Source organism: Papaver somniferum, chromosome 1, assembly GCF_003573695.1.
Source record: "Papaver somniferum cultivar HN1 chromosome 1, ASM357369v1, whole genome shotgun sequence".
NCBI classification, from domain to species: Eukaryota; Viridiplantae; Streptophyta; class Magnoliopsida; order Ranunculales; family Papaveraceae; genus Papaver; species Papaver somniferum.
The window spans coordinates 46,633,148-46,777,326 of NC_039358.1; the positions used below are offsets into that span (position 1 = coordinate 46,633,148).

The following is a 144,179-nucleotide window of genomic DNA, read 5'->3' on the forward strand; positions in this document are numbered from 1 at the left end:
GCTGATTTAATTCACCGATTTCAACATTAGCTTGACAATAGTTGTATAACTGCGTTGATATAAATCATCCATGTAAAAAAAATGAGTCAACCGATTCAATCTAGCTCTACGGTATAGCTTCGTGTTGATAACGTTTCGGAGTAACAATTAGGTTAAAGCAAGACATATAGAAGGAGAAGAACTTGTATTGATAAAGAGGCATCAATCTATTACATACATACATACAATGTTCTCTTATATACAGGAAAGGGAAGACATATTCATCTAAATGGACCGCACATCCATGGGCCACAGGCCCTATAACATTTATTTAATTATTTTGGCAAGAGTTGTAGCTTAGGAAAGACTTCCATATTTAGGAGAGTCTTGAAAAAGGAAAATAGTCAAAACCCTAGCTTAGCTTTTAAGCTAACTTATTCATTATAAATAAAGGGTTCATGAATCTACACGGTTTTAATCCCCTTTGGAAAATTGGTGTAAGCTTCAAGGTTGTTTTCCATGTCTTTTGTTCTTCGTGAACAAGAGTGAGATAAAGTCTTTGTATTGGGATCACAAATCCGAGTTGGATTTAATCTTCGTGATTGATTATACAACTTGTAATCTAGGTTTTTCACCTCTTGTCTATTCTAAAGTTTTCTCTTCTGATATAAAACCATTCAAGAGTTGTTGATCATAAACCCTAGGTTTTGATAGATTTCAGTTTCCGATCGTGTACCAACTCTTGTTAGTCGAAATCGGAAGCTACAAAGAAAACTTCGATTAAGGCATCTCGTAAAAATCCTTTTGAAGTTTTAAACAAGATATCTCTAGATTTATTCTAGTTGTTCTTGTTGTAGAGTTATTAGGTTTCTCTTCCTATTTTTGAAGAGTATAATAATCCTTAATCTACAAGTTTGTTTTGATATTACTTTTACTTAGTAATTGTTTTCTCAAAACAAACACAAAATTTCCAAAACCTTGATTCACATCTAAAGGAAAATCAAACCGGTGTTTTGTGCAAACAAAATATCAAATCGTATCAATTGTGTTGTTGTATCTTCTAAAGAGAGCCTTAGGTTCTGCTAGAAGATTTGCGTGAAGAATTCCTAAAGATAATCGATATTCTGCTAGGAGTTATACAAGTGCTGAAGCAGGTATTACATCTAGTCCAAATAGGTAGTAGGAAATTGGTGTAATAGATTTTAATCAGTGTGTGTTTATTCTGGACTGGGTCCCGGGGGTTTTCTGCATTTGCGGTTTCCTCATTAACAAAATTTCTGGTGTCTGTGTTATTTCTTTTCCGCATTATATTTGTTTATATAATTGAAATATCACAGGTTGTAAACAAGTTCAATCAATTGTGAATCCGACCTTTGGGTTGTTGATTAAATTGATTAACACTTGGATATTGGTTTTTGATATCGTCCAAGTTATTTCTTATATTCAATCGGGCTTGCATATTCCTATTTGTTTGATTGCATATTCAATTGAGAAATTGAGATATAACTCTTTGATATACTTTTCTTAAGATTGAGTCTGACTGTCTAGTTGATTCTCTTGAAATTATATTGGAGTTAGTCCATACAGATTGCCAAACGAATTATTGGGTGTGGTTGTTAGACCCTCGCTTTTTCAGATATATCGGTTTGGAAGCTGATTTTCGGTTGGGATTTAAAAATTTACGGAAGAATATTCTGGCCGTTAATTAAGATTCCCATATTTACAGATACTTACGGCTGGTAAACCCAGCCGTAACTTTGGTTGACTTGGTAAATTTTGTAGTCGTATTCGATCAAATTTTTCACTTTTCATTCATCAATAATGTTACCATTACATAAAACATGGAGTACTACACTTAAATAGTCAAGGTTGGTTGTAAATCTCAATAAACTCTCTCGTGATCCAATAGCATTTCTCATGCTCAAATTCTTTGCGACGAATAATTTGGTAACGGCCAACATCCCAGGGACCTAAAAAACAAATCAAAGTAAAGTTAATATTTTATTCAAAACTTACTTGATTAGAAGACATTTGCACATACTCACTCTATTGAAAAATGACATTTCGGGACTCATCGCCTTCACCCGTGCTAATTGCACCCTAAAAACTTCCATTTATTGGTAAATCTCCTTGAACTTATCCTTTATTTGGTTCATCGATCTTCCATTTTGACTACCATCTATGGCCACAAAGACCATAAATATACGGTTTAAGTGAGAATCATCACTTTCACTCGCGTTAATGCCTTGATTTTCGTCATGCTTTCTCACCATGAGCGTCACTCTGACGATTGCAACATCTTCTTCGGTGGTGTAGGGAGTCACCATGTTTCTTTCTTTTTTTGCTACAATTGTGAGAGAGAGATAGATAGGGAGTGTGTTTTGGAGCAATTAAGGTTGGTTGTGTCGTTAGACCGAAATCGTAATGGAAGATCGATGAAACTCATTAAGAAAAGATTCGAGCAGATCTTTCCACAATTGGAAGCCTTCAAAGACGAAATGGAAGCCGTAAAGGAAAACAATCTCAATATGCCACGTGCACAAAGAGTAAGTTTGTCGATAATTGGTCTATCAAAAATTGTTTTATGTAAAACCGATTTAAAAGAAATAGTTTTTTTATTGTTTTTTCAGTGGGAGATGGCCGAAGCTGAATATGAGGATGTTCATGGAAAGAAGTTTGAACTTCAAGCTTGCTATAATGTCGTGGAAGAAAGTATCTACGGTGACTTCTTCCACTATTATTAAGACCCATGTTTGCAATTTAATGAAAACTTATTATATGAAATATGTATTCCTTTTCGTTTCACAGAAAAATGTATGGTTTTTCCCTTCATTGGTTCCCAAAAATGACACAATTATATAAGACCAAAGAAACATTCATTCATACAATTACGGTTGGTAAACCCATCCGTTTGTGGACCGACGGCTGGGAAAACTTTCCAACCCAACCGACTTAGATAAACATGGCTGGGAAAACTATCCAACCCGATCGACATATAATATCACGGCTGGGAAATTTTTACAACCTGACCGACACAAACTTCACGGCTGGGAAACTAGTAGAACGGCTGAAAACCTGGGTTTCGGTTGGGAATTTCCAGACGATTTTGAAAATTTCCCTTGTTTTCTACTAATACAGAACAATTAACAGCTGGGAAAGTCCCAACCGTGATTGATATTTTATGATTGGGAGTTCTTTGAGTCCCAGCCGTTTCAACACGGTTACTGCTAGGTCGTAAAGAACTCCTAGCCGTAATTCTCCCAGAACCAGTTTTCTTAAACCATAAATTCTTCAATCTTACCTGTTAAACCAATTTAAAGGAAAAATAAATTGTGGGTTTATGTAGCATTTTGGAGGATTTAAATGTGTTTTGACAGATTCATTCGCCTAATCTTCAATCTCTAATTTTTGGTTCAATGTACTTATATACAATAGAATCATAACAAGTCTATGATAATCCAAATCGTCCCAATCTTTTCATATTGAGAATAACTCTTAATAAAATTCAAGGTTTTGTTTGATTTTAATTAAAAAAAAAATCAAGGTTTGTTTGATTTTGAGAAGAAGAAAAAAAAAAGGTTAGGTGAATTAATTTTGGTTTTGAAATTTGATTTAGTTTTGATTTTAGGTATAATAATGGTCAAGGGTATATTTTACTTTTCAAATAACTTAGTGTTAGAGCATAGCTCGGTCAACCTCGCATGCGTTGCTATATCAAGCATGTTTATCAATGTTAGTGATCAAAACTATGAGTCTTGATTTCTAGCCTACATAGCTAAGTATCGGACTAGGATAGAAAAGTGTAGTTAAGCTCAAGGACTTCATGGCGATTCATCATACAACAACGAAGATCTATATAAGTAACTGTGGAACTTCATCAACAAAAAGGTATGTGAATACTTGAACTTATCTATCACTCAAAAGTCTATCTCTTCTATCTCCTACTTCTTATGAGACAAAATTCGTATACTATATAGACTAGATCATACACATTTGACATTTCGAGCTGAGGATTCATTGCTTATCTTTTTCTCGAAATCATGTGTTGGTAAAGCGTGTCGCTTTGATCAAGTTTATCTTTACCTAGTGACGAAATTCATGAAAAGTTTCAATCACTTTGAGAATTGCTCTGATGTGAATCGGTCTGTGAATAACGGCTACATAGCGTCCTCTGAGAATGTCTCAATGATTGGAATGATAGTTTAGATTACATAACCATGTATTCCTTGAACCGAAGTTTTCGAACTTTGTTGATCAAGAGAAATCGGAAGGATTCTGGAATTGGCTTGCCAAGTCCGCGAACCCAGTCCACAGACTCAGTCCGTGAACTGTCGGAAGTTCTTGACCGAGAATTTATGCTAGATTTTCCAAAACTCGTTTGTGCGAACTCAGTCCGCGAACCCAGTCCGCGAACTGGCCGAAGTTCTCTTTCCGAGAATTTCTGATGAGTTTGGAAAACTCAACCGATTAACTTAAGTCCGCGAACTTGTTTGTGAACTTAAGAGGTTATAATCTAAAGATGTGCTCTGAACATGAAACTTAAATTACTAAGGAATGATTTATGTAAACCATGGCTATAATGTTCATGAGCCGATTCAATCGAATCGAATCATCTTTGTTTCAATTGTGTCTTGTGTAGTTACATAAGATCTCATTGCAATTGAACAACTCTTTAACTAGTTCATTTGAGTCAATTGAACTAGTTATGGTGAAGAAGAACAAGGTTAATATGAAATGCTCATATGGTTAACCTTTTGGGTTACCATGTTGAACCAACATATGCGTACACGTTTGGGCATGGTTTTCACGTACCTAGTAAACGTCTACCTTAGTGACAAGCTAAGTTTTCGATCTAACGGTTGAGAAATATTAGCTTGAATCTAAATCAGGTTTTTCATCTAATAGTGAATATGGATTTCTTTGCAACTAAGGCAAAACCCTGATTTGAAGGCTATATAAAGGAAACATCTATCTTTGAGCAAAACTAATCCCCACACGTATGTGTGATACTAGTGCGCTCGCTAGAGTCGATTCTCCTTTAACCTTTGGTTTTCTTCTCTAAAACCAGGTTAACGACTTAAAGACTTCATTGAGATAGTGAATCCAGACCGATACTACTTTTATCGTAGTTGTATGATCTGATCTTGCATCTTCTATCGTACGAGTACAATCGATTGATTGGCTTGAGATCGTGAGAGTTCTCCGATAGGCAAGATAAAGAAGTCACAGACATCTCCGTCTCACTGTTTGTGATTCCTCGACAAACCGCCTGTGTAGTCAGGAAGGATTGTAGAGAGGTGATTGATTAATCTAGGTTGTTCTTCGAGAATATAAGACCGGATTATGAATTGTTTCCTTTCACCTTGATTTTATATCTTAAGACGGAACAAAACCTAGGGTTTATCTATGGGAGACAGATTTATCCTTTGATAGAATTTTCTGTGTGAGACAGATCTGTTTATTATCATGTCTGTGATTTTGGGTTACAACAACTCTTGGTTGTGGGTGAGATCATCTTAGCGAATCAAGTGCATAGTATCCTGTTGGGATCAGAGGAGTAGGAGTACAACTGTACCTTGGATCGGTGGGAGACTGATTGGGGTTCAACTATAGTCCAGTCCGAGGTTAGCTTGGATTAGGCTAGTATCTGTAGCGGTTTAATACAGCGTGTATTCAATCTGGACTAGGTCCCGGGGTTTTTCTGCATTTGCGGTTTCCTCGTTAACAAAATTTCTGGTGTCTGTGTTATTTCTTTTCCGCATTATATTTTATATAATTGAAATAATACAGGTTGTGTATTCGTGATCATCAATTGGAAATCCAACCTTTGGTTGTTGATTGATATTGATTGATCCTTGGACATTGGTCTTTGGTACCGTCCAAGTTTATCCTTGTATTTGATAAAGACTCGCTATTGTTTTTAGCTTGAGTAAAAATCAAATCAAGAGAGAGATATTAACTCCTTGAGATACTTTTATCTAGATCGAGTCTGACTATCTAGTTGATTCTCTAGCAAAGTATTTCGGAGTTAGTCCATATAGATTTCTAAGCGAAATATTGGGTGGTGTTGTTAGACCACTTATTTTTCAATTGGTATCAGAGCAGGCAAACACGTTTAAGACCTAACAAGTACGTGTTTGTAGCGATCTGACTCTATGGACAGAGGTGTTATCTCTATTAACGTACCACCAGTCTTCGATGGCTCCAATTACTTATGGTGGAAAATTGCTATGCGAGCTTTTCTTCAATCGCGTGATTTTCAATCATGGGTATATGTAGTGAATGGTTATGATGTACCCGTTGTTGCATCTGGAGACGGAACTGTTCCCAAGAATATTGGTGAATATAATGCTGCCGAGATTCTTGCTGCAAAGCAGAATTCTGAAGGTTTAAATGCTATCATACATGCCATTTCCCCAAGTCTTCAACACCATGTGTCTAATTGCACTAGGTCTTAAGATGCTTGGGATATCTTAGAAACCGTATTTGAAGGAAACTCCAGCGAAAAGGAAGCTAGGCTTCAAAACCTTAATTCCGATTGGGAGAACCTTCGAATGGCAGATGAAGAAACATTTGATGAGTTTAATCACAAAGTGTCTGAAATTTTTAATGCATCTTTTGCATCGGGTAAGACTATTCCTGAAAAGGACATTGTGATGAAAATTCTCAGATCGCTGACATCTAGATACGAGTCTAAGAAGCATGCCATCGTTGAAGGGAATAACCTCAATAATCTTTCCAGAAACACCTTGGTTGGGAAGTTAAAGATCTTTGACCATGAACATACATCCAAAGTCGGTAAGGATATTGCCTTTAAAGCACATAAGAGCACTAAATTACTTGCCAAAGGTAAAAGTGTTCATGTCTCTGAGGATGATCAGTCTGAGAATGATTTTTCAGATGAAGACCTTGACAAGTCGGTCTCCTTGATCACAAGACAGTTTAGGGATCTTTTGTTGAAGAGAAGTAAACGGTTTTCAAGAGACAAACCTAGGTCATCAGACAAATCTCACGGTCACGTACCTCCTAAAAATAGGGATGTTGACGAGGCTGATGACGAGGACATGCCTCAGTGCTTTAAGTGTAAGGGTTTTGTCCATTTTGCTAACGAATGCCCAAATCGTAGAAAATACACTGGGAACAAAGGTCTGGCTGTAAAACTTGATGAAATGTCTGAAACCTATGATTCCGATGAAGATAGGAAATCAAGTGTAGGGCTCCTTGGTGAAAACATCGATTTTGATACTTGTAGCAATACATGTATCAACCTCAATGTGTTCGGAGAAGAAGGAAACCCAATCAAGCTGAAAGATTCTCTAACTAGAAACCCTGTCAGCAATGTTTCAAGATCTACTGTATGTCTAGATGCTTGCACATCTCAGATGCCTGAATACTATCCATGTTTGACGTGCTCGTTTTGTTCGATGAAGGGACACGAACTATCAAGGTGTTACAAATACAAGCACCAAATAAGTCACACCAGCAAACTCCAACGAAGAGCAGATCGATTAGCAAGGAAGATGAAACTTGCTCAGAAGACCGCCAAGGTATGTAGGATCTTATCTTCGTCTAAGAAGTTGGTTTCCATGGAAAGAGTAAGACCATTTGAAAAGAAAGTATGGTCGAATCGTTTTGATAGACAGAAGTCTGAAGATTCCTCTGTTGAGGAAAACGGTGGACAAATTGTTGTTCACCACAACACAAATTAATTGTGTTGTTTGGAAAATCTTGTCTAATGTGCATGTTCAAAAGAGACAAGATCATGAACGTACATGCTTTAGAAAAGGGTGTTTTCTTAGGTTTGTTGTTTTTCTGTCTATCAAATAAAAGAAAGGGTTATTATCGACAATTCTACTCTTTATAGGGTTTAGAGTTGAACGACCACGAACCTGTTTATAGGTTTCGAACCCTACATTCATTTTTCCTCCTTGATATTCTTTTTATCTCAAGACTGTTTAATGAGATTGTGAATTCCATCCACAAAAATCAGTTGGTTATAACTGTTCTCAAAGCATCGTGTCTATGGAGAGAAAAGATGTCAACATGATTGTTAAATCTTCAATCAAGGAAAAAGAAAAATCTCCTACAACTCCATCCCTGAAAAGAAAAAAGGAGGAATACAAGAAAGCCAAAGGGTGTGCCTTCTAACTCTCAGAAGTTTTCCGATGTTCTTGATGAGTTGAAGGAAGTAAGAAAGGAGATTCGTGAAATAAAGGCTTTCGTGTCAAAGTCCTTAGAAATTCAGAGAGCCCTGGTATACATATTCAGCCAAGACATTTCGTTGATATAAACTCCTATCTTCGCGAACCGTATGTTCATATGGCTGTTGACAACAAGGAGTTCGGGAATGATGCTGAATTTCTCAAAGGCATTGTCGCCTAGGATGTCTTCTTTTTGGATTAGTTGGAAGAATAACTAGTGCTTTGAATAGCGATGATTGTTACTACACATAGCTATTTTTGTTTTCATCTTCTTATGTTATTTTTTAGGTTTATTGGTTTTAAACGCTAAAAATATTCGGAGGATGATGTTATTGCAGTATTGATCTTTATGATTTTGTGATATTGCAATTTGTTTATGGGATATGTATTGTTTGCGTCCGTGAACTTGAAGGTCCCATATTGCTGTCAAAAGTAAAGTCGTTCATGAATTGGTATTCGTATTGATGAAAGGACGAATGGACTTTTGACATATACAAAAGTTATGCCTATGCAGTCATGTATTTGATGGAAAATAGGATAAAATCTTTTGTTTGTCAAGGATAAAGTCTTTATGTCGTTATGATGGAAAATAGAATAGATCCTTGTATGTTATCCATGGTATTTATCTTATGTTGAGCACCTTACAACCAAGTCGATTTACCTTGGCTTTGTTGGTTGTTCCATAAGATGCTATATGTTGAGCATTAGGAACTAAATTAATCAACCAGTTTGGTTATTTAGTTTGTACTCCATAAGTTTTCTTTCTTATGTCGAGTACATGTACGGTTAAGGTTGTCATATTCTATGATGAACTTAGTCGGGGTTCCATAAGTTCTCTTATGTTGAGCCCAAAATAATTAAATTGATTACTTCGGTGATTAGTTTGGTTGTTTGTTTTCCAATTAGATTAATTATAGGTTATCTTGTAATTAATCTAGTTGAGTTTTCATATATTCCACAAATTCTTGTGTTGAGTATATGAACGACTATATACTATCATGTTTTATTGGTTAATGTAGTCGTATATTCCGTAAGGTTTTCCTTATGTTGAGTATGCAAACGATTAAGTTAGTCATCTCCGTATGATTACCTTAATTGTAGCTCTGTAAGTTTACTTATGTTGAGCATCTTCAATTAAATTGATCACTTTTGTGGTTTGATTTAGTTGCGTATTCCAATTGAATTAATCATGGGTTTACTTGTGATTAATTTGGTTGAGATTTGGATATAGAAAATCATTTCTATGGTTTTTGGTGTCCAATTTAAAAATCCTTCTTTTCTTTCGAAATTAAGGTCGCTCTTGTTGTTCTTTCGGGAATGACATCAAATGGGGGAGGGTTCTTTTGAACTTGTGCTTAATGGTAATATCTTGCGGGGTGTGCGGCTGTGGAATTTTATAGGGGTTATCTTGTATCTTAAAACTCCTTGATGAATGCATTTAGCTTCGGCTTTATGATTGCGTCTAAATTAAGTTGGTATGTATTTTTCTTTTAGTCTATGAAATGTCTCTTGTGGAAATTTCATTATGAACCCGTTCTTGTACCTTTGCCAATTTTATTGACAAAAAGGGGGAGAAATAATGTAGTTCACACTACAAATACGTATGGTTTTCGGATCATTGTGTAAGGGGGAGTGGTTTCCATGATCGAGATGGAGTATTGACTAAGGGGGAGTGATACATATCACCATAGTATTATTGTTAAAGTCGTGATGCAATTGGACTTTGATGTTACACAATAATACTATGACACTGTATAATAATGATTGAGAATTTCGATTTCTCTCATTATTATTGCTACGGATCTTCAACAACGGTGATGCTAAGCTTACGACCTTTGGGATCATTGGAGTACTTGGAAGGACGAAGATTTCAGGGAACGTTGAAGATTAGACTATGGAATAAGAGCCACTAAAGTTTATCTTTTTTGTATTCCATATGTATTAATAGTTTTGTCACTAAAATTGACAAAGGGGGAGATTGTTAGAGCATATCTCGGTCAACCTCGCATGCGTTGCTATCTCAAGCATGTTTGTCAATGTTAGTGATCAAAACTATGAGTCTTGATTTCTATCTTATATAGCTAAGTCTCGGACTAGGATAGAAAAGTGTAGTTGAGCTCAAGGACTTCATGGCGATTCATCATACAACGACGAAGATCTATACAAGGAACCGTGGAACTTCATCAACAAAAAGGTATGTGAAGACTTGAACTTATCTATAACTCAAAATTCTATCTCTTCTATCGCTTACTTCTTATGAGACAAAAGTCGTATGCTATATAGACTAGATCATACACATTTGACATTTCGAGCTGAGCATTCATTGCTTATTTTTTTCTCGAAATCATGTGTTGGTAAAGCGTTTCGCTTCGATCAAGTTTATCTTCACCTAGTGACGAAATGCATGAAAAGTTTCAATCACTTTGAGAATTGCTCTGAAGTGAATCGGTCTGTGAATAACGGCTACATAGCGTCCTCTGAGAATGTCTCAATGATTGGAATGAGAGTTTAGATTACATAACCATGTATTCCTTGAACCGAAGTTTTCGAACTTTGTTGATCAAGAGAAATCAGAAGGATTGTGGAATTGGCTTTCCAAGTCCACGAACCCAGTCCACAGATTCAGTCCGCAAACTGTCGGACGTTCTCGATCGAGAATTTCTGCTGGATTTTCCAAAACTCGTTTGTGTGCTCAGTCCGCGAACTAGCGGAAGTTCTCTTTCCGAGAATTTCTGATGAGTTTGGAAAACTCAACCGATTAACTTAAGTCCGCGAACTTGTTTGTGAACTTAAGAGGTTATGATCTAAAGATGTGCTCTGAACATGAAACTTAAATTACTAAGGAATGCTTTATGCAAACCATGGATATAATGTTCATGAGCCGATTCAATCGAATCGAATCATCTTTGTTTCAATTGTGTCTTGTGTAGTTACATAAGATCTCATAGCAATTTAACAACTCTTTAACTAGTTCATTTGAGTCAATTGAACTAGTTATGGTGAAGAAGAACAAGGTTAATATGAAATGCTCATATGGTTGACCTTTTGGGTTACTATGTTGAACCAACATACGCGTACACGTTTGGGAATGGTTTTCACGAACCCAGTAAACGTCTATCCAAGTGTGTGTGACAAGCTAAGTTTTCGATCTAACGGTTGAGAAATATTAGCTTGAGTCTGAATCAGATTTTCATCTAATGGTGAATATGGATTGTTTTGTAACTAAGGCAAAACCATGATTTGAAGGCTATATAAAGGAGACATCTACCTTTGAGCAAAACTAATCCCCACACGTCTGTGTGATACTAGTGCGCTCGCTAGAGTCTATTCTCCTTTAACCTTTGGTTTTCTTCTCTAAAACCAGGTTAACGACTTAAAGACTTCATTGGGATTGTGAAGCCAGACCGGTACTACTTTTATCGTAGTTGTGTGATCTGATCTTGCATCTTCTATCGTACGAGTACAATCGATTGATTGGCTTGAGATCGTGAGAGTTCTCCGATAGGAAAGATAAAGAAGTCACAAACATCTTCGTCTCACTGTTTGTGATTCCTCGAGAAACCGCTTGTGTAGTCAAGAAGGATTGTAGAGAGGTGATTGATTAATCTTGGCTGTTCTTCGGAAATATAAGACCGGATTATCAATTGCTTCCTGTTCACCTTGATTTTATATCTTAAGACGGAACAAAACCTAGGGTTTATCTGTGGGAGAAAGATTCATCCTTTGATAAACTTTTCTGTGTGAGACAGATCTGTTTATTATCAAGTCTGTGATTCTGGGTTACAACAACTCTTGGTTGTGGGTGAGATCAGCTAAGGGAATCAAGTGCGTAGTATCCTGCTGGGATCAGAGGCGTAGGAGTACAACTGTACCTTGGATCGGTGGGAGACTGATTGGGGTTCAACTATAGTCCAGTCTGAAGTTAGCTTGGAGTAGGCTAGTGTCTGTAGCGGTTTAATACAGTGTGTATTCAATCTGGACTAGGGACCGGGGTTTTTCTGCATTTGCGGTTTCCTCGTTAACAAAATTTCTGGTGTCTGTGTTATTTCTTTTCCGCATTATATTTTATATAATTGAAATAATACAGGTTGTGCGTTTGTGATCATCAATTGGAAATCCAACCTTTGGTTGTTGATTGATATTGATTGATCCTTGGACATTGGTCTTTGCTACCATCCAAGTTCATCCTTGTATTTGATAAAAACTCGCTATTGTTTTTAACTTGAGTAAAAATCAAATCAAGAGAGAGATATTAACTCGTTGAGATACTTTTATCTAGATTGAGTCTGACTGTCTAGTTGATTCTCTAGCAAAGTATTTCGGAGTTAGTCCATACAGATTGCTAAGAGAAATATTGGATGGTGTTGTTAGACCCCCGCTTTTTTACTTAGGTCCCCCTTATCCCCCTAAGTATGTTACATAGCATGTCAAGCCCCCAAATTCCAAAAACTTCAAGCCCCAATAATAGGATTCTTTCATAAGTGTTGAATGTTGCGTTTCCTAGATCAGATTTCAGCAATAAACAAACAAAGCCCCAAAACCATGACGAATAATATGTGACTTTGGATTCTTCAAGTGTTTATGTATTTACTTTTGTTCTTAACACGGGAGTGCAAAGAAATTTTGTACTGTACTCAGTACAATTTGGTAATCAAGAGTTAAAGAAAGTAAATCTGAGTTCCTAATGAACACAACCTCTAATACTAAACTGTGTATATTTCTCATTAATGAAATAGAGAAGATGTTCTTACATATTTAAGAGAAGTGAAAACCTAACAACAACGATCAGATAGTGGACACATGCACTATCTGATCGGTTAACACTTGACTCAAAACGGACCAATGACCACACAGTTTATAAGAGCACCCACTAAATTAATACAGGCAGACACAATACTCAATATAACCCATAAGACTATGACATTGCCTACTGCTGGAAATTATCCTTGTGCTCAAGGATAAAGTTGCGATAGTGAGACTTAATGGTTGCAATATCCTCCCAAGTAGTATCTTCTGGCGTGAAATTAGTCAATTGGATGAGAACCTGTGGCACTTGCCTCCTGCCAATAATGATGGTTCTGTGTTGTAGAACTTTAGCAGGATCCATGATCACTTCACCTGCATGATCAACAATAGGCAAAGTAGGAGAGGGGGTGTGCTTCTTACCAATGTGTTGCTTCAATTGAGACACATGAAACACAGGGTGAATCTTATCTTGATATGGAAGCCGTAACTTGTAGGTTACTGGTCCAATTCTCTGATCCAAGAAAGCTTTTTCCACAGAAGCAGTTGTATAAGGGTGTTGTAGAGCAATGAAATGGATGTACTTAGTGAGCCTGTCAACAACCACCAGTATAACACTCTTCCTGTCACTCAGAGGTAAGCCTTCAATGAAGTCCATGGTGATGTGCTGCCATGCATACTCAGGTACTGGAAGGGGTTGCAGTAAACCAGATGGAAAGAGCATTCACCCTTATTTCTTTGGCAGGTGTCACACTCAGTGACAAATAATAGGATCTCCTGCTTCATTTTAGGCCAAAAGAAATGAGACTTAGCTCTAACATAAGTGGCATGTATGCCTGAATGACCACCAACAACAGAGGTGTGAACAATATTTAAGATTGTGGCTCTGACCCCATTGCTAGACCCACATATATCCTATGTTCGTATATCAGTATCTCAGATTGGTAATATAATGAGAAACAGAGTCATCATTCACAAGTAATTGAGCAATGAGTTGTTGCACCTTATCATCACCAACACAGCTTTGAAGAATGTCCTGCACCTAATTTGGTTGAGATATAGACAGGGCAGAGCAAGTTGCAGAAGGAGATAGTCTTCTAGATAAAGCATCGACAACTATATTTTCTTTACCCTTTTTGTATCTAATCTCATAGTCAAAACCCAACAATTTCCTTAACCACTTTTGCTGTAGAACTGTGGTGATTCTTTGTTCTAAGAAGTATTTGATGTTGTTATGATCAGTTTGGATAATGAATTTGCCTCCTTTTAAATAATGCCTCCATTTGTGAACAACCTTAACAATAGCTAAAAATTCCTTTTCATATGTGGATAAGGCTCTAGCTCTTGGCCCTAAGGGTGAGATGAAAAAGGAAAATGGTTTACCTTCTTGAGTTAAGACAACACCAAGACAGGTCTCACTGGCATCGCTCTCTACAGTGAATTGCTTGGAAAATCTGGTAATGCAAGGACTGGAGTTGTTCAAATGCAGAAGTGGCAGCTGCATTCCAATTGAAAGAATTCTTTCTCAAAAGATCAGTTAGAGGTTTGCAGATTGCACCATATTTCTTCACAAATTTCCTGTAGTACCCTGTTAAACCCAGAAAGCCTCTTAGTTCCTTTATAGAAGTTGGAAGTGGCCAGCTTTGCATGGCTGCAATTTTGTTGGGATCAGCACAAACTCCATCAGGAGTGATAATGTGGCCTAAGTACTCCAGTTGTGACTGACCAAAATAATATTTGTAAAGCTTAGCATATAGTTGGTGTTGTCTGAGTAAAGAAACTACTAATCTCAAATCCTCAATGTGCTCAGACATGGAAGAACTGTAAACCAATATATCATCAAAAAAGACCAAAACAAATTTCCTTAAGTAGGGTGCAAAGACTTCATTCATAAGGGCTTGAAATGTGGCAGGTGCATTGGTAAGGCCAAATGGCATGACTTTGAACTCATAATTCCCATGATGTGTCCTAAATGCAGTCTTGTATATATCCAGAGGGTTCAATAAAATTTGATGATATCCTGCTCTTAAATCCAAGTTAGACAGAACCATGAATCCTTGCAGCTCATCGAACAACTCATCTACAATTGGTATAGGAAACTTATCCTTAATAGTTATGATGTTGAGCCTTCCGTAATCAACATAAAATATCCAAGTATTATCTTTCTATTTGACAAGAAGAATTGGTGAAGCAAATGGGTTGTGGTTGTGTTGGATGATTCCAGAAATGAGCATTTCTTTCACCAGTTGTTCCACAACTCCCTTTTGGATGTATGGGCGCCTATATGGCCTCTGATTTGGAGGTTGAGAGTCTGGTTTTAATGGGATTGAATGGTCCAAATTTCTGTGAGGAGGTAATGAAATACGCTCAACAAAAATGTCTTGATACTCAGATAGAAGAGGTAATAAGGATGCAGGGGTTGGAGGGGGTATATGAGTAGTTGTTACTGAAAAGAGATGACCAATGAGGCCATAAGTTGTTTTCTCTATAAACTTCTTAACAGCTGAACCACTCATCATAAGTAGTGAAGGTGAAGATGTTGTGCCTTGTAATGTAATATGCTGACCATTGTGAAGAAAGGAAACGCTGAGTTTAGATAAATTAAACACAATATCACCTAGCTTCTTAAGCCAATCAGCACCTAGCACCATGTCACAGCCTCCAAGTGGAAGTAACCTCAAGTTCTCAGTGTATTGATAACCCTGCATACTCCAAGGAAGTTTAGAAAAAATACCAGTACTTACTGATTTTTCCCCATTGGCAACTATAACTATCATATGAGCAGTTTGCTTTACTTTGCATTTGAGCTTAGCAACTAGAGAACAATCTAAGAAACTAGTTGTACTACCAGTATCAATAAGAATGAAGATAGATTGTCTCTTAAGAAGACCAAGAATTCTTATATTACACCTGTGACAGTACCACTAAGAGCATGAAGAGAAATCTCCATGTCAGACTCAATTGGTCCACAGCTTCTTCAAAAACCTCTTCCTCAGCCTCAGTGTCCTGTGTATCCGAACTTTCAGTTTGCACCATAAACAATTATTGTCTACCCTTGCACTTATGACCCAGTGAATAAACCTCATCACAATTATAACAAATACCTTTATCTCTGCGAATGCGCATTTGTTCTGGTGTTAATCGTTCAATAATGGGATTGGAAGATGCAGGTTTGAGTGGTGCTGGGGAATAATATTTTGGAGTGGTAGGAGTAGATTTGGAAGTAGTGTATGAGGTGGAAATTGGTTTAGGAGGGAAGTTGGTGGTAGAGAAAGCTCTAGAGTTAGTGAAAGATCTAGAGTTGGGTCTAACACTTTTAGCAGAGGCATAGTGAGATTTTTGTTCCTCCATTCTAGCTAAAGAGAAAGCTGTTGCAAGTGATTTTGGGTAAAACATAGCTACAGAATTTCGCAATTCCTCCTTCAACCCACTAACTCATGATAAAATAGTGCTCACTTAAAGATGGATTGTTAGCAAGCATAAGAGCTTGTAGAGATTCAAATTCTTCAAAATACTCTTCTACAGAGTTAAGATGTACCAGTTTATTAAAACTCCCAATAAAATTTTCTTCAACAGGGTTTTCAAATCTGATACAAATACCATGAGAAAATTCAAACCAAGTTATACGATTGCGACCAACCTGAAAATTGAGAAACCATTTATCGGCCTTGCCATCAAGGTAGATAGCTGCAATATCTACTCTGCGACTCTCATCGATGTTGTGAAGCCAGAAATAACGTTCACATTTTTGGATCCAGCCACGAGGATTGTCTCCGTCAAATCGTGGAAAATCAAGTTTGGGAACTCGATTTAAGTGATGTTGAGTCCCTCCTGGAGAAATAGAACCAAAGATTGGAGGATTCTCCATTTGAGTACCATGGATTTGTCCACTGGAATCATTCTGTTTAGTTGATGTCGAAGGAGAAGGAAAACGACAGAGCAATTCATCAAATCGTTGGTTAATCGATGCTTGATTCGAATCAGTTTTTTGTTGTTGTAGAAGAAGCTTGTCTTCGACAGCAGCAAAATGATCTTCAGAGCTCTGCTGCTGTCGCTGAATCAATTCTAGAACATCCTTAACAGTTTTTGGATCGGAAGCTCCCATTGAGAAAAAAATTTGAATGGCTTTGATGCCAAATGTACTGTACTCAGTACAATTTGGTAATCAAGAGTTAAAGAAAGTAAATATGAGATCCTAATGAACACAACCTCTAATACTAAACTGCAGATATTTCTCATTAATGAAATAGAGAAGAGGTTCTTACACATTTAAGAGAAGTGAAGACCTAACAACAACGATCAGGTAGTGGACACATGTCAGTATCTGACCGGTTAACACTTGACTCAAAACGGACCAATGACCACACAGTTTATAAGAGCATCCACTAAATTAATACAGGCAGACACAGTACTCAATATAACCCATAAGACTATGACAAGTTTCTCCTTCTCATTTTCCTCTGCATTATTTTTTTGAAAATGATCCTCTAAACAATTTTTTCATGCTGGATCTTCATGACTATTGAGTTAAGCTCATGTTTTGTATCGAATCATCTTAGCTATTGGTAGTTATGAAATTCTCCACCATGTATGCCTGGGAAAAGAATTTAGTTTTGGGGCCCTTTAGTTTATTTGCATGGTAATGTCTATCAACGTTCCACCACATCTTAAGCTCTTAAATTCTTGGGGGCACAATCTTTTGGTGAATATACGAGTGATTATCATATTTCAGTTATATTATATCGGATATCATTGAGAAGTTATTTCAACTTTTGTGGTTTTAGGCTGCACAAGTGAACATTCAGTTCTTGACTTTTCTTGGTCCTAGCATTGTTAATTTGTTAGTTTTTATAGTACATTTTCTTTTGTTTATGATACTGATCACTTGATCCATACAGATGAACACCGTGAAAGGGTTAGTTCATCTGAAGATGTCCGGAATATTATAATAGTGGGGAACTCGCATTCCCTGAAATTGATCCTCGTGCTGCTGAAGACAGAGGACTGAATAAAGGAAAACTACTGAAGGATGCAGGGCAGGAGCTACCGAATTGGTGGGAATCACACTACAAATGGATGATAGCAAACTTCTATCAAGCATTTAGTTGAGGTCTATTTTAACAAGGAAAGAATGGCATTCATTTCATCCAATGTGATTTTTTCTTTAGAAAAATTCCATTTGCTCAGAGAAACCAGTGAGAGTGTCGTGTAAAGAGGTGGATGTGTGGCCCACCATCAGGTGTCGAGAACTATCAAGTTTCACCGGACCTTTTTTTTTCTTTTTTGATCAGATTTTCACCGGACTTGAGCGTCAGTTAAGATAAGATTAAGCTAAGGCAAGGCTATATGTATCAAAAAAAACAAGGAAAGAAAACGATTTAGTCCAAAAACCATTTAAATAAAACATTTTAGTCCAGACCTAGTTGACTAGGTACAGATTAATCCAAAAATTGTGTAAAGACGCTGCTATCCTTCGCACGCTTTTAATGAAGCACACGTGCAGCGAATGGATACAGTTTTGTAACTGACAAATAAACGTGGTTGTGACACGTAGCTTGAAAAAAGAAACTGAATTAAAACTTTTGCGTAAAGGACAAAGCATTAAATCCCTCATTTTGCTTTTGCAGACTAAAACCAGAACAAAAATATCAAAAAAGCTTCAGAAGAAATTTTGCAGACAAACTCTAGATTTCTTCAAATTATTGAAAAACCTTAGTCAAAACCCTAAAATCTTACTAATCAAAATCCTAAATTAGATGAGTGAAGTATCAGTAACATCATGAAAGGGAAAAAGTTAGTTTCAAAGAAAAACGTAACACCAACGGTGGAAGATTCAACATCAACTGAAGAAGATAATCCATCAGTTGCTGAAGAAGAAATTCAAAAATCAACATCACCAACGACGAGATCAAAGTCAGCAACCAAAGATTCAACACCAATATCATCCCCAACTCCATCAGTTGCAACAGAAGAAATTCGAAAATCAAGAGCACCAAGAACGAGATCGAAGAGATCATTAGAAGATTCAACATCAATTTCAGTGCAAAAACTTCAAAAACGCCAGCTAAGAAGAAATTAAAGACATCAAAGCCAGCAAAGCCTTCAAAATCTGTTAAAAAAGGTAACAATTCAAGTCCAGTTATGTCTGTTTTTTAGCAATTTTTTGTGGGATTTCTTGTATATGTATACAGATTTGTACACCCGGATGTTGTTGCAGTCATTCAAGTCCAGTTCTGTCTGCTTTTGAACAATTTTTTACAGATTTGTTGTTGGTGTGTACAGATTTGTACACCCAAATGTTGTTGCAGGCTTTGATGTCCAGTTCTGTCTGTTTTTTAGCAATTTTTTGTGGGAATTTTTGTATATGTGTACAGATCTATACACCACCATGCTGTTGCAGTCATTCAAGTCAATTTCTGTCTGTTTTTGAACAATTTTTTACAGATTTCTTGTTCATGTGTATATACTACTACACTCACATGTTATTGTACTGATTGGTGTCATGTTTTGTATGTTGTTGTACTGAATGTTGTGTTTCTAAACTGTTTTTTCATCACTTGTGGTACCAGTGTACATAGAAGTACACCAGCATGCCAGTTGATCTTCATATTGTCTGATTGTTGTGTGTTTAGAAACTGTTTTTGTTACATTTTTGTAAGAGTGTAAAGACTTTTACACCTGTATAATTCATAATTGATTAGTTCTCTGTCAAATAGTTGTACCCATATTTGTGTATACATTGTTCTACACCTATGTGACTGTTTTATAGTTATGAGTATATGTATGTATTTTTATTCTTGGTTCATTTCCGTAGATACAAGTAAACCTTATAGATCAGGTTTCAGTGCAATCAGTGAATTTGTGAATAAAAACTTAGAGGAAGATGAAAAACAAAGAGGAGAAAAAGTATGGTTCACCGATTATCAAATAGAGAAGCAAAAGGAAGGACCATTCTAGCCTGTTGTAGATATATTTGTCCACAAAAGAATAGAAAAGAAATATCCAAGTAAAAAGAGAGACGGTAGAAAGAGAGATGATATATGGAATAAGAACCCAAACTCAATCATGAAAATTGTGAGACAGTACCGCCATGAACTTTGTAAGGGTCGGGGGCATTATTTCATGTTTGATATTCTCAATGATAAAAAGCATGTAGCAGTAAAGAGTGAACCTGGGGATTTTTTTCTAATTTATGGGATTAAGATGGTGGCAATGGAAATTGAAAAAGGAGAAGATGTAAAAACTGCAGCTGAAAGAAAATACGGTTCGCTGATAAAAAGATTGAAACTGAAGAAACCAAATGAGCTGGGGAAGAAAGATGTGGAGAATGAAATCTTACGTATCATGAAGCTAAAATCAAAGTCGAAAATGGAGATTGAAGGAAATGCTGAAGACTTAGAGGTGTTGTTTACTATGTACTTGTGTATCACGGTCTTTTTTACCCAGGCAAACGGAAGTATGATTGGCAAAAACCAGTATGCTCACTATTTTGAGTCGTTGTATAGGATGAAGAAAACTTGTTGGCCAGTTCATATACATGAGTATCTCATGGAGTGCATTAAGAAACATCAAAAATCACCACTTAAAGTTAATGGTTGTGTGATTTATCTGTTGGTGAGTTTACTTGTGCACACAGTTGTACACCTAATTTATCGATTCCACTTTTTAAATAATTATGTTCATTGTGTTTGTTACTTTCTTTTACATTTAAAACTATTCACCTATTTGTTGTTAATGCAGTATTGGTTTGTTGAACACAACATATCCATGGAGCCGAGCAATGAGGAAGGTGTGCCAAGGCTTCTCAGGTGGATCATTAGAGACGTCAGTAATACAATCGAGTAAGAACTGAATGACGTCATGAAAAAGGTATCTAAAAAAACTTTCTTACGATAGTATATGTACATTGACATACACCTGTAATAAGGTGCACATGATTGTACATTGTATTTTAAGAGATTTGTCTTGTGTACAACAATGTACACTTTTAACAAATGTGTAAAAAAATGTACACCTGTTGATACTTTGGCATGTTTTCAGATGCAACCAGGATGGGTAAAGACTTACAGTGTTGAAGAGCGATCATTTTTGAATGAGTACAGGAGGCTGAAACAAGAAAATAGCATCGATGCAGTGAAGGAAAAGTTGTGCATATCATAAATGAAAAGAGAGGAGTTGGAAGAAGATATTACTGAACTTCAGGATATGCAAGTAAGGCTTCTTAGTTTATTGAAGAGAAAATCCTTAAAGTTAATGAAGTTGGTCTAATGAACTTGAATGAAAGAGAAGTGAATGATTTTCGTAATTTCACTTTGGAGAAAATATTTAAATTTGCAAAGGAAATACGACTTGAAACTGAGGAGGATGATAAGGTTGAGGAGGAGGTTATTGAGGAGCAGGAATAGGATGAGGAGGATGACAAGGGTATGAAAGATGAGGAAGAGGAGGAGGAGGAAGAGGAGGAGGAGGAGGAGGAGGAGGAGGATGGTGATGAAAGTGACAAGGAGGATAAAGGTGATGACGAGCAGGGTGTCAAAGGTGGTGATATGCATGGTGATGACAATGACAAGGAGGGTAGCAAAGGTGGTGATGACGAGCATGGAACTGAATCTATAAACAATGAAATTCCATTTGAAACTCCTGAAAAGCGAAGGTATTACATTACTTTTTTTCAAATGTGCAAGTCATTTCTATTTATCTTTTTTTTTTCATGTGAGTACATAGTCGTACACCAGTTTGCGAAACCTTTTCTCAAGACTTGAATCTTTTTAGCACTCCTTCACCAAAAACCAATGAAGATGGCAAGGATGGAACAAGCCTAAGAGTAGAGTCTGAAACTACTAACAAGCCGAGGTATATGTGTATTTCTTTTCAGCTCACATGTATTCTCATTTTCTATATATGTGTACCAATAGGTACACCTTAGTGATTTCTCATTTCCTAAGAAACTTGCATTTTTTTCAGCACTCCTCTGTCAAAGGCAGCTGAAATCCCTGAAGATCAAGAAGACCATATGAAACTTCATGATCAGGTTGTGATGGATACCGCTCAAACTGATGAAATTGAAAAAGTAGCTGGGTATGAAGAAGCTAACAAGCCAAGGTATGAAGAAAATGATCTCAGCTTGTATTTGTTTTTGTATTCAGTATGTGTGTACAAGGATTTACACCTTATGATTTCTTCTGTATTTGTGTACACACCTGTACACTGGTGTAAAACTATGTTGTACACTATTGAAATTTCTTATGAAAAATTCATTTTTCAATACTTCTATGCCGAAGACAAATGCAATCCCTCTCGATCAAAAAGACCAAGTGAACCTTGATGACCAGAATGTGATGGATGCCACTCGAACAGCTGAAATGGATGAAGATACTATAGTTGCAGCTGAAGCCATATGTCAGTTGGATCCTAAGGAAGTCCTATTACTCACACAGGGAGAAGAGACAGAGATAGATCCTTACACATCAATTGATGACCTTCTAGATAAGTTGTCTGAAACTGTGTTCATGAAGCTTGAAAAGGGTTGTTACAAAATGTCAGCACCTCAAGTGAAGGAAAAGATGGCAACCATTATCCATGATTGTCCAAGCTTTTAATTATTGAGCCAAGAAGAGCCAAAAGAAGAGTCTTCGCAAAATCATTATCCAATGAAGATGTACGAGAAAGGATTGTTGCTGAAGCAATGCAGTTTATCCAACAAAATCCTGGTGAATTTTTTAGCAGTCCAGGAGGTTGAAGAACAGAAGACACCGGTGAAGACAAGAGCAGGGAAGATGAAGGAAACAGATATGTTGAGGACACAAGCGGCTGGAAAGTTTTCCAAGACACCACAAAAGAGAAATGCAAAAAAGAAAGCTTGATCCTGATTTCACCGCCGAGGGTAAGGGTAAAACCAAACGAGTTATGGGAAAAGCATATCAAAAAGTGAAGGGGATCAAAGCGGGACAAGAACCAGGATATCTTGCGCCACGAAAGAGAAAGAAAGAGGAATATCAACCTCCAAATCCATTGCCAGATGTTCGTCAATCAGAACTATACCAAGCCATGAAACCAGGAGATGATAAAAGAAGGATACAAAAGTTCTTTGGCTATGCAAGCCTGGGGTAAGTTCACAAAACATTTCCATGATTGAATCTTATAAAAAAGATTATGTGCACAACTTTGTACACCATGTTAACATTTCCTTTATGATTCCGCAAATCTGTAGCTTTGGAACTAACAAGACTGGAAGATGCAACAGCCAAGGAAGATGTTTTGATTACGGGACGAGTACTTCGTGAACTGATGTTCAACAAATATCTGGACCAAGAGGTACTGCAGTTCTACATCCATCGACGTAGAAGAGTACTTCTGAGAGATAACATTCGTAATCCGGCTGACAAAACGTACCTGAGATGTGAAATTATGAGTGCTACTGCATGTGTAAGTTTCTCAAAAAAATTTGTCATATATATATATATAGTTACTTTAATATTGTGTACATAGTTGTACACCTAATTGACATAGCATGTTGTATGTGTTTTTAGATTTATTTAGTTGTGTACATAGATGTACACCAATATGCATATATGATTGACACATGGTATGTAAGTATTGATTGTTAGATTTATTTAGCTATGTACATAGATGTACACCAATATGCATCTATGATTGGCACATGGTCTGTTAATTGTTGATTGTTAGACTTATTTAGGTGTGTACATAAATGTACACCTACATCATACATGGATATACGGTCTTTTTCCAGGCCTACAATGTTTAATTTGTTAGTTTTCTGTAGTAGTGTGCATGCTTGTTAGTTGTCTGATTAAGGTGAACCTAATTCATTTTGTTTTTCAACGTAATTGCAGTATTATGTCAAGTATAATATCTCCGACGAGGTGCAAAAGCTTGTGGTTGAATTCATACGGGACATGCCTGAGAATCTGGAAGTTCTTGTAATCCCTATCAATCACTCTATAGATAAAAATAGGTTGGGATGGCACTGGTCGCTTTTGAATTTTGATTTCGAAGCTCAGGAATGGAAGTGGTATAACTCGTTGCACTCTGAAAAAGTTGAGGACTATAAAGAAGATGGAAAGCGACTAGCAAATGTGGTGCAAGTGGAACTCAACAAGAAGAGAGCATTGAAGGGTGACCCACCTATAGAAGAGCACGAATTAAACATCATGACATGCCCTTCAAAAGGAATCAACCCAGACTGCCTAATATACACTTGTTACTTTATGAAACGAAGTATGAAGATATCTAAAAGGATGGAAAGAGATCAGCAGAGGACCGAAGACATTTGTCAGCAAATGAGATTAAAATTGGTGGCCAAGATGCTGAAAAAAGTTGGATGTTTTGAAAAGGTGTGGGATATAGCCAAGGATGAGGATCATAAGGAGTGGCGCAAGACTATAGGAAAGCAACCGCTGAAGAGGAAGAAGAGTTTCTAATCTTCATACAAGATCACTTTCTGAATTTCTTCTAAACATTTTTAATCTTCAGACTACATTTCAAATTTCTGTTTAACACTTATCAATATTTCACTATTATAAAAGACCTTGAATTAATCTTTTTACTGGTTTCAATATTGATGTTTTGAAAATAGACTTGTGTCAGTACGAAGGTGTGTATTACAGGTTAGGAAATATTAAGGTGTACATGATTGTGCACAGTTTCTGACAGAGTAGAAAATCTGACAGGAAATGGTACAGGAAGGTGTACACAATGGTACAGATGTACTAACAAAAACATAGAATATAAAAAGTAATAACCTAGTATCAATCATTGAAAAACAAAAATAAAAACTAATCGGCCGACCAAACGGAGGCCTTCTATAGGATGAGAAATATGCATCTGTCTGTCACAATGTTTGTGCAGAGAAATTGAAATTGAAAATTTATTTACAAAATTGAGACTAAATATAAGGTAATCAAAAAAATTGTTCAGAAATTTCAATCAAATACACCCAAACACAGATATTACCAGTTCAAACTTTCTGAAAATAGCCACTAAATCGACCTGATTCGATCAATTTCTATTTCATGTTCATTCAAAATAAAAACAATTCAATTCTAAATTTTGAAAATCCATTAGGAAGAGTTAATAACATGAAAACCTACTTCAACTTAATTCAGAAATACTAATAATTCTCTATTAAGATTATTGATTCATTCATTCGAGCCAATTTCGGACAAAATTCTCAACTGCAATTGCAGAGAGTGAAACTGCAGTAGCAGGAAAACAAGTAAAGAAGATGAACTCTACAAATACATACTTCTCTGGTTCGATTGAATTGAACTCAGTTACCGATGCATTGAGTGAAATAATTCACCCCCTCTGTCGTAAATAAATTTTGGTCTTCTTATCTTCGATAACGCTACCATCATCAATAACAGAAATTGAATTTTCTATCTCCCACCTTGATACGACCCATTATGGTGAATCAATCCTTTAAAAAGAAAAATCCATAAAGAGAAAACATAAAATGAATTGATTCCCTCAGAATAGTGATTCACTCCGTCGTTCTTAACCTAGAAGTCTTCTGATTTTCTTCCCTATCCAACTCCCATTACGATCTTGTATGCCCAAATTAAAAACCTGTTGCACTAAACGAGTTGAATTTTTTTTGTTGCTGAACAAAGCATAAGAGGAAAAAATGATAAAGAAAGATGCGGACTTGAAGAGGATTAGTTGACTAGGTTTTTCATACTAGTAATTAAATTACCTTATTACCCTTCATGCATACTCATTTCAAACCACGTGGAAGAAAAAAAGACCCAGCGTACCAAGTCTTGACACGTTTGTTCGACCATTCACTGTGGAAACACAGTCATCTAGTTACTGGCATTAGAATTGAAAAGATAGAATATTACTATACAAAACAAACTAGTAGCATCCATTGTACAACAAGGTGTACATAATGGTACACATGTAAAAAGACAGGTAAGAAAATTGAAGTGCACAGGAAGGTGTACATAATGGTACACAGATCCTGACACTAATTATCCATGAATAGAAAAATGAAAAGACATTACCAAAAGTAAAAACCAAAAAACATAGAATCTTTCGAACAAATCAAACATAGTAAAAAGCATCAAGGCATGGGGCAGGTAGCTCTGTTGTGGTGACCAAGAGTAAAGCATTTTTTGAACATCATAGGCCTCTTTTGTTTCTCCCAAGCCTTCTTAAACGATGTTATCTTCGTATACCAGGTGGAGGCACATGAATAGGAACAATAATCCTATCACTAGGATCATAAGTCTGCGGCTTGTCATAATTGGGGATTGACAAGATGATCTCTTGGTATGTCCTGTTGTACCATTCAGTGGTGAAGTATGGCTCAATAAATGAATAGATGTTCTCCCTCGTAGATTGAATGGCAACACAAGTGATGCAATTTGTAGATAGTGGTAAAAGTGGTTCGATTCTCAGACTTGCGAAGGATAAAATATAGACTTAAATTCTAAAACTAAAATAGAAAACAAACTAAAAATTGTCACAAACTCAATCAAAGATGATATCCATATTAAAAGAACACTGAGGCTAAGATTCCACTATTTTCCAAGTTCAAAGTGATTTAATCCCAATATTTATATTTATGCAATTTTCTCGTTCAAGTTGATCCTAACTTATTGCAACTAGTAGATTCTCAAAATAACAAGTGTAAATCCAAAGCATAGAACATCAAAAACCTAGGTCCAAGTATGTTATATAAAAAGAAATCACAATTTCTTAACAAGGATCATTCAAACAATTTTCAACCAAGGCAAATAATCATAAAATAATTGCAAATAAATAAATAAAATAGAATATACCACTTCTTGTTGGAAAAATAGCTTCCTCTATCGCCTCAGCAATGGGGTTTAGCTCCTCATATTAATCACTTGCTCAAAATACATGTTTGTTGCTCAAAAGTTGATTAAAGATGAAAAACTATAACACTGGGTGTTTGCAACGATGTATTGGCGTTGCAAGACAAAGGACTGACTGTTACAAAGAAGTCACTGTAGCAGCGTTACAAATTTGAGACGCTGTTCTTATTTGCAGCGGATGTTCTTCAGCAGCAGCAGCAGCGGAATACGGTTTCCTGCAACTTGATCAATATGGCTTTGTAGGGTTTCTAACTCCTCTGCGACTGCTCCAATAACTTCGTTTTTTTTCTTGGGACTTAAACACACCTTTTATACTACTCATAAACCTAAAAATAGCGATTTAATTCTCGCTTTTTCTTTACATGCAAGTCACGACAATAATCTCTTCTGCCGACTTCCCTAGCCAATTCTGAGCTTTCCCGATTGTCTTAAACTCTTCCTTAGATAGAATACTACCTTAGGAAACAATTTCACGCGTTTAGTCTCCCTGAATTACCAAAAATCAACCCAAATAGAGACCCGTACAAAACTCAAACTCTGTTTCCTTATTTTGGATTATCCAGCCCAATTCGATTGATTCCAGCACACATACCAGGCTTGTTTAGTTGAATCACGTCTAGCCCAGCAAATTTCAGCGATTGAATCTCACTCAAACATCTTCGAAATCCAAACGAAAATTTGGTTGCTCACTGGTTATTTTTCCCGCCAAAAAAATATTCGAATTTTGAGAAGAAAGTGACCTCCCCCTATCCTGTGCTGGTCTCCCTTTAGCAGCTGCCTGGAAATGGATGCCCCTTAGTAATTAGGTCACCCCTTATCCAAAGTGAGAGTCCGTATAGTAATTTTCTCCCACGAGCGCAAAACCCACTTTTTTAGCCAATTTCGCCGCAAAAGCTTATTTCTCCAAAAATACCTACAGGGACATAAAAAGCCATAATAAATATAAAATCGAGCACTAATAATATATAAAATTGAGATTATATAAGACACAAAAATGTGCCTATCAAAAAGCATATGCACAGGGAAAACCATTTACTCGCCACCTGTGACACATACAAGTTCTCTCCAACAGATCTACAGAATGAGTGCGGGGAGACCTGACTTCATACAATCTTTCCATAGACTCAACAACAGTCCAAGTACGACCAATGTTGATGTTCTCGTTTATTATATCCTCGTATACGGGAGTGAGCCTAGGTGTTAAAATTTTCAAGACCTTCTACCCTTCTCTTTGAATTCATCTGCATAACCTTCAAACTAAGATAATAAAAACACAAAAAATAAAATCAAAACATGATATAGAAGAAATATAGATAAAACATATGTACAACAATATACATATTAAGGAAATCCATGTGTACAACAATGTACACACAGTTGCAGAATCACAAATATAACATGTGTACAAGTATGTACACATCAAGCAAATCCATGTGTACGACAGTAAAAATAAATGAATGAAACACTAAACATAAAGCTCACCGTATCGCATCAAGAAGAGCAAAAGCATGCAACTTTTTGAACTCAAGAATACAGTTATTGAATAACTCGGAAATAGTTGAAGAGTGAGCAGCATATCTGCATACGGGGAAAAATGCATTTGCCCATTTCTCCTTTGGAATGGTCCTGAGATAATTAGCAACATGTCCACAACCAATAGCATGCATGCCGAGCAAAGCTTCTTCAAAGTTCGCTGCTGTGTAAGAGTAAGCAGCTTTGTAAAACAAATCAATAACGACATTGTAATTCGCATCACCTTTTCCAATAGGTAGATTGCACTTGATATGGTAAAAGCAACAGCTGTGATATGAACCAGGAAATACTCTTGGAATGCCCTGCAAAAGTCCTTCGTGACGATCACTAAGGAAAACAATCGGACGATCATCGACCACTTGTTGAAGATTATCCAGAAACCAAAACCAATTGTCTTTGTTTTCAGATGAAACAATAACAAAGGCATATGGGTAAAAACCATCATTTCCTTTGATACATGTTGCAGCCATCAAAGTACCCCTGAATCTACCAGTGAGGAAAGTAGCGTCCAAGTAAATCATGGGCCTGAGATACCTATAGTTATGCTTGCAAGCACCGAAAAAAACGAAAATCCGCTGAAATCTTCCAGTTTCTTGATCAACTTCAAGTTTCACAAAGCTATCAGGATTAGTTTGCTCAATGGATTTCACATACCAATTTAAATCCCTATACGACTTCTCGTCGTCACCATACGGATCTTCAAATACGACCTCTTTCCCTCTACGGGCATGGTTATACTTAATATTGGACCCATAAGTCTTCTTAAAGAGTGACATGATCTGTTTGGATTTTAAAGTGGGATCACCCTGTATATTGTCAGCCATCAAATGCTTAACTAACTTGGTTGTCATCACAGGACTCTTCAACCTCAAACCAACACCACATCTACAAAAAAAAAAAAAAAAAAATTGGAATAAGTAATGTGCACCATATTGTACACCTAATAAAATCTCAAAAACAACAACACACATGCAAAAAGAAAGTACAGACCAAGCAAGAATATCAAATTTACACCACAATGTGCCACCTAAAAAGCCTGTAACAAGTAATGTGCACCACAATGTACACCTAAAACAAGTATACATATTAAAACCTAAAAATCAATAACATGGATCAAAAAAAACAAGTAAACACCACTAACCTGTGAATAACATTAGAATCTTTCAGCAGAAACCGAGAAATGTCACCATTCACAGGCCCAAAGTGAATCCTCCAACTACAACCATCATTTTCGCACTTCGCAGTAAAACGAGTCTTGTCGTTTTTAAGAATAACAATCTTGTAACCAGTACACATCTTGTACTGATCAACGACAATCCTTACAGCTTTAAAACCACCCATAAATTCTCTACCAATATTGTCAAAAATATAACGCTATTCATCGATAATGAGAGGCTTTGCCTTGTCCGTATCATGATCGACCCTTACAAGCTTAGGACTTTCACTTACACAAGAGTTGGAAGTACTACCACCAGAACTAGTGCTACAAACAGAATTAGAACGAGACAAAGACCTTGAACTAGTGCTACAACCAGTATGCTTCGGAATCACATCAACATTCAAATAGAAATCTTCATTGTTCATATAAATAACAAGAGAAACTAAACCTTGAAGTTGTATATCACCTTGTATGAAAACTACTTGATTAGTATCCATATAGGAAAAATGTGTACTCCAAGGAGACAAAGACCTCCACTGCTTACAGGCAAAATGCTTCAATTCATCAACGATGATCAAAGTATTAACACGAAGAGCAGCAGAATTCTCACCATGATTCAAAACAGCATGAACAAACTTCTCAGACATATTTGATAAACCTACATATAACAAAAGATATAATAACAGTTTCATATTCGCATAACCTAAACTTGAAGAGTGTACAGGAAAGTACACATTCAATCGAAGCCAAAAATCAAATAACAGTCGACCTAAAATCAAAACTACTTCATCGATTAATCGAAGATATAAGCTTCAGAATCTTACTAGAACACATAATTGAATAAACCGAAAGCATATGATCTAATATCAGTTCGATTTCATATCATGCATCATAACACCAACACCAAAAAACAGTAATCAAAATCATTTAACGAAATCAAAAGCTAAAATATAACAAAAATCAAATCAATAACATACAAACAATAAGATGTAACAGATTGAATTCATATCATCAACTGATAAAATCAAAAAAACTAAATATCAGAAAAGAGATTTAACGATGAAGCAAAAACATAACTAACCTGAAGTTGAACTCCGTTAAATATCAGAAACGATGAAATCCAACCCAACCTCTATGAATCTGTCTGAAATTGTTAAATCGCTGAAACTGAAGTTGAATTCTGGATCGATCTATCTCTGGAATCTGTCGTGAATTCAAATCTGAGATCAAAACGTAACTACACCTCACCAGTAACCTGAAGTTGAATCGCAACCAAATTTCTCTCTGAAACTGTTAAATCGCCTACGAATTTCTTCTCTGCCCGGCTCCCTGTTTTGAATTCATGTTTGAGATCTGAAATTTTCGATTTCGAATCCTCGTTTTATATATGGAATCGTCTCAAGGGTAGTTACGGGATATTGGAATACAGAAAAATCGGGATCGGTCACAATTTTGGATTAACTCGTCCATATCTGGATTAAATTGTTTGAGACGGGACTTTTTTGGACTAGAGAGTACTAGGTCTGAGATGGGTGGACTAAAGCGTCCCAAGCCCAATATTGGGACTAAACGTCAATTTTTACAGAAAAACATAGGCAAGGCTAACGTGAGGTTCTTAATTTGAAGGATTACGTTGACACGTATGGTTCCAACGTGGCTGATATTCATTTCCTTTGGTTGACACGTGTATCTCCGATGTGGCTACTTTTCATTCTTTAGCTGACACGTATAGCCCCAACGTGGCTACTTTTCATCTCCTTTAGCCGACACGTATAGCTCCACCGAGAGACAAGCTGGTATATGTGCCTCTGAACGTTAAGAGAAACATATGGATGAACGAAAAGTTTTACATCTCTCCCATGAACTGTTATCATTAGATTTCACTTATTTGTTACTAGACGTCTTGTACATAGATGAGAGTTGTACCATATTAAAGAGGTCTAAATAAGTCTTCCATCAATTGATACGAGGAGTTGTACCAACGACAAACAGATAGAGAATTATGTGTGTTTGATATTGAATAAAACAAATGAATAATTAAAGAGGAAACGGCGTTGAAAGATATGCAATTTGAAGTGCTGGAGGGTGGACTGCAATTTTACACAGTGCTCTTTAAATCTATGGATTTCTTCTCGTCGGGATTGAATTGGTAATAAGTAGGATATATTAGCAATTGGACAACTAATGTTGCCATAAAAAGAATGAGAAGAGTTACAACATGAACCCTTTGCCTGTTACCTGTTGTTTACGTTCAACCGCTGACCAGATGGTTGTCCGGTCCCTTTTTCCAGCACCCCCAAAGTGGATTATAAATTTAAAAAGAAAAACCAAAGGGGCAGCCGCTGATAATGGGCACCCGAGAACACTAATAGTAAAAGTTATGTCTGCTTTCTTGTTCTCCCTCCAAAAATGGCTATTCCTATAACCCTATTTCTCTTCTCACATGGGAATCTTGTTTTCATCTAAACCGTCCAGTAAAGGCTAGATTTAGGTATTATCACCTTCTTCTCTCTATTCTTCCTGCCTCCCTTCACAAAAGAGAAGATAATTTTTCTTTGAGAGATGATAATGGACAATACTTGGCAGTACCTTTTCGTCATCTTTCAGTAAGTTCAACTTGTTCCTCTATATCGCTTCTCTGTTGGTTCAATTTCATCTATCGAATGATTTTTAGTTTGTCTTCAATTTTCAGTCATTAAAATACTTTCTTCTTCTTAGATTTGCAGGTAGTTTAATTGTACCCAAGAGATTGATTTCCAGAGACGAGTGGGGATAGCTATTTTGGGAGAATTCCCTAGTTTTTGGTAAGATGCATTTTCCACTCTTTCTTTTGATTTTGAAATGTTGTCTTCAAGTAGTGTCTTCTAAAGTCTTCTGCAAGTACAACATCCATCGATCTTTAGATATTGAAATTGAACGGTATCTATAATTGCTTCCTCTTCTTCCAAGCCTTCCGTGTCAATTGCTACAAAAACCTTAAATTCCCTGAACCAAAACCCTTTGACAATCCAATCTCAAAAGAACAGAATAATGTGTGAGGAAGCTGTTTTCCTCGAATTGCTGTGATACGACGTATTGTTTTAGTTTTAGATACAGCAGACTTCAAATGTGATTATATGCTACGTTGGTTTAATGATACCCGAGCCATAGAAGTTATAATTTTCTGGATAACCGTTATTCATCTGCATTACTTATAGAGAAGGTCTCGAAAGCAGTTGGGAAGTACAAATCTTGAAGCTGAGAGTTTTACTGTGCAGATGAGGAAGAGAAAAATAGACTTAGTTGCAATTTAATGGAAAAAAGCTTACCCACTCTGGATCTTTAAACAGAGAGATCTGACCTTAAGATTTAGGAGATCTGGCCGTATTTCCGGTCAGTACCCACCTGACCTCGGAGACTGGCAGACCGCAAGATTGAAAGAGAATAATAATTTTCCTCGGCATATACTTTACTCTGATTGGGGCAACTAAGTCACCGAGTTAAGCTCAGAGGGAAACTTGTCCTCAGATTTTAACTCCCATTCATCATATCGTTGCAGTTGTTGTCAGCTGCATATTGTTCATAGAAATTTTGGTACATAAGTTTAAAATTGAAATAAATTTTGTCGCAATGCATAAATTTGGCCACCAAGGAAATCAGGGCTTTACCTTAGTGTGACGTAGTTTTTTTTGTTGTGGTTGCCTCAATTGGAGTTTGATGCATTCATCATCTTCAAGATTGAAGACATTTGGAGAATGAGATGCTATTTGTCTCATGTTCATTTCTCGCTTCATTGATCTGTGGCCAAAAGTTAATGCTTTTGGATGAGTTAGACCATGGTAGTGCGCTTCATGTTAATTGAAGCTATACAGTTTGAGCAAGTACCTTCCTTAACAAGTCTGTGTTTTCTTGACGTACACGGTGTTCCTTCTTGAATAGCTTTCTTGGTAAAGAAGTGTTAGCTTTATCTCATCAGTTAGCTTTTGGTCCTGGATTTGTTTCACTTGGAATACATGGCATGAGACCTTCTGGATACAGACACCACCCAAGCTCATTTTCAATTGATTTTCCAAATCTTTTATCTCTTTAACACTCAAAGTGGAAAGTTCTTGACCCCCATGAGATTTATAACAAAAGAGTGCGGTTTGTCTGGCAATCGACATGACACGTTTCACATTTATGTCTGAATGTATAAATTTTCACTAGCCAGTCCAGAAGCATTCGTCTAGGACTGGCTTCTACGACCACCCCTAGGTGGAATCTAGCCATTCTTTGGCTTATCGACATCTATATACCTGATTTTTAGCCGATAATATCCATATGGGATAGAAGTTAATTCATGCTTATCTAGGTTCTAAGGCATCCTGTTCTTGTTTGTTTCTTAACCTTTATTTTTATATTTGTAGTATTCTTAATGTTTGTCAATGATTTGTCATAGGGAGCTTGTAGCCGTTAAAAGGTTGAAATGACAAGACAAGCTTACAATGATTTGTCCTCAAGAGTTTGTCATAGTTCTTATCTTTAAATAAGTTATTCTTGTGCAGCTCCCCGTTCTATTCAGGCTGGAGAATTTGTTCTTACATCAATTTTGAGGAGGGATGGTGGTCGAAGCGTTAACTGCAGTGGTTGTGTTCTCCGGATGGGGAATCAATTTGATTATTCTGGCAGAGCAAAAGCTAAATCTGATTGTTTTAACAGGGAAGAAGCTAGGGTCATTGATAAGGAAACTGGTGAGTTGCAGTGCTAAGGACTTAGAGAAGATTGAGGGGTCGTTGGTACAGTTAAATATTTTATTAATTAAGATAAAAGGTATTCTTGCTCTTGCTGTGGTTGATGAAGTGAAAGACCCTGGAATTCTTTTGTGGCTAAAACATATACAGCATTCTGCATATATAGCTGAAGACTTGATTGATAGACTTTATATCAAATATATTCAGGGATCATGCGAGAATTCAAAGGTACTTTGGATGATTTGAACAAGTCTCTTAATGAGATAACTGAGTTCCTAACTGATACCGGCAATTTGATCAATGATTACGGTTGGTTTAGGGATTCTGGGTTGTGGAAGAAGTCAGACTCGGAAGTGTTTAACAGAATTTATGAATCAACCAGTAACTCATTTGAAAGAGTAATTTTTGGAAGAGAAAGTGTGATAAAGGAGTTATTGGATAAAGTAGAAGATTTGGCATCTCAAAGGATTAGTGTTATTTCAATAGTTGGTATTACTGGCATTGGAAAGACTACGGTTGCACAATCATTGTTTCGTGAACCCCAGATTATTGAGCAGTATGTTAGAATCTGGTTCTCTATGCATCAGGATTTCCATTTGGACACAATTTTAAAAAGTATTATTGAGAGTCTTACAGGGGAAAAATTTGAAGTTTTGAATTCTCATCATCTTCATGCGGAGTTCATGAGACATATTCGAGGGAGGTGTATTTTTCTAGTACTAGATAATGCTAGACATGAACTAAGAAAGGACTGGAGTGAACTCTTGAGCACTCTAAGTTGTGCTGCAAAAGGAAGTGTTGTATTAGTTACAACACAAAGTCCCGTGGTGTCGTCGGTAATTGGAAGCCGACTGGAATATGAATTGCCAAAGTTGTCCGATGAGGATTGTTGGTTTGTGTTTCATCAAACGGTGTTTCCGTCACAAGATTATGGTATTAACCATCCGAAGTTGTGTGATATTGGAAGAGAATAGTGAAAAGATGTTATGGACTTCCCTTAATTGCAACTACTTTTGGACATCTTCTCTTTGGGAAAGATGATATAAAGGAGTGGGAGTCTATCTTAAACACAAAGTTGTGGAATCTTCCCCTTGATGACAATGCTGTTGCTCATTCGCTGAGATTGTGCTATTACCAACTACCAAAATATCTTGAGGTCTTAGTTCCTTACTGTGGCCTTCTCTCTAGGAACTTCCAATTTGAAAAAGAAACATTGGTGCAATTATGGATGGCCGAGGAGTTGATACAACCGAAGGGAAATATGCAGTTAGAGGATTTAGGCCATTCATACTTTGATGAATTAGTGAAGAGGGGCTTTTTCGTACGTTCAAGTGATGAAGATGTTCTCAAGTTCGTGGTTCATGGATTTGTTAATGATATGGCTCAATTGGTAAATGTGGACGGGTCGTTCCGCTCGGTTATAAGCGAGAAGTCTGATCTACTACAAAACACTGATTTTGTTCGTCATGTTTCCATAGATATGGGTGGACTTGGGCTTGAAGACCTTATAAGCTTCAAAAGATTAAGAACTATCTTAATGCTTTCTGGAAGTGGTTCAATTAGTATTATAACTCCACCGGATATGAAGTTTGTTCGTGTTTTGGATTTGAGTCACAGCTCGATCAGAGAACTGCCATCAACAATCTCTCTCCTTAGCCAACTACGGTACCTAAATGTCTCTCATACTCGGGTCAGATTCATTTTTAAGGAAGTGTATGATATCTGTAGATTGCAAACCTTGAAGCTCAGGATGTACTGCACTTACCGAGTTACCTGAAGGGATTGGAAGATGTGAGAGTCTCCGACACCTTGATATAGATGAGAGTTCTATATTTGCAACACCTTCTGATATTGGGAAGTTAACTCAGCTCCAAGGGTTGAGAAGATTTGCTGTTTCACTTGGAGGATGCAATATTAATCAGTTGGAGAACTTGAATATGCTTAGAGACTCTCTTTGCATTTCAGGGTTGGAACACGTTGATGTTAAGGATAGACCCTATGGCTGTGTGGTGGAAAAAGAAAATCTTAAGCGGCTAAAATTAGTGTGGCCTTCTTCTCGAAAAGTTGATGAATGGATCGCTCTGTTTTTACAACCTCACTCTAATCTTAGAGAGCTAGTGATTCAAGGATATCCTGTTCCAACATGGAGTGTACCATGGCAATGGAGTTCCGCATCCTCCCTTGAAAAGATTGAACTGGTTAATTGTGATAATTTGAGGAATATTATCATCTTGAGGGACTTGCCATCTTTAAAGACATTAACTCTTCAAGGTAATAAATCTGTGGAGAAATTTGATGTTCAAGGTTTTTTTGTATTTGAGGAGCCACACAGCGGCTTTAAATCATTGGAAGAGTTATCGTTTGTTTCGTGGACGAGATGCACTGCGTGGACTGTTTTGGAAGAAAGTCATATGCCAAAACTTGGCAAACTATCCATCATGAAATGCCCTCTATTGAGAACCGTACCAGACTTCGGCTGCTTATCCTTGTTGAATAAATTGGAGTTGGTGGAGTGTAATTCTCTTCGCTATTCAGTTGGGAGAATGCGCCCCCCTCAACTGGATGTTTTGAGCAATGATAGATGCCGCCATTTAGGACCACGTGCAGCGAACGTTGAAGGTTGGCCCTTCCTTTCCCCTCCTAATCAGGTACTACGTTTATACATTCTAAATTATTATACTATGTGTTTTCTTTTCATTGTTTTTCATTGTTTATATTGGCATTACGTTCCTAATTTCCCGTTGGTTTTCTGTATGTGCTAATGCAGCTGGCATAGTTCTAGGTCAGGTATGGAAGCTGGCGAGAAAAGGTGGCTAGTGATGATATTTATAAGGAGAGAGACTTCTTGGGCTTCTAGATGCATCTTTTGTGGGACTGTGCAGTTAGTTGAAGGATATGGCGATGAACCTGTGATCTTGTTGCTTTTACTAGGGATGGTGAGGTGATCTGAATGATTTCTTGTCAAGACATAAAACGAGATTTGTTTAGTTTTGTTTAGTTGTCGTGTTCAGCATTTGGCTGATGAGGAACTCTATAATGTTTGAGGAAGAGAAGTTCAATGTGAGAAAGATTCAAGTTAAAAGTTTTTCAAAACCCAAGTGGGGGATGACTGGGTACTCTGTGCAGTACTGTTTGATCTTTTGATTTTGACGATAGAAAATTAGGTGTTGGACTCTCGTTTTGCTGCGATGTGCCTCTGGTGGTAACCCAGGTTATATTTGTAGAAATTCCAGTGGTGGTTTTGCTTTTGCTAAAGCTTTTGATTTTCTGGCAGAGAGACTATGGTAGTGTCATGCCTTTGGAATGGGGCTGCTAAGGACATAGAGTTGTTAAGCTTGTGTCTGATTCTATGAGTGTGTTGAAAAAAAATGAAGTTCTGTGGGTGGCAGAAGTAAAATGGCAAAGAATTCTGAAGATTTTGGATACTACTAGCTTTTACAGATTTAGATGAGGGTGTTCTGGTGGCAGTTTTATTTTGTTTTTCCTTGCCTTGTTTGCTCTTGTTTCAGGGTTCTTAGTTCCTGAGTTGTTAGAGTTTATACAAGTGTACTGTCACTGGGTCATGCAATGCAGTTCTAAGAAAAATGAACACAGTAGCCCTACCTTACGCTGCACCATAGCTTACTGACATTTCTACATTTTGTGAACTTTGGATTAACTGGTGTTCCATCCTTCTGTTTCAAATTCAAAGTAGCTGGCCATTTTAACGTTTCTTTGGCAGGGAAATTGGTGAGGTTGTTGCGAGAGGTCCCGAGTTCAGTTCAATTCGCTTCTCCATCACTCAATGGTGAAACCCACGTTCCTAAAGCTCCCAATAAGAAATCCCAAAGAATTTATCATTTGGCTGCCAGCTAGTGAACCCCATATCCTAGTAGTTCTGGGTGTCAACGAAAATACTAAACCATTAGGAATCACAAAGTCTTAAAATGTACTAGCTAGGTTGACGCATATTAGGACTGGAAATTCAGTTAGTAACCACCCACGGTGGCCTTCATGAAGGTTTCTTAAATTCCAGTTGAGAGGAAAAGAAAACGATATTCCTCCTAGTTTGTATCGGTTTCTAATTCCAACATAGGCAACTCAAGTCCTTAACTGAGGGGCAAACTAAGTAATCGCACTTTCCCGTATACTTCCTTCGTGATTTAGGTTTTCACTTTCCCCCGTGTTGAGCCTCCATGGAAAAATCAGAGTTTATCAGATCAAAGAAGAAGTGGACGGAAGTCCCCCGCAGAACCAAAGGTAGCACCTTCGCTTGTTTTCGCACATGGAAAAGATGGAAAGTTTCAAACTTTTTACAGTATATGTTATGATCTCACCAATAATAGGGCTGCCATTAAATTCACACCAGAGCCGAGCAGGAAGTCCTTCTGGCAGAAATCAAATCATCAAGGTTGGTGTGTCATTCTCTGTGATATGATAGATGATAATAAAAGACCAGCCATGAAGAATTTCATTCATGGGGATTGTTTTATATGGAATCCAGTATCAATGGAGACTATTCAATTACCTTCTCTTCTCAATTGTTTTCATTAGGGGGTGAAATTTACATTTTGTCTTCTACCCCTCATAACGGTGATTCGATTGTTTATTTTCGATTGTTTATTTTCTTTTTGGTGTCAGAGAAGAAATTGGGAAAGACATTCTTGTGTATTGTCGTCCTGGTGACAAAGAATGGCGAAAAGTGTACATTCTGATGTAAGACGGCTTCTATTGCTTTACTTCAAAGTAAGTTGTACATAATGACCAGAAGTGATGAACATCTAGAGATAGAGGTTATGTGTATTTAACACAGCTGGATGAAATGAGCTTGTACATTTGGAAGATAAAAGTGTTCTGCTTTCGGTACCATGTCCTGATGATCTTCCGAAGCCATGGTTCTCGCCCAGCTGGCTCATGATTCCTAATACTCAAAGGTAAACTTGAAAAACACTACCTAATTGTAGGCTTGTCTGTTCTAGTAATTTACACTAAATGCATGAAGAACAGGTGCAATTTCTATATACATACTAGTTGCCTTCATAATTGGAGGTTTGTAATTTCTGCTTTTTTTTATTTGGTAGGGACAACGATGATGTTGGAAGAGAAGGAACAGAATCTATCTCAGCTAACAACAGTGGAGGAGCTAAGGCAATGGAAAAATCTAGCTTAGCGATATGGCCAATCAGGACAAGAACTAACATAAACAATGATGATGAGAAAGAGGTTATTGAGGAAGCAAGGCATTGGGATATGATTATGATAATGACGATATAGTGTGGTTCATATCGAGTTATCTAAGCCTGCTGGATCACATACATTTACGTGCTGTTTGTAGAAACTACGGGTTGGCATATCCTTTAAAGAAATGGAGAAGATTCTGCTGTACTATGAGTCTACAAACCACTGCCTTGCCTCCATGGCTGGTTTTCGCCAAGGATAATGAATCTGCCCACAGTTCCATAAACCCAATGCATAATGATGAGAATTACCTCGTAGGCATCCCTGAATTGCTAAAAAGTTCAACAATTCGGTTCTGGAAAGGCAGTTGGCTACACAAAAGCTATCATCAAACTTCCAGACTTTCCAGATGGTTGTAATTATCTGTTCACGGGTATCTCTTTCTCGTCCTTGCCGACTTCTTCAGATTGCATTGTTTTTGCCATCAGTAATTACATGGTGGATTTAGTATGCATGTCTTTCATTAAACGTGGAGACATAAGGTAGACTTCTGATATCTTCACTAATGTTTTTTTACCACCCAATAGAACAAACATGGATTTTGAGCCGAGTCTTAACAGCCCAATTTTCTACAGTGGAGCTTTTTATTGCTGGATCTGATCGGACTTTAGGAGTATTTACATTAGAGAATGGCATAAGGTGGAAAAGTTATATCTATGGTACCCCATCCCAAATGTGCTTTCATATATAAGAGTTACTTGGTAGAACTTGAAGGAAAGCTTTTATCTGTACTATTAGGCCATATGGGAAATGGGTTCGGATACATGTCGGAAAGGGTGTGGTTTGAAGTTGAACATTTAGGACGGCATGTCTTGTTTAGCAGCAATACATCTTGTGTCACTACAATTGCTTCGACTAGTCTAATGGAGAACAAAATCTACTTTCCTAGGTTGCAAGAAGGAACCCTTTTTTATTCTTTTGATTCTGGTAAATATCATTCTCTTGAGAGTGAACATTATGATACAGATTATTGCTACTCGAATGACAATGTGAGGTTAGCTGGATAGAACCTAATTGGTCAGAGCCCACACAGCCAAATTTTTTTCATCTTATCATGTGTAACTTTATTTGGGCATGTTAAGAGTCTTGACAGTGTTGTATACTAGGTGATTATTTGCTTACTTTGGGGATACAGATCCAGTTTCTTCATCTTATCATCTGCAGACAATTCATGTCTACACTGTCAAGACCTTACTTTGGGTAACCTCTTTCTCATCATCATCGATTATGTTAGTCTTGTGCTGATTGGCGATATTGCTAAGCTAGATTTTTCGTTACCTCCTCCACTGTTGCTAGCTGAGAGGTTCTGTTCCTCTTCCAACGTCATCGCCGTCCCTACTAAATAAACAAAAGCAGAAATGAGAAACAGCACGTAGAGTTTACTAGGTGATTATTTGCTTACTTTGTCTGAGGAAGTGAGGCCTTCATTAAATGAGAAACAGCACGTAGAGTTACTTACAGAGAACTCATGAATTGTCTGCAGATGGGATACTACTTTTGCAGTCGAGAAGAATTAGTAGAGAAAATTAGCTTTAGTTCAACTATGATAAGAAATCCGGAGTATCCAGATCACAGAAAAGTTGGGTGTAGTAGGTTTCATTAGTAGCCTCTGAAAATAAAAATCTGAAAGCATACTTTATGCATATGAGCTGATATGAAGAGCATTGATTGTTTGACCTGTTTCGATCGAGTGATCCCTTGGTTTGATGAATGTTCTTACTAAAATACATCAACTCTTAGTGTTCTTGGGTTCACTTGAATAGACAGAATGATGAGAACATGTACTTTTCCTTTTCTTTAGTCCTTTGTTCATTGTGTAGTTGGAAAAAAAAATTAAGCCGGGTTCATTCTTGCCTGGGTATGAAGACAGCGTTAATAAAAGTAAGAAAATGTAGTGTGGTTGGAAAACTATATCACTATAGTGTAATTTGAGGGAAGATTGAGAAAAGATCCATGCTATACGGCATGAGCTCATGTTGCGATGCATCTTGTTGCAGGAATTGTTTTCCAAGATCATTATGAAGAATTTAAAAGTTAGTTTATCTATGTTGTATGGCTAGTGTAACATTTTGCTAAACTCTTTTGATCCATAAGCAATTTCTCTATTTGACTTCTTATTTACAATTTTCTTACTAATACTTTAGCAGGACTCCCTTTATCTTTCTTTTCATGTTAAATTCTTCGTGTTTTATTGTAGAAAGGGAAGTAAGATGTCAAGTTTGTGTTTTTTTACGGTTTATACAACTCCAAGTTTGACAGCTACTGAGTATTTATACTTGTTCACAGACTTAGACTTTAAGTTAAACAAGAAGCGATATAAATGACGAGCCTTTCATAGTATTAGACCATAAGTCGTTCAACCTACAAAATATTGTACTATAGAAATGTTTCCAGCATATTGTTTTCTGTTGGTAGGAGAAAAACAAATCCTTAGGAGAGAATGGAGACATAGAGAACAATGTCATATACTGACTTGTCACCTTCCATTGGGACTATTAGAGCATCATTGATGTGCTTCCGTGATTAGTTTTTTCATCAGCTAATTTTGGTACCATGAGATTAATTGCGTCCCATTTTCAGGACTTAATTATGCAGTTTTGTGCCTTCAGAACTGGTGCAGTGTCTGGGAGCAGCAATCCCTCAACAAACCATTGCCCCAATATCCTGCAACAAGTTTGGATACTGGATTGAAGGTATGCTTCTTCATTTGTCATAACAGATTTATAAATGTTGCATAATCAGAGGAAAAGAGGCCAATTTGGGTTGGCAGGTGTTTTGCATGTCAGAACGATTGGGGGTTTATGGTTGAACTTCGATCTTGTGGTTATTTAGGGTTGTTCAAAGTATTGGTAATGGTCCGAAGGATATTCAACCAGGGGCTCATGTACTTCCAGTAGTCATTGGGGAATGCAAGAAGTGTCAACACCTCTGGCAATAAGCAATAGGTGTGATCTGCTTAGAATCAACACTGACAGAGGTGTAATGCTCATTGAAATGAAGATCAAGGTTTTCAATCAATGGCAAACTTATTATTTACAACTTCGCCGGTTGCTCTACTTGTAGTGAGTACAGAGTTGTTCATGTTGACCCTGAAGCTTCTCTTGACAAAATCTGTATTCATACCTGTGGATCTCTCTACAGGTTAGGATTTGATCCCTCGATAATTCATTCTTTTTTTTTCTTCCTGTGTGTGTGTTTCTTATATCAATGGATTTTTGGTACCTGAACGGCTGTAATTGAGTTTTTGGTGCATTTGTGATTTTCAGGTCTTGTACTGTGGTTATTTTGTAATGAAATACATACTTGACTAAGCTTGTGAAGAGGATAATGAATCTGCCCACAGTTCCATAAACACAATGCATAATGATGAGAATTACCTCATGGGCATCCCTGACATGTTAGAAGGTTCAACAATTCGGTTTTAGAAAGGCGGTTGCCTACTGATGTCAAAAGGTTACTATAGTTTGTTCTTTTACAACCCCTTCACAAAAGCTATCATCAAACTTCCAGACTTGCCAGATGGTTGTAATTATCTGTTCCGAGGTATCTCTTTCTCGTCCTTGCTGACTTCTTCAGATTGCATTGTTTTTGCCATCAGTAATTACAGTATGTATCTCTTTCATTAAATATGGAACTTTAGGAATAGACAAACATGGACTTCGAGCCGAGTCTTAACAGTCCAATTTTCTACAATGGAGCTTTTTATTGCTTGGATCTGAACAGAACTTTAGGAATATTTACATTAGAGAATGGCATTAGATGTGGCATAAGGTGGGAAGTTTTATCTGTGGTACCCCGACCGAAATGTGCTTTCATATATAAGAGTTACTTGGTAGAACTTGAAGGAAAGCTTTTATCTGTACTATTAGGCCATTTTGGAAAATGGGTTCGGATATTTAGAATGGACATGTCGGAAGGGTTTGGGTTGAAGTTGAACAATTAAGATGACATGTCTTGTTTATCAGCAATACACCTTATATCACAACAGTTGCTCCGACTAGTCGAATGGAGAACAAAATCTACTTTCCTAGGATGCAGAACGAAAGAATTCTTTTTTTATTCTCTTGATTCTGGTAAATCCCATTCTCTTGAGAGTGAACATTATAGTGCAGATTATTGCAACTCGAAAGACAATGTGAGGTGCAGCAGGTTAGAACTTAATTGGTCAGTGACCACACAGACAAATTTTGACTGGTCCTAGCACATCTACTTTAATAGATTTGCTTACTTCTGAGATGCAGATCCAGTTTCTCCATTTTATCATGTGTAACTTTATTTGTGTAAGTTAATATGGTTGATTGTTATTTATTAAAAGATAGACTTTTCTTGCATTACTGCCCTTTTAGTCAGTAATCTTCTTTTCTTCTCTTTTACTGCCCTGTTTAGTTTCACCATAGTCGACATTACATGGAAATTGATTTTAACCACATAATAGAAGTTCATTGTTTCCTGTGAAAAAAAAAATTCTTCATTAATGAGAAACAGCACGTAGAGTTTACTTACAGAGAACTCATGAATTGTCTGCAGATGGGATACTATTTTTGCAGTTGAGAAGAATTAGCAGAGAAAATTATGTTTAGTTCTACTATGATAAGAAATCCGGAGTGTTTAGATCAGAGAAAAGTTGGGTGTACTAGCTTTCATTGGTAGCATCAAACCCAGGTTAGATTTTGTTTTCAAATTTTTATTTTTAGAGGCTGAAATGTTATGTACAGCTGTTTTACTGTGTACATATGAATTGAAATGAAGAGCTTTGGTTGTTTGACTTTGACCTGTTCTGATCATGGTTTTGATGAATGTTCTTACTAAAATACATCAACTCTCACCATTCTTAGGGTCACTTGAATAGACAAAATGATGAGAGCATATACTTTTCCTTTTTTTTAGTCCTTTGTTCACTGTGTAGTTGGAAAAATATAAATTAAGCTGGGTTCATTATCGGGTATGAAGACAGCATTGATAAAAACAAAAAAGAAAATGTAGTGTGGGTTGGGAAACTATATCACTATAGTGTAATTTGAGGAAAGATCCATGCTATATGGCATGAGCTCATGTTGCAATGCATCTTGTGCAGGAATGGCTTTCCAAGATCATTATGAAGAATTTAAGGATTAGTTTATCTATATGTTGTATGGTTACTTTAACATTTTGCCCAACTCTTTGATCCATAAGCGATTTTGCTATTTGACTTCTTATATACAATCTTCTTAAAACAGGACTTCCTCTTTCTTTTCATGTTAAATTTTTCGTATTTTATTGTAGAAAGGGAAGCAAGATGTCAAGTTTGTGTTTTTTACGGTGTATCCAACTCCATGTTTGACATCTACTGAGTATTATTTATACTTGTTCACAGACTTAGATTTTAAGTTAAACAGGAAGCAATAGAAATGACAAGCCTTTCATAGTATCAGAGTATAAGTCGCTCAACCTGCAAAATATTGTACTGTAGAAATGTTTCCAGCACATTGTGTTCTGTTGCTAGGAGAAAAACAAATCCTCCGGAGAGAATGAAGACATAGAGAACAATGTTATATACTGAACTTGTCACCTTCCATTGGGACTATTAGAGCACCATTGGTGTGCTTCCATGATTAGTTTTTTCATCAGCTAATTTTGGTACCATGAAATCCAATTATGTCCCATTTGTCAGTACTTAAATTGTGCAGTTTTGTGCCTCCAGAACTGGTGCAGTGTCTGGGAGCAGCAATTGCTCAACAAATCATTGCCCCAGTATCCTGCAACAAGTTCGGAGACTGGATTGTTCTTCATTTGTCATAACAAATTTATAAGCGTTGCATAATTAGAGCAAAAGAGGCCAATTTGGGTTGGCAGGTGTTTTGCATGTCAGAACGATTGGGGGTTTATGGTTTTGTAGTTCTGACTAAGTTTGAACTTTGATCTTGTGGATATTTAGGGTTGTTCAAAGTATCGGTAAAGGTGTGAAGGATATTCAACCAGGGGATCATGTACTTCCAGTAGTCATTGGGGAATGCTAGAAGTGTCGCCTCTGGCAATAAGCAATAGGTGTGATCTGCTTAGAATCAACACTGACAGAAGTGTAATGCTCATTGATGGAAAATCAAGATTTTCAATCAATGGCAAACTTATTTACATCTTCCCCGGTTGCGTAGTGGGTACACAGTTGTTCATGTTGGTTGTCTGGCTAAGATCAATCCTGAAGCTTCTCTTGACAAAACCTGTATTCATAGCTGTGGATCTCTGTGCGTGTTTCTTACATCAATGGATTTTTGGTACCTGTATGGCTGTAATTGAGTTCATAATTGGTCATCATGCTCGATATAACGATTAACAAGCTATAACCAGCATCATAACCTCCACACCAGTTACGGGAACCATGTAGCTACTCTGGCCACCAACGTAAGAAACAGAAGTGCAGCCGAGTGAAATGCAAACTTTTAAAATATAACCAGCATCGGCACCCTTCAGATATTGATTGAAGTAGGTACTATCTCTTTAGGTCTCCAGTCAACCTTATGGTTCTCTGGTCTCAGTTTCACATTTCAGATTTCCAAAAACAAATGGGATAAATTTATATTTCAAAAATAAATTTTGCCCTCACGCAGGATTGAACTGCGGACCTTCAGTTTACAAGACTGACGCTCTACCACTGAGCTATAAGGGCAAGTGCGCATACACGATAAAGTTTCTATCCAAAATATTGATTGACAAAACACACAAACCTGAGCATCATACCACTATACCAAATGTAGCCGGCCATTTTGAATAATGGAACACAAATCCAAAGTTTATAAAATGTAGAAACGTCAGTAAGCTAAAAACAAATGCATCTATAAGTTTTTACTTGCGACAAAGACGTTCCTTCGATGCCTTTTTTTACTTATCGATATTACCCAAGCGAAAAATCCGTTTCATGGCCTAAATTTGCGTGTGACCGTTTCACTTGTTATGCAAAAATTTCCCATGACTTGTAATTTGCCCCGTCACACCGTACTTACAAATGCGATAAAAGAATTCAGAAATTTTATATTGCGTGCAATCACTGGATAAAGAACTGCAAGGCCTGTAAGTAGGAATTACCAATAGGTACTATTATGGTAGTCTTAGTTAATGGCAGGTTCATCCATTAAAGCCCAGTAACCAGAGGTCCATAATAAAAGGAAAAAGAGAAAATTGGACCAAAATTTTTATCCCCTGGTCCGGTATACGTGCGGGACCGGTAATGCGTAATTTCGAAATTCCCAAATTAACCTTCCACCTCTAGATATTTAATCTCCTGGTTCTTATCGTCACATTCTCTTTCAATTTTTGGTTTTGCTTCAAAGAAGCTTTCACGCTGGAGATTTTTTTGATTTCATTAATTGAGTCGCCAATTCGATCCCAAAGCTATCGTTTTGTATATTATAGAAGAACTCCTCCGGTGAAGATTTTTGCAAGATATATAGGTTGATTTTCTTACTGTTGATGTTAGTCTAGTTTTTTTTTATAATCAATTTTCATCTAGTAATGTTTATTTTAGGGCTCTAATATTAATCGTTTAATGGATGTTTGATTATGTTTGATCTCCTTGTTTGATTGTTTATTTTATTTTATTAAAAAATAGTTCAGATCTATATGGATAATCATGTTTTTTGTCAATTTCTTCACTAGATCTGATCATATCAGTTTCATTTTGTTGGTTTTAGATGTGTTTCGGTTTATTTTTGTGTATGAACCAACAGTACGTATCTGCAGTACTGACAGAAACCTAGTTTTGAAGACCTTTTTTTATTTGATTCAGAAGTACATATATGGAATATTGAAATAGAAGTGTTTCAATACTGTTTTTTCACGGATTCGTTAATTATTTTTGACATGCAGCTGATTGTTGTGTATGAACCAACAGTACGTATATCCCGTACTGACAGAAACCTAGTCTACTTTTAAGAAGAAGAACAAGAACAAGATGGTGCATCGTTATGATTTACGAGGAGAATATTTGTTTTCTGTTTCCAGGTATGCTTTCTAATCATCTTGTTTGATTATTTTGTTCGGTTTTTCTTCTTTTGATTTGTTTTTTTGATTGTATTCTGATAATCAAATCGATTTGATTGACGCTTTTATGGTTTTTAGGTTTGTTACAATTGTTTTTCGTGTATGAATTGACAGTACATATATGGCGTACTGATACAAAACTCTTCTAATTTTGTTTTATTTGAAGTTTTTCCAATTTTTTTGGTTCGATCCATGAGTATGTATGTATAATACTGATAGGAAGTGCTATTTGCTGTGTTTTTGCTCCTTTTTTAATCTTACCCTTCAGTACTTATGTGAAATATTGTAATATGTCTTTCGATTCTCTTATTTTTCATAGATCTGTCACCTGTTGTTGTCATACTGTTGATTTGTAGTTCATGAATCTTCAGTACATATATCGCATACTGATAGGAAGTGCTCCTTGTTATGTTTAAGGAGAAGTGAAGAAGATGCAGGCATACAGTGGAGCTGCAATAATGGGTGCTGCTGTACAACAACCCAATCTTTTTACTAAAGGTTCTTCAACTTTTTTTCCCAAGTTGGGTACTACTACTGCGGATAGATTACCTTCTCAAGTTAGGCAGACCCTGAAGTACGTTCAATAATTGATAGTGAGAAGAATCGTCAGTTTAACAGCTTGAAGCTCATTGCTTCAGAGAATTTTACATCTCGCGCAGTGATGGAAGTTGTGGGTTCTTGTCTCACAAACAAGTATTCAGAAGGGATTTCTGGTAAAAGGTAAAGATGGTGCTTAATGTTGTATTTTTTCCCTGTATTTGTATTGAAATGCATTTGATCATTTCATTCTGCAATGTAGATACTGTGGTGGCAATGAGTACATTGATGAGCTAGAGACACTTTGTCAACAAAGGGATTTGTTCATGTAACTGGCACAGGGTCTGGATCTTCCTCATGGAGGTCACTTGTCACATGGATTTATGACTCCTAAAAGACGGGTATCTGGGACTTCGATTTATTTTGAATCGATGCCCTACCGTCTTGATGAATCAACAGGTGCTGCTCTGCATTCTTATATTGTGTAATGACTATGTGGTCTATTGTTGTTCATTTATAATTCGTTGATAATTTCCATTCATCACCAAATTCACTTGCAGGCCTTATTGATTATGATATGCTTGAGAAAACTGCCACCCTCTTTCGACCAAAACTCATCATTGTTGGTGCTAGTGCTTATCCTCGTGATTTAGATTATCCTCGAATGAGAAAGGTATACACATATCTTTTGATTGTCAACAGTTGTTATTCTTAGTGATCAGAGAATCAGACTAGTTAACCCATTACGCACACCTAATTCCCTTTCCTGCTATGTTTCTTGAATATTGCAGATTCTGTTGGGGCTTTTCTCATGATGGATATGGCTCACATAAGTGGTCTCGTTGCTGCATTTGTATTTTCCGACCCATTTGAATACTGTGATGTTGTAACAACCACCACTCACAAGGTACACCTAGTCCCATTCATGAAGTCTGCAAGACTGCAACTACTGACACCAACACAGGCAGCCTTTGTTTTTATTGGTTTAGGTTCAAGGGTCATGTTGTTTACTATGTCTTCTGTTTCAATTTGCAGTCATTACGAGGTCCCAGAGGTGGCATGATTTTCTTCAAGAAAGATCATGTTCTTTGGGTTGATATGGAATCTGCGATTAACAATGCTGTTTTCCCAGGGTTACAGGTAACTAACACTGTAGCGGTTATTTGTGATTTATCATTGGTTCAACATTATAACATTTTTTAGGTTTGTTACAGTTGTTTTTCGTGTATGAATTGACAGTACATATATGGCGTACTGATACAAAACTCTTTTAATTTTGTTTTATTTGAAGTTTTTCCAATTTTTTTGGTTCGATCCATGAGTATGTATGTATAATACTGATAGGAAGTGCTATTTGCTGTGTTTTTGCTCCTTTTTTAGTCTTACCCTTCAGTACTTATGTGAAATACTGTAATATGTCTATCGATTCTCTTATTTTTCATAGATCTGTCACCTGTTGTTGTCATACTGTTGATTTGTAGTTCATGAATATTCAGTACATATATCGCATACTGATAGGAAGTGCTCTTTGTTATGTTTGATTCAGTACGTATATGAAATACTGAAATAGATGCTCTTTGTTACGTTTGATTCAGTACTGGAATTGGATATGGAGATGATCTGGAGCTGCAGTTCAGAACTTAAAATGACAGGTTTTGAATGATAAGAACAGGAGTTGTTGTTGGTTCAGATTTGCAAGCTTGTGAAATTGGTGGTGGTCTTGATGAAGTTACAAATTGGTTGTGACGTGTGTTTGAAAGAAGGTGTGCTGCAAATGGATTTGGAGGAACACAGAAGGTTGGGTTGCTACATTGTATGATCCTACAATGTATGTGATGTAATACGTTTTCTAATTTATTTATCATTGATTCTTACAGATTTGTACTCTACCTGGAAGCAGTGCAGCAAATATGTACTCGAATTTGTAAGCATTCAGATATATAATCGGATTTGTAAGCAGTACGACAAATATGTACTCAAACAGATATGTACTCAAATTTGTAAGCAGTGTAGCAAATATGTACTCGAATTTTTAAGCGTGTACCAGATATGTACTCAAATTTGTAAGCAGTGTAGACACACACGTTTGGTAGTAATGGGCATTATGGACATTTCCATGTTTTAATTAATTTTGGACCTCCGGATAAAAAAAAATTCCGGTTGGACCCTACTATAAATAACTATATGGCCTAGGACCAAACAAGAAATTTTCCGGCCTGTAATAGGACCGGTAATGGGTCCAATAGCATAGCTCAGTGGTATCCCATCAACTCCAGTAATCCAGTACGTCAGGGATTCAATCCCGGCGCCGTAAGGTTTGTAGTAGATTAGTTGTATAGTGGGTTGCGGTGTTGGGTATGGCAGTGGGGTCAGTCCAACTGGCTGGGTTCGGATAGGGGCCTGGGTCGGCTAAAAAAAAAAAAGCAGAAAAGTAATAGGACCGGTAAAAGACTCACCAGTCACCAACAGCATCAAATGCATTGATTTGATCTCTGAAACACACATAACCACAGAATTCACTTGGGTGCATGCTACAAGCTAAAACTAGTAAAAACACATAGAAAGGGTGTGTTAGGCGCTGTCCCTAAGAAATTCCATTTTGGGTGATTAGCAGATCGACTCGATTGATTGATGATATGGATTGAGATGTCCTGCTGCAAGTCCATCTACACCTCTGCCCTGCCTAGAGAGTAGTACCCACAAGGAAGGAACACTGCGTCCTGTCTGGCACTACCCGTGACTCCAGCTAGTCTAAGAATGGGACCTTAGGCTAACAGTAGGAATGAGTCATTTGAACAGTAACACAAATAATGGGCATAGACAGTTGCAGCTTGTGGCCACCAATCTAAACTATAAAAACCACCTCTGACGGCACACTGATTCATGTAGAACCCACCTTTGCTTGGTCGATCGCCTAGTCAAATTGGTGCCTTGGTTGGTCCCATGTATCTCTGTCAAGCACCTCGGGATATCAAATTACCAACCATTATTAACCGTCCGAAAACGACATTTCAACCAACATATTGTTACAGTTTTGGTGGATCCAGGTGAAATACTCAACTTATGATGTTCCACCGGTTTGCAGAGGTATAAACATAATGATACTGCCTGCCTACTATTATGAGAAAGCTACCAAAGACCCTAATTGTGCAACCACTTTCCAAGTCTGTTCGGACTCTTGACCTTAGTCGTCTACTTGCCTTCCTCCCAATGCCCACGGCACTCTAGATGCATGAACAGTTCATGGTCTTTGCTAGTGGAAACTTGACCCAATAAATTTTTTGCCAAGTAGTTTTCTTGATAGAAACCCGATTTAGAATATGTTTCATCAGAGATATTTTTAGTAGGGCTGTGATGCAAATTAAGAATCTAAAAGTGGAGATATTTTCTTTTTGTCTAACTTGAGGAAGTTGCCATGCAATTACTTAGAAACTACAAAATTGTAAAGTTGCAAAAGACATTCAATGAAATCCTTAGAATTTAGTCGATCATCAAGATATTATGCATCACCATCCAATATCAAAACCTTGGCTAAAAATGATCTCCAATGTTACATGGCCAGCCCGAAAAAGACAGGTCGGCTGGCCCGAAATATATAATTTGCCCTCCGATGCATATATGTTAAGATTCCGAATTTCATAATGAAATGAACTTTTTCTTGGTGAAGATTATATTCATAATCATCATAGTATGGCAAAGGAATATTTCGGCTTTATCTTTAAACTTTGAAGGCCACACCCTCCCACACCAACCAAGTCTGATTCACTGGATCGGAAACAGCCAGACTCTGTATGATCAGCCAAGCCTCATAACCTACCAAAAGTCTAACTCAACCACCAAGGCACTAACTCACAACAAAAAGGATGCACTAAGTGACAAAATTAAGAGCACATTAAGCATGCTCATAAAGCTAACCACATAATTAAACCCCAAATAATTGGTTATGCATTAAAAAAGGGGTTAGCAGATAACTTAACCCTTATCTTAGCACAAACAAATCCACGTGAACGAGGGCCACAAACCATTACTTCGAGATCACCCTCTTACAAAGTAAACAAAATAGACCCTTCTTTTCTTCCTTTACAGCTACATTCAACTGCTGTTTATCTGGTGGCCCTATATTAAGTAGTACCATTAAGTACCATTAACTTCATTTTAGACGTGCTAGCACTACCAAATTCACCACTTAATGCCTGCTGCCAAACCCCTTCAAAGACCTCAACTAATCTATCTCTTTTGAATTAATCAAGACATATTTTAAGTAATACCTACTTAAGCAGTTGATAATTCCAAAACAGAAACACTAAACAATTGGTTTATTTTTCCAAATTTCCAACCACATTATTCAACAACCAAAAGGAAAAGTCATATCATCAAGATGATCATCCATAACAAACCCTTTAATAATCAACCCATAATCAAATTAAGAGCTGATCAAATCAGTCAGATAACAAAACTCCAACCAAAAAAACAAACAAACCTACAACTGAAAAACTACTAGTATCCCACACAAAGTCACACACAAAACAGTGTTTCTTTGCTACTTTCTTCCTCTGCCTCTCTCTATTTCACTCACTATACAATTTTACAGAACCAGAAGAACACCACAAGAACAAACAATTCTAATACCTAGTTTGTTAGTGATAATAAAACGAGGTGACGAAAACTAAAACCAATCGTCAAAAACTCTAGCAATCCCAAAACATTAACAAAATAACTAATAAATCAGGACATATTATCCTGTTGCTGGCATAATTCCTTCCGGAGCTTATGCGAGAAAAGCTGGCAAGCATCCATACTTAGATCCATTGCCGCAGCCAATGCAACAAATGCTGCTGCATCTTCAGTGCAATTCACATGTTGCACACTGACTTCAACTCCTGGTTTACTGCATTTACCTTCTCCTTCAACTGTTGACGACATTACAAATCCTCTGTATAAGCAGTAAGGCCATAACCCATATCCATGATCACCGCTGCTTCTTGGACTGCAAGCAGGCGAACTTGAATTTGATGGTGTTGTTCTCCCATTAGTATTACTTCCACGTCCAGACATATCTATAGAAAATTTACCTCCCTTCTTAGTAGGCAAAGTTGACTCAGACAACAAAATCCCAGTAGTACTCATTCCACCATTAGTATCTAAAAGAAGCTCAAACCGATACCCCAAACCATCACTACTCCCACGTTCACGCCAAGCTTCAAGTCTTCCCCATGGTTTCCATGTATTGTCACCAGGTCTAAGAATCAACCATGCACCAGGATTCGATCTACTAACTCTGTCTGAACCAGGTGAAGCAACAAATGGTGTGACCATTGATGCCGCTGCTACTGGTGAACCAGACAAATCATGGACTGTAATTGACCATCCTTTTCTTTCTTTCCCCGGTCTCTCTCTTTCACTTCCAATTGATGTTAACCAACTCCTTGAACTGATTGATGGTTCTAATGTTGATGATCTGTTTTAACAAAAACATACTTAGTACTCAATCCAATAAATAAATTTCAGTTTAAAGCATAAAGGATGTTAAAAGACTTCTAGCTTAAGGTAATAAGGTTGTTGGTTCTTGATTCCTTAAAATCTAATCTCGGACTTCTTAATTTGTTCAAAGTTAGCTTTAAAGTACAACTAAATCTTACTTTGATGATCAAATCAAACAATTAACACTTACAAGCAATCTACCTTATTTTTAAGGTTATAATCTAAGCATGCATAAACCCTAAATAATATTAAACCGAAAAAGAGATGAAGTGAGGACTCATTTTAAGTACCTGGACATAAGATTGCGGTCACCGGAAGAAGAATTTCTGAAACTAAACTTGCAGGTGAAAACAGGTTGACGGAGATTTCCTTGAATCTGAGAAACTTGAGGACTACATTCCGGCTCACCTTCAAACTGAAATACAAATCTAGGATCAGGTTCCGACCTAACATTTAAATGCATCTGCGTAGAATTAGTCCCGTCTCCTTTGTTACCGACTCCAACCCAACCATTCTGATAAACAGCCGCCCTAATTTCAGAACCAGTAAGATCCAAAGGCACAGAAACTTTCCCTAATAGTCTCCCAGAGTTAATTCCACAGGTAGCGCCTCTTCTCCCAGTATAAATCGATATCTTCAAACAAGGTTTCCCAGCAAAAATCGATTTAGCTGCAAGCTTATCAAGATCTGCTTTACTCAAATGGAAACTCGCAGCTAAACTCTGAATAACATGTTGATTATCAGAAACTTTACTCTCTGAAGGTATCAATGGTATAATAGCTGTTTGTAACGGAAAAGACTTGAGTTTAATCTTGCAAAAACACGGTGAACTCGACGGATGTACACCTGAAAGTGCTGGTTTTGATGCTACTGGTATTTTCAAAGCTAAGTTTCCAACTAAAATTCTCACAAATGGACATGGATCCATTGTTATGAAATAGAGATAACTGACAATAACCTCTTCGAATGATTTTTGAGAAGAAGAAGTTTAATCTTCAGTTGAAGATCAAAGCAGGAGTTGCTGAGTTTTGGAAATCATATTGCTGATGAAGTTTTTGGAGAGAGAGATAATAAAGGGGGTGAAGAGTTTGAGAGAAAAAGTGGTAGGACTTCTCTTGTAGTTTTAAACAGGCTGGAATTGCTGGGTGATGAAGTGTGACAAGGAGGAGAATATCGCATAGAAAAGCGTGCTGCTGAGTAATAACTAATAAGAGCTGCTGCTGTTTTTTTGGGTTTTAGCTGGTGCGCAATGTGCACGTACAAAATTCACTACGACTTCTAATTAGTGGGACCTTTCGAAATTTTTAAATTGTGATTACCATAAATATTTTGGCCTTATTTTAAGGTGTATCCGACTATCCGTCCGTCTTTTTCTGAAACTCGATCTTTCATCACATCATGGAGTGTATTAGTTTCTATCCGGTCTAGCTGTATGGGATGTAAGCCTTGGTATTAATTGGGTTATGATATTTGTTTGGTGATATACAGCTAATCAAAAGCTGTCTTTTTGTGACTAATTAAATCGTAAAAATACATGCAACCACACAAAATACATACGTGTAGATTACCTTGGCATAGCCTTCAGTTTAACAACTCATTATACGCCAGCTTTATACCGTGGTCCTACCCAGCCACGTCATGAACCGACGTACAGTGAAATTGAAACGGCCCATGGGAGAGGTTGCACAGGCGGTTAGGCACATACAATATGGCCCGTGATGAGGTATGAGAATGAGACAGTGTTTGGATAACAGGGCTTGTGTTGTGTGTTATGGCCGTGACAGTTTGATTGTCTGAGATTTTGAATGGTTCCGGTAAAAGTATCTGGTTTGAATAAACAGTTGTAATGGTTGTGTTGAATTGGTATGACGGTCTAAATGCGACTTTTTTACTTATATTTTGGTATACATTGCATGAGGAGGAGAAAAGAAAACGACTGTAATCAGTGTGTTATACGTCAAGATGTGCCAATTGTAACGGACGGCTGAAAAGGATTCCCGGCCACTGTTCAAACTTCAAACCTTGATGTGAGCTTCACAATTAAAGGCAATCTAGGAAGATTACAGGACCACAGTCCACAGCAACAGTTAGCGCGATGGGTAAATCAAATTCAAATCCAGAAAGAGAAAGTGACTGAGAAATGTAAGCGTAACTTTTTCGGTTGCGCCAACAGATTTCAAATCTATGGCTTTCGAGCAACTTGTATTATCATATCGTATACGGTACACAACTACACATGTATAATGCAGGTCCTCCAGGGTATACAACCAAACTTTATATACATAAATCATACGTATATAGTTCTGACTTTTCATTTTTTGATGGTTAGCCAAAGTGCCAAACAGATAAGGGTTTAGTTAGTACTTGGTACTAGTTGATCATCTTATATAAAAAACAAAATCACATCAGGATATTCACATGCATTTTGATGCGATGGAATAGACTCAACTCAATAAATTTTGATTCCTTCAACGATGGAAATCTTACTTCAAGTGTTGGCATTTATTGGGGTGTCAAGATACGTCAATTATTTACTATTTTTTCACGTGGAAATGAGTTGTTAATTTTTCTTTTCTCTTTGAAAGGACTATTTTTGATGCTAGGGCTGCGGGCTCCGGTGGTGGGATCTTTCAATCTTGAGTTGTTAGTTTATGCATATAGTGCTAGCCCCCTCGGTTAGGCTGGCTGATATGTTTTGTATTTGTATATTGTTGGTTAATGGTTGTAATGTATGTATGTACTCGAGTCCCGTTGGCCATTAATTACTTGCACTTATTGGAACCTCTATTGATTGTAATGCGAATTAACTCCAACTTGCTTGTGCATGCGCTAGCTAGGGCCGGTCGGTAGCCTAGCTTAAGTTGTTTGAATGTCGTGGCCCTAGTGTGGTACAATTTAGTAGGTGCCTAAATGCGTACTTATGAGTGTGAAGATGGTTATATATTTTACTGCAGAGACGAGTAAATATGTGTTGTGTCACGGAAAAGGGATTTTTGCAAGTTTTATCTTCTTCTTTTTTTCTATAAATCTAATGTAGAGGCTCAGCGCAAATGTGGATATAGAGGCTTGGAAGCTGTGTCTCTACCGACTAGCTATGCAGCTTAACTCAAAGGCTAGAAGAAAAAAACTACACGCTTGGAGTGACAAGATGGTTTATAGTCAGGGCTGAGCAAGGTTGAAACTTGAAAGTAAGACGAGACGTGAAAAAAAAAAGAAAAAAAGAAAATCTTCTTATGTAAGAAAAAGTTGGAATACAAATGAACCTGGTCAAATTGGGATACACCCAGATTAATTGGGATATACATAATGAGACAAAATTTGGGTTATTGAAGTAAAACAAGTCACCCCTTAACCATGTATTTTCAAAATGGCTAATATATCCCTTGTTTAATTAACACAAAATTGGTTAAAAGACCAAAATCAACAATTCCTGGGTGAAAAGGACATTTAGATTTTGATACTGTTTAAATGGACAAAAATGTAAAAATAGCCAGGATGTAAACAATTTCATCCTACCCATTTTCAAATACTTTTTCTTATTTTTAATTTACATCAGGATGCATCCAGTTTCATCCTTGATATTTTCTAAGGATGAATCCAGTTTCATCCTTGCTGTTTTTTTGGTGTCCATTTCACCCATACTAATTTTTACTCGTCCATTTGAACCGTGTTTTAAAAATATTTGGACAAATGACTCATTTTCCGTTTAATTAACATTAAAAAATCTGATTAGATTAATTAATTGAGTTTAGATTAATTAATTGAGTAGATTAAAACTTTTATCTCATGATTTCAATCAACATCAGTTCTGAAAATGTGAACGGTCGGCAAAGTTGACGATTGGAGACAATGCCGACTAACTTTGGCCGGCAAGGTCGACGAATGAAGAAAATGCCGACTAGCTTTGGCCGGCAAGGTCTATGAATGAAGAAGATGCCGACTTTATTATTTTTGACACACAAGAGACTATTGTAAATGCTTCACTAGTCGGCACTTATTGATTTCTTACCTTGCCGGCTACCTTATAGTAGCAAGGTCGATAAAAAATTCCCTGCCGACTATAAGATTTTTGACATACAGAGAAAGGTGTTACAAATGCATGATTAGTCGTCAAGGTATTATCCCATAACCTGTCGACCAAACTATAGACGGCAAGGTATAAAGATGAATACCGTGACGACCATGTAAATGCTAATTTCAGAGATGAAAAGTCGTCACAATATTCAACCTAGGAAGATACCGACTAATACCAATCGGCAAGGTCGACAAAAAAAACACCCTGCCGACTGATGATAGAAATGTGGAATTATACATGATTTGAGATTGGGTATGATTTTGTACCCATCTCAAACCGCGTATGAAGTTGTACTCGGTTTGAGATTAGGTACAAAATCATACCCAATCTCAAATCCCGAAGCCATTTTTTTTTCCGTTTTGTTTTGATTTTGGATCTTTTTTAGTTTTGTTTTGATTTTCAATTTCATCACATTGAATTAGAGTTTTTAAGATAGATTTTGAAAATTATTTGGGTAATCAGTCGGCATGGTATTAATAGCAAGGATAATTTAGTCTTTTAGCATCTTTCAGACACCCCTTAGCACACTACCTTGGATGGGAACAAAATAGGTATTCCCCAATTTGGCCAGGCAATTGAAGACACAGGTCATGTGATTTGTATAAAATCAGTCTTTAAAACTTACTTGGCAAGTTGGTGCAGTTCCACTACTGAACTGACGATATTTTTGATCTGTTATAATCTGAAAATTTTAAACCTCGTTTAATTGGGGGCCCAAAAAATAATTAGGGGCCTCAGACATTTTATTTCCACCCCAAATATTTTAGGGGTGTACCAAAATATAGTGAAAATACTATTTTTCCGTACACTATTAATAAATCTTAAAATCCCATTAACCCTTAATTCTAAGCTCCCAGTTCATTTCTATTTCTAAACAAAAAAATCAAAGTCCCTCACCTTTAACTCTCTCGTCTCTTCTCCTCCATTAACGACTCCATGAAGAGAAAAAAAAAATCACCCGAAAAAATTTCAGTTACAGTAAGAGGGTCGTAAATCCGACAAGCCTAAACCCTAACGATTTTTCATATGCATGTAACGACCATAGAAATCGTTAAGGTATATGATGAGGAAGATAACGATCATATTTCTGGTTTTTCATATTAATTGCCCTAGATTAGAGTCGTTAACATAATATAGAAACTTATGACAATCCTCTATTTTTTTTATTTTTTTTTGATACGCGAAAGCCGGATCCAGGCCCCTACCCGAACACAGCCACTATGAACGACCCATTTTTAAACGTCAACGACCCTAGGTGAAAAACAAATAGCCTTTATGTCCTAAAAAAATTTAGAGTCGTCTTGGTATAAACACACAAAATAACGACTCTTCCTACCCAAGCTACTAAGAGTCGTCAGGGTGTATCATATTACCCTGACAATTTTTCATAACCTGGAAAAATTGCAGGTTTGAGTCGTCATTTTTAGTGTCAATACATTGACGACTTTGTAGAGTCGTTAGGGTATACACCCCTCGACATTGACGACTCTTTCTCTGTGTTGTGACATATATCCAATCCATGGGAGAATTTAAGATAATATTACCATCAACACAATCATCTTTGTTGCTTGAACCTTTCCCAACATCATTTCCTCTACTTGAATCACTCATTTCTAAAAAGTCTAAGTTTTCCTAAGGGTGGGATGGGTTGGGTTAACCCATCCAACCCATGCCCAACTCGAACGTTGGGCGGGCATGGGCAACGTACAACAAAACTTTGGGCAAGCTTGGGCATAATTTTTATAAACCCGAGTTAAATTTGGACAAGCATGGGCACAAATATTTCTAACCCAAGCAACCCTCCCAACCCGAAGAACTATGATGTAGGTATATAAAGAGAAAATTTAGATATTATCTTCACATCTAATAATGAAAATATAAACTATATATATCTCAATCATTCAATATGAAAAAAGTTTATACTATTGTAAATAATCTTCGGTTATTTGGAAATTTAAGATAAATGGAGCAATTAAATCTTATTATTAGTAAAATTTGTTATTATCGTATTAACATGCAAACTCATATGTCTAGCGAAATTTGGGCCAACCTGACGAACTTGGGGAACCCGAGGAAATAATTTGGGCGGACTTGGGCAGTACCTTCATGAGTTTCACGGGATTGATGGGCAATCTGGACAAAGGATTCCTAACTCGGGTCTGCCTCGGCCAAGCCTTATAACTTCCCAACCAACCCAAATCCCGCCCCTGAGTTTTCCTCTAAAACCTCTTATTCCTCTTCTCAGCTCGCAAAAATAATTAAAAAAAAATCCAGTTTTAATCTAACACAATCTAATCACACTAATAATTAATTTAACTTAATTAATTATTAACACTAATCATTTGAGGGCAGTTTAGTCATTTTAAAAAAATTGGATAAGGGACGACTCAAACTAGGTCTTGATAATCTTTTTTATCCTCTAGTGGGAGTTCTCTAATTAATTTCTAGGACCCCAATTAAACGAGGATATTGACCTTGCAATAAAAACTTACAACTTTATAGTTAGTTTACAACCAATATTCTGCGATTATTATCATCTAACTGTGCATCTCAGATAATGGTGAAACCATTTAGGATAATAACAAGATAAGTCCACCGCCCCCATCAAAGTGGTGTTAGAGAACTGTTGTAGGTCACCATTAGACTTGAACTTGTAGATCATCTTTGTTAGTCGACCTGGTCTTCTAGGGATGTAATAAATTGGTGCTGAAAATGTCCCTTGCCTTGGATAGTTATATGGACAAGGACACCCTTGGACAGTTAGACTTGGCCTTTAGAGCATCTCTGTCCGAAGAGCCGCACCTAGATATATTTAACTCGTGCCTATGGCATGGAAGTCCACCTTCACACCAGAAGCGGAAGGCATTACAATTGCGGAATTGCCTACCCATGATTTAAATAGTAATATACACTAACTAAAAATGTTTATCCAAAGTTAACATGTAGCTTAAACTTAGTATGGATGGATGTAGGGGTTTACCTATCTTTAAACTAATAAATGATCTTTTCTAATTTGATGAAATGTATCAAATAAATGTGTGCAGATTAACATATGGGATGGCCACATTAGTCAACAGCTGCTTGTCAGCCTCTTGCCTGTGGATAGCTAGTGATGTTAGTGAAGGGAATAATGATTCTTATCAGCTGGGTACCAGGTACATCCAATAAACGGTCTTCAAATTTAACATACATTGTACCGCAGCCATGGTAAATGCACTGTCTTCTTTTACTCATCATGGATCCAGTTACATTTGGTACAACTGCATGTGCAAATCTCTGTTGGGGGACCTTGATCGAAGTGGTAGAAAAATGTAAAAAGAAACTCCATTTACCAAAATGTCAAGCAATTTATGGGTTTACTTGTTATGGCACGGTTTGTTGTTACTTTCTTTTGAATGAATTTACTGCATTTACATGGGATTCCCTTTTATACAAAAATCAAAATGATTTGCAGAGTTAGTGTACTCCTATACTCACACTATGAGAGTGGATGACTAAACTATAATGTTGATGAGTCTTGCTGAAATAATTTAAAGAAAATCATACGATATCTTTTGAAAATATCGCTTAATCTAGATGATATGATAGTATATCGTGACATTTACTGCCATACATGTATACTAGTTAAAAATGAGTTTGGCTGAGAAAATTATTTGAAAATGCGGTCTAAATATCATGGATCAGTAGAAATTAGAGGTTAAAAATTTTCACCAAACTTCCTACAATCTGATGAAAATATTACAAATTACCCTTGTTCATGCACACCTAATGGAAATTATGTCATCACAGATCTAACCATTATTAATTTTTTACTACAAATTTAGTACTGTTAATTTATCAGGCTAATTGGATATTGAATGTGATTTGCCAACAAGTAGTAGTACAAGAAAGATATTACGGATCTGTGTTCAATGAGGGGGGCTCATTACTACGTACTACTGATGGGGAGAGAAAGTAATAAAGAGGAGCACCAAACGTGAATCATGGGACCTGCTGGATGTACATATCTACATGTAAATCTGTACTAATTTAATCTCTCCCACCACCACCACTAGGCTCTTTACTATCTTTTTAGTTCTACGAGTGGTGTGTCTGAACTCCTCAGTGGTCCAGTTTCTCCTCTCGTGGTCAGTCTCTGGTCTGTTGCACCACCACCACATCAATCTCATAATTTATCGTTTTAGTACATATTACTATCTGTTTCCTGAATACGAGAGCTTGGTCGTGCTTTTACTATACATAACTTACATCTTTCCACTATTCATGGTTTTTTATTTTTCACTTCATCATCACTAATCCCAGCCCTCCGATCGAAGTTTCATGTACATACACTTCTGTACGAAATTATGGTACTTAATCTATAATTAATGGTTTATTGAATTCCCCATCATCGAACCTAGTTGCAGCAGTGGCCTAAATTCGTATTTGAGGTGTTAAACATGAGCCATGTGTGTCATGGGGTTTATGGGGTTGTATTTCAAATTAATATGCACATACAGCCTCAAAATTATGGGTGTTATTAGAGTTTATGATCAGCAAGGTTAACAGGAGAACCTCTTCTCTTATTTACACCCTCAATAAACTGTGGTTGATCAATTTTAGTGTCGGTGATGCATGCATATTGTTACGAGAAAAGGAAAATAGTATTTGAGAATGGACCATAGGAGATATAACTATAGGGTGAGAATGGTTCAAGTAGTGTGGTAGCTTAGGGGCCTCTGATGGTTGGAAAACATATCAAATCTCGCAAGGATCTTGGGCCATGAAACAGATTTTTAGTGTCGTTGAACTTGAGCGGCACATTTTTGCTTAGCATAGTAGATCTTTGAATCGCAAGACAAAAAAATTATGTTCTTGCGATGGATTTTGTGTCCCCATTGACCATTTTTAAATTTCAGGTTTCGTTGTCAATATGAGACAAATTTTGGGTCGGTAAGCTTGGGATATCTAAGCAAATTTTAGTTCAAGTTAGTCGATTAGAGTTTTTCCAATGGAACGCGTGTAAGGATAGATGTTTAAATTCACATGGGATGTCGATTTTTCAAAATCTTTCTTCAACCATAACTTCTGAACGATGGCTAGATGACCAATTATTGGTTAGGCTTATAAACTTTTTGTTAGTGAGATAATTCAGAAAATAAAATAGAAAGATTATTAATCACTTATTAGATGACATTTGTGAGACTGGGACATTAGAATTGGTTTGAATTTGAAATGAATTTTCTTAATTTCCAATATTTAAGAATACACATGGGATATTTTCCTAAGAAAAAAGTTAGATATTTTTTTTTGTTAAATAATCAACACCCAAAAAAAAGACTAGAGATCTGCCTCAACAGTTGGCAACAACCAACCAGGAGGTCAAGACAAGAAACAAGTTTCAGAGTTGTCTTTGGCCCAAGCTGCCGAACTATGAGCTACATTGTTATGGCTACTTGGTTGAAAAGTAAAAATACGGGGAATTAGACAAGAACTGAAGAAAGAAATGTCCTTAAAGAGGGCATTTGTCCATCGATTGCCATCGAAATTACCTTGAAAAATTGCTAATCAGAGCTTTTGTATTCCACGATGAAATAAGTGATTTGCTACCCTACTGCTTTCTTCAAAACAGCCCAAGTGACTTTCGTTTTTGCTGATGGGCTTCGTAACCACAAACAATTAATCAAGATATTTCCCACTAATTAACTGGTAATATAGCGGTAGTAAGAAATCGTTCCCACAGAGAGCTGTGTAATTGATAGGTTATTTGAAATAGCAAGATAAAGTAAATAACAAAGGGGGTTTTGGTTTTAAGATAATAGAAAGACAATAAAGAAGAAAGAGATGATCAAGGAATCCTTCGCCGTTACCAAGCGATAACTGGATTAATATACTTATCTATTGTTCGTAAGAACCATTCATCACCAACCGTGGAATAACAGCTAGCTCAGTGTTATCCCCAAAACTCCTTGTACCACGGATACGGAAGCTCTCCAATATCAGATTTTATTCAACCGAACCACCAAGTAGTAGCTCACTCAAGGTGTAATCCAATCGAACGCTTTAAGCTTTGTGAATTAGATTGATCCCAGTAGTTAAACTCTTAGCTCAAGGTTTACTTGCTGGTGTTGTCTTCACACACGATTGCTCCACAGAATCCCTCTGTAAGGTCTCACGATTTCTACTTGTGTAGAGAGTCAATCGACGATTACTTATCTCATAACCTCCACTAGCAATAAAACAATCAATAGACTAATCTGGTTGCGCATCCAAACCAATCTAATAATCACTCATAAACCCTAGATATAGTAAAGACAAACGATGATGATAAAACTCTCAATAGGTTTGTATTATTAATAAAGCTTTACGCTTAGAACATTGAATTCATCCTTAATCAACAACGGATTTAGCTACTCATATTACAAAGAAGAAGAATCATGGTGGTTTCCCCCTAAAGGGGTAAACCCTAGGTTTTTGACGTAGAGCTTGTAATATGAGACGATCCCTCTTTTACATAACATAATACCTTTTTATAGGTTTACATTACTTGGTCTCCAAGTATTTAGTTAGGTTTAAGAACCCGACCCGAAAACACGAACTAACGACTCCAAACGTGCCCTTAGGCCTTCCAAGGTGTAAATACACGTTTCTCATTTTCTAAGTGCGCGAACCCAGTCCGAAAACTTCAAATTTCAGCAGATATTTTCGGAGATAAGTCTGCGAACCCCGTCCGCAAACCCAGTTCGCGGACTTCACTGTCTTCGGTATTCAATGGAAACTGTTTTGGCCACAACTTCTTCATCCGAACTCGGAATGACATCATTCTTTTTGCATTCTTTTTATATTTAAATTATATTCAAGATAGTGATGAGAAATCCTTAACTTGAATGAGTTAAGATCGGTATTTTGCATGTGTCTTGATTATGAGTGTTTTGCTCCTTTTCGTCGCACTTCTTCCACTTCTATTGGACTTTGGCACTTGGATACTTGGAATACTTCTCTTCTTAGATCTTTTCAGAAATTTGTATCTCCTTTGTGGATGCTCCTTTGTGGATGATTCACCTATTTGAAGCAAATAATAGAAAACAATAGTAATAATACGAATACATACAAGAATAATAGCTAAAACAAGTATGGAATGGACACTAAAATCATATGAATTATGCACTTATCAAATTCACACACACTTAGCTTTTGCTAGTCCTCGAGAAAACTAAATAAAACTAATCCTAAATACAACAACTCCATCTCGTTGAGGATACGGTTACTCTTAGCATGAATAACATGCCTTTAAACCCCTAGGTGTCCCTAGTGGACGAGTTATAGTCTCGTGAGGGCTTACAAGAGGTATACGCACAAAACCTACTCCAATTTTTCTCCTTAGAAGAACCGCTAAGGATAGACACAAAATAGTAGCTAATAAGATAATCAGCATACATATGTTCTTTAGCTGCAAACATCCCACATACATTCCAATCCGCACACACAAGCAATTACTTACGTATGACATTCAACCTGATTGCAAAACTCTATTAAGATAGTCATAGTACTTGTTGCAACGTTTGCCACAACACTGGCATACTGAAATCACATGGATAGATAAGAAAATGGAAATAGAAAAGTGAAGTGTGCAAATGTTGACTAAAGTGAAAGATGTTACCCAAAATACTTGTGTGAATGTCGTCAAAGGATATATATTTATAGCGCACTAGTTGAGAGAAGCACCCATTTAACTCGACCACATGATTAGATACTCTAAGCGCATGTTCCTTTTCAGCAAGTACATGATAGTTGCCTTGGATCCTGCATTCCACGCTTGCTTAGGTGACGGAGACAGGGACAACGTTTCACACATACTGCTATCAAAGTGTCAAGAACCTCATCAATAGTCTCTTTGACTTGCTATATAATGATGATATGGTTTTTGTTTTCATCGACTATGATTAGTCTGAAATTCCGGACCTATCATTTATTAGTGTCAATAAATGAAGAGGAGCCTTATTTATATGTAGTTTTCTTTTATTTTATTTTTCTTTTTTTCTCAATTTTTTTTCCGGCTCACTCTTTACTCTTTACGAGTCTAAGACAATTGTCTTATGGGGATATTATATAAACTCAACCAATGATTACCTTGCTACAACATCCACGGCAGTATCAGGATCCCACCAAATCACTTTAGAGAAACATAAAACTGCAAAGATAAAAAGAAAGTGATTCAGTAATGATTAATTGCAAGGATGACTCTTTCAAACGACTACCATAGCTTAGTTTCGCATTCAATTATGAACGTAAATATTTAAGGATTGTATAACAATTAAGTGGGAATCAAGCTATAGCCATAAGAACTGTTTCAACCTTAAAAGGTTTCGAGTGTCATCCTAAATAGCTCATAATTAACTCTAAAAGATGAAGTCGAGTTTGCAAAAAATCAAAGAGTAAGATTCTTTTTTTATTATTTTTTTATGCAAGCCAAACATGCTTAACTACTCCCCCACACTTAAACTCAACATTGTCCTCAATGTTCAAAACCGAAAATTCTAACTTCTGACGTAACAGCACTGAAGAACTCAAAAACTGTACAAATTTCTAGGGAACTAGGAAAAACATCCTAAAAGAAAGTTGTTCTCCTAATTCTTTTCTATAAGGTGTCAAAAGCGCACAGTGTTTCGATAAACGTTCTGAATTTTATGGCCTCCGGACTGACTGACATGCAATCTGAAAAAGTTCTGGAAAAATTCCGAAACTCAAATGTCCAGGCCTATCGCTCCAACTTAAAAGACTCCAAATTCAAATTTTCTTTTTGGAAAAAGAAGGTATGTTTTTCCTCTTTAAAATTTGGGATCAACCACTCAAATCGGACTCCGTATGAAGTCTCGAGAGCTATTTTTGTGACAAGTGCGTAGTCAGAATTTTCTGACGAGAATTCGTCAAAACTTTCATTATAGATATTGGACTTTGTAAAATCTAAGATGGGAATGCAAGATATGATATGAAAAACTAATAAAACTAAAAACAAAAGGGATAGAGATACAAAACCGATGGGTTTCCTCCCACGAAGCGCTTGGTTTAACGTCGTCAAAGCTCGACGTTATTGTTATCGTCCGTACACCAACAATCTGAAAATTTGGTAATCCGTCCAAATAACAATCTGCAATTCAAATAATAGCTTCACTAAAATGTTATCACAAAATATAAATATTGAATCTATCACTTTATTGAAGTTGCCCCCACACTTAGTCCCTTCTACACTCAGAAGTGGATAGAGAACATAGAATTCGGGAACTTCAAAAGGTACCTCAGTTTGGTGAATCTGAACAATACTCGAATCAAACACATCAAGTGGTGGATACTTAGAAGCAAAATAATCCGTTAAAACTTTGGAAGCACACAACTCCAATCCTAAGTGAGGTATTTTCTTAAAAGTTGGGTTAACAACTCTTTTAGAATCTACTTCAATTGGAGGAAAAAGATCAATAGATATAGAATTATGTAAAGGATTAGACAAACCTTGTTTTGGATCCTCATTAATTATCTCCATTGAATTATTTACCTCAAGTATATCGTGGTCCTCTATTGAACTATTGCTATCTAGCTCAATTGGGTCTTCCACGACTTCAATCAATTTGGTTGCATTCTCAATCTCAATCTCTTCATCACTCACATCGTCCGAATCAAATTCCGCTCTCATAAACTCTACCTCGGTATAAATTTTTGGGTATTCTGCATGAGTCTCAGTCGAGGGAATGATTGGGTCTACTTCTTGCAAATCAACCGGCCTAAACACATTGTAATATGGATGTTCATTGCAACGTTGATATGCATTCGAGTACGTCACACCGTTCATAACAATGGTTCGGTCATACCAAGGCTCCTCATTTTGAATATACGAATGATCATAATTACGATCCGGAGTTGGTATAACTTCATCACTGTTATGGCGATTCTCCAAGGGCGGCTCATCTTTTTCCATTTCTTCCTTGATGCGATTCACATCTCTTTCTAAGTTGTTAATGCCCTCTTGAAGTTCTTGGAGTGATTGATCAACGATTTGTTGACGTTGATCAATACTTTGTAGACGTTGCTCAATACTTTGTTGACGTTGCTCTAATCCTTCATAATAATTTTCTATTTGCACATGAAGATCTTCCATCACGATACACATTTGTTCTGCAACACTTGAAGAAATAGGATTAGAAGCATAACTATCCTCCCATCCTTGTGATTGTTCACTTACATGCCCGTCATAAGGTTGTTGACATGTATGAGAATATCCGTAAGGTTCCGTGGGATATTGATCATAGCCAAAAGATTGGTTCTGATTATACTCATAGGATGGTTGGTAGTTGTCATATGAATGAGATTGAAAACCATATTGATTACCATTGTTGTGTGATTGATCTTGTGCTCCGTACATGTTATTTCCGTAAGCTAAACAAAAACAAAAACAAGCTAAAAAAATAAAAAATCAATTAGCGACTGCTCCCCGGCAGCGGCGCCAAAATTTGATGGGCGTCGTAACCACAACAAATTAATCAAGATCTTTCCCACTAATTAACTGGTAATATAGCGGTGGTAAGAGATCGTTCCCACAGAAAGCTGTGTAATTGATAGGTTATTTGAAATAGCAAGATAAAATAAATAACAAAGGGGGTTTTGGTTTTAAGATAATAGAAAGACAATAAAGAATAAAGAGATTATCAAGGAATCCTTCGTTGTTACCACGTGATAACTGGATTAATATACTTATCTATTGTTCGTAAGAACCATTCATCACCAACCATGGAATAACAGCTAGCTCAGTGTTATCCCCAAAACTCCTTGTACCACGGATACGGAAGCTCTCCAATATCAGATTTTATTCAACCGAACCACCAAGTAGTAACTCACTCAAGGTATAAACCAATCGAACTCTTTAAGCTTTGTGAATTAGGTTGATCCCAGTAGTTAAACTCTTAGCTCAAGGTTTACTTGCTGGTGTTGTCTTCACACACGATTGCTCCACAAAATCCCCTATGTAAGGTCTCGCGATTTCTACTTGTGTAGAGAGTCAATCGACGATTACTTATCTCATAACCTCCACTAGCAATAGAACAATCAATAGACTAATCTGGTTGCGCACCCAAACCAATCTAATAATCACTCATAAACCCTAGATATAGTAAAGACAAACGATGATGATAAAAACTCTCAATAGGTTTGTATTATTAGTAAAGCTTTACGCTTAGAACATTGAATTCATCCTTAATCAACAAAGGATTTAGCTACTCATATTACAAAGAAGAAGAATCATGGTGGTTTCCCCCTAAAGGGGTAAACCATAGGTTTTTGACGTAGAACTTGTAATATGAGACGATCCCTCTTTTACATAACCTAATACCTTTTTATAGGTTTATATTGCTTGGTCTCCAAGCATTTAGTTAGGTTTAAGAACCCGATCCGAAAACACGAACTAACGACTCCAAACGTGCCCTTAGGCCTTCCAAGGTGTAAATACACGTTTCTCATTTGCTAAGTGCGCGAACCCAGTCCGAAAACTTCAAATTTCAGCAGATATTTTCGGAGATAAGTCTGCGAACCCCGTCCGCAAACCCAGTTCGCGGACTTCACTGTCTTCGGTATTCAATGGAAACTTTTTTGGCCACAACTTCTTCATCCGAACTCGGAATGACCTCATTCTTTTTATATTTCAATTATATTGAAGATGGTGATGTGAAATACTTAATTTGAATGAGTTAAGATCGGTCTTTGTCTTGTGTCTTGATTACGAGCGTTTTGCTCCTTTTCGTCGCACTTCTTCCACTTCTCTTGGACTTTGGCACTTGGATACTTGGAGTACTTCTCTTCTTAGATCTTTTCAGCACTTTGTAGCTCCTTTGTGGATGATTCACCTATTGGAAGCAAATAAGAGAAAAAAATAGCAATAATACGAATACATGCAAGAATAATAACTAAAACAAGTATGGAATGGACACTAAAATCATATGAATTATGCACTTATCATTTGATTCTTCCAGAGAGTAGACTTCAGAAGAGGAGGATTGTGGACAAGATGAAGTGGAGGATTGTGGTGAATGGTTGCCTTCAACGCAAAAAAGATGCTGAGTCGAATAATCATATCTTCCTGCATTGCCAGATTACAAGGAATGTATGATTATACTTCATGGAAGTCTACAGGTTGCAATAGGTTTTTCAGAATTCAATTAGACAAACTCTATGGGAATGGAACAGGAAAAAAGGAAGAAATTTGTCTAGAAGAAGAAGATTTTGGGATTTGATCCCATTTGCTATTTGGTGGACATCTGGATTGAGAGGAACAATAGAGTGTTCGAAGGGAAATACAAAACCATGGATGAGATAATTGACAGTGTCAAAACTCTCATTTACAATTGGTTTGTGAACCATAATATTTTTGATAATTTTCCGATCAACCAAGTCCTGAGTAATTGGCAAGTTGTACTTGGTCCTATGTAACACTGCTCTACTATAATTGAGCTTTGTATTATTTTACAGTGCATCATCTTCTTATTGGTGCTACTGTCTTTTTAATCTATTGCCCTTTTTGAGTAAAAAAAAAAAGTAGACTTCAGAAGAGATGGCACCACAAAAAGAAAATTTCCCAATAGCATCCCTGATTATATATCCTGCACCATTATCCATCGAGACAGGATCAAGACACCATCAGTATTTCTTTTAACCAACCTTGAGGAAAAGGTATCCAAGGCGTACCATCAATGATATTGGGGTAAGGGGTAGGAGAAATAATAGGGCTTTTGAAGGTGACCATGAACCTAGCTCTGGCAGAAACTGCACTAGGGTTCTCCTTTTTTTACAGAAAATCAAGTTGTTTCTACTAATCCAGATAGACTACATGACAACATCAAAAAAAAAGAAAAAAAAAGACTCCTTAGAGAAGGAGGTAAGAATATTAATAAGCCAATGATCAAACCAATCAAGCAAAGTAGAGTAGGCAAAGTTCAGAATAGGCAAACCAAGAGAGATAGCAGACCAAACAGAGAAATAAAAGGGACAAAGGACCAAGGCATGTATAACAGTTAAAAAAGAGGGGGTATAACAACCACACACAATATTTCGTTTCGACAATCTGTATGGACTAACTCCAATATAATTCCAAGAGAATCAATTAGACAATCATACTCAATCAAGGAAAATATATCCAAGAGTTATATCTCAACTTCTCAAATCAATCTGCAATCGAACAGATGGAAATCTGTGAGCCGGATTAATAAGATAAATAACTTGGATGTTACCAAAGACCAATATTCAAGCGTCAATCAATTTCAATCAACAACCAAAGGTTGGATTCACCAATTAATTGAACTATACACAACCTGTGATATTTCAATTATATAAAAACATAATGCGGAAAGAAATAACACAGACACAAGAAATTTTGTTAACGAGGAAACCGCAAATGCAGAAAAACCCCGGGACCTAGTCCAAATTTGAGCACCACACTGTATTAAGCTGCTATAGACTCTACCCTACTACAAGTTAACTTCAGACTGGAATTTAGTTGAGCTCTAAGAAATCTCCCACTGATTAAGGTACAGTCGCGTTCCTTATGCCTCTGAATCCCAGCGGGACTCTACGCACTTGATTCTCTTAGCTGATCTCACCCACAACTAAGAGTTGCTACGAACCAAAGTCGAAGACTTGATAAACAAATACATCTCACACAGAAAAGTCTATTGAATAGATAAATCTGTTTCCCCCAGAAATACCTACGAGTTTTTGTTCCGTGTTTGAATAAATCAAGGTGAATAGGAACCAATTGATACACCGGACTTATATTCCCGAAGAAGAGCCTGGTAATATCAATCACCTCACAATAATCTTAATCGTATGGTAGTGAAACAAGATATTGTGAAATCACAAAGAATGAGACGAAGAGCTTTGTGACTACTTTTTATCTTACCTATCGGAGATTAAATATCGAGCAAATCTTAGAGAAGATGGTACTCAATACGATAGAACAAAGTAAGATCAGAACACGCAACTACAGAGAAAATAGTTGGGTCTGGCTTCAGAATCCCAATGAAGTCTTTAAGTCGTTAACCTATAATGGTTTTAGGAAAAACCTAGGTTATAGGAGAATCGACTCTAGTCGCAACTAGTATCACACAAGAGGTGTGGGGATTAGGTTTCCCAGTTGCTAGAGTTCTCCCTTATATAGTCTTCAAATCAGGGTTTACAATCAATGTTACCTTGGTAACAAAGCATTCAATATTCACTGTTAGATGAAAACCTGATTAGAGTCAAGCTAATATTTTTCAACCGTTATATTGACTTAGCTTGTTATGCACAAATGAAATGTGCCTTCATTTAGATATGAGTAACCGTACCTAAACGTTTACACTTGATTGGCTCAACAATAGTTAACCGAAGTTAGCCATATGAACACTTTCATATCAACCTTGTTCATCTTTATCACAACTAGTTCAAATGACTCAAATGAAACTAGTTATAGAGTTGATCAATTGTTTATATTCTCATAGAAGTATACAAGACACAATTAAGCAAAATCGGTTTTGATTCACTCGAATCAATTCATGAACATTATAGCCAGGGTTTGCAATGATTGCAGTATTTGTTCATGAGCGTGTAAACATACATAACCGATTTTAGAACTTAACCCACTCAGGTATGCTAATGGGTACGCATACCTAAGTTCTCGGACTTGGTCTTGTCCGCAAGTATGCAAACGGGTATGCATATTGTCGTTCATAACCGAACTCAGTTGAATAAGTACGCATACGGGTATGCATATTATAGTTCCCGGACTTCAAATGTTGAATCAGTAAGCATACGGGTATGCATACTAAATTCACGGACTTGGAATACACTTGCAACAATTAGCATACAAGTATGCATATTGTGCTATATCCAATCAAAGGTTAATTGTTTTAAACTCCCACTTCAATCATTGAAACATTCTTGGAAGACGAGAATAGATGTCTCACACAAAATATTAGCTTTAAAGAAATTTTCAAGTCATCGAATGATCAATATGAAACATTCTGAGTCTACATCAAATGACTGTCTCACACAAATCATGTAAGATGTTTCCAGACGATTTTCACATGATCATCTTTTGACTTTCGTCAAGAATAAAATATGAACTTAGCTAAAACGAAAGCTTACCAACACATATTTCGAGAAATATGTAAGCGAGTCAAACTCGGCTCTAAATATCAAATGTGTATAATGTAAAGTCTATATAGTTATACGACTTTTGTCTCAATAGGAGATAGAATAGAAATAGACTTCTAAGTGACAGATGAGTTCAAGTCTCCACATACCTTTTGTTTATGAAGTTCCACAAGCTCCCCTTAGTAGTTCTTCATCTTCAATCGATGAACGTCGTGAAGTCTAAAGCTCAACTACACATTCTATCCTAATCCGAGACATAGCTATAAGTAGACTTGAAATCAAGACTTATAGTTTTGACAACTAAACTTGACAAACAAGCTTGAGATAAAAAAGCTTGCAAGTTCGACCGAGCAGTGCTCTAACAACAGTCTCATTACAAGCAAGGAATCTACAACAAATGATGGTGTCATCTAGTTTGAAGAACAGTTCTAGTTGGCAGAGCATTTCTGAAAAAGCGGGAGTCTAACAACCACACCCAATATTTCGTCCGGGAATCTGTTTGGACTAACTCTAATATAATTCCAATAGAATCAACTAGATAGTCAGACTCAATCAAGGAAATATATCCAAGATTTATATCTCAATTTCTCATCACAATCTGCAATTAAACAGATAGAAATCTGTGAGCCTGATTGATATAAAAATAACTTGAATGGTATCAAAAACCAATGTTCAATAGTCAATCAATTTCAATCAACAACCAAAGGTCGTATTTACCAATTGATTGAACTACGCACAACCTATGATATTTCAATTATATAAAAATATAATGCGGAAAAGAAATAACAAAGACATCGGAAGTTTTGTTAACGAGGAAACCGCAAATGCAGAAAAATACCGGAACCTAATCCAGATTTGAACACCACACTGTATTAAGCCGCTACATATTTTACCCTACTACAAGTTAACTTCAGATTGGAATGTAGTTGAGCCCTAACCAATCTCACATTGATTAAGGTACAATCGCGTTCCTTACGCCTCTGAATCCCAGAAGGACCCTACGCACTTGATTCCCTTAGATGATCTCATCCACAACTAAGAGTTGCTACGATCCAAAGTCGAAGACTTGATAAACAAATTTGTCTCCCACAGAAAAGTCTATTCTGATAGATAAATCTGTCTCACAAAGAAATACATATGAATTTTTTGTTCCGTCTTTTGATAAATCAAGGTGAACAGGAACCAATTGATAATCTGGTCTTATATTCCCGAAGAACAACCTAGAAATATCAATCACCTCACAATAACTTAACTATATGGTAGTAAAAAAAGTTATTATGGAATCACAAAGAATGAGACGAAGAGCTTAATGATTACTTTTTATATCTTACCTATCGGAGATAAGTCTCGAACAAATCTTAGATAAGATAGTACTCAATACGATAGAAAAAGCAAGATCAAAACACGCAACTATAGAGAAAATAGTTGGGTCTGGCTTCAGAATCCCAATGAAGTCTTCAAGTCGTTAACCTATAATGGTTTTAGGAAAAGCCTGGGTTAAAGGAGAATCGACTCTATTCGCAACTAGTATCACACATGAGGTATGGGGATTAGGTTTTTCCAGTTGCTAGAGTTCTCCCTTATATAGTCTTCAAATCAGGGTTTGATAGCTTTGAAACAAAGCAATCAATATTCACCATTAGATGAAAACTTGATTTAAGATTCAAGCTAAGTTTGCTTAAAATCAAAGCAATATCTCTCAACCGTTAGATGGTCTTAGCTTGTTACATACAAATGAAATATACCTTCATTTAGATATGGGTAACCGTACCTAAACGTGTATATTGAGTTGGCTCAATAACAGTTAACCGAAGTTAGCCATATGAACACTTTTGTATTAACCACATTCATCTTAGCAATTATAGATTAAATGCATCTAATTGTGATACTCATAGAGTTGTTCAATTGTTTATATTCTCATAGAAGTATACAAGACACAATTGAAGCAAAATCGGATTGATTCAAAAGAATCAGTTCATGAACACTTTAGCCACGGATTGCAAAGATTGCATTCCTTAATTTATAAATGTATATGTTTATGAGTATGAAATCATACTTAACCGATTTTAGAACTTAAACCAACTTAGTTTGCAAACGGGTACACAAACTAGAGTTCCAGATTTTGATCTTTTCCGACAGTTCGAAAACGGGTACGCATACTGTCGTTCCACACCAAAATCAGGTGAAACAATTTGCAAACGGGTACCCAAACTTGGTTCCCGGACTTTAACAGTTAAAACCGTTCGCGTACGGGTATGCATACTTGGTTCCCTGACCTGAATCATTCTTACAACGGTTTGCATACGGGTATGCTAACTTTGTTATTCCAAACAATGATTAGTTGTTCTAAACTCCCATTTCAATCATTGAAACATCCTTAGAAGACGATAATAATTATCTGACACAAATTATTAACTTACAAGTAATTTTCAAGTGATAAATACGAAACATTCCGAGTTTACATCAAATGACTTTCTCACACAAATCATGTAAGATGTTACAAGGAGATTTTCACATGATCATCTTTTGACTAAACATATAAATTGTTTAGTTTCCAACAAATAAATTGTTTCCAACTAAACTCGTCAAGATTAATGATGAACATAGTTAAATCAAAAATCTTTCCAACACATATTTCGAGAAAGATATAAGCGAGTTAAACTCAGCTCGAAAGTTCAGATGCGTAAAATGTAAAGTCTATACAGCTATACGACTTAGTCTCAATAGGAGATAGAATAAAATAAACTTCTGAGTGATAGATGAGTTCAAGTCTCCACATACCTTTTGTTGATGAAGTTCCTCCAAGCTCCCCTTAGTAGATCTTCGTCTTCAATCGATGAACGCCGTGAAGTCTAAAAATCAACTACACATTCTATCCTAATCTGAGACATAGCTATAAGTAGTCTAGAAATCAAGACTTATAGTTTTGAAACTTAAACTTGACAAACAAGCTTGAGATAGCAACGCTTGCGAGTTCGACTGAGCAGTGCTCTAATAATTTCTAGATAAAAAGCTGGATACAGTAAGGTACTTTTAGTTTCCAAATGAACTTTCAAAGAGTGTTTGTTAGGGAAGGTCTAAGACCTCTGAGACCCAAGTAGGCATATTCAGAGCTAAATTTTCCATTCTGTTAGAGCATAGCTCGGTTGAACACACCAAGCGTTGGTATGTCAAGTTTGGTTGTCATATTTTAGTGAATCAAAACTCAATTAAAGAGTCGCTTGATTATATACTAGAGACAACTTTGTATAGGTTAGGCTAGAAAGATTAGGATAATGAGACATACAAGTATTACTCAAAGACTTGAAGAATGTGAAGAAGTAACAAGCTACATCGACGATATCATCCTTCCTCTTGAGGTTAGTAATATTTTGACTTGAAATGTTTCATTCCCATATCTTTTAGGTCGTGCTATATTGAAAACATAACTGCGAAGCTGTGAATGATTATACTCTAGTAGACATAGTATTAAGGAATTAGAATACGATGTATAAGGCTTATCTTTTGAACTTCATATATAAGACATCGACATAATCGTATGAATGCTATTGTGATTATGTGTATGGGTGAAGGTGAAGATTTCATCCTAGGAAACAATGTTTACATTCTTTTAAAGGAAGTACATTCATTAACTTGTTTTATGAATCGAAAGGGAAATCGCTAGGCTTATTGGTATTGTTATTCACTGCATATCTTTGGATTACCAATATGTGTGAGTTAGTAGAACCAATCATAACTTTGTTATGTATCTTGGTAAAACTAGTCACAATGCCTGACTTATGTATTGGTATGATTTTTATTAGTATAACTGATCCTAAGTAATCACCTTAGATGGTACGACCGATATTTGTAATTGGTGTAACCGATCCTATTAATTGGTATGACCGATCACAAAAGAGTTGTAATCGATCCTTATAATTGGCATAACCGGTCCTGGTAATTGGTGTAACCGATCCTAGTGACTAGTATAACCGATCACAATTAATACCATGAGAATATGGTAACCGGTCCTGGTAATTGACGTAACCGATCCTGGTAACTGATGTAACCGGTCCCAGTAACCGTATTAAGGTAGAACCGATCCTTGTGTTTGCTAGAACCGTAAAGCCATGATTAGTGTATTAATATTTGATCAATCACATAATTCTTGGAAATCAGATGAACCAGTTCTAACTTGTTTGGAAGTGTGGTATAATCGGTTCCAAGATTGTAAATATGAAAAAGGATTTACAAATAAATAAGATGTCGACATACTTTGCACATGTTCAGTAACTCTTATCTTTTATTGTTCAAAGATATTCCTTAATAACTCAAGGAGATCCCCGACCAAATAAGTTGAGAATCTTTTAATTAAGGTTGTTAATTTTATATGCTTTTAATTACCAGCAATTAAAATGCATATCTCTGGAAAATAAAAATTGGTAATGTACATTTACTAATTGGAGATTTTCTAGTGAGATTTCGATTACTTTGGACAGAGCATTTCCAGGAATTATGAAAACCGATTTTGGACATTTATTGCATATCTTAAGAATATTTCGGTTTTGGAAATTCCTTGGTGTCCAAACTTCCTTGGTCTATAAATACCCAAGTCTTCATTTCGTGCAAACTATCCTAAGACCATCAGAACTACCTTGTTGTGTTTTTACTGGTGGAGCCGTCTATTCGGAGAGGAAAGTACTCTAATTAGGCGAAATCTCTTACGACCACTCGTTTAAAGACTTCTGTGGGATCAAGAATCTCTACGAGTACTGTTGGTGGGAAACTAGATAATTGCAGTATTATTAGTTTTCAATTTGATTTGATTGACTAACGGTTGTTGAACTTTGATTGCACCTTATTTGTTTATTCTTGAGAATCTTCTCTTCTGATATAAGATTAACTCAAACTAGATCGAAATGTCGACGAGATCTTTAGAACTATTTGTAGATCTTGTGATTATCCATTGTTAAGAGACTTCGTTCTGTGTGTAATTGATCACAAGATATTCAAGTTGGGGTGTGCAAGTGTTTATTGAAGATTAAAGATGATTTGAAGACAAAGAAGATTTCTTATTGGGTTCATAATCTTTGGTGTGCACAAAACTTGATCGGCTAGGATCCAACTATAATCGGTTTATCCTTGATAGATTTGATTGATTAGTTGCGTAGATCGGCATCACTATATAATATCTTGAGAGATCCTATTTTTGATTGCAAAATCTAAACTCTGCTACTTTGGTAGTTGTTGGATAGATAGATCTAAACCCGACAAAGGAGTTTATTGGATCAAACAGAAGAGCCTTTGTCAAACTCATATCATTGAGATTAAATAGAGTTGTTACCGAACAGATTTGTTGTTCCTTTACTGTTTGGAATTAGATCCAAAGAAATTGTTCCAGTGCGTTCAGTTATCAAATGTCGAAAGCGCAGGGATACTGAAGAAACTAGGTGAATTATAGATTTAGTTGCCTGGTCTGAACTATACGAAGTTGGTTTGATTTTGTATAGCGGCTTAGTTCTGAGAGTATTCAATTCTGGACTAGGTACCGGGGTTTTTCTGCATTTGCAGTTTCCTCGTTAACAAAATCTTGCTGTGTCATTTACTTTTATTTTCCGCAATTATAATTGTTGTTATTATAATTTAAATTAAATTACACAAATGTTAACTCCGTATTACTTGATAGTGATCCTATAGAGTTTGGTTAAGTCCGAACCTATTATCAAGTAGTCACACTTGATTATTTTATTGTCTCGATCTCGTATCCATAGACGATCACACAAAGTGTGAATACCGATTCGTTGTATTATCTCGACTCAGTCCATGCACAATCACTTTCGGTTAGAGGACTTATAGGTGGAGAAGTTTAAGATTGTGGTATATTTAGGTACTCTCGTCTTTTCACATTCTTTGAAAGCTCTCAAGCTCTCCCATCAGGAGTGCATAGCTGGCTTAAGGGAATAGTAATAATCTTATGGAAAGAAGCATTGTCAAAATGGGTGTTCAATCTAGAAACATTCCAGGATCTTGTGTCAGTATTAGTAAAATAAGAAACTTTGATATTATGAGCAGGCGGACAAGAGGGTTAGGCTTGGCAAAGCCTAGAGTGGAAATCCAATTATAACACCAAGAACCAATAAATTTACCATCTCCTACAATCCAAAATATAAAATGTTTTATGAGTTCCTTTTTAGTGTAATAAAGACATCTCAAATTCCAGGAACAGGTGGAGGGGTATTTAACATTCAAAAATCAGTATTAGGAAAATATATAGCTTTAAGAATTGCACCTAAAAGAGAATCAGGTTGTTTAACCAGATTCCAAGCATTCCCCCCCCCCCCCCCCCCCCCCCCCCCACACACACACACACTCTCTCTATCTCTTAGGAGAGTAAAGGGTTTCCCAAACAAGCAAGTGAAGTTCTATATCATTAGAGTCTAGAGATTCCCCCCACCAAAATATACAGAGATTAGAGTCCATCTTTCTGCAAAGGGCTTTAGGTATGAGAAAGGCTGTCATTTGATAAATATAAATAGCGTGACCAACATGTTTAACCAGAGAAGTATTAGCAGCTTGGGATAAAAGCTTATGGTATCAAGAAGTGATTCTAGCATCTACGGACTGCAAAATACTCATATGGGTATGGATTTTAGACTTTTGGAAACTAATGGGAACGCCCAAATACTTTTCTCCTAAGAGAGCTAATGTTGAGAATATTGGAAAGATACAGGGTAAGAGAGGGGATATTCCCTTACTAAACAAAATGCCGGACTTATCAAAATTTATTTCTTGACCAGAAACAAAGCAGTACTTATAAAAATAATCATTAATAGTATTAAAATCATGAACAATTGCTTTAAAATAGAGCAAACAATCATCAACAACGAGTAAGTGGGTGATTGGGGGGGGGGGGGGGTTATCAATGTAAGAAGATAAAGCTTTAGCGCAAAGGATATATAAATAAAGAGATAAAGGGTCTCCCTTCCTAAGACCCCTTTCAGGTTTGATGAGCCCAGTTGGGACTCCATTGAGTAAAACAAAATAAGAGACAGTACCCAAACATTGGATTATCAAGGAAGTCTAGTATTCACACAGACCCAACTTCCTACGAACTTTTTCCAGAAAATTTCATTCAAGCTTATTATATGATTTATACATATCAAGTTTAATAGCATCTAGGTACTCCTTCCCATGAAAGTGATTCACTGTAAAAACCACCTCATTGGCTAGGAGGATGTTATCATCAATACTTCTTTTAGGAACAAAAGCACTTTGGTTTGGGATATCAAACCATCCATAAAAGGTTTTAGTCTATTTGCCAGGGATTTTGAAAAAAAATTATACGCAAAGTTACATAAATATATAGGTCTATATTGGGAGACAAACTCGGCAATATGGGTCTTAGAAACGAAGGAAATATTTGTATGGTTAAGAAATTTAGTTACATAGCCAGTTCTAAAACCGGTTTGCACCATGTCAATGACAGACTCACTTATAATATCCCAGTGTTTCTGAAAAGATAAACCTATGAAACCATAAGGGACAGGACCCCCCCCTACCCACCCCCACCACATTTGAAGAACAACATGTTTAAATTCTTCATGAGATAAGGGGATATTCAGACAATTATTATCATCCATGAAAAATTTGGAATAGAGGACATCCAGCACCTCATCTTGGAAAGACTGAGGATGAGAGGAGTAGATATTTTTAAAATAGTAACAAAGGCGGCACCAATACTATATCTATCAGTAAGAATGTCTCTTGAGTTATTTTCATCCAGCTAATGGAATTTCTTTTCCGTTTGAACAAAGTGACTCTATGGAAATATGGAGTATTTCTATCTCTTTCCAAAAGCCAGACCTCTTTGGAATTATCCTTCCATAGAGTTCTTCCAAGGAGTACAAATATGTTAGTATAGCTTTGAGTAAATATATGCATGGTGAAAAAGCGGGGGGTCTAACAAACACACCCAATATTTCTCTTAGCAATTTGTATGGACAAACTCCAATATACTTTCGAGAGAATCGACTAGACAGTCAGACTCAATCAAAATAAAAGTATATCCAAGAGTTCGTATCTCAATTTCTCAATTCAATCCGCAATCAAACAAATAAGAATTTGCGAGCCCGATGGAATATAAGAGAAATAACTTGAACGGTACCAAAGATCAATGTTCAAGGATCAGTCAATTTCAATCAACAACCAAAGGTTGGATTTACCAATTGATCGATTCAACACACAACCTGTGATATTTTAATTATATAACAAAATATAATGCGGAAAAGAAATAACACAGACACCAGAAGTTTTGTTAACGAGGAAACCGCAAATGCAGAAAAACCCCGGGACCTAGTCCAGATTTGAACACCACACTGTATTAAGACGCTACAGACACTAGCCTACTACCAAGCTAACTTCGGTCTGGAATGTAGTTGAGCCCTAATCAATCTCACAGTGATCAAGGTACAGTTGCGTTCCTTACGCCTCTTGAACCACGCCGGATTCTGCGCACTTGATTCCCTTAGCTGATCTCACCCACAACTAAGAGTTGCTATGACCCAAAGTCGAAGACTTGATAAACAAATCTGTCTCACACAGAAAAATCTATTGAATAGATAAATCTGTCTCCCACAGATATACCTATGAGTTTTCTTCCGTCTTTTGATAAATAAAGGTGAACAAGAAATAATTGATACACCGGACTTGTATTCCCGAAGAACAACCTATAAATAGTTGGGTCTGGCTTCACAATCCCAATGAAGTCTTTAAGACGTCACAAAGCATTCAATATTCATCGTTAAATGAAAACCTGATTAGATACAAGCTAATATCTTTCAACCGTTATATCAAACTTAGCTTGTTATACACAAATGAAATGTACATCATTTAGATAAAGGTAACCGTACCTAAACGTGTACACTTAGTTGGTTCAACAATAGTTAACCAATGATTAGCCATATGAGCACTTTCATATCAACCTAATTTATCTTTATCATAACAAGTTCAAATGACTCAAATGAAACTAGTTAGAGAGTTATTCAATTGTTTATATTCTCATAGAAGTATACAAGACACTATTGAAGCAAAATCAATTTTGATTCACTCGAATCATTTCATGAACATTATAGCCACGATTTGCAAAATATTACATTCCTTAATATATAAATGTATTAGTTCATGAACAAACCGATTTTAGAATGTAACCTACTTAAGTATGCAAACGGGTACGCATACCTAAGTGGCCAGACTGGGTTTGGTTACGCCAGTACGCGTACGAGTACGCATACCATTTCACCTTTCAAACTCCAGCAGAAATTCATGGGAGTTATACTTCCGCCAGTACTCGTACGGGTAAGCATACTTATCTCTCGGACTTCCATCAACCAACCAGTACGCGTACGAGTACGCATACTATGGTTCCCGGTTTTGGACTTTACACAAATGTGAATACACACCATGTTTATATCCAATATTGGTTACATATTCTAAACCCTCATTTCAATCATCAAAACATTCTCGGAAGAAGACAATAGCTGTCTCATACAAACTATTAGCTTCAAAGAAATTTTCAAGTGATCGAATGATCAATACGAAATATTCCGAGTCTACATCAAATTATTGTCTCACACAAATCATATAAGATGTTACAAGGAGATTTTCACATGATCATCTTTTGACTTGCGTCAAGAATAAAAGATGAACTTGGTTAAAGCGAAAGCTTACCAACACATATTTCGAGAAATATATACGCGAGATAAACTCGGCTCGAAATACCAAATGTGTATAAATGAAGTCTTTATAGCAATATGACTTTTTGTCTCAAATAGGAGATAGAGTAGATAGACTTTTGAGTGATAGATGAGTTTAAGTCTCCACATACCTTTTTGTTGGTGAAGTTCCACATGTTCCCTTGAATAGTTCTTCGTCTTCATTCGATGAACGTCGTGGAGTCTAAAGCTCAACTACACTTACTATCCTAATCTGAGACTTAACTATAAGTAGACTAGAAATCAAAACTTATAGTTTTGGAAACTAAACTTGACAAACAAGCTTAAGATAGCAACGCTTGCGAGTTCGACTGAGCAGTGCTCTAACACATGGTATCAGAAGGGTCAGAAATTTGAACTTCTTTCAGTTCATTCCTAGCGGTAGATATATTAGTTTGGTTATTTCCAAAAGAATTTCTGTTCCAATCCCTCTGGCCTTTTTTAGTGTTAAGAAATCTAATTTTAAGTTTGAAATCAGGGAATCCTTCCACATGAATATACCAAGAGTTATTTATGATGTCCCTACAGGTTGGATCAGTGATCCAGATAGCTATAAAATAAAAGGGTTTAGGCATGCAATCACCTTCAAAGTTAAAACCTATATCCACAGGGCAATGGTCTGAAGAATTTGTAGGGAGATTATTGACAGAGAGTTTAGGGAAGAGAAAATCAGTATCATGGTTTATTAGTCATCTATCAAGTCTTTCTAAAATCAAGTCAGAGCCACATTACATATTGGACCAAGTAAATTTATGGCCAGAAACCTGGATCAAGTAGGTCAAATTTTTCAGAGAAACTTTTAAGATTTATAAAATTATTATCATCAAGTTCTAAGCTACCCTATATCATCATGATTAAGCAAAGCATTAAAGTGACCTACAAAGAAAGCTAGTTCATCCTTAGGGATAAGAGATAGGTCATTCTGACTAACACAAATTTTTTTTCTAAGAGTCTGATTCGGTTCACCATATATAAAATGTATGTGACAACTTTTGGAGTGTATGATGTCATTGGTGGCAACATAGATACCTCTAGAGGTTGAGAAGATAATGTTGAGAGCCAATTCCTATTTTCAAGCTAAGATCAGACCACCGCTTCTACCAATACAGGGAACATTAAAGAAAAAAGGAAAACCCGAGCAACATTTTCTTTTTCATCTTAATGTCAGAGATGAAAAAGCGGGGGTCTAACAACCACGCCCAATATTTCGTTTAGGCAATCTGTATAGACTAACTCCAATATAATTCCAAGAGAATCAACTTGACATTCAGACTCAATCAAGGAAAATAAATCCAAAAGTTACATCTCAATTTCTCAAATCAATCTGCAATCAAATAGATAGAAATCTGTGAGCCGGATCAATATAAGAAATAACTTGGATGGTACCAAAGACCAATATCTAAGTGTCAATCAATTTTAATCAACAACTAAAGGTTGGATTTACCAATTGATTGAACTACACACAACTTGTGATATTTAAATTATATAGAAAATATAATGCGGAAAAGAAATAACACAGACACCGGAAGTTTTGTTAAGGAGGAAACCGCAAATGCAAAAAAACCCCGGGACCTAGTCCAGATTTGAACACCACACTATATTGATGTGGTTTTAAAAGGATTAACAATAAAGTATTAACAATACTTCAATCGCAACTAAAGTATTAACCCGGAGTACTAATTGTCTAATCAAGCACAACTAGTCAAAGGATTAACAATAATCTATCAAACATGAGTTGCAGTTCAATCAACACAATGTTATCCTAACTACAATGGATGCTTGACATACATTGTGAGAGAAGAGTATTGATGCACTGAGATTAAATCTATCATACAACATTTTAAGCATTCAAGAATCACACAAACAACATAAATAACATAGTACAAGGCTATGGTTTCATCTCAACCTTAACTTAGTGAACTAAAACATGATCAAATTATACTACTGGATGAAACAGATGAAATAGTAAAATTACAGAACACTAAGAGCTTGGTGCTCCGGCTAGCCCGGGCATACCCTCACACACACAATACCATCATCTATTTATAGTTTTACATGAAATCCCTAATTTCTAAACCCTAATTTTGAAAGAACCCGAATTTTGAAAATCGAGAATTCACTCACTGATTCTCTGAATTTGTCTCCTCTGCTCTCTTGCTCGTCCTTCCTTTCCTCTTCTGCTACGAACCCATGCCTTCTTGGTCTTCTATGCGCTCCTAGTTAACTCTAGCTTCTCACTGCCTAATTCATAGCATCCAGGAATGATGCTAGGAATGAGAGAGAGGGAAACTAGGGAGATGGGTTTTTGTCGGGTGGTTGTGGTGTTGGAACTCGAGGGATGGGAGATGGTGGAGCAGACGCTGGTGGTGTCGGGGAGAGGGATTTGCAAGCTCTGCAATTTTTGGGAATAAGGGGAAGAAGAGCTCGAGAGAAGAATGGGTTAGGGGATGTTTGTTTTGGGGTATATGTATTCTAGGTTATGGTGTTGAGCGGGAGTAGCGAACTTTGATGCACAACGAGTAAAGAGCGTTGGATGATCCCATATAGATTGAATCGAACAGCTACGATGGAGAGGTATGTAGCGACCGTTGGATTATGAGATACAACAAAATTAACGGCTTCAGATGGAGTTAGGTACTATGGTGTTTGACAGGAGCTTCGGATTTTGATGCACAATGATGAGGTGGCTGTTGGATGATGAGATGGATCCAATCTGACGGCTCTCATGGATAATGGAAATGGATTTGGGTAAGGGTTTTGGGCTTGTGTATGCCAAGCTGGTAGGCTAGGAAAGATGACAGAAAATAAAAGCAAGATAAAGCCTACATGTTATAACCGCAAGTGCATGGTGTCGTGATGTAGTGTGTGCAAGTGCGAGTCGATCCACAGAGACTTGTGTGTGTAAGTTGAAGTTTCCTAAACTATTCTAAACTAAGCAGTGACAGTAAACAAGAATGTGAACTTCAGTGGCAGTGAGCCAAAGGCACTGATAAAGAAACAAAGGCAGTGAGCCAAAGAACACAGAGTGTAAACACTAAGAATGAAGGTACTAGGGCAGTGAATGCACCACTAACTTATACTAGTTATTCTACTAGTGATCCTAACCTTGTCCTTATAGTTGATAACAGGGGAGATGCAAGTCTTCTGTGTATCTAAGGTAACTCCTATATGAATAAATCAATCACAACAGCTAAGGTATCTTCTCCAAAGCATCAACTGTCTGTTTAAGGCACAACTGATCAAAGGGTCAAGATGTGTAATGAATCATGAGCTGCAGTTCTACAACACTGGAGTGTTCTAACTACAATGGATGCATGACATTCACTGTGAAAGGTTAGTGTTGAAGCCCTAAGACTGAGTTTCAATTTAAACATTTAAGCACAACAAGATTAATGCCATTAGCATGAATAATAAGTAACAAACTAGAGGTTCATCTAAACCCTAGCAGATGGAATTAAAACATCATGAACATAATTGACAGTGCAAAACAATTGAAAATAACACAGTTGAGGAACTGGCTAGTCCAGTCCTCTTGGGAGAAGCTCTGGCTAGCCCACGCATACCCTCAACACAACACCCACAACCCATATTTATAGTTACAAGTACTTTCCCCAAAATACCTAATTTACAAAATTAGGGTTTTGTGTTCTTCCCCAAATTCAACAGTAAACTAGGGTTTCGAATTTACCTAATTAGATGGGACAATTGCTCTTCGACCCATGTTTCGTCTGCCTCTCCTGGTCCATCTCCATGCCCTAGCTTTTATCTCTTCCATCATTGATATCTTCCAACCAATTTCTTCAACTCACACGTTACTGATGAGATGTGACGTTGCTGAAATTAGTTGACATATATCATGGATAGTTGGTGGTAAAGATGGGTTGCGTTTGTAAGATGATTTGGTGGCGACAGGGAGTGGTGGTGATGATGGAGCTCTCTGCAGAGAGCAGTTGAAGAGGAGAGGGAGAAAAGAAGGAGAAGAAGTCGATGGGAATTAGGGATTAGGTTCTGTTTTGGGTGAAATAGGTTTAGGTGCTATGGTGTTGGGCGGAGCAGCAGGGTTTGATGAACAGCGAGGATGAGTGTTGGATTATCACATCTGGATTGAATCGAACGGCACGAGGGAAACAGGCGTGGAGCGACCGTTGGATGTGTGATACATCAAAACTGACGGCTCAGATTAGAGTTAGGTGCTGTAGTGTGAGTCCGACGTATCGAAATCTGATGCACATCGATGAAGCGACCGTTGGATGCATCTGTGGATCCAATCTGACGGCTACATGAGAATGGGCTTTGGGTTTGAGATTTGGCTTGGGAGATAAGTTGGGATTGGGATAATTCTGAGCCGATTTCTTCTTTAAGAACAATTTCTTCCTTGTTAAGCCCATTGCTACCCTTTGAGTCTTCCATACCACAATCTGCGCTATCTTTCTGCCGGATTCTTTGTCGTTCCTTTGCTCTTTTTGCTCCGCAACTCATCCAATCTTTATTTAGTACCTAAAAATACAAAATTAATTAATAAAAATATTTATTCTTGAAAACAATGAAAATACAGAATATGGGATAAAATGTAGAACTAATGCACAAAAGATGAGTTAAATGCCAATAAAAAGGGTGCAAATATATACAATATTTGGCACATCATCACAATCCCATATCTTCTTTAAGAACAATTCTTCCTCTTCAAGCCCACTTTTAATTGATCCGGCTCTTCCAAACATCAATCTTCGCTGCCTTTCTGCGGGAGTCTTTGCCGTTTCTTTGCTCTTTTCGCTCCGTGAGTTAACCAGGCTTTATTTAGTACCTAAAAATGCAAAATTAATTGAGAAAATTATTTATTCTTGAAAACAACGAAAACACAGAATATGGGATAAAATGGAGCGTTAGTGCACAAATGATGAGTTAAATGCCAATAAAAAGGTGAAAATATATACAATATTTGGCACTCATCAAATACCCCAAAACCTGAATTTTACTTGTCCTCAAGTAAAACAAAACTAAGGAAATCCTACCTATACCACTGTCGCTGGTCTCTCGATTGCATTTAGAGAATGCAATAAGCCTTTTAAACCACTAAGTGTCCCTAGTGGACGAGTTGAAGTCTCGTGAAGGTTTGCTTAGAACGTACCTACAAAGTTCTAGGACAAAATATAAGCTCATATTTCATGAAATGTGACATGTGCAAGACAGTAGAAGCTCACAGCAAAATGAAGATGTCAATCTAGCTATCAAAGGCACAATCCTAGCATTGATAACAAATAAAAACATGTGATAAGAGTGTAAAGTGTATCTACACATGTGTAAAGAAAGATCGGAAGTTATGACTGCTAATCACCAAGAGATAGTTTCTCAGGCTAAGAACCGAGGTCGAAATCTAGCTAGCTGTCCGGACTTTACGAGAATTGTGAATGAGTTGGAGGTATTTCACAATTACTCGTGTTGTACATCAATGGCATACACCCTTCCTTGCTTATAACACAAAAACACAAAAGATGACTCTTTACATGACTCTTATTTACATTGACTACTCTCTTTTATTTTTGGAACAAGAGAGGATGGAATTGATAAATACTTGTTTTTTTTTTTTTTGAAAAAAATATTTACAACATGGTAACTCTTTTGATACATAAGCAAAAAGAAACAAAAAATTACATGACACTTTGCAAGAGGTAGCCCTTTTTGATGCACCCAGTTAAATTCGATGGTTGTCTTTCTTAATGTAACCTCCACCTTGTATCCCAACCAACCAAATTACAAGCTAGTCAAGTTTCGTTCAGTATTCTAAAGTGATTGGCAATCGTGACTTCCGATAGAACACCTCAAGGATGAGGCTATACATGTATTGCTAGATCGTGCGCGTGCAAGTTTCTTATCAATATGTGAATTGTGCTAGAATCAGGGTGCCTAAATATCTAGACTAAGAATCCTTATGTTTACATACATGCACAAGAGTCAACATTTCAAGGTAAATGAGCTCCATTTTTATGTTTTTTTTTTGTTTTTTTTTATGTTTTTTTTATGTTTTTTTTTTTTGATTTTTTTTTTTCCAAAAAGAAAGAGTTATGTTTTCAATTATAGCATGTTATCAAAGTATCTACTTTTCACCCCCAAACCTAAACTAAACATTGTCCTCAATGTTTCAAAATATAAACATGATTATAACACATACCATGAGAACGATGCTAAGTGTAGAAAAAGGAAAGAGATTACCGGATATTGGCGAAAGCAAGTTTTGAACTCCATTATTCAAGGCAAAACCCAACAGTAACTCAATTGAATTCACATTGGGTTAGCACAATATATACAAGAAACATATGATTCCAATAAACATTACCTACCAGATTATATACAAACAATTCACTATATACATACAGTCTAAAGAGTTGAGGATCAACCCAAAAGACAAAGTGTTGAAACATAGACAGTTTCAAAACACTAAAATTGGACTGAAATGGGAGCGAGAGTGAACAACCAAATGAGCTACCCCTAAACCTGGATATTACACTAGATATACTATTGGATACGAAATCTCGCGGTTTTGGGGGTTCATCATGCACAAGATCTAACTCGAAATGGACTTTGTTAGGGACGGGCAAACATGCATATTCCAACTGTGGCTCCTTAAAAGTATTGTATTTAGATGCAAAATAGTATAAGAGGACTTGAGAGGCACACAGTTCCAATCCTAGATTAGGAATTCTCAGAATAGTTGGTTTAAAATTTTTGTTACAAACCATATCTAGGTTGGGTGGACTAATCTCAATCTGTGACTTAGGCAAGAAGGTGACATCTAAGTTTCTCACATGCATGAGATCAAAAGTACCAATATTATCAGTCACATCAGCATTTTTTAAGTCATAATCAAGTTGTGTAGCATGCTAATCATCACAAAACAATTTCACAAGTCCAAATTCAGAATCATGGTTATCCGAAATATCCAAATTAACATCGAAAGAAGCAATATATTGTGGCTTAAGTATGGAATCAGACACATCAACTATATTTTCATGCATAGGATCATTAGTGTCAACAGAAGATTCAACATTACCTAAGTCATGCTCTTCACAGGATAACTGCACAATATCTAAATCAGTAGCCTCATTACATGTATATGGAATACTAGAAGAAACATCATTCATGAAGGTCGGGGCAGAAAAACCTAATGTATTTGAACCCAAAGGTTCCATAACATTTTCAGCATAGACATGTTCTTCTAACATAACATCATCATCATCACAAATACATGAAAATCCAACTTTGTTAAAAATAATTAGTGTTTTTCGTCCATACATCTTCCTCTAAAATAGGTGAATATGGATTGACATTTTCAGCAATAGGGTATGAAACACTATATCCAGAATTTAGCTCATTGGGAAAATCAACATCTGACTCATGGTGATTACCCATATCATGTGGCATGGTCCTAGTTTCCCTATCGGTTTCCCACTGATGGGTTTTCTCTGCAACTTCAGCTAGAAATGATCATGCATCGTCCATAGTTTTATCAATGAACTCACCATTACACATAGATTCAACCAAGGTTCGAGACTTAAAGTCTAGTCCCTCATAAAGAATGGCGACCAGTCTCCACTTCTCAAGGCCATGGTGAGGACACTCAAACAACAAATCATTAAACCGTTCAAAATAATGAAAAAGTGTCTCTCCATCTAACTGGACAAAACAATTAATACTTTGACGAATAGAGATGGTCCTATGATGTGGAAAGAACTTTTTGACAAATTGATTTGTGAGTTGGTCCCAAGTGGTGATTGACTGCGGTCTCAGTTTGTAAAACCATGTTTTAGCCCTTTCCTTTAAAGAAAATGTAAACAAGTGCAATTTCAAAGAGTCTTCGGATATATGGTCAGGTTGTAAAGCCCGTACAATTTGTTCAAACTCTCTTACATGATTATAGGGATTCTCAGAATCGAACCCTCGAAATATAGGAAGTATTTGTATCATGCTTGCGTTTAGTTCAAATGGGCCATCAGTCTGGGGTAAGACGATACATGATAACTGACTTATTCTGTTAGAGTACATGTATTCATGGAGACTACGGGGTTTATTCACATACTCGCCCATTGTTTTCAGAAAAATTTGGTTTTGATGGGTTTTGAAATTTGGTTTGAAAGGGTTTTGAAAAGAAAATTTGGTTTTAAGAATGGGAGCAAAATTTTGGTTTTTGAATGGGAGAAAACTTTTGGTTTTAATTTTGGGAGCAAGCCCACATTGGTGGAGCAAAGCTTTGGTTTTGAATTAGGAGCAAAATTTTGGTTTGAATATGGGAGAAATTTTTGGTTTTGTTGGGTTTTGAAACTTTTGGTTTCAAAATGGGAGAAATTTGAGCAAGGCCCACTTTTGGTTTTGAAAAGAAGCCCAAAAGCTTTTTTGAAAACTTTGAACTATTGGGTCTTTAAAAGTTTGTACTTTGAAGCCCACTGTTGGGAGTTGGAAGGAAGCCCTGGTTTTGAAGCCCACTGTTGGGTTTTGAGAAGTGGATTTTAAAAAGTTTTGTTCTAATGGGTTTTGAAACTTTTGGTTTCAAATTTGAAAGGGAAGCCCACAGTTTTTGTTTGGAGACTTTGGTTTTGAGGCCCAGTTGGGCTTTTAAAAACTATTCAAAAGTTCAATTTTCAATTTAAAACAAGCCCACAGGTAATTAAAATTACAAACCCAACAGAAAATGGAAGCCCACAATTTGGGTTCTCTTAATGGGTTTAGGCTTACCTTTTGGGAGGGAAGCCCAGTTGGGCTTTGGTCCCTTTGTGTTTGTTGCAAAAGCCCAGTTGGGCTTGGTTCAAATTCTGTGCAACTCCACAAGCAACTCCAGTTGGTTCACAACTTCTACTCCAACAGCACCAGCCCAGCCCAGCCCAGCAGATCAGCAAGGCAGGGTCAAGCTTCAGCAACAGGCCCAGCAGGGTATTCGGACTACCACACCCAGTAAACTGGGTTAGATTTGGCTGATTTCTGCCTCAGCCCACAGCTACTGTTCCTCTCCCTTCCAACTTTGGCAGCAGCACCACAGGTTCAGGCTTCACAGCAGCACATCAAGAGAAGCACAGCAGCAACAGAAGATGTTGCTCCACAGTAGGTACCTGCTGGCTCAGAAGAGAAGATCAGTCTCTTTGAAGCAAATGGGTGTAGCAAAGAAGCAATGAGGAAAAACAGCAAACAATAAGTGATGCAAGATGCAGGAATGCACTATGCAGGAATGCTAAGCTAGGCAGTAGCAGAAAAGCAATGCAGTATGCAATATGACAGATAATGAAGTTATGCTAAAATGTAAGAATGCAAAGAGAAAGAGTAAGATGAAACAACAAACTAGCAAAGATGACAGCAAACTAGCAAGATGCAGAAAATGAGAGAAACAACACAGCACCGCTACCGAGTCCCCGGCAGCGGCGCCAAAAACTTGATGTGGTTTTAAAAGAACCTACAACTTAGACCTGCAAGTATACAGGGTCAGTTGTAGTGAGTGGGGTAAGAAGGGGTTTGTACTCAGGGACAAGGAGGGAACTAATGTTGTTTTTCTAATATTTTCCTAACTAGTTTCTAACCTACAACGACAATGACTAAGGAATTTGGGATATGGGAGGGACTGCTAGGCTTTGAATCCACCTCTAGCCTTATACTAAGCATTCAACTGAGTATGATACTCTTTTGCTTGTAACAGATAAGGAAGAAGTGTCAATTCCATCACTTACCTAAGGTGTTTCACCAATGGATAGTTCAATCGCAACTAAAGTATTAACCCGGTGCACTAATTGTCTAATCAAGCACAACTAGTCAAAGGATTAACAATAATCTATCAAACATGAGTTGAAGTTCAATCAACACAATGTTATCCTAACTACAATAGATGCTTGACATACATTGTGAGAGCAGAGTATTGATGCACTGAGATTAAATCTATCATACAACATTTTAAGCATTTAAGAATCACACAAACAGCATAAATAACATAGTACAAAGCTATGGTTTCATCTCAACCTTAACTTAGTGAACTAAAACATGATCAAATTATACTACTGGATGAAACAGATGAAATAGTAAAATTACAGAACACTAAGAGCTTGGTGCTCCGTCTAGCCCGGGCATACCCTCACACACACAATACCATCTTCTATTTATAGTTTTACATGAAATCCCTAATTTCTAAACCCTAATTTTGAAAGAACCCGAATTTTGAAAATCGAGAATTCACTCACTGATTCTCTGAATTTGTCTCCTCTGCTCTCTTGCTCGTCCTTCCTTTCCTCTTCTGCTACGAACCCATGCCTTCTTGGTTTTCTCTGCGCTCCTAGTTAACCCTAGCTTCTCACTGCCTAATTCATAGCATCCAGGAATGATGCTAGGAATGAGAGAGAGGGAAACTAGGGAGATGGGTTTGTGTCGGGTGGTTGTGGTGGTGGAACTCGAGGGATGGGAGATGGTGGAGCAGACGCTGGTGGTGTCGGGGAGAGGGATTTGCAGGCTCTGCAATTTTTGGGAAGAAGAGGAAGAAGAGCTCGAGAGAAGAATGGGTTAGGGGCTGTTTGTTTTCGGGTATATGTATTCTAGGTTATGGTGTTGAGCGGGAGTAGCGAACTTTGATGCACAGCGAGTAAAGAGCGGTGGATGATCCCATATAGATTGAATCGAACGGCTACGATGGAGAGGTATGTAGCGACCGTTGGATTATGAGATACAACAAAATTGACGGCTTCAGATGGAGTTAGGTACTATGGTGTTTGACAGGAGCTTCGTATTTTGATGCGCAATGATGAGGTGGTCGTTGGATGATGAGATGGATCCAATCTGACGGCTCTCATGGAAATGGGTATGGATAATGGAAATGGATTTGGGTAAGGGTTTTGGGCCTTGGGTATGCCATGCCCATATATTCTTTAAGAACAATTCTTCCTCTTTAAGCCCACTTTTAATTGATCCTGCTCTTGCAAACATCAATCTTCGATGCCTTTCTGCGGGAGTCTTTGCCATTTCTTTGCTCTTTTCGCTCCGTGAGTTAACCAGGCTTTATTTAGTACCTAAAAATGCAAAATTAATTGAGAAAAGTATTTATTCTTGAAAACAACGAAAATACAGAATATGGGATAAAATGGAGCGTTAGTGCACAAATGATGAGTTAAATGCCAATAAAAAGGTGCAAATATATATAATATTTGGCACTCATCATGTATTAAGCCGTACAGACTCTAGCCTACTACAAGTTAACTTCGGACTGGAATGTAGTTGAGCCCTAACCATCCTCACACTGATTAAGGTACAATCGCGTTCCTTACACCTCTGAATCCCAGCAGGACTCTACGCACTTGATTCCCTTAGATGATCTCACCTGCAACTAAGAGTTGTTACGACCCAAAGTCGCACAGAAAATTCAATTGAATAGATAAATCTGTCTCCCACAAAAATACCTACGAAGTTTTGTTCCGTCTTTTGATAAATCAAGGTGAACATGAACCAATTGATAATTCGGTCTTATTTCCCGAAGAACAACCTAGAAATATTAATCGCCTCATAATAACTTAACTATATGGTAGTAGAACAAATTATTGTGGAATCCTAAAGAATGAGACAAAGAGCTTTGTGATTACTTTTTTTTATCTTACCTATCGGAGATAAATCTCGAGCAAATCTTAGATAAGATAGTACTCAATACGATAGAACAAAGGAAGACCAGAACACACAACTACAAAGAAAATAGTTGGGTCTGGCTTGAAAAACCCAATGAAGTCTTTAAGTCGTTAACCTATAATGGTTTTAGGAAAAACCTAGGTTAACGGTGAATCGACTCTAGTCGTAACTAGTATCACACAGGAGGTGTGGGGATTAGGTTTCCCAGTTGCTAGATTTCTCCCTTATATAGTCTTCAAATCAGGGTTTGATAACTTTGGAACAAAGCAATCAATATCTACCATTATATGAAACCTGATTCAGGATTCAAGCTAATATTTTTCCACCGTTATATGGTATTTATCTTGTTATACACAAATTAAATATACCTTCATTTAGATATGGGTAACCGTACCTAAACGTGTATATTGAGTTCGTTCAATAACAATTAACCGAAGTTAGCCATATGAACACTTTTCTATTAACCTTGTTCATCTTAACACTTCTAAATCAATTGATAATCAAATGAATCTAATTGTGTTACTCATAGAGTTGTTCAGTTGTTTATATTCTCATAGAAGTATACAAGACACAATTGAAGCAAAATAGGATTGATTCAAAAGAATCATTTCATGAACATTTTAGCCACGATTTGCAAAGATTGCATTCCTTAGTTTATAAATGTATTTGTTCATGAGTATGAAATCATACATAACCGATTTAAGAACTTGAACCACTTAAATTTACAAACAGGTACGCGAACTTAAGTTCCGGACATTAGTCACAAGCCGACAGTTTGCAAACGGGTATGAAAACTTTAGCTCCGGAACAAATTCAGTTGAAACCGTATGCGAACGGGTACGCAAACTTGGTTCCCGGACTTCAACAGTTAAATCAGTTGGCAAACGGGTATGCAAACTTAAGTACCCTGACTTAAATAGTCAAATAAGTTTGTGTACGGTTATGAAAACTTCCGGTCCTGAATTCCGTCAAAACAGTTTGTACACTAAGTACACAAACCGTAATGTATCCAGACATGGGTTTTAGCTCTTAACTCCCATTTCAATCATTGAAACATTCTTAGAAGACGACAATAGCTGTTTCACACAAACTATTAGTTTATAAGCAATTTTCAAGTGATCGAATGATCAATACGAAACATTCCGAGCCTACATCAAATGACAGACTCACATAAATCATGTAAGATGTTACCAGGTGATTTTCACATGATCATGTTTTGACTTTCGCCAAGAATAATGATGAACATGGTTAAATGAAAAAGCTTTCCAACACATATTTCGAGAAAGATATAAGCGAGTTAAACTCAGCTCGAAATATCAAATGTGTATAATGTAAAGTCTAAATAGCTATACGACTTTGCCTCAATAAGAGATAAAATAGAATAGACTTCTGAGTGATAGATGATTTCAAGTATCCACATACCTTTTGTTGATGAAGTTCCACAAGCCCCCCTTAGTAGTTCTTCATCTTCAATCGATGACCGCCGTGAAGTCTAAATCTCAACTATATATTCTATCTTAATCCGAGACATAGCTATAAGTAGACTAGAAATCAAGACATATAGTTTTGACAACTAAACTTGACAAACAAGCTTGATATAGCAACACTTGCGAGTTCGATCAAGCAGTTATCTAACAATCTCCCCCTTTGTTAATTTTAGTGACAAAACTATAAATACATATGGATTAGAAAATAAATAAACTTTGTAGCTTTTCGTCCAAATGCTTGATTTCCTTGGTTCGTCAACATTCCTTGTATTCTTCGTCACTCCAAGTACTCCAGAGATTTTGTACGTGTTCAACTCAGCATCATAGTTGTTGAAGATCCGTAGCCATAACAATAAGAAAACAGATGTTCGCAATTATTGGTATACAATGTTATAGTATTATTACACATCATCAAAGTTCAATTGTATCACAACTTTGACAATAATACTACAGTGATATGTATCACTCCCCCTTAGTCAATATTTCATCTCACAATGAAAACCACTCCCCCTTACATAATGATCCATAAACCATATGTATATGTAGTGTGAACTACAAAATAATTCTCCTCCTTTTTGTCAATATAAATTGGCAAAGGTACGAAAACTAACGGGATCATAATGAAATTCTCAAAGAGATACTTCATGACTAAAAGAGAACATATCAACTTTGTTTCGATGATTTCACATAGTCGAAACTTAGTGTATTCATCAAGGAGTTTATAAAGATACAAGATAGCTCCTACAATATTCCACAACCGCACTCCCCACAAAGATTTGGCAATTAAGGACAAGTTCAATTAAGAACTCTCCCCCATAAAATGTCATTCCCGAAAAAACAACAAGAACGACCTTACTTTTACAAGAAAAGAAGGATTTATTTTGACATTAACAAATCACATGAAACATGAATTTGTATCCAGTAAACTCAATTAAATTAACCATAAAGGAACCTAATGATTAATTTAATCGGAAATGCTCAACATAAGAAAACTTACGAAGCCATACAATACTTTTACATAGAAGTGGATCAGGGAAAGATCAATACTGCGGAATATTCAAAGATTCGTTCTATTTTTCATAAATATTTGCATAATGATACCATAGACTTAATCTTTGACATATAATTCAAAAGTGCATTCTATTTTCCATCAATATTTGCATAATGACATAATAGACTTAACTTTTGAGCATCTATTCAGCTAAACTTCTTATGGATTTAACACATCTAGCAGTTTAATTGAAAGATAAAATCATTCAAGGCTAAAATACCATTAAAGTCATTACAACCATTAAAGGTAATAGTTTAATAAGTTCGACATAATAAGTTCAACAGAACATACCATAAACAACAAAACCTACCATCTTATAATAATCCCTAGCAATTTCATCGAACTTCTCAATCAGTTCTGGATAAGCTTGTTTGGCATAATCCAACTGCTCTCTTAAGCATTCAACTTCTTGCTAAAGAAGGATGATTTGTTAGTTTGAGGTTGTTGAAGTTCCTGTTGAAGTTCTCTTCATCTTTTCGATGTTTGCCTGGGTTAAGACTTTTGGACTACCAAGATCAGTTCCAAAAGCAACAATGCCAAATTGACTGCAAATCCTTGAAAGAAGACAATGAAAGCCTGGAGACTTCTTAGAAGTCTGCTTTACACTTATCATCTGACAAATGATAAAACTACAGAAATCAATGTCCCTCCATTCAACAATGTAACATACCAATTCAACAAGAGACCTGGTCCATATCATTTTGTCAATTTTGCTCGGCATCATGTTAGCCACAACCAGTTTTCCAGCAACTTTGAGAAACAACTCAACACCTGAACATCAATCTTACCATCTTTCCAGGAGACGTATTTATTAAGAAGACGATTTGATAGCAAGTTTGGAGACAACCTTTCATGCTCAAGAGGTGGGAATTGGAAGTTTCCAACCCGAGTCAGGTTCAAGAGCTCAACAATAACTTGACGAATCACCACAATAGTTTTAAAGGAGCAGTTGACCAAGTCTGGCTCATGTAAATTTACATAAAACTGGGAGTCATTTCAACACGAGCAGTTCCCATGGGTTGATGAATCATGCCCTAATCAAAACCTTTAAAAAACCTAAAGAGATGGTCTACACTAATTTTTGAAACATCATAGTATCATTCCAAATAGAGGTCACGAGCCTCTTTGTTAACAAACCTAGTTCTCAAACTTGAATCATAATAAGTTTCACCACTAGCATTAGCACCCGAACTCTCACCACGATTCAATCTCTTCCTAGGTGCCATTGAAATCAAAAAGAAGTCTTAAAAATGATGAAGAACTTACCGGGTACGCGTACTGCTTATTATGGTGAAGCTCCGAAACTGGAAGAGAATATGAAACAAGAACAAACCCGTTGAGTAGATTTTTGTTGTGAATCCAACGGTACCAAGAACACACAAAAAGATTGAGAATTGAGGTTATGGTGAATAAGGGTTTACGAACTCTTGGGTTCCTTTCGTACTCGAACGGTGAAGAAGAGGTGAAGAGAACGAAGAGAGTTCTTCCTCTTTTTATGTGTCAAACGGTGGTACATGAACCGGATAAGTTCAATCTGGAACGCGGTTTAAACACGTAATGGTTACGAGCTCAGAGTACGCGAACCTTACGTGTGCAGACAAGGGCTCGTTTGTTTTATGCTACATCATCTTTTGATTAAACAAAATATCGAAGAGAAGTTTGGATCAAAAATCAACAAATTTCTCATTAGCAATTCTTTTAGAGCTAAAAAAGGCCTTGCACAGCATGACACCAAGAAAGAGTTTCTTTCCAACTACTCTTGCATCTTACAGTATTGAGGGACACCCAGAGGATTGTTTTTACAAGTTTTTCAAAGAAATTTAAAAGAACACATGAGAATTTGTGTTCCTGATTTCTTGGTTTACAACTTAGAAAAAACAGTATATGCCGATAATATTTAGTACTGCATAGGGAAACTCTTTTGATGAAAAGAGACATACTGCCTTTTTCACAAAAGAAGGAAATACCATTATCTTGAGAAGGTGTATCAGGATTTGACAGATGAAACAAGTCATGTTCTGAGATGAGACTAACGGATAGATGAGGTTTAGACTCTTCTTGTATTATATCCAGTTTGTCTTTTGGAATACAAGAAAGAGGAGTATTTCACTCACCAATAAGTAGATCAATATCAACCTCAACATGAAGATTATTCATCATAAATTGGTTTAGTTTATCAAGAGAGTTTTGTTCCTTCTGGAAATAAAACTCAACATCGAGAGATAAGCCTTCAAGTTGTTTTTCAATTCCTGGAAACGCTTCAAGGAATTTTAGACCTGGAGGAGGTTGAGAGAGAATATCTTTTACAGATTTAATAAAATATGTCATAGAAGAAAATTTTGAGTCCTCTGGATCTGGTGGTGCATTTATAGAGACTTTAATATCCATGGAGTCAGATTGCTACAAACGCAGACTTATGAGGTCTTAAACGTGTTTGCCTGCTCTGATAGCAATTGAAAAAACGGGGGTCTAACAACCACACCCAATATTTCGTTTATGCAATATGTATAGATTAACTCCAATATAATCCAAGATAATCAACTAGACAGTCAGACTCAATCAAGGAAAATATATCCAAGAGTTATATCTCAATTTCTCAAATCAATCTGCAATCGAAGAGATATAAATCGGTGCGCCGGATCAATATGAGAAATGAATTGGATGGTACCAAAGACCAATATCCAAGCGTCAATCAATCTCAATCAACAACCAAAGGTTGGATTTACCAATTGATTGAACTACGCACAACCTGTGATATTTCAATTATATATAAAATATAATGCGGAAAAGAAATAACACAGACACCAGAAGTTTTGTTAATGAGGAAACCGCAAATTCATAAAAACCCCGGGACCTAGTCCAGATTTGAACACTACATTGTATTAAGCCGCTAATGACTCTAGCCTACTACAAGTTAACTTCAGACTGGAATATAGTTGAACCCTTACCAATCTCATACTGATAAAGGTACAGTCGCGTTCCTTACGCCTCTGAATCCCATCAGGACTCTACGCACTTGATTCCCTTAGCTGATCTCACCCACAACTAAGAGTTTCTACCACCCAAAGTTGAAGACTTGATAAACAAATCTATCTCACACAGAAAAACCTATTTGAATAGATAAATCTGTCTCCCACAGAAATACCTACGAAGTTTTGTTCCGTCTTTTGATAAATCAAGGTGAACATGAACCAATTTATAACCCGGTCTTATATTCCCGAAGAACAGCCTAGAAATATCAATCACCTCACAATAACTTAACTATATGGTAGTATAAAAATTATTATGGAATCACAAAGAATGAGACGAAGAGCTTTGTGATTACTTTTTATATCTTACCTATCAGAAATAAATCTCGAAAAAATCTTAGAGAAGATAGTACTCAATACGATAGAACAAAGTAAGATCAGAACACGCAGTTACATAGAAAATAGTTTGGTCTGGCTTCAGAATCCCAATGTAGTCTTTAAGTCGTTAACCTATAATGGTTTTAGGAAAAACCTAGGTTAAAGGAGAATCGACTCTAGTCACAACTAGTATCACACAGGAGGTGTGGGGATTAGGTTTCCCAGTTGTTAGATTTCTCCCTTATATAGTCTTCAAATCAGGGTTTGATAACTTTGGAACAAAGCAATCAATATCTACTGTTAGATGAAACCTGATTCAGGATTCAAGCTAATATCTTTCCACTGTTAGATGGTCTTTAGCTTGTTACACACAAATGAAATATACCTCCATTTAGATATGGGTAACCGTACCTAAACATGTATATTGGGTTCGCTCAATAACAGTTAACCGAAGTTAGCCATATGAACACTGAGGTGAAATCTCCTTTGGACAATATTGTGATAGAGCATAGTAAAATAAACAAGAATCTCCATTGTTTCAGCTTGAATTTTAATGTTGGTATGTTGCGTTTACTTGGCCCAGCTGAAGGCTATGTCTGATCCTCTTGTTGTTCCCCATTTTACATGGTGTCCTGGATATCCTCTAGTCCCAGTGTTTTTTCCAGCAAAATCCACAACAGATAGAGTAGTGTAACATTGGTATCCCTTTCTAAATCATGCTCAACAAAAATGCCTAAAGAAGTGAGACCCACAAAAGAGTCTGGACTCTGGAGATCACATGCGGCATACGAAGAAGAGTACAAAAGAAAAGCTTTGTCTATTGAAAACAACTATCTCCTGGCACACAGGAGAGCAAAGCCAAAGAGAATCATACTAGATCTGCTCTGCTCTGCTCTCTCTCACTTTATCTCTCTCACCCAAACTGACCATGATGACGAGTATGCGTGCTCCTCAATAAATGCATGAAAACCAGCTAAGCCAAAATTATTCGATTCAGTGATTACAGAGAGAAGAACCCTTGAACTATACCAGTGTACTTCCAACTAATTAATTACGTTTTAATTAATCAATTAATTAGAGTTCTTGATTTGATTAATTATTCAATCTTAAGAGTTAAGAAGCGTGTTTACTGGGAATGAAAAGAAGATTTTGCAGTATTCGACCTGTTTGTTCGTATTCGCATAGGATACTAAAATAATAATGACCTGACTAGATGACACTATTAAACAAAAAAAATTAACCATGTTGATTTAGATTATTATTTAGTAGGACATTTATTTTGTTTGAATGTGGAAATTCTTAGTTGGAGTGTGTCAGTAAGACAATAATCAATCTTTTTAAGTATCTGTGGAAATTTTTTGGATGATAATTATTTCGTAATTAAACTCTTTTAATGTCATAATAGTCTCATTGAGATTAGCTTAGCATTCGATACTGCCAGTTTTGACCACGTAGTTTTTGGATTCATAATCCAAGAGAAAGCTCTTTAATAACACATGGGCCTCTTAGTATACTGATATAAAATGAGAAAACTTTGTAGCTGTTAATGCTGTTAAAGGGAGTCTTGGTTCTGAGGAAGGATGTCTTATATTACTTGGAAATATTAATTCTGCATTGACCTTTTACCATGTTACCTGACTCTCCTAAGAGCAAATTTTATGGATAGTGTCACTCTTTCAAATACTATCAATTTTCTCCAATTAGAGATTGTTATGGGTAATTTTTACCTCATTTCCATCCCAACACGTTCATACATTCGTTCATATGAACGAGTAATTGGTAGTTTAACACTAAACGGGGGATTGTCTACCGTCACAAAAATTTGGGTTGGACGGGGACTGTCCCCCGTCCATATTGTTTTTCACTATCTCACGGGAGACTGTCCCCCGTGAATGTTTAAATTTTGTTTTTTAAATTTTAAGTTTTCCCTCCCATTATTATTTTACTATTAAATTTTGAATTTTTTTTTTATTAACGGGGACTGTCCCCCATTTGGTTTCAAATTTCTTTTCTTACTGGAGCCCGTCTCCCGTGTAGTGCTCTTTTTTGTTTTGCCCACAGTGGGTTCACTCGAGGAGTCCTTCATATAGACGAGTTAGTCTCCACATGAAGACTACCCATAGCCTGTGCTATAAGAAATGTTCACTTGTTTGACCGGATTGGGGATAGGAAATGTAAGAAATTTGGTACTTTAAAAAAAAATAAAGAAATATAATAATAACTTAAATAATTGACTATGGATTTAAGTTTCTAAGATAATTTAGTCAATTGACCAGGAGGTGGTGGGATCATCGTGGTAATGACGTTGAGCAAGGATTGTGGTGGAAAATTTTCTCATTCAAATTCTATGATAATTTGACACCTCAATATTTTGAATAAGTTATGAAAGTTGGAATCTAATAGTCGAAGGTAAAATAGATTCTAAAACACTTATCCAATATACGGTTGTATATAATTTTGACCCAATCTACCATAAAATTGAGATGCAATCACGAATCGCTCTCAATGAATTTTTACGAAATCTTGAAACATGCCTCGAATAGATGTAGACGGTTCTAATTTGAAATTCACTAAACTTGTCATTCCACATTTATTCCAAGCTTGCAATAGCTGGATTCCACCAATAGACTTGTTCTAAGCTCAAAACCCTTAACACCCGAGGGTTTAAAAATCTAACACCGAGTATATATATGTGGACAATTGTGGTTTGGATATACTCATACTTTTATACTTACAGGTGAATTAAGTAGGTGCGGGCTATGGTCATTTTGACTATAACTGTTTGAAATAACCATTATGTGTCGGACGTTTAGGATCAATAGGATGTTTTAACCTGGGATATTCAGACTTACATGACCAATGGGATGTCCGAACTTGACTTTTTGGTCGTGCAGACTGTGATTACTATTTGCATTCATAATGCCGATGATCGCCATTACAAATTTTATGTTCTTGATATGTTTTTGGTCGACCCGAAGAAAAAAAGTTTATGTTCAGGTGGTTCTAAAATTTGTATAGTATTCTATCTAACTCCTTTAAAATCCTAAGCTCATAAGGCTCCACGTTCAACGGTGTCCCTCACCCACTCACACAATTGCTCCGTTTCACTTTTCCTCAAAGGAGAGAAAAAAGAGGAATTCCCACACAAATTTCGCCCACAAAACATAAAACCAAAAAAAAAACATATCAAACCCTAAGAACCAGTTTTCTGCTTTGCTCAAAAAAAAAAAAAAAACCTAAGAACAAACCCTAGGATATGCTTTGTTCATGGGATAATGATGATACAAAGAAAAGAAAAACAACTAGCCAGGGGACAAAGGTTTTATCGTTTACTTCTCAGGTATGATTGTTCATCACATGTTCTTATTTCTTATGAACACACTCTGTTTTTTATTTTGTAAGTTATGGTTTACTTCTTTTTTGAGTTCTTAAATATGGATTTATTTGATTTTTAGCATAATCATGATGTAAACTCATCCCATCTCGCCTCAAGAATATGATGGAGAATATCCCAAAGTAGCTACTCCCATCGATTATAATAGACGATTTGTGTAGTTTGTTTGATTTGATTTTGGAGGTGTGGTTTTTGAAGAAGAGATAAATAATCAAATCCAAATCTGTATTGGTAAACCCTAACTCTTTTTCTGTCACTTCATTTCTTTGAATCAATTAACCCTAACCCTTCCTTTTTATATTGCGGTAACGATTTTTCTTTCCTCCTGTTATTGTGCATTAGTTGTTTGCTTCAGTTATGTTACCCGAAACTAATAACAAAAACCTAATCAGGTACGAAGAACATCGATCTTGATCCAAATAATATCAGTTATGAGTATAACCATTTAGCTTACGCACCAGTTTGTTTTGGATTTTTTCCTTCCAATTATTTTATGCTACTAACGACATTGCTTTGATTTACTTTGTTTTATTTTGCAGGTACGATTAGTAAGATTTTATGGAAAAAATACGGATACATAAACAGCCAACTAAAACGCAAGGTGAAAACCCTAATAGATTTTTATGTTTTATATATCATTACCTTCTCTTCCATCACTAATCTTTTTCAGAACACTTTTAGTTTCATTCAGATTTTACAATTAGTCATTTGGGTCGTCACAAAACCTTAATTTAGAATGGGTTAAAGTTCATTACAGGTATATGCATAACAAACTGATGCGTTCAGCTTTTTATAGTTTTTTTGAGTTGGGCGATTCAGCTTTCTATGGTTGTTTTCAGTTACACAAAGCACATCCAGAGTTGTAAGACTCAAATATTTTTGCTCCACTTACATTCTTCTCCTTAGGTAACAGTTGCTGATGGCTTTCTTCTTAGGTGATAATACATTAATAAGATTCGGGTTCTTACTCCAAAGGTATAAGGTTTTACTTTTTAAAGCTACCTGTGAGAATATTTGTACTACGAAATGTATAGCAAAAGAATACTTATGAGACAGATACCTCAAAATTATGCTTTTCATCTTTTCGTAATTTGTTGTTTTTCCAGAAACAAAATAGAGACAGGGAAGCCGGTTGATGCATGCAGAGTGAGATTTTTTATGATGATTGATGTTTCTGGCTTTCTAACTTATTAATGTACATTACTCCTTTTTTGAAGGTCACTAAAGGTCAAATTGCATTTTGCACCTTAATCCTTTTTCATTCTTCTTCTTTCTCAACCATTTAATGGTTTTTTGTTTTCTTGGTGATGATGAGTCTTTTTTTCATGAGTAAAATTAGTCTTCCTTTATCATTTTCATTAATTTCTTTTTTTAGTTTTATACATTTGAAAAGATAAGGGTTTTCTGTTTATTTGGTGATGCTAAGTTTGTTTTTCATCTCATTTTACATGTGAAGCTTTTTTTTAATATTGGTTTCACTTGCTTTCATCCCAATATATATGGTTTAAGATCAGAAGTAATTATGTATGACCCTATGAGATGATAAAGGTTATGATTGGTAAAGTTAAATTTATATTAATGTGATAAAGTATTTTAATTTCTTATTTTGGAGCTCACTTCAGACGGATTTTTTCATCCATGTTGGAAATGTGGATATCAAACTGTTGGAAATTACAAACGAAATTAATCGATTATTTATGCTCCCTTTGTTTTACACACACTAAGTGTTAGTAGAAGTTTGGGTTCTTAATGGGAATATAGACTTGATGGAAATGAATTTAGTTTTGCAGTTTCTTTGCTACACGGGTTTTGTGATGCAGAAGATGATAAAATTCCTGATAAATTTTGTTTGTTGTATAATAATTAAGTAGACTGAACAGGCCTGTTTGAAATATTGGAACTCTTTAGTCTTCGAGCTACTAGAGGCACATAATGCTTTGGATATGGTTCTTTATATATGGCCTCTAAAGTAGTTATTTAAACAAATTTCCGAGGAGATAGATCCGGTGCTTAAAATATGTGTGTACAATATTTTCAAGTTTTAGTGTGACACTTATAATCTGATGTCTTAATGGTTCAATTTTTCCTGATTCTACATATGCCAATGCATTCTAGCCATGGCAGTGTTGATGGTTTGGGATCTCAATGGTACAAAGACGTCAACTCTATACAACCAAAGGTAAGGTTTCCATTCCGATGTATCGTCATCTTCCGCTTTCTGTAAGATTTCACAAAAATGAAATTTGGATATATATTCCCTTTTTGTTGCAGTTTTATCATAGGAATTACGACACTGCCTTTCAAGCACTCTAAGATAGAATAGAGTTCCATCTTGCAAAATTAACCATTTAGGTATATCGCATTACTGTTTTGCATTTTTTTTTTGCATAAAAAGAACTTTTTTGCTATTTATTAACTCACATCCATACGTCAAGATTATTTTCTGTCGTTACAGGTTGAACCTATACGGTAACCACTATTGCCTACAGATCAGCAATGCCTGCATATGCTTTGAAAAAACTACAAGCTTCACAGACGAATATTGGTACTATATGGGATAACCCTCTTGCAGCCAGGGACTCTTCGGGACAGCAAGTCTTCCTTGGTATCTTAAGTATCACATAGATTGCGTGATGAAACCAAGGTGAATAAGTCCTACTGAAATTCAAATACATATATTGCTACTGAAAATACTGCATATGATAATAGCTTAGTCATGGATTCTATGGGAACCTCGACATTTGTTACGGATCCATCTATATACAAATGCAGATATACTAAGATCGCTTTATGTGCTCATGTGCAATTCCTGACTGTATATGCAGAGGGTGCATATTTCACGGCTTGAGAGTTTTGGAATTCTGAAGTCAATAGTTGGGGTTTTTTTTTTCTCCAACTCTTTTCTCAGCTCTGTCTGTTCAGATTTTATAGTGCATTTTCGAATACATTCGCTTCTTTTTGTGATTCTTCTTCCAAAAATGTACTCCATCCATAAAGTATAGGTATTACTGTGACATTGTAATACTGGTTGTTGCTATGTTTTGATCATCCAAGGTTGTTTATAATTTAATATTAAAAAAAAGGATTTGTTCAATGATTCTGGCTCAATGGATTTGCTGGATTTCAGTTGCTTTCATTTTTCTTTGATAAAATTACTGATTCATTTGTTGTTCTTTGTTCTGCTCTGTGAAAGATAATTTGGCTTATTACTTGGGGCATCACCATAGCCATCATTTTGACGTCACCAGTGTCGTCCATGACCTTGATTGTAACGATGAGGTTGTTTAGGTCTAATGTGCTTATCTCTGGATGAATGGATTGGGGTGCTGAAATTAGTACCTTGGCCATTTTTTTCTTTCGAATTTAGAGTTGAAATCAAATACCATGGCAAGTCTTATTTGTTAAAAGTGCAATACAATGACCAGAGGTCGGTGCATACCAGGTATGCCAATGCATTTTAGCCATGGCAGTGTTGATGGTTTTCGTGTTAATAATCGTGATGGATCCAATTTCTTGCTCATTCTAAATTTTCAGTTCTTAGGGATCAATCTAAGATAACAATGATAAGTATAAAGTTTACACTGCCAAACATGCTACTACATAATCGAAATGAGAATTCTCCATATACATATACAGTATTATCATATAAAGCCAATGCATTTTCTTTTCTTTTTTAATTTGACTGCATTATCTGCTTTTGCGAAGGAGGCTCCCTTAAATCCAACTATATATAAGAAATGATTGCTTTCTTTTTATTTCCTTAGGATGAATGGTGCAGGTTGGTTGGGTTAGTGGTGTACAACTTATTGTGACTATCTCAGTGACTTACACTACACCACATATGCTACGAAGTTCAGTCAATAATATTTTCTAAATAAGATGTAAGCTTATCACCGTTTCATAATTTTTAACGAACTAAATTAGAACTAAGTGGAGTTGATAAATAAAGTCAAGAGAAAACCAGGTTATTAATCTTGATCTATTGTTATTTCTATAAGTTGCACTTATATTGCATGAAACTATATTGGATGTGTAGGAGTCTAGCCATCAGTGCAAGCTATTCTTGATGAAAATGAAGTCTTTTGGAAAGACATTTCAGGTAAAGTTAATTTGTTATCACTGGGCGAGGCGAAGCCGAGCTTTACAAATCATATCGGGACTGGGCGAGGCGAAGCCGAGCTTTACCAAATCAAATCGGGAATGGGGCGAGGCGAAGCCGAGCTTTACCAAATCAAATCGGGACTAGGGAGAGGCGAAGCAGAGCTTTACCAAATCAAATCATAATGGGGACTAGGCGAGGCGAAGACGAGCTTTACCAAATCAAATTGGGATTGGGCGAGGCGAAGCCGAGCTTTACCGAATCAAATTGGGAGGGGAGAGGTGAAGCGCCGAGCTTTACCAAATAAAAAAATAAAAAAAGAGGCAATGATGCACTGTATTTGTAGTTTGTAGTTGTAAATTGAATTGGTGAACCAAATTTGAGAAGCTGCCCGGGCACAAAATCTAGTTGTTAAGAAAGGCCTTAAGAAAATAGAAAGTTAGCAAATTTATACACAATTGATTGAACGCTAATTTAGATTCATATGTACTGGTTTGATTAAGGGGTGGCTACGAGATGCTACCATTGATGTACCAATCCAAATCAGGGTTTAGGTATGGAGGTCCTTCTCATGGATTTGATCTATGTAGCCCTGTCGACACTCCAATATTTTAGCAATATTGGAAGGGGTACCTACAAACACGTTCCAATAGTCAGAAAAAATCGTAATTTTAATCGATAAATATGATGTAAGACCAATTTTCTTTAAATTACGTGTCAAATTGTAATGGAGGGTCGTCCAAGCCTGGTTGACCCATGAATTAGCTCGAAACAAGAAAAAAGGAAAAATATGAGGGTCGACCAGACTTGATTGACCCAACCTATACAAGACAGGAACTAATCTATAACTGGACCGATCCCTATTGGGGATCTCTAGTAGAACTGATCCCCATAGAAAAATCTTATTCCGGGTTTCACGTATTCTCTATAATCAAGATGTCGACGTAGTGAGTAATTTGAACATGCGTAAAATTCTGTTCTTTTATTATTCAAACATATTTCTTAATACTCAAGGCAAGATCCCAAACCGAAATGTTTGAGAATATTCTATTGAGATTTTCGAATATATATGTTTTATTTTTCCAGCAAGTAAAACATATCTCTGGAAGATATATTAGTAAAGTATACTTGTATACCAACTAATATTGAGTTTTCATCCATAAGGGATTTCGGTATTACAGTTGGATATTGGTTGGTATTAGACAAAACAGAACATTGGTGCTTCTTGCATATCTTGAGAATATTTTCGGTTATGAAAATTCCTTGGTGTCCAAACTACCCTGGTCTATATATAGTGAAGTTTGTTCTTCTCACAAACTGATCTTGAGGCAGGCACTTTAGTTTATAGTCACTATTGTATCCAACTAATAGTATTACTTGTAATACTACCTTGGAGAGGAACGTAATCTAATTAGGCGAAATATCTTATGTACGCTAGTTTAAAGAATTATATGGGATCTAGAAGTGTTTAGATAGTACCGTTGGTGGGAAAGTATAATTCACATTGTTATTTTGGTTTTCGATTATTTATTTGATTGACTAACGGTTGTTAAACATTGATTCTGCCTAGTTTGATTACTCTTGACAGCCTTCTCTTTACTCAAACCAGATCAAGGGATTAACGGTGGTTCAGATCTGTGTTCAGATCTAACGTACACTTGTGATCATCCACTGTTAACAGACTCTGTTTTGTGTGTGATCGATTATAAGTGAAATCAAGTTTATTTGTCTAGTTACATTAAAGACAATGAAGATTCAAAGAAAAAAAGATTTTTTATTGATATCCTATCTCTGTGATTTACTTCGTGCACATACTTAATCGGTTGGGATCTGAATTACTGGTGTTTATCTTTTGATAGACATCTTATTTCTAGTCATGTTAGATAGTCAAGCTATCATTTGGTGGTATTCTTCAGTATCCGAATCTGATAGTTTGTATACCTAGATCTGGTTATCTTGGCAGATCTTACCAAACAAAATAGTTTATTAGATTTATGAAAGAGCATTTGTTTGACCCGATAAAAATCTCTGACTAACTTATTGAGATTGAGAGATCAGTTACCGAATATCATTTAGTCCTTTACTATTTCGGAATACGATCCAAAGGAGATGAGTGCAAGAAGTCTTCAATGCGGGTGAAAAAACTTAAGATAATGAACTTTATCTTAGTTTTCACGTGTATTGGCCAGAGTGGTTGTAGATGCAGGGATACTAAAGAACTAATGATAGATTACTTGGTCTCAACTATACGAAGTTGGTAGTTGTCTTTGTATAACGATTTAACTCTGAGAATATTCAAATCTAAACTAGGTCCCGAGGTTCTTTTGCGCTTGCGGTTTCCTCGTTAACAAAATCTTGTGTTGTGTTATTTACTTTACTTCTGCATTATTTAGCTTGTCTTTAGGTTCGGTTTCGTACTTGTACTATATACCAAGTGTATGCCTTGTGGTTACTATGTTCTTGACAATACTTGTTAATATTAAATCACACAAGGTATTTGTCATATATATTGATATCGAAAAGATTATGGTGTACTTGGTACCTTCGTCATTTTATAAACTTTGATGCGTCTTATCTGAAAACAAAATTATGGGAACCGGATTAACCATGATTTCTTATGCAGGGACTTGCGGAGAAGCATCATTAATCCCAGGGATAACTCAAGATGAGGAGCATGATGAAGTTGAAGCAGCACTGTAGGAAATCAAATATGCAAAAAAAGATGCTATAGCAAGCATGCACATAGAAGGAGATTGTGTAAATGTAGTGAAGGCAATTAATGGTAGCAATGGGGTGTCAGATGGACAAACAATAGTGTTATAGATGATTGTAGATTATTTCTAAGAGGTTTTTAGGCGTTGTAATGGTTGAAAACAGGACGGGCCAAATTGATATTGCTCTATTATGGACGTGTTGTTTCATATTTCCTAACTAAGGAACTTTCTACCATTAGGGGTTAAAAGAAACTTCGTAATGACCCGTAAGTCCTTTTGGTGTACAAGACAACAAAAGAATATCAACCATTAGTCATAGTGGGAATATCAATGATAAGTCATACATGCAATATGATTGGATCATCGGAAATCAATTGTTGCTCCCGTATGACTTGTTGCTCATACTATCGCTATGACTTATCACTCATATCGGTTATTATCGATTGTATGTCCGATGATAAGTTTGCGCAGAGAGTTCATATAGAGATCGGTGGGGGTTATGAAGGATATGCTTGTGTCCTTGTTCCGAGGGGGTCATCCGAATCACCATCATAAACTATCCCGTCCTAATTATCATTCTCACAAAACTTCTTCTCCATACTCGCTATCTTATTCCTCAAAATCCTCAGCTTCTCCATACAACCAACGTCCATAAGTGTCAACAAGGGAAAGCCTTGTTCCAAATCTTGATAGAACCCCCTCCTACATCAAGTTGTGAAAGAATTCATGTACCCCTAACCTCTATAAGAACAAGAGATGTCTATTGTCATTGATCAAAAAGTCTGTTTGGAAGTAGAAGAAGAACAACACTAGTTATCTTGTAAACAGCTGGAGCAAGCATCATGAGATTGAAATTCCTTGTGTTATCCACTCCTGTTCTTAATTGAGAGGTATAACCTATGTAAATCCGGTAAAGGATCTTGATATAATCTAAATATGTTATTGTGTACAGGTCCTCGAAATCAAGAGTGGATTGAAGGAGGGGGGTTAGTGGTACATAAGATTTCGAACAACAAAGTACATGCCTTACCAATAGCCATCCGTGAAACAAAAGGCATTCCATGTTATGGGGAATCTTGTTCAATTATGAATTTCCTTGAAAAAGCCTGTTACGTTATGGGCTTGAACATATACTATTTAGTTGAGAAGCCTGCTACAAAGATTTTTCTCTATTGATTCAAGTTGCCTGTTTCTTCTTGAATTAGGGTGAGATTCGTAAAAGGTTTGTACATGGAAGTTTCTGGTGTGATGATGCCAACACGTCACTTCAATCGGAGTCTAGCTATATGTTGACATAACACGAAATATGTTTCTGTGTTAATCAATAGTTTAAGGAAACACGACACAAATCACAAATGCTTACATGATTTGGAAAATATAATATAGTTATACAGCGAATGTGAGACTAACAAAGTGACGATCTACAATATATAAAACTAAAAACAAAACTTATGAAAACAAAAAAAAACGGAAAAAAAACAACTACATAGATAACCAAGGGAATGTGTTAGTGGCGTGGACATCAGGAGTACATTTTTCAGACTGTCCAACAAAATTCCTCAACGAGACGGCGCTCCTCATGTGAGGAATAATTCGAACCCATATTTTCCACGGTACCGTCCCTCAAATTTCCGTCCAAGTTCTGCTGAGTGTATTGTAACACAATAAACGCCTCTTCTGCCACAATAGGAGGTCGTTGTTATTTTCAAAGGATATCGGGTTATAAGTCGGCCATTCATCCCCATCCTTTTCCAATATAATGCTCATCTTGTGATCCCAGACCATTGCAGTATCCAACTATTGGGTGTAAATTAGTTCATTCATAGATTCCTTCATCCTGGACGTGATTATTGTTGGTTGTTACCATCAGGTTGAAATCTTCCTCGTTAATATGTTCTCTATAGAAGAGTCGAGTAACTTTGTATTTCCCAATTACGTGCGTGACACCATAAAGGAGTCCAATTCTTTTGTCCGCAAGGACATTATTCCACTCTTTGCAAACCCTTTTGCTTGCTAAAACGCTTTCTTTAGTTTCGAGGCGCTGTAATATCTCGGTAGTCAATTCCGGCAACATATCCAACACAATTACTGATGAAATATTATCATCAAAAAATAACAAGTATTAAGGATTTTCTTATTGTGGATTGCTACAAGGAGATACGAGCAAAGCTTATATATAAATCTCCCGCAAAATGCACTTGTTGGCCAATGGTCGCGTTCTTAATGAGCCAACGTTATTTTGAAATAGTTTGACGGTTATAACTATATGCACATGTTGGACAGTGGTGGCGTTCTTAATGAGCAGGCGTTATTTTGAAATAGTTGCACGGTTATAACTATATGCACATGTTGGCCAGTGGTGGCGTTCTTAATGAGCAGGCGTTATTTTGAAATAGTTGCACGGTTACAACTATATGCACTTGTTGGCCAATGGTCGCGTTGTTTTGCATCTCTCGTCTGTCGTCGTGAGTATGTATTACCGACATCCAATAGGCGAGTGAAGTGAAACAAACTTGAAATAGGGTGATGAGTACATGTTGGCTGTTATGTATGCTTACAGAAAAATTGAAATAGTAATGAAAATGGTTGTTTTGTTCCAAATGGTCTTTGGAGAGCCTTAAAGAAGCTACAATGGTTACACTCTCAAAAAATCGGACATACTTCAGAGAGAGATTAATTACATTTAGCTCCATTGATTTCCCTTTGAAAATGTAAATGAATTCCACGATACGCCGACCTCCTTACAAAAATGGATGCAGATAACGTATGTCAACCGATTTACTTATTTTTTGTCCCTCGAGATAAACTCGTCGTAGACATAGCAGTCTATTTTTGTACATCATCTGCGAAACAATATTGCAGGTAGTTGCCGCTACTGATATCATGTAGCATCCACGTGATGAAAATCGTCTGAAATTCTAGGCATATCAGAATGTTACCCCGGGGAAGAGGATATGAACAACGAAAGTTCACCTCCTGCAAAAGACACCACCAGTACTTCCCAAGACGAGGGGTTGATGAAGACACTCGAGACAAGAGTTGTTGGGCTCACTCAACACATGGATGGTATAGCTGCCCAAGACGAGGGGTAGAAATCCCCACATACGTTGAGAAAGGGGATTAAAAACTTTTTGAGTTTAGACTGCGCTTTTATATCACTATCGACAATCTCTCCGTAAGATTCAACCTTACGGTTTTGCTATAACATAATTATGCAATTTAAAACTGTGGTGAGGATTTTGATATGAAGCTCATAAGTCAATCATCGTATTTTACGATCATTGGAAGATCAAAAGAGCAAGCAAATATCACAATTAAGTGAAAAAATGGTAACTATTTTAAGGGTCAACGGGTAGATTAGAGTTCAAACATAAATTGGAACTTTAGAATATATATAAGGACCACCATTAATTATATTTCATTTGGCCAACCACTATATATATACAATCCAAGATCTCCGGCGTTTCCTACCCCATCCCTCCACCTTCAACGGGTACCGAAATGGTCATCCAGCAGTAAATTATTACTTATATTTCATTCGTCCAAAGGGGCGAACGCCACGAAGCCAGGTTTTGAGAATTGGGTAGGAAAGCTATGAATTAGTGGACATTTAAGGGGGTGCAGAATGGGTAAAAATCACTAAATTAGGATAAAATACGCAAAATTGGGCTTGGAAACCAGATGGGCTGGGTGGGAAAGTGCAGCACTGTCGAATATATGGGTATTCCATGGCGATGCATTCTTGATTTGGTGTCCGCGAGGCGAAGCCTCGACGATGTAGTTTTGATTTGGTGTTGCGGGGCGAATATATTAAATAGGTGGAGAAAAGATAGAATATATATATATATATATATATATATGCGGATTTTAATTATTTTTTCTTTTTATTTCCACAGAAAATATGTGTGAAATATGTGAGAAGATTACCTCTTAAGAAGTAGTAACGAAACCATTCGGATACATAAACGATATGGAGAAATGTCCAAAGTGCCAGTACGCAAGAAGCTATCAAACCGGGTGAGCAGTAGTCTGCAGAGCAACGTGGATCAATAATCGTATACCTCAGCGCAGACATATAAAAGCAACAGGGAATTGCTCACCAGTGCACACGATTTTTCTCCATATGAGAAAAATAATTTTAACCGTGTTACCCCAAAACATGAAACGTTTTAACTTCACATCGATCGGGTATATAATGGATTTAGTTGACCAGCAAAAACATAGGTGTAATATTATCGTCTTAGTAGAAAACATTGGCACTTAAACCTACCACTTGTGTCAACCAAGCTAAATTTGTCGAAGAGGTTACAATTGCCGACCGGTATACCCCACCTCGATCGATGTTACCGTAGAAAATTTTAATCGCTCAGCTCCGGAAAACATCTAGATAAGAAACGTTGGTGTAATGCCATTTTCTATTTTCTTATACTTAAGGTATGTGGTGTAAAGTGAATCACAATACGAGTTGTCGATGCTGTAAAACCATTAAAATAATAATATATGTTTGGTGTATAGACTGTTGTAAACTTTGTTGTGCTAGTGTAAGAGAGAGCACGTGGACCTAAGAACTTAAGGACAGGTCGTGCCAACGGGAACTTACAATTTCAGAATATAGACTAGATAGTTGTATACTTGGTTGTGACAATATTGTGGACGTTGTGTATACGTCCTATCTACGGTGGTGTATGGCGTAATGTCCAGGACAATAAGTATTGTAAACGTTGTCATACAGCGTACTGTCCTGGACAGTAAGTATTGTAAACTCTGTCATATATCGTATTGTCTCGTTATCCAATAAAATTCGGGACAACGAGTCCAACGATGAAACACAAAGGAAATTTAGGACACGCGTGGTATTTACGAATTTGTCCGGGAGTGTAATGACAGAAGTCCCTTAGTTCGGAAATTTAATATTTCCGCCCCTTATTTTGTCAATCGCAATATAAGTATCCCCAACCACGGTATTGCCATTTTTAGGCTTGGAAATGTACTTTTGTACATAGAGAATTTAATGAAGTTGCGTATTGTTTAGCTAAAAAGGTTAGGACTACTATAATGGAGCAGACTTGGTCTGAAAGTTTTCCTATTTGGTTAAAAACTCTCATTAGAGAGGAACTTAATATTACGATTTAATCGATCAATAGAATTCTCATTTCTTATTAAAAAAAACATATGCAGGGTTCAGTCAAGTCATTTAACATAAAACCCTTGTTTACTTACCAGATTCATGAATAGAACATATAATTTTCGCAGTAATGCGTTTCAACGAGATGGAGTTGTCGTCAAACCTAGCTAGCTAGCTTGGTTTCTAAACCACCAGATGCACTAGATTACACCTGTGAATCCAGTATGGAGAGGGTGTTGCGCCATTCGGAAGATCCTCTAAAGCATGAACACCCTGGAATATTTGTTATATAAACATTCTTTTTAAAATTTGATTCCTTAACCTTATGATATGTTAACGAGACAACCAAGACCATGCTATTCAAATTTAAAAAGAAGTAATTGTAGTAGATAGGAATCGATCTCAGTTCTTCATAATATTAATAATATGTTTGGATACCACCCCATAAGTTGTTTTTTAACTTCTAGAAACGGAAAAAATCAGAAGTTAGTTTTGGTACACAATTTCAGAATGACTTCTAGAAATTTTTGTGAAGCAAAAACATTTTTCTTTTGAATTTTGCTTCTGGAGAAGCAGAAGATCTCTTCTGGTATCCAAACAGACTATAATAAAAAATTGCATGATGGCCCTAAAGTCACTAAATACAAGTTGGATTTTCTTTGAATTCTCAAAAATCCACTATATTTGTATCTATAAATCACTAAAATATACAAAGAATTCATCTTGAAATTTCATTTTAGGGTCACGTTCCTCCATAATGTAAACCACATATTAAGCCTCTTAAATGTGATTTCAAGCTGTAAGGTTAAATTAAAATTAAAATAACGTCGTGACTATGACATTTTAGAAAATCAGTTCATTTATGAATATAGATTATACTCTGAGTTACAAATCATGTAGAGTTAAATTGAGTCGTGTTAGTGACTCATCTGAGTTTAATCTAACTAATGGCACACTTCTCTAAAGAGTATATATATTTGACATGTTCATTTGATTGGTTGATTAGTTAACTGATGGCATTATTACCCTCCATGTTAATAATCTTGATTTTCGTGATGTAACTTTCTAAATTAAATCATTGGTGGAGATTAAAATATTAGGTACACACACTCGTTAAAGAGTGTGCACAAAATCGGACTGCAAAATTCACCCATGGCCTTATTCTGCCTATTACTAAATTTACTTTTTACACAAATTTTGCATATGCAAATCTATGTTGAGGAATCAAACTGTTAAGTGTCATCGTTTTGTCTAAAACAATAAAGTATAAACCATCATCATTATGATCAATTCCATCCATTTAATTCTTGCTTACTTACCTCTACTATTACGGTCATATATCTTCAACTATGTTGAAAATAACCCCCACAGTGTTGATATTTGTTTTCTTAAAATATTTTAATACGAAAGAGAAGCCTCGTTAATGGTTTAATAATCCTACATAATTGTAATCTCAGTTGATATTGTCGTTACTATCCAACTTGGCATGTTAATTTGTCGTTCTTCTGCACTATAAATCCACAATGCATTTTTCGCTAAGGAGTTTGCGACATTACTGGCATCTGGATGCACATAGATGCCTTTCCAACTAACATATTTGATTTTCTTGGGCCTCCTTCTTCATGTCCAGTAACTCATTTTCCTTTTTCTATCAGTTTCAAGTCATTAACAAGCTTATTTGCTTCACTTTGGCATGCTTCATGTTTTTGCTTGTGTGTTTTCCATCATATTCCCAGAATAAAACAAGTTTTGTATAAAGTTGTTGTGGAATTCCTTACGCGTGTGGCACTGAAGCACGCAAGTGAGTCCCAACTATATTCACTGATAGATTTCTTTTTCATCTCACTGGGATTGCCAATCTTCAACTTAAAATTTCACCACCCTAAAAAACAAACATTGCTTGTACAAAAACTAATTTTCTAGTGAAGTTGATGCACTTATAAATATGTGAATTAGCCTAAAAGGTAGCAATTTACTTCCCTTAAATTGTATTACCCTTCACACGTCCTTAACCCGTCAGGCATTTCATCGTAGAATTTTTTTTGTAAGCCAACAATAAAAGGGAGTAGCTTACCACCACACACTCATTGGAGCTGTTATTTCCGGAATGTGCAACAAAACCTCCATTACTAACTCTTGGTTATTCTATTACAGAACTAACATGACTAACATGACCTGTTAAAACTCAATAGTGTAAAGAAATTTTTTATCGGAAAGAAATTTATTCTAGCAGATATTATTCTATTTTACATATACAAACCCTAACAAACATAATATCCCATCGTCTACTTTTAAGTGTCATCTCTCTTTTTTTTCTCTTAAAACCTATATTTTATTTGGCAATGAAAAATCTTAAATTGAAAATCGGCTTAAAATTTGAAAATTAAGATTAATGGTCGTTTGAAACTTTATATGTGTAAAAAAAAATCAAAATTTTGTAAAATTAGTAGACATTTATAACCTTTTCTTGTGTGTTTAACTCTTGTTTATCGAAAACTTATAGCTGTAAAACAGCAAAAAAATAAACTTAGTATGTGCTTTTATAGTAAAAAACTTAACTAACCGCAACAATCATATTTCCCGTGTTATGCAAATGTGGACAATGGTTTTATTTTAGCTCAAAGTTATTTAGCACTAATTCGGGTTATTTCGTATTTACGTTATATAATGTAGATAAGATAACATATGTAAATTAAAGAGATTTAATCATTCTTTCAGTAATGTAGATAACATATTTTTTGATTAATTGATTTACTCACTGTTAAGTCTCAGTTATCTGATTAGATTATATTAATTTTGGGTGTATTTTGTACTGATTGATTTTTTAAATCCCTTGAATTAGGGTCAAGTTTAAGCATCCACCCACATCTCTCAACATCATCCTTCACAACATCTGCTAGGTTCCCTCTTAAGAATACTATCCTAGATTGTCAGCTTTTACCTCCAGGATCCGAGCATCTCTCATGCCAGACATGACATCCCTTGCTGCAGCTTTTGTGGATCTTCATATTAAGAAGAAAATCACATCACTTGTTCCTCTCATCCCAAGTGTTGAAGCATGTGTTGTTCTTATAGTTTTCATTGTGATGGTGAATCCCGACGCAGGTAAACATATCTTTGACGCTACGTCACAAGTTGGAGTTTGGAGTTCATTTTCTTCATTTCTTTTTGTTTGCTTACTTTGCTTTCTTGTATATTTTACATGGATTTTGAGAAATCCATGATGAAATAATTCTTTCTTGTTGGTTAGAGATGTAATTTGAAGTCTAAAAACATATTTATTAATTAAAATATTGATTCTTAATTATTCATAATATTTTTTGTGAATACCAATATTCTGTGGAGCACGTGTCACGATCTTAGTGGCCGCATATATACCTAACTGTGTAGCCTTCGCTAAACAGAGAAGCCTGAGTAACAAGGGATACCTCCGCATATCTACTTTATATCATCCCAAGAAAGAAGGCGTGAACGGTCAAGATAAGGAAGGAAAAAGCCTAGTCTATATAGAGTCAGCTGGCAAGGGGACAGAGGTAGATGATGCATCCAATCAGCATTAAATGCTCAAATCTCTTATCTACACGCATGAATCTAGGCATGTGGAGAGAGAAAACGTGGCAGAACCCGATTGGCGAAAGCTGGCGGTGAACGAAGGTACAACCTGTACTAAGGTTGGGTAGTTCCCGAAGGAACGTGGTCCAGCTGAGGTGGAGAAATATGACTGGAGAAAGTACGCGGTGGACGAGGGTACCATTGGTACGAAAGGTATATCAGCAGATGATGGACCCAGAGGCAACAAAGATATACCTGGAGCAAAATGGGCTATAAATATAAAGCTTCACCAACAAACTAAGGGCATTCAATATCTAGGAGAGAAGATCTAGTCTTAAGCTTATACCTCTTTAATGTTTAGAACTTAAGAATTTACTTCCACTTGAGTTCTCTCTATTACTTTGGGAAGCATTTAAGATCTTTGTAACCACCACAACTTAATACAAAAACAAGCACTCATTACCCCGTGGATGTAGAAAAATATCGAACCACGTAAATCTCTTGTGTCTCATGATAACTCAGAAACTTTTACATTATACTTGTGTTCTTCGTTGTTATTATGATCTTAGATATCATTTATTACTTGGAAATATCGGTTCAACGGAGGTATCAATACTACTTAGTATCAGATCCTCAGAGCTGTATACATTACGTAGACTACGGGAAAACGTGTAGTCACAGTTTGGCGCCCACCGTGTTTTGCTCACGAACCTGAGTTTAGGCACAGTTTTACATTTTACTTATACATCTTCTGAAACGAAGGGAACTGTGTTTCACCGATGAATCTCACTCTCTAGTGATTCTTTCATCCATTATTTGTATATGTTTTTGAGTTCATAGCCTCTAAGAACGTGCCTCATTACAGATCCACAACAAATCTTTCAAAAAACATACTCACAAAATGCCAAAATGTTTGTTTTATACTAAAATAGCCTTTCTTAAACAAAGCGCATCTTAGATTTGAGAACCTTTGACTGACAGAGGAATCTCAGTAAAATTTTAAGGATAAAAGATCTTCCAACGCATTTAATAGCCTTGTTTTTCGCAAGATCTGACACCCCCATTTTTCATTGGTTTTCGACATTTTAAGGTTGTATTTTCCAAGGATGTCATAAGCATTAAATACCTGTCTGTCAAAAAAATTATTTCAGTCCTTTTTCTAAAAAAGCTGCTTAACAGTCTTCTGTGTCAGAGCATTAATAGCTTCTTTTAACGAAGGTACCCAACTAGCAGACTTCTTCGATTTTTCTGTAACCGCAGGATAACCAAATATGAAGGCATGCAGAAACCAACTGATGTACCAACAAGCTCACGACCAGCTATCACAAGAGGGAGATCCCAAAAGCCGTCTCAAGCAAACCAAAGGAATGAAGCGGAGGACGGACAAAGCGAAATAGCAAGAAGAACAGTTGCTAACAAATCGCCTATTCCTGCTGAAGGGATGGGGCAAACTTCATAGCTCAACCAATCTACGACATGCCATTACCGGAGCATGCTACAGCTACGAAGCCACCTACGGCCAACGCAGGGTTACCCAGAACCTTAGCTCCTACTGGGAGAGTGTTGGGAAACCTAACTCCAATTCAGATAGATCCAAACGCGCCAATTATAGAGGAAGGAGTGGAAAACTCTGAAGATTCAGCAAATAACACTCCTCAGGGGGGGTGGAGCCCACGACGAAGACCAAATGGAGGCACAAATAGCAGCTTTGTTACTCCGTAACAAGAAAAACGAATATGCAATGCACGAGATGGTCCAAGAGAACCAGAACCTCAAAGGTATGTTAGACATACAAGTCGAAGGTTCCCAAACTCTCCCTCCACAACCGAGGCGTGAAAATTGGGTTATCTCAGGAAGACGAAGGGTGGATCTCAACCCACCAAAGGCGAATCAGCCTAAGGAAGCAAGGAGAGCGCACCATGATCCAGATGAAACGGATTCAACATACAAGCCCTCTCAAACTTACTACGACGAAGCATTTTCCAAAGATGCTCACAATGTGAACATGGTCATGGAGCAAATGGAGAAAATGCGGAAGGAGATCCAAGGCCTAAAACTGGCCACGCAGGCGTAAGACTAGAAGAAGTACTACAGGAGGCAACCACGTCACCAATATCCTTTCGCATTTTGAGGGAAACCATCCCTCCGAAATGCCCGGTACCTACGTTCCAAGCATACAACGGTACCTCAGATCCCGCAGCCCATCTACGGTATTACACTCGTGTCCTTGCCCATTGGGAAAGAAATGAGGTGGTACTTTGTAGGTACTTCCCAGCAATCTTGACGGGATCAGCACTGGCCTGGTATGACAACTTACCAACAAACTCAATTGACTCAAATGTACGGTGTTTTTGGAGACATACATGTACAACAAATCAACAAAGGCGGGGTTAGATAGGCTATTTTCTTTAGCTATCGGTCCCCGGGAGACGCTGATGCAATACACAGATAGGTGGCAAAAGACATGCCAAGCAATTGGAAAAGTCAATCCAGAAATTAGCATAAATTTTTATAAGTACGGACTTGATAGAAACTCAGCAATCTTAGTGGAGCTTCACAACAGAGCCCTCGATTCTGAATACGAGCTCAGGGTTGTCCAGGACCGTTACATCAAACTCGAAGAAATCCAGAAGGAAAAACCCAGGGCACAAGCAAAGGAAACAACGGCTCCACAACGAACTAACTCTCTGGAACCAATTCCGGAGGTATATAAGCGACAAAACGAAGCCGGGGGCAGAACCAATTCTCGAGACAAGCGATCCAAGTACGGAGATGGAAAACGAGGCAAAGAAAGAGAAGAATTTATGGATAAGGTCTACACAAAGTTAAACACAACTTTCTCTCACATCCTAAGCAAGGAGGGAGCAAAGCCAGGCTTTCCTTACCCTAATACTAGGGGAAAACAGCCAGAAAAGACAAAGGAGTCTAAGGAGTACTGTGCGTACCACCAATACTACGGACATACTACTGATACATGCTACCACCTGCGCAACGTGATCCAAAGATTCCTCGACGAAGGAAAATTCATGGAGTACGTGCAACTACAGCCAGCGGAGACTAAGGAGATCCCAAAGAAAAGGGTAGAACTACCTCAGGATGACAAATACATCAACATGATTGATAGGTGACGAAAACAACTTTATATTTATCTATTGTTTATGCTTTCTTTGCTATTTTTCGGATGAATTATGTATCTTATGTTTGATTTTGAGTATTTTAGGTGTTTTGGAGTCATTAAAGCAAAAAGAAGCGGAACTCGCTCAAATCTTGGATTTCTTCTCATCTTGTTGAAGAGAACGAAAATACGAAGCCAACGACGAAGGAATGAGGTCTCTCCGACGACATACCAGAAAGTTACGAGCAAAAGCAACGATGAAGCTTGTCAGTTTCGTAGAACTGACTGTACAAGAAGAGATATGCTGAGATTGCTCAGGTGGCCCTTATCCAATTGCTGGGCGTTTATAGTAATTTTGTGTATTACATACCTCTAAGCCAGATCGGGAATGTCATTCTTCATTACAGTCCATTTACATTACAGAACTGAGAGAGAGAGAGAGAGAGAGAGAGAGAGAGAGAGAGAGAGAGAGAGATGGCGGCTTCGTTAATGTTCACAGAAATTCAGGGAGGAGCTAGATGCTGGGATGATTAAGGAAAGATGGATTCAATTTGTACGAAGAAGAATCTGAGTCTGCTGTTAATAAGAGTTGTTAATGGAAATTGGTTCTTGAGATAAGGAAGAGAAGAAGACCTAAATGAATCTGTGATGTTCTAGGTTTACAGGTTAGGGTTTTGTCGGGAAGATGATGAAGAATTGAGGGTCTGCTGTCGAAATGACGAGATTGAGCAGAATCAGAAGATGGGTTAAACTCGAATTCGAGTTTGGAATGATTGTTGCTGTTGGTTAAGGGATGAACGGAATTTGAGATTCTGAGTTTGACAAGGGAATCAGAGAGATGAGTTTTGATTCGTACGACAATTTGGTGGAGTACCTGAGCTAAGAAGAACCAGGGTTTGAGTTGAGCAGTTATTGAAGCTGAGATGGTTGAGTCCCTGCCTGAGTGTTGTTCTTGCAACATCTGGTGTTGCTGCTGCAATCGAGAGACAGCTGCTAGTGGGGTTGAGCTGAATACAGGGTTTGAATGAGTGTGAGCCTGAGGCAGTGATGAATGCAGTTGTAGGCGGAGATGGTTCTGGTGATGTGATCTGGGTTCGAAGCAAATGAGATGATTTAGAACTGGTGATTGTTGCGGCAGGATTTGAGATGAGTTGCTGCCAGAAAAAGCTAGAGATGAATTTGTGCTTCAATATAGGTTCAGCTTCTTGAACACAAGGAGAAGCACTGATATGGTTGTTGTTGTCGTCGAGTCGTGGCTCTGGTGGTGATAAGCAATGGAATGGGTTCTGTTGTGTTGAACTTGCGAAGAAATGATGTTGCTGTATCTGTGATGTTGGTTTAGTTGGAGCTACAGGGGAGTAACTGGTGCAGGTGTATGCAGTAACAGATGGGGGTTCGAGCTTATGGAATTGCAGGCAGTGGAGTTGCAGTTGAGTTATGACGTGTATGGAAGACAAGGGATGTGCAGTTCTGAAGTGCAGTGATCACCATGGCTGTGGCAGTAGAGGCAGGATGTTGTATTGCAGCGGCAGCTGAGTGCCTGAGAATTGAGCGAGAACTGCAGATGTTTGAATGGTTGTTTCAGATGGCTAGGCCATAGAAATCTGGTGCTGTTACACAGTGAAGTGATGAAATGTGAATCAATGCAGGGGGATGCTGAAATGAGTAGGTTGTGTGTGCCGTCGACAAAGGAAGAAGGTTCAGTACAGATTGGCGGTGTTAAGCTGAATTGCAGGGATTGTGGTCTGGGACTGAAATGAGTTTGTTGTGTAGAAAAAGGTTATTTCCACTGAGGTCTGGTGCTAGTGGAAGAGCACATCACGACTCAAAACTGTTGCAGTCGATTTGGTGATGGATAAAATGGATTTGATGGCTAGAGACTCGAGGCACGGAATGGTTGAAGTGTGTAGTAACTGGTGTAGATGGAATTGGTACTGCAGATTAGGGATGGAATTGAGTATGAGATGCAGTGGTATTGGAAGTCTGGCACTGATATGTTGCAGTTGTGAGCTTGAGCAGGTGTTTGAAGTCGCAGAAGAGATTGCAATGGCTGGGCAGTGATGGTGTTGTTGCAGTTATGAAATTGCAGAAACAATGGGACTGTAATGCAGAGAATGGTTTGGAGTTTGGGTGAGAAACTGTTGCTGCGAATTCAATCTGCAGTTACAGAGCTGAAGGACATGGTGCTACGGGCAAGTGAGCTGTGACTGGAACTCAGTATTAAAGGTGATGTTGTGATGTTGTTGCCATGGATTTGTTAGGTTTAATGCCTTAGGATTAACCTCACAAGACACTAATAGTTCTTTGGATCAACGTAGAACTAAAGAAAACAGAAGTAAGAGGCACTAAACGAAACAAAGAAAGACACAAGATTTAACGTGGTTCGGCAATATGCCTACGTCCACAAACGGCTACGATCAACTCTTATTATAGAACGAATTATAGAGAATAAACCACAATTATGACCTGCAGGATGCTGTTCACAAAACCTAAACAATTCTCTATGAACCAAACGTTCTAAACCTTAAAATTCTCTAATTATGAGAACTCTTCTCTGAATTGTGCTGTGTATTTTCCCCTAAGACTTGTACACCTATTTATATAGGTTACAAACTTGTCTTCCAAGTATATGAGTTATATTAGGAAACCTAAACATAGCTACAAAAGGAAACCTTGAGTTTAATTAAATTAGGAAACCTCTGGCTATACTAAATTAAGGAAACACCTAGACGATTCTAGAATACTCTAGAATCTTTCTAAAACATCGACAACATAACAATTCTCCACCTTGCCGATGTTTCCACCAAACTGAGCTTGATCTCCTCAAGTTAACTGTAGCCTCAAATGCCCCTAGGGCCTCAACAACGAGCATCATTGATCAAGCTGAAACACTTCTCAAACTTGACCTTCGGAATGACTTTCGTCAACATATCTGCTGGATTATCTTCAGTATCAACCTTCAATAGTTGTACTAATCCGTTATCAATCACTTCTCGAACCTTATGATAATGAATATCAATATGTTTGGTGCGTGCATGATAAACTTGGTTTTTAGCTAAATGAATAGCACTTTGACTATCACAGTTCACAACAACACTCTGTTGTATAATCCCCAAGTCTTTAACTAAACCACGAAGCCATAATGCTTCCTTAACAGCCTCCGTCACAGCAATATACTCTGCCTCCGTAGTAGACAAAGCTACGATTGGTTGTAACATAAACCTCCAACTGAATAGGTCCTCCACTCAATGTAAAACAATACCCTGAAGTAGAACGACACTTATCTCTATCACCCGCATAATCAGAATAAAAAAATCCACAGACCTTCAAATTCTTCTCCTTCTCAAACACTAAAACAATATCCAAGGTCCCTTGAAGATATCTCAAAATTCCCTTCACCGCGTACCGATGTGCTCTTCCAGGATTAGCCATATAACGACTAACTGAACCAACTGCCTGTGAAATATCCGGACGAGTACAAACCATAACATACATCAAAGAACCTACCACATTAGCATAGGGAACCTTTGACATAAACTCTTTCTCCTCAGTTGTAGTAGGACACAACTGTTTTGATAACTTAACTGTAGGCGGAATTGGAACACTAATAGCTTTGGAGTTATGCATTCCAAAGCGACGAAGAACCTTCTCAAGATAGGATTTCTGAGTAAGACATAACTTTCCCTTAGATCTGTCTCGATTAATCTCCATACCCAAAATCTTCTTAGCTGGACCCAAATCCTTCATCTCAAACTCTAAACTCAATTGTTTCTTTAAAACATCAATTTCTGACTTGCTCTTTGCAGCTATGAGCATGTCATCCACATAGAGTAAAATATAAACAAACTTCCATCTGGAAACTTCTTAAAGTACACGCACTGATCGTATTTACTACGAGTATACTTTTGCTGCAACATAAATGTATCAAACCTCTTGTACCATTGTCTTGGCGATTGCTTCAAACCATACAATGATTTCTCAAGTCGACATACATAATCTTCCTTACCAGCAACTTCCTAATCAATGGGCTGTGACATATAAATGTCTTCATCCAAATTTCCATGCAAGAATGTTGTTTTGACATCTAATTGCTCGAGCTCTAAGTCAAATCGCGTCACAAATGCTAAGAGGACTCGGATAGAAGTGTGTTTAACAACCAGAGAGAAAACTTCATTATAATCCACACCTTCCCTTTGTGCATATCCCTTAGCTACTAACCTTTCTTTGTATCGTACACCACTAACGACACCCTTGGAATCTGGAATTCCATCCTTTACTGTATAGACCCACTTGCACCCAATCTTCATTCGATCCTTAGGCAACTTAACAAGTTCCCAAGTGCATTCTTGTGAAGAGACTTCATCTCCTCATCCATGGTTGTTTTCCACTCAACGGCATGGGTATTACTCATTGCCTCCTCAAAGGTAAACGACTCATCCTCAAAAACAGAGAATGCATAAGATGCAAACTCATCAAAACCATAAAGGACTGGTGCACGTCTCTCACGTTGAGACGTCAAGGACGGAATATTCTCAACTTGTTGCTGTGTAGATTCCTCACTAGGAACCTCAAACTCAACTTCATATTCTACAAGAGTTTCTTTTTCTTCTCTATAGTAGATGAACTAGGAACCCTTTGCTCCACCTGCATCGAATCATCTTCAACACCGCTACTACTTTCACTTTCAATTTGAGAGTCCCAATCAGTGAAATTCTTTGAATCAAGCATCGCTTTCTCATTAAAGGTCACATCACCACTGATAATAAACTTATTCAGTTCTGGGCACCATAGCCGATACCCCTTAACACCTAATGGATAACCTAAGAAAATTGCTTTCTTAGCCCTAACACCCAACTTATCTTCTTTCACATGAAAATAGGCTCTTAGAAACTATACGAGAGGGACCCCAAACATCCGAATGGATGTAATCTAACATACCATGCGTTTGATGTACAACGGTACCAAAACTGCTCCTACATTGCTTCCCGAAGATACAATGCTCACAGAAATCAAGCTTGCAAGTCTTTTCACCTCCAATCAAGCCTTTACTACTCAACACAGACATACCTTTCTAACTCATATGCCCAAGACGCATATGCCATAAACGTGTTCACTCCACCTGTTTCTCATCAATTGATTGAGAAACCATATCTCCACCACAAACTATATCTCCTTGTAAGAAATATAAATTACCATGTCTTTCACCGGTCATCTTCAAACTACCGTCGTAGTATACCTTCAAGAATCCATATTCAGCAACATACTTGTATCCAAGTGATTCAAGTACTCCTAACGAAATCAAACTCTTCCTCAAATCTGGAACATGTCTAACCTCTGAAAGTGTTGTGATAACACCATGCAAACGAACCTGTACCGTACCAACTCAAACTGTTTTGCAGGCATTAGAATTTCCCATCATAAAAGTACCACCATTCACCTCTCTATAAGTATTGAAACAATCCTTTGAAGGACACATATGATACGAAACACCAGAATCAAGCATCCAACCATCATTGAGATAACTCTTTGATGTAACGGTTAACACTTCCTCATCAAAACCACACATTGGGTCTTCTAAAACTTCAGTGCCTTCCGAAACCGAAGCAACAACATTCTTCAAATCTGATTTCTCACGTTTCTCATCTCTTGCCTTAAGTTTGAGACAATCATCCCTAATATGACCAGTTTTACGACAATAATAACACTCAATATCGTTCTTCTTGAAACGATTCTTCGACTTCTGCTTCTTATTACTATTCTTTCCTCTATCAACAAACAAACCCTCGGCTTGTGCTTCATCGCTTAACTCTTGTTTCCTTAATGCCTTAGCTTGTAAAGCAGTGACCACATCATCGAAAACCAACTTATTGTCTCCTTCGATTTTCACACTCAGCAAGTAGTCAACGAAAGCATCATACGATGGAGGCAAAGAACATAATAATATCATAGATTTGTCCGTATCAGAAATAGTCACACTGATGTTAGATAAATCAGAACAAATCTTATTAAAATCGTTAATATGATCAACCATAGGCTTACCTGAAGCCATCCGAAAGGCATGAATCCTGCGCTTCAAGTAAAGCTCTGAAGTCAAATCCTTTTGCAAGTAGAGCTTCTTTAAGTTATCCCACAACACCGTTGCAGAGGTTTCACTCGAAAAATTATGAGTGATCTCCCTTGACAAACATAACCGAATAGTTGAACACGCCTCCAAAACAAGGTCATCCCACTTCTCATCGCTCCATTCCTTTGGTAACGCTGCTGGTTTGTCCTTGATCGCTTTGATTTGTTTCATACTAACAAGAGTATCTTTAACATCAATTTGCCATGATGTAAAATTATTCTTCCCGTTGAATTTGATAATATCAAATCCATGCACCTTCGAAAAACTTCCACTTGATGTAGAACTAGACATCTTCACTTCCAACTATGATCCTCTCCACGCTCACCGCACCACTTTTTAGGATTAACCTCACAAGACACTAATAATTCTTTGGATCAACGTAGAACTAAAGAAAACAGAAATAAGATGCACTAAACGAAACAAAGAAAGACACAAGATTTAACGTGGTTCGGCAATATGCCTACGTCCACAAACGGCTACGATCAACTCTTATTATAGAACGAATTACAGAGAATAAACCACAACTATGACCAGCAGGATGTTGTTCACAAACCCTAAACAATTCTCTATGAACCAAACGTTCTAAACCCTAAAATTCTCTAGTTATGAGAACTCTTCTCTGAATTGTGTTGTGTATTTTCCCTTAAGACTTGTACACTTATTTATATAAGTTACAAACTTGTCTTCCAAGTATATGAGTTATACTAGGAAACCTAAACATAGGTACAAAAGGAAACCTTGAGTTTAACTAAATTAGGAAGCCTCTAGCTATACTAAATTAAGGAAACACCTAGACGATTCTAGAATACTCTAGAATCTTCCTAAAACATCGACAACATAACAGGACTAGGTGGTACAAGAAGTTGCAGTTGTTGCAGGTTTATGTATTTAGTGGTGGTGTTGCTGCTTTGCAACCGAAAATGCAGAAACTGTGCAGAAACGAAGTCAGAATGGTCAGCTGGTGGTACTAGTTCCTATTGGTGGATTTGCGAACCGAAAGTGGGGATTGTAAAGCTTCAGTCAATCATGAAGGGGGTATGAGTTAGATGCAAGAGTTGGCCGCATCAAGTATGAGCTACGAGTCACGCTTTTGGGCACGTTTTCACAATATTAGAATTTGGCTTAAGTGGTTCTTTGGTGAATGTATAAACTGTGGAGAAGGAGAGTTGAGTTGCTGGAAGTGTATGACTCCCTGGTGGCAGTTTCAGATAACTCAGGTGGCCAGAGACATTTTCCGGTGCCGGATTCCGACAACGGTGACCGGAAATCGGCGATGACGTCAGCAATTCGACGACCCAGTTTTGCACCCAGAATTTCCAGAGGAGATGTTTTAACTCATGGGCTCGGTGGACCACGTGGAGATGGGTTTTGAGAAGACTTGACCTACTTTTGGAAAGGGTATCCTTTTGGGAATTGAAGAAATATATAAATAGAAAAATCTTTCTCTAAACCTAGATATCTCCATTAGGGAGACTTCTACTTGCTTTCTAGGGTTTCACATGATAGATTCTTCTAAACTCTTTGTGATGGTTTCCAAAAACCCAAGTAGTTGATTTTGTTATTGGTTAAAGATGTAGTTGGATTTTGAAAACAAATTATGGATTTTATGAATTAGTTTTCTCTCAATATTATCGTTTGATTTCTACTGCGTATAATGATTGTATGATTGATGTATTGCAATATGATTGAATGTTTGTTTGGTTGAGTCTAGAATTGATTGAGCATGCATCCATATGTATAGCTATTTTAGGGTTTATCATCGAGCGATAACCATGAATACGAGTAGCATGATATGATTACAGTTTGTAGTAATACACTCTTGTAATCATATGTAGGAATTGACCTTTGTACGAATTTTCATGCGCAATGTATGAAAATTGCATTGATTAGCCTATTTCTTAAACTTAATGCTACTAGGAATTGAACTTAATTAGCGTAAGGTATTAGGTTATTCTTTAGGTAGAATTCACATACGCAGCTCTAATGTGTGTGTTGATGACTTAGGAAATTTACGGAGTATTCTTGCAATAAGGTATTCTAAGGCTTTTGATGATAGCGAGATTAAATACGAATTCTATTCATATATTCAGAAACTTGTTTACAATTGCAGATGAAACATTTACCCAATATTTTCACATCATTGATTTGCGTGTTTGCTTTGCTTTTATTTTAGTTTACATTATATAAAAATCAGAAAAATCTTCATTGTTATTTATAGGAAACCGAAACATATTGACAACCTAGTCCTCTCTGTGGGAACGATCCTTTCTTGCCCTTGCTTCATAATATATTTTGAGTAGTAAGAAAGTGTAATTATTTTTGACGCCTACGACTGCGATCAAATTTTGGCGCCGTTGCCGGGGAGGTAGCGGTTGTCATTTGTTTTTGGTTTCTTATTTTTGTTTTTAGTCTTGTTTTTTTATTTTGTTTTTGTTTTTGTTTTTGTTTTCTGGTTTTTTACCGAGTTTTGAGAATCTCGTTTCAGGTACCAATTTCTATGGACGGAGCATTTTGGAGCAATCAATACGGCTTTCAACCTCAACAACATGACAACTATCACCCTTATAGGGAGTACAATAAAAACCAATCCTTTGGTTATGATCAATACTCCACGTACCCTTTTATTTATTCTCATACATTCCAACCTTCTTACGGTGGTTATGTAAGTGAGCAACCACAAAGAGGGGATGATACTTGTGCTCCTATTAATATTTCTTCTAGTTTGGTAGATGAAATGCAACAATTTATGGACATCATGGAGTCAGTTCGTAGACAACCAAGCATGCAACCAGTTTCATCGACCGAATGTGCTCATAGTATGTTTGGCCCAATTTCTGATCGTAGTTATGATCATTCACCCATTCAAAGGGAATATAATTGGCCTAGCAATACTGAGGTAAGTGATTCTACTCTTTCCTTGTCGAACGAGCTTTACCAACAAATGGAACACTATTTTCAAAATTTGGATGGATCACTCCAAGAGCTTCAAAAAGGTGTTTTCAATTTAAGACAAGGCATTGAAGAATACAAAGATGACATGCAAAATTCTGCGAAAGACCAATCTTTGGGAAGTGGTAGCCAATCTTATGGTAACTATGATAGTGACGATGACTATAGAAGTACATCGCTTGAACCAATTTATGGTGACATCCCCGAGGAGTGTACAATGGAGTCTTTTTGCGATCAAGTTGAAGCTGAAAAGGAATATGATGACACTAGTGTAGATTACTCGAGCATTTATCTTTATAACGATATTCAAAAGGTAGAGCTTGAGGATGATGCAATGAGTAATCTAAAAAATTTCCTTATGGTGAGACTTGAATCCGCAGTGGAGTATGTACCTTGCAACAAAGAGGAGTATATTGAGAATGAAACCGATATGACCAATATTGTGGAAGACTCAATTGAGCTTGCAAATGATTGTAATGAAGATGTTGATGCCGAGATTTTGGTTAAGGCATAAACGGACGAAGAATGGTTGCTAGGTTTGATAGAGGACCATGATATACAAGAGGTGAATAGTTCACTTGAATTTTTCAAGGATGAAGAGGATTCCGTGCTACAAGAGATTGTGCGAGGTTTGTCTAACCCTTTGCATATTGATTCTTCTCCTTTATCTCTTATTGGTTTGAATGTTTATGCTTCGAGAACATTGTTGAATGACTTTGTTTCTCGATTTCCGCCATTAGATATACTTGATTTCTAAACTATGCAGGTTTTGGAACAAGAAACCGTGGTAGTCCCTGACTTCTATATTCTTTATACACTTCCAAGTATGGACAAGAATAAGTGTGGGGGAAACTTTTATCGGTTAATAGCTTCGTTTCTGTTTTATATTACTAATATGTGTGCGAAGCTAGTGTTTGCAAAACATGTGCTATGGGTGGACCCTCAACTTTTCCGATTATTGGTGTATGGAGAATCCTTCTTGCAAGTCGGGCTGACGACTTTAAACCAAGCGCTAAATGGGAGGCAACCCACTGATTTTGTGTATCTATCTCTATCTTTTTAATTCTCAAGTCGTTTATCTTTATTTTTCTTATTTTGGATATTTGCATGTCAAAACTCCAATTTTTAGAGATTTTTGAACAATTTAAAATAAACACTAGCCTTTCTAAGTAGATGAAATTTTTTCTTGACGATGAGGTATATATATTGGCTGAGTTGGGATTAGATGCCAACTAAATAGCATGTTTAGTGTTTATCCTCTATTGTTCAGAAATAGCTATGAGTTGGAGTATCAATTTTTATTATGCATTTTATTTTCTTATTGTGTATATATATCATGTTGTGAATTTCCCATCTTGAACTTTACTTTGAATAACCAAATTTACATTGAGGACAATGTAAAGTTTAAGTGCGGGGGAGTGTTCTCATATAGAGTTTTTAGCCTTGTTAGTTTTCCCTTGTATTTAAAAAAGAAAAAAGAAAAAAAATATGATAAACTCCTAAGTCTAGAAACTTGTGCCTTGCACTAATGGAAACATCGTGGTTGTAGGAGTCGAGGAACCCATTAGTAGAGTCTATTCATGTGAAAACGAACAAAATATAAGAATAAATAACATGTTAGTTGTCACCATATCTCGGAGTCGTCACCATATCACGTTCTATTTTTATTTTTCCATATTTATCTATTGTTTCTCTAAGTGATTTGGTGGGGCACCAACATCGAATTGTTATCACTGTGTAGGATCAGAATCTCACAGCAATAATGCCTCAGCAAAATTATTAACAACACAACACAACAGCGTCGCAGAACAATTTCAGAATTGACATAATAAACGACGTCAGCTAAAATCATGAGAAAAATGTGATGGTCCTGCGAAAATAAGAGAGTTTGCGAGATTAACATTTGTAAGGTTGCGAGAATATCGCAATCCATATCCGAAAATAAAGGACAGATTAGCTGTCATCCACTATGTAATTCCCTATAAATAGCCGTTCAGTGGTAAAGGAAAGGGTGAGATCTTTTTCTGAGTGAGAAGCAAGTAAATAGGAGAGAGAAAATCTAGAGCAGTGGTTATTCTTGATTCCTTTATCTTTTCTTGTAAGATTGTTTAAAGATTGATCAATAAAATTAAGATTGTTAATCAAAAATGAGTTGAATGTTAATGAAATCTTATGAGGGGTGTAGTGTAGGATTTCCTGCAACTACATAATGGCGCTAGAAACAGGGAGGATTGAAGATTGAAGATTATTCTAGAAAAAATTGAAGATTAATATTGAGATTTATGAAGATTTGGAGTGATTTATTAAGAATTTTACATAATCTCTTGCAATTCATTAATATTGAAGAAATGGCTAGAAGAAGAAATACATCAGAACAACCAACTACTGTTAGAAGAATCAAGAGACTTGCTGGAAGGGAAAGAAGTGAAATGGGAGAATCTACTAGGATGATAAATAATAGAGAAAATCAAATTTAACCACCAGTTCAACAAACACTAGTACAAGGAAGGAATACAGATTATGATAGGGTGAGTATACACACTTGGCAATCAAATTCAGCAGAAGAGGTAGAAAAAGAGCAGCAAACCAGAAACCATAGACAGGTAGAGAGAAATCAAGAAGCAGATGAAGGAATAATTCATGGAGATGAGGAAATTGGAGCGTTAGAAATGTTGAGACGAAGAATACATGAAGAAAGAAGAGCTGAGGCAGAAGAACGTGCAAATCTAACAAGGCAAAATCACGAATTGAGGATGGAAAATATGAGACTATAGAGTAGAAGATCGAGAAGTATTACAAAATCATATTCAAGATCGACTAGAAGAGAGATGAGGCGAAACTCACCCACAACTAATGCTGGAAATAATATTCGAGAAGAAATATCAAATCCTAATGAAGAACATCCCGAAGATAGAGAAAGGACTGATGATCGTTACGTTCCACAAAATGAAACTTTTGATGATATGCAAAATGATAGAAATCAAGAGAATGGACAACGTCAGGGACGAAATAATCAAGATGGCGAAGGGAATCGAGAGGAAGAAAGGAGAATTTTACATGAGAGAGAAGCTCAAAGAAATCAACAAACGATTGAAGAAGAAATTGAAAGACATTACGCTGAACAAGCACGTTTAATTTGCGAACGTGAAAGGTTGAGAGCGGAAATGGAAGAACAAGAGCTCCAGGAAACAATTCGCCAGAACAATCACGACAATCGAGAAAGAAAACGAACACAAAACCAGAATAACGGTAATATCAATGAAGAGTATGATAGAGTACAGAGGATAGATGAAAGACAGCGAATGAAATTGATGATAAATGAACAAAATCATGGAGGGGAAAATGAGAGACATCATCATATGCGAATTCAAGATAGAGATGAGGAAGAGAATCGCAGAAGAAGACGAGATGAGGATGATGAAAAAGAAATGCAAAATTTCACGAGAGAAGAAAGACATGAACGTAGAAGAAGGGAGGCGAAATTAAAAAGACCAATGGATCAAAATTCAGGTGTAAATAAACAAATCTTAAAAGAATTAGAAGAAATGAGAGGAGTGCTAAATAATAGAGGAGAAGTAGGCAGAAGACAATTAGATGAAGCTATAGAAGAAGCTACGAAAACTCCATTTACAAGGGAAGTACAACTAGGAGGAATACCTCCGAAATGCAATTTGCCCGTATTAACCGGCATTTTTGATTGAACAACTTGTGCAATTCAACACATTAAAGCCTACGTGAGGTGCATGTTGCAATGGGAAAATCATGATGTATTATGCAAGTATTTGCATCCAGCTTAACAGGGGAGGCGTTAAAATGGTTCGAAGGTCTACCAAAGAATACAATACATCCTTCATCATCATTTGCAGACTACATTCCTGGGGCATATATAAGTAATAATTCTTCGCGACCTGGTATTGAAGACGTGTTTGGATTAAAACAAAGGATTGGCGAAAGTTTGAAGCACCTAACTAAAAGATGGAGGACTATGTGTAGCGAAATGGCTGGCCGTGTGGATGAGAGATATCTTATCTTATCATTTATCAATGCTATGTTTGCAACCAACCTATTGTATATCCAAATTTTCAGAGTCAAGAATACGATCACAATGACTGAATTGCGAGAACTTCAGAAGAATATATTGCTCTAGAGGAAAGGCAAAATGAAATGGAATCATACCCAGTTGCGAACACCAGTTCACAAACAGCGAATGCAAGCTTATTACCCAAACTAATAAACACAGTGGCGAGCACTTCGCAAGTACAACAAGAGAAGGTGACGGGCAACAATCAACAGAAACTGGTGGCTATGGGAAGCCGAGATCAAGAGGAGTATGAAAGAGAAAGAAATTTCTACAATCGTGGTGGAAATAACAAGATTCAAAGACTCGATCAGCCGCAAGAAACTTATGGAGGTCAAAGACAAAACTATAATAGAGGACAAGGAGGTCACAAGGTAGTATGGGAAGAAATCAAGATGCCACCTCTAAATGCAAGTGTGGAGAAAATATGGGAAGCTATAATTTTGATGGAGAATATACCAACACCATGGAACATGGGAACGGAACCACCTCCAAACCACAGAAGTCATGAGTTTTGTTCTTATCATCATTTTCATGGACATACTACAAATGATTGCAGAAATGTAAAAAGAATTATTCTGAGAATGATAGATCAAGGAAAACTAAACCACTTTTTGGTAGGGCACCCACAATCTCAACCATTGCCACCACCACCAGAGCATCACAAAGTAAACACGATGAAAAAGAAGGAAACATTCTTCATAGAAGTTGGTGCAAAAGCAAAGAATCTATGTCACTCTATCGTACATTCATACAAGACAATTGAAGATTTTCATGACAATGTTTTGAGTAGAGTGTTCGCAAGAGATAATGATGGAAGAGAAATTATGAATATTGCGAAAATCTCGCCACTAGAGGAATGGCAGAAACAGATTATTTCTTTTACCGCAGAAGAAATCCCCGAAGGTGAAGAGGTACATGATAATCCATTGGTAGTAAAATTAGAAATTAATCCAAAACCGAAAGAAGATGAGGATGATGAAGCTGAAGATTCATGGGCAATTAATAGGATTCTAATCGATACTGGAAGCTCTGTGAACATCTTATTTTATCATACTTATAAAACTATGGGAGGAAGAGATGATGATCTTATACCATCAACATATAAGATATATGGTTTTAATGGTACTGCCAACAAGCCTAAAGGGGAGGTTACTATGCGAATTCCATTGAAGGGAATATCTTCTGAAATCCTGTTCTGTGTCGTTGGTAGAATCACCCTACAATGCATTAATTGGTCGACCTTGGCTACATGGGATTCTAGGTGTAGCTTCAACTTTCCACCAGTGCATCAAATTCCCTCACCCCAGCGTGTGTAGGAATCATAAAGGGAGATTGGGTTGAAGGAAAGAGGTGTTACGAAACTGAGGTAGAATCCTGCGAAGGAAGAGCAAACAAGAAGGAAATTGGCGACACAAAATCAAAGAGACACAAAGAAGTGAGAGTTGATGGTGGATGCAATCGAAGAAAAGAAGAAGAGATGTTGCGAAACTAATGCTAGCTCAGAATAAAAAATGTGAACATACCACTACCAAGGAAAGCAGCAGTAGCAGAAAATAACAAAGAAGCAGAGGATGGCAAAGGTAATAAAATGAAATGTATGAATGATTATTTGTTGCGACACTCTCGCAATAAATAAAATTCTCAAAAATACATTTTATTGAATGACAAAATTGAGATTGCGAAATGCAAATACGATATGATGATGTGCGAGAATCTCGCAGAGATAATGAATTCTACAAAAGACAATCAGAGAACAATGACAAAAGAGAAAGGGGCGAACCTTTATGGCGTACACCCTAGTTCGCGAATACAATTTCGCAAGAGGCAAATGTAAGACCTAAAGTACGTCATATAAGGGGGTACCTGTTGCATGGCTCAGGGAAAGGCTACACCGCCACCGGAACCTGAGTCATGGAGATTTGGGGTCAATAAAGCCCATCCGGGAGAGGCACCTTGGATTCTCAGCTTAAGCATATGACTTAGGTTGGGCGACTAAGGTAATAAGGACTCTCCCAAGGAGTGCAGAATCTGATCAAGGCGCCGAGGTACACGGTTGAGTCAAGAGTGCCAGGGGCGTTGGAGCGTACCTTGCCATTCTTGACAAGTCTTGGCTTATACTGCACTCGGCCCGAAGAAAACCCCACTTAGGGTGCAGTCTCGTAACCATAAACCCTATAGGTAAAAGGGATAAGAGGCTGCGAAAACAACTGGTTGTTGTTAAGACGGATGGGAGGAGCAACCTTGTATGGTAGAGTACGCCTCCTTGAAGGGGCAACCAGGGGGAAGATAAGGGCGGCACCCTCCATTAGGGAGCTGATAAGTGTCTTAAGACGCAAATGTCATGAGGCTTTTTACTCGCAAGGGTATTAAGGCTTGTCATATTTGTGCGACAATCCTGAAGAGGCAATAATACAAAGAAAAAGATAAGACGAGATCAATGGGTTTTCGCATGAAAGTGCGAAGACGTCCTGCGATTTCGTCGCAAGACGGCAATGTCATGGGGCTTTATTTTCGCAAGAATATTTAGGCCTGTCATATTGTCGCAACATTCCTGAAGAGGCCATAATACAAAAAAAAAGTTAAGGCAAGATCAATGGGTTTTTGCATGAAAGTGCAAGGACGTCCTGCGATTTTGTCGCAATGACAAGAGGTGGCATAATAAGACCTTTAACTAGGAAGGCAAAATAAGACCACACAGGAATGAGATTTTGAAAAGAATCAAAATTCACTTCGCATATGATTGCGAAATTATACATAAACAACTGCGAAGTTGAGGCACAAAATAAGAAAAATCTGCAAAATCTCTCATTTGGATACAAATAACAGAGGCAAGTATGGGAATGAATGAAATTAGAAAATGTTATTTGTCTCCATATGATAGATTTACGCAAAAATTCAAAAATTAATGATTATGTTGATTAATATTGCAAGGAAGAATTGTTTTAATGAATGCAGGTCAAAATGAAAGAAACTCATATATTAAGGAATATGGGAACCAAAAGAATTCGCAAATATACAGAAAGAAGGAATAAATGTACAAGTATTACAGAAGATAAAAAAGAAACAAAGACTACTTCTTAGTTGATCCTTCATCTTCATCAGACTTGTTCCCTTCTTCGTCTGCATCAGAACTTTATCTCCATCAGAACCTTCATCACCATCAGATTCTTCATCATCAGCTTCGCTATCAGAATAGTCAGACTAGGAATGTTCTTTGGGATCTCCTCCAAGAGACAAGGATAATCAGATGAGGAATACTATGGTCATCACAAACCATTTGAATAGTTTGATTGCGAAAATGCAGCATCATTCTTAAAGTTCGCAACAGTGATCTTGATTTGATTCTTTAATCTAGAATACTTGTCGTTGCGAGAAGAAAGATTCTTTGCGAGTTCCTCTTTTTCAGCTTCAAGTTCCTCAATTCTTTCGCGATATCTACTTTCAGAATCTGCGAGCAAAAGGCAATCAATTAATAACTTGATGAAAATTCATAAGAAACAAAAGATTAGTGAAGAAGAACAGTTAATAACCTTCTCTGTCAGAAATCATATCTCTAATCAAGGCTGTATGCTCAACTTGGAGACTAACATTTACACCTAAATCTTTTCTGGCATCGTCTAAGATTTTCGCAGCCCAAGCGAATTCATCCTCATTATTTATAAGAAGACGAGAACGAATTTGGTTTTCTCTTTCGCAGAGCTCGATGTTCTTGCGGTTAGCTTCATCTCGTTCAAGTTGAACTTCAAGGGTCTCTTGGAATTTCGCCAAAGCCTTAGCACCTTGATCAGAGATGCGATCCTTATCATCTATGAGACCGCTAATTTTGGTTCTTAGCTCATTGATTTTCTCTTTAGAATTAAGAAGAGACGCTTAAATCGGTTGGCTAAGCCTAAACTAGATCTATGGTCAATCTCTAAGAGGCGAAATTTGGATCTCAGTTCATTCAGAGAAAGAGATGAAATTTTATCATTTGAGAAACTATTTAAAGATTTATTAAGACGCTCAAGAAGGGTATCATTATCCAAGGCATTAGGAAATGAACGAAGAATGGTAGCTTCATCAGAAAGACCATAAATGTCTGCAAAAAGGATCAATTAAATAAGATAAAACAACAGGATGAATGAATGAAGGGAAAGGAGAAAAGTAACATACCATAGAGTTGATTATTAGCTTGCTGAAGACTAGAGATTTTGTTCTTGTACGAAGAAGAATCAATTTCTAGTTGTTTGTTCTTCTCGCGAAGACATTTGACTTCAGCTTCCAGTTCCTCATTCTTTGTACGAAATTGAAGATTCTTCTTTTCAAGAATTTCGCGTCTCCTCTCCAGATCTGAGGCAACAGCGAAAGAAGCTTTTCCAGCCTGCGAGAAAATATAAAAAGTATTAAAATAGAAAGAGATTTTGAGTTACAATAATGAAGAAGTAAAAGGAAAAGCATACCAGACTATTAAGAGAATGCAGGAAATTGGGAGTCACTGATCTAGAAACTCCACGAAGAGAATTATCACCATCCAATAAAGGAACATCGCAAATCGTAGCGAGAGCTTTGCAGGTATTAGCGAATTGACTATCTCCCATTCCTTGCAAAGAATCAGAAAAGAGGCCAGAGAGCTTATCCATAGAAGATTCAGATGGAGAATCTTCATTTGCAGCAAGGTCATCATTATCCTCATCATCCTCATCACTCTCGGAGTTTTCATGAGAAGGAATATTTGAAGGAGAGGAAGAACGGATTTTTCTCTTCTTTGAAGGAGGAGCAGTTGGTTTTTCCCTGCGAAGAGCACCTTTGCCTTTATCACCAGTCTTCGCAACATTGGCAGGCTCTTCTATTTCAGCAATAATCTTCACACACAGATAGAAATAAGAAATAGAGGCAACAATATACTGTTTAAAATCATAAGAGAATATTTCTTACCTCATCTGTGTATGAGCGAAGAGCTAACAAGGTACTAGCCTTCCCAGTCCTGTGATAGCTATCTTTCAGTTTCTGGATCTGTAGAATGTCGCAAGAATCAGCGAACAAAAGAATAAAGATAAATAAAGAAATGTAAAGTGGCGAAACTGGAAAAACATACCTCTTTCTCCTTCTCGGGCCAAGAGAATACCCAAGGTTGATAGTAGCGAGATTCTCAGGAAGAACATTTGACCCAGCAATGTAAGGTCCTTTCAGCATCAAGGGAAAAACACACCATTTATCATCTTTGGATTGGCGAGGAGTTGTGTTCTTACCAGAATGCCAATCAATGTCTTGCATGAGTATTTTAGCTTCATCAATATTATCTTTCCTTTTCAAGCGAATACCCCAGCGAGTATTCTCTTTCTTCATGGAGATCAATTCATAATTTTCAAAGAAACTCGCTACTGTGTATTTTCAGCAATTATCTCCAAGTCTGCGAATTTAGGATCCCTAAGTTCTTTGGAGTAAAGAGATCCTTTACCAGCACCACGGTTAGCGAACTCAGCATCAGACGGATGCAATCCCCACTCAATTGGAAGATAGCTCGCGAAAATCCGAGTGAGCGAGAATTTCATAGAACAGAGGAATATCTGGGTCATAAAGAGGAATGGGGAGACCTGCGAGAGAATTTGACCTAGCGAAATTATGATTGATTGATCATCACAATGTTGATCAGAGAAAAGTTTGATAGAAAGAATTGACTTGGCACTTTCACCAGGAATGGTAGAAAGTGTGAAACCTTTCTCAGCAAGATCTTTTTGGACGTCTTTTAAGTTTTTCTCATGTTTTGGCCACTTGGAGGCATATCGAATATAGAGTATGGGAATTGAATAAAAAAGAAGAAGAAGAAGAATTACAGTAGCAGAACTTACGGAAGAACAATAGAGTTGCAGAGATGAGAGATAAAAGAGAGAGAGAAAGTAAAAAGAAAATGGAAAGAAGAGTAAGAAGAATATATAAAGAAGATTTTTTACTCGAAGAAATAAACACCATTAATGCGAAAAGACGTGAGCGGTTGAAAAGCAGCGGTTACAGAAGACGTGTCAAGAAATAGATGGAAGAAAGATACGTGTGATAAATGCAGAATATGAAGAGATGGACAGCTGCGGCATTTCTCACATCATTCTCTACTTGCAGAGAAGATATGAGAAGAGGCAAGATGTAGGATCAGAATCTCGCAGCAATAATGCCTCAGCGAAATTATAACAACACAACACAACACGTCGCAGAACAATTTCAGAAATGACATAATAAACGACGTCAGCTAAATCATGAGAAAAATGTGATGGTCCTGCGAAATTAGAGAGTTTGCGAGATTAACATTTGTAAGGTTGCGAGAATGTCGCAAGCCATATCCGAAAATAAAGGACAGATTAGCTGTCATCCACTATGTAATTCCCTATAAATAGCCGTTCAGTTGTAAAGGAAAGGAGAGATCTTTTTGAGTGAGAAGCAAGTAAATAGGAGAGAGAAAATCTAGAGCAGTGGTTATTCTTGATTCCTTTATTTTCTTGTAAGATTGTTCAAAGATTCATCAATAAAATTAAGATTGTTAATCTAAAATGAGTTGAATGTTAATGAAATCTTGTGAGGGGTGTAGTGTAGGATTTCCTGCACTACACACTAAGATGAAATAGAGTGATGAGTTATACTAAAAAAAAAAAAAAAAAAAAGATTGACACTTGGATAGCAATATGTGTGTTCTCCCTGTCTCCGTCGCCTAAGCAAGCGTGGAATGCAGGATCCATGGGAATTATCATGTAATCTGCTGACAAGAATCATGCGCTTGGATTCAAAAAAAAGATCCAATCATGTTGTCGATTTGAAAAAAAATTGAAAAAAGAAAAGAAAAAAAAATTATTATTATGTTGAATAAAATCGATTACTGATTCCCTTGTATATGCCAGTGAATTGATCTAGAATTAAGTTTGTCGACCGTTGGTTCCCTTGTATATGCCAGCTGTGTTGATATTAGAATTCAGACCAGTAGCTCAATCCAATAGGACTTTTAGGCTTGTTTTGGCAGTGACCTTCAGACAGATATGGGAAACACCGTTCACCTTAGTCAACAGTCCGCCACCATCTACTTTCTATATCCATCTTCTTAATCTTTTCATGTGATTGTGGTTGATTCGATTCCGAGTATTGTGGTTGTGTTCACATTTCTGATAAAGCTATATTACTAATTTATGAATTTGATTTGAAAGTGGGTACTTCCTCCTATAATCATTGATAGTATGCCAATTACAAAATGTTTAGTGTCATTTTTAGACTTTTCACAGGTAGCTGGATTTTGGAAGTAAAGGTTTTGTAGGTACACCTCTTGTAAACCTTCACGAGACTAAAACTCGTCCACTAGGGACACCTAGGGGTTCAAAGGCATGTTATTCATGCTACGAGTAACAGTATCCTCAGCGACACATAGTTGTATGTATGTTTTAGAATTGTTTTGTTTTGATTTGCTCGAGGACTAGCAAAGTCTAAGTGTGGGGGAATTTGATAGGTGACGAAAACATCTTTATATTTATTTATTTTTTATGTTTTCTTTGCTACTTTTCGGATGAATTATGTATCTTATGTTTGATTTTGAGTATTTTAGGTGTTTTGGAGTCATTGAAGCAAAAAGAAGTGGAACTCGCTCAAATCTTGGATTTCTTCTCATCTTGTTGAAGAGAACGAAAAGACGAAGCCAGCGACGAAGGAATGAGGTCTCTCCGATGTCATACCAGAAAGTTACGAGCAAAAGCAACGATGAAGCTTGTCAGTTTCGTAGAACTGACCGAATAAGAAGAGATATGCTGAGATTGCTCAGGTGGCCCTTATCCAATTGCTGGGCGTTTATAGTAATTTTGTGTATTACATACCCCTAAGCCAGATCGGGAATGTCATTCTTCATTACAGTCCATTTACGTTACAGAACTGAGAGAGAGAGAGATGGCGGCTTCGTTAATATTCACAGAAATTCAGAGAGGAGCTAGATGCTGGGATGATTAAGGAAAGATGGATTCGATCTGTACGAAGAAGAATCTTGAGTCTGTTGTTAATAAGAGTTGTTGATGGAAATTGGTTCTTGCGATAAGGAAGAGAAGAAGACCTAAATGAATCTGTGATGTTCTAGGTTTACAGGTTAGGGTTTTGTTGGGAAGATGATGAAGAATTGAGGGTCTGCTGTCGAAATGACGAGATTGAGCAGAATCAGAAGATGGGTTAAACTCGAATTCGAGTTTGCAATGATTGTTGCTGTTGGTTAAGGGATAAATGGAATTTGAGATTCAGAGTTTGACAAGGGAATCAGAGAGATGAGTTTTGATTCGTACAACAATTTGGTGGAGTACCTGAGCTAAGAAGAACCAGGGTTTGAGTTGAGCAGTTATTGAAGCTGAGATGGTTGAGTCCCTGCAGGAGTGTTGTTCTTGTAACATCTGGTGTTGCTGCTGCAATCGAGAGACAGCTGCTAGTGGGGTTGAGCTGAATACAGGGTTTGAATGAGTGTGAGCCTGAGGCAGTGATGAATGCAGTTGTAGGCGGAGATGGTTCTGGTGTTGTGATCTGGGTTCGAAGCAAATGAGATGATTTAGAACTGGTGATTGTTGCGGCAGGATTTGAGATGAGTTGCTGCCAGAAAAAGCTAGAGATGAATTTGTGCTTCAATATAGGTTCAGGTTCTTGAACACAAGGAGAAGCACTGATATGGTTGCTATTGCCGTCGAGTCGTCGCTCTGGTGGTGATAAGCAATGGAATGGGTTCTGTTGTGTTGAACTTGCGAAGAAATGATGCTGTTGTATCTGTGCTGTTGGTTTAGTTGGAGCTATAGGGGAGTAACTGGTGCAGGTGTATGCAGTAACAGATGGGGGTTCGAGCTTATGGAATTGCAGGCAATGGAGTTGCAGTTGAGTTATGACGTGTAGGGAAGACAAGGGATGTGCAGTTCTGAAGTGCAGTGGTCACCATGGCTGTGGCAGTAGAGGCAGGATGTTGTATTGCAGCGGCAACTGAGTGCCTGAGAATTGAGCGAGAACTGCAGATGTTTGAATGGTTGTTTCAGATGGCTAGGCCATAGAAATCTGGTGTTGTTACACAGTGAAGTGATGAAATGTGAATCAATGCAGGGTGATGCTGAAATGAGTAGGTTGTGTGTG

General features: G+C 36.9%; 3 protein-coding genes, 1 long non-coding RNA gene and 1 other non-coding gene across 7 annotated transcripts; 2 read left to right on the top strand and 3 right to left on the bottom strand.

Annotated features, from left to right (window-relative positions):
* Window positions 1–27,978: 27,978 nt before the first annotated feature.
* LOC113301413 lies at window positions 27,979–29,169 on the bottom strand. Its single transcript, XM_026550213.1, has 2 exons — window positions 28,268–29,169; window positions 27,979–28,042 (listed from the first exon to the last, which is right to left on the bottom strand). The coding sequence occupies exons 1-2, from the start codon at window positions 29,167–29,169 to the stop codon at window positions 27,979–27,981; spliced, it is 966 nt and encodes a 321-aa protein (XP_026405998.1).
* A 4,448-nt stretch (window positions 29,170–33,617) lies between these two features.
* Window positions 33,618–37,833, top strand: LOC113301501 (putative disease resistance protein RGA1). The gene is made up of 6 exons (XM_026550304.1): window positions 33,618–33,645; window positions 34,001–34,186; window positions 34,394–35,119; window positions 35,224–35,773; window positions 35,931–36,834; window positions 36,954–37,833. Exons 1-6 carry the CDS (start codon window positions 33,618–33,620, stop codon window positions 36,960–36,962), a joined length of 2,403 nt encoding a protein of 800 aa, XP_026406089.1. The 3' UTR covers window positions 36,963–37,833.
* A 293-nt stretch (window positions 37,834–38,126) lies between these two features.
* Window positions 38,127–45,716, top strand: LOC113285340. Of its 3 annotated transcripts, XR_003328607.1 has the most exons (8): window positions 38,127–38,576; window positions 38,807–39,099; window positions 39,247–40,789; window positions 40,887–42,096; window positions 42,236–42,544; window positions 42,670–42,946; window positions 43,931–44,065; window positions 45,318–45,716. It is a non-coding gene; the product is annotated as an uncharacterized LOC113285340 (long non-coding RNA). The 3 variants fall into 3 exon arrangements; XR_003328605.1 differs by having other exon boundaries at window positions 39,247–42,096; XR_003328606.1 differs by having other exon boundaries at window positions 38,812–39,099; window positions 39,247–42,096.
* A 258-nt stretch (window positions 45,717–45,974) lies between these two features.
* TRNAT-UGU lies at window positions 45,975–46,046 on the bottom strand. The gene has a single exon. It is a non-coding gene; the product is annotated as a tRNA-Thr (tRNA).
* Window positions 46,047–52,297: 6,251 nt separating this feature from the next.
* On the bottom strand, window positions 52,298–54,625 carry LOC113285352. The gene is made up of 2 exons (XM_026534265.1): window positions 53,725–54,625; window positions 52,298–53,411 (listed from the first exon to the last, which is right to left on the bottom strand). Exons 1-2 carry the CDS (start codon window positions 54,360–54,362, stop codon window positions 52,679–52,681), a joined length of 1,371 nt encoding a protein of 456 aa, XP_026390050.1. The 5' UTR covers window positions 54,363–54,625; the 3' UTR covers window positions 52,298–52,678.
* Between the last annotated feature and the right edge of the window lie 89,554 nt (window positions 54,626–144,179).

Coding starts and splice junctions, on each gene's coding strand:
- LOC113301501 (XM_026550304.1), top strand. CDS start 33,618: ATGACACGTTTCACATTTATGTCTGAAT. Junction 34,187..34,393: donor GGTCATTGATAAGGAAACTG/GTGAGTTGCAGT, acceptor AAATATATTCAG/GGATCATGCGAGAATTCAAA. Junction 35,774..35,930: donor ATAACTCCACCGGATATGAA/GTTTGTTCGTGT, acceptor CAAACCTTGAAG/CTCAGGATGTACTGCACTTA.
- LOC113285352 (XM_026534265.1), bottom strand. CDS start 54,362: ATGGATCCATGTCCATTTGTGAGAATTTTAGTTGGAAACTTAGCTTTG. Junction 53,412..53,724: donor GACCGCAATCTTATGTCCAG/GTACTTAAAATG, acceptor TTGTTAAAACAG/ATCATCAACATTAGAACCAT.
- LOC113301413 (XM_026550213.1), bottom strand. CDS start 29,169: ATGACAACCAAGTTAGTTAAGCATTTGATGGCTGACAATATACAGGGT. Junction 28,043..28,267: donor GCTCTTCTTGATGCGATACG/GTGAGCTTTATG, acceptor TTATTATCTTAG/TTTGAAGGTTATGCAGATGA.